Source organism: Harpia harpyja, chromosome 2, assembly GCF_026419915.1.
Source record: "Harpia harpyja isolate bHarHar1 chromosome 2, bHarHar1 primary haplotype, whole genome shotgun sequence".
In the NCBI taxonomy this organism is placed as follows: domain Eukaryota; kingdom Metazoa; phylum Chordata; class Aves; order Accipitriformes; family Accipitridae; genus Harpia; species Harpia harpyja.
In genome coordinates this window covers 19,576,355-19,717,082 of record NC_068941.1, presented here as the reverse complement: position 1 = coordinate 19,717,082, position 140,728 = coordinate 19,576,355, and the positions used below count along the sequence as shown (strand labels likewise).

The following is a 140,728-nucleotide window of genomic DNA, read 5'->3' as shown; positions in this document are numbered from 1 at the left end:
AATCACAGTAGCACATTGTACCCACTATGAAAGGGGGAAAATTCTGCTGCAGGTAAAACGTATGGAGCATGGTTTGTAATCACATCTATCCAGTCCTTTCGGTTTGTTTTCAGTTCAGAGCAAAAAAATCCACAGAGCATAAAAACCTGTACCCATTGAGATCTATTTCCCCGAACAACTTTACCTTCTCCCAGACTGCTCCTGCCTCAGCTCATGCAGCAAACCCACTTGAACTCTTAACCCCTTATGAGATTTTTTAAACACTGGCAAACATTCTGTAGAGGTCACGTATAGCTCACACTTGGTAGCAAATTCAGGGGAAATGGCATGGGCTTACAGACAAGCTTCTTCACTGAGCCTTCTCCCCTTTGCTTTCTGTAGACCCCACAGTCAGATGAGCATGACATTCTCTGCACTTTATTTCCCAGGTCTCCTGACACACCTTCATTCTTATAGCTAGCTCCTTTTTAAGCAACTGGTGAGGGCAGCTAAGCCTCACCCATTTCTCCTGGCATCTACCAAATAGATGGCACTACAGCCAAGTTTTCTGCATCCAGATACAGGCAAGCACCTGCACATGCAACTTGCTACCTTCCATATCTGCATAAGAGTAGATTTTGAGGTCTGCAGCTCAGTACGACAGTAATCTTGGTGGAGTTCCCAGTTAGCATGGGTAAACGCTTGGGTCATCCCCCTTCCTATAAAGAGATATCTCCTCTGGACCCCCCACAAATTTCTTTCCCACCCAATTCTTTTGGAAATATCTCCACAGGTAGACCAGAATAAGCAGTCATCTAAATATGGTGCTACAAAGCAATATTCCCCTCTACAGTGAGCAGCTGGTAAAAGCATTGGGCTTGTTTATCCATGAGTTCCAGTGACCTAAACCATGCCTTGCACTTAAATTGGTTTATATGGACCCTACAGCCCGTTTTCCCACTCCTACAAGAATGCAAAACTATGCTGGTGCCTGTGCTGTGGAAATTGCATAGTGAATGCCTTTTCTACATGATAAACAAGGATAACCTACTTTTCAGGCTGGTTACTGAAATATGTTTCAGATTTATAAGCTGATCTGTGACATTTACTTCAGTCTTAAATTGTCAGTCACCAACGAGTGAGGTGAAACAAGTTTACGCCTGTAATAGCTGCCTAGCTTTTGTTAGGTAGTTTTTCTACTGAACAAGAAATTGTTTGGCAGTATTTCTTGGGGGGGGGGGCAAAACATCCTCCTCACATGCAAAGAGGAAAAAAAAGAAGAAAAATAGTCTCTCTATCAGAGTTTTTTACTATTTGGAAACTGGGAGGTGAGGAGTGAGGAGGGGCATAATTTATTACACCCATTAACAATGTTATAGAATCAAGTAAAATACTAATTGGTCTATATTCCTTAAGGGAAAATACCACTCATTTTTAGCCCAGAGAATTGTTATTCTATATGAATGAAAACAGCACAATTCACATTCATGTACCAGACAAAAGATTAATTAGGAATTGGAATGGTTTATTGTGTCTGTGATGTATGAGTTTGTCATTATTTCAGTTTCTTTCAGAACAACAATCAATTTCCAGAATCAGAAAATGGTGTAAATATTTCTTCTGTGACTGAAGGTTTTTTTATGTGCTTGAAAAATTGTTACTGAGATTTAGAAATAAAAAAACCTAGCACCCAGCTCTCCATTTGGTTGGTTTTGTTTGGGGTGGTTTGTTTTTTTGGGGGGGGGGGGGGTTGCTTTAGAATCTCAGTTATGCAACTTCACAATTGGAATTAACCCATCATCCAACATCTGAATTTCTATGAAAAACAGGTGGAAGCTTTCCTTGAAAATGGGGGAAGTGTTCCCCTGTTCTTACTGGTTACAGAACTAGTCATCTAACTGCTTAATTAAAAAATCAGAAGACTGAATTGGGGGGAGGAGGTGTTAGGTTTTGTGTGTGTGAGAATGTCATCTTAAATTTCAGTAGGTTCTTACAGCTAAAAAATTTTAAGATACTTAGTTGCAAGTATCATAGCACTGCAGCAAGGATCACTGCTCTAAGGCAGTAGAGTAAGAATGTCTTTTAATCTGGGATTGGAAAAAATGTTTAATTGCCCCATCGTCTAGTCAAAGAACAGAGCATCCTTGGAGAGCTTTATTATGTTTTCTTACTTCACTGGCTGGTGCACATCATGAGATCATGCTCTATTTCTTTCAAATTCCTGGTAGACATTATCCTTCTGGAAATGTCTGTTACCATGAATTTGGAGAGCTAGAAGCATCAGCAATTCAGGAGGTTGAATGGTATGTAAACTGGAGGCTCCTTGGTGGCAGATTTTAGGGCAGAAAGCACATCTTAGGGGCACATATGTGACTGGGTGGGGCCCGTCTGAACAGTGTCACAGATTGTGTACCGCAGTGTCATTTTTGCGTGGGAGAAGCAGTGGAAGAGAGGAATATTTCCCTCCTGACACAGAAACATTTTAGTGTTGAAAAGGTGATGGAAAGTGAAAAAGACCCTTGGGACTTATCGGACATGGTGATTCCTTCCTCCCAGTCCTCATTCCTTCTCTTTCTTCTCTGCTGTTCATGTCTGGCTATGGTCCATAAATGGTGAACTTTCAGTTGTGGCCAGAGCTTCCATGGCAATGATGTGGCCTCTACCTCACATTTTTGCCAAAGGAAACCTTCTGTAAGTTACATGTATTCCAGACTAGCCAAAGCTCTGCCAGAGGCAAGACAAGAGAGATCTTGTGCATTGGACAAGTAGTTCTACAGTTGGTGGAAGTGGTGGGAGAAGTCACTTCTTCATGGCAAAGTATGGAGACAACTGTTAGTTAAAATGTGCAGCTGAATTTTTAAGCCTTTGTACAGGAAAAAGCAATCTGAGTGTTGAAGTAGGGTTGTACGCAGCATACACCATGCTGACATATGCAGCGAAGCATATGCCTAGATGATGCACAGATTGAACTTTCATAACTTTCAGAGTGATCCTTTCTGTCTAGTTTAACACATAGTGACTAGAGAGAAGGGAAAAGATTGGTTCAGTGGTTTTTTGCACATGCCTATCCCATAACGCTAACCTCCTCAACACTGTGTTGGAGACTTGCTAGCATCAAAAGAATTTGTCTTGACAGGTACCCGTGTGTTTGTTGGTAGGATGCACTACATTTATACATATAGTAACAGGCCCTGTAATGGAAGTGATTAATTACTTTGATTACCTTGTTTGCTTACACAGACTGGCCAGGGGATTTTGTTTAAATTTTTAGCATTTTCCCAGGCACTGTGGAGGTGAAGCATTTTGTGAAAGAAATTTTAGACTCCCTGAGATTCAGTTTACTGAGCAAATAGATGAAGGTTAGAATTTTCCTCCCCATTATCTTGGATCTGTAGGTTGGATGATGAGACATAAAGGCTTCTTGCGTTTTGCAGCAGCTGGTAATGCTAGTCAAAATCAAGACTGCAAAACTAGTGTCTCACACTGTATTCTCTGGAAGAGAGGCAAAGATTTTTTTCTTTTAGCACCTCTTCTCAACTGTCTCTCTGTAATATTTGGGCTATAAAATGGCTGAATGATCACTTTGTAGAAGAATACAGTGCTGAGTTTTTGTAACTGTCAACAAGCATAATGCCAATTAGTCAGCTATTAATTGATTAACCACCATGGAAAAGGCACTTACACCTCAAGGAATTTATAGTTCAAGAGGCATAAACAGGAAAAATCAGACATGGGGGGAAGTTGAGAGGAAAGGGACTATTTGATTATTATTGCTACATGAGTTCTGTTCACTGTGTTTTTGGTTAAATTTTACTCTCCATATCCTACTGCTATATACTCACTGATTTTACTGTTAGAGAGGGCAGAATCCAGTCTTCTGTCTCCTGGCTGGGCAAGCTGCTTTCTATCTTTCCTAACTTCCTCTTTTCTGTTTTCTTTCTTTATGTGCTGGCTGGTGAGTTACCTGTTGTTAACACCACAAATGATCAAAAACCTGTCCTTGCTAAAGTCAGCCAACAAGCTCTTTATGACTCAGAAAAGAAGCCTTCTGGTTATTTGGCTCAGCTGGAGCCATATGGACTATCTACCTCCCAAGAGCAAATGGCAATGAGTCGGAGAAAGAGAGTCCCTCCCCCAACACTGAGCAGGAAGGGTTGACCTAATTGACAGGTAAAGGATCTGGCAGGTTAAATGGAACAGAAACTGATACAGCCATTGCTTAAAATGCCTTTTACCTCTAGGTTTAAGCAAACAATAGGAAACCACAATAAGAAATGAAATTATGTTAATCCATTTTATGAAGATGACAGAGATGCTACAATTACTTACATTGTGCCAGCCTTTGTACATAGATGTATGCCAGTGTAGTTTCCTGTTGAATAGTACAAATCATTGCATGAAAAAAAAAACCAAACCCAACAAAAAAACCAAACCAAAAAAAAACCTGCTTTAGTATGAACACAGGCAAGCCTCAAGAGTTACAGTAGATAAGGCTGGTGTGATCCACAAACGTACAGCAGTTGTAGAAGAGCGTTGCTGATCTACACAAGACAAAGCCATTTGCGCAGAGGCTTGTATTCTAGGTACTGCATACACTATCACAGTTATCAAGGTCAGCTATGTATGAACTGCACAAGAACCTATCCATGATAGATCTGGTTGCTTAGGGACTGCTCTTAATAGTAATCCAACTGTCCAGCTAAGAGTTGAGTCAGAACTTCTTTCCTAGCACTGGCTTGCAGATTTGAGGGATGTGGAGGCCCTTCTTCATACTTCAGATACTTGGATTGATCTTTTAGTTCTCAGGCCAAAAAGCTTTTCCCTTCCTCCTCTAAGCCTTTATCAAAGCCTTATAGACAGTATAACATCCATGCCTTAGCTACGGCAGATGCTGCTGAAACAAACTGATTTTTTACAACTCCAGTCTTCTTTCCTTGATGTTTGCCTACCCTCTATATTTGACTCTGATAAAATTGTTGTGGCAGATGCCTTAATAAGTTCCTATTGCAGCCTGTTTCCTTTCTGATCCAGCATTAGTTTCTTTCTTTTTGTAGCACTTTGAAAAACTCCTCTCACAAATTATGACATGCATATTTTATAAAGCAACTTGGTATGCTAAAATATGCACAAATCAGCCTGATTTTGCCTGAAGGCATCCCACTGAAGGCATTCCACTGTCCAAGTGGAAATGAAGCTTCAGAAGTTCATTATTTGCAGTCTTACAAGAGCTGTTCTGTACACAGATGTGGATGCAGAAATCACGGCACAAAGACGCAGAAGGCCTAAGGTTTTTTGGTTTGGTTTGGCTTTTTTAATCAAAAACTGAATTAGGAAGCTATAAAACCCAAACCTGTTGTCCTGGTTTCAGCTGGGATAGAATTAACTGTCTTCCTAGTAGCTGGTACAGTGCTATGTTTTGAGTTCAGAGCAAAGAATGTTGATAACACTGATGTTTTCAGTTGTTGCTCAGTAGTGTTTAGACTAATGTCAAGGATTTTTCAGCTTCTCATGCCCAGCCAGTGAGAAAGCTGGAGGGGCACAAGAAGTTGGCACAGGACACAGCCAGGGCACCTGACCCAAACTGGCCAACGGGGTATTCCATACCATGTGACGTCCCATCCAGTATAGGAACGGGGAAGTGGGGGGGCAGGGATTCGCCGCTCGGGGACTGGCTGGGTGTCGGTCGGCGGGTGGTGAGCGATTGCACTGCGTATCATTTGTACATTCCAATCCTTTCATTATTGCTGTTGTCATTTTATTGGTGTTATCATTATCATTATTGTCATAAGTTTGGACAAAGGTCCAGGAGCCGACTGTGGTGAATAATTAGAAGTAATTTATTAAGCAAGCGGTAAATAGGCAAAACAGCGCTGGGCGGCCGGGGAGCCACTGCTCTACCTACGGCTCGCAACCCCCCTTCCTGTAGCCACAGTTCTTATAGTCCTCTATTTCCGGTATCTGTGTCATTTTCGGTATACTTATCTTCCTTAGTGTACTCCGCGTCTGCGCCGATCTGTTGCTAGGGGGGTCTTTTTCTGCCTTCTGGTGATTGCTGTGATGAAGGCCCCCAAGTCTTCCTCCTGCGACTGCCCTGTGCCCCTCACTTGACACATGCGTGTTTTATTACCTTTTATAGGCCCCAAGTCTTCCTCCTGTGACCATCCTGGGCCCCTCACTTGACACATACATGTTTTATTACCTTTTGTATAAACACAAGGCTTGCACAAACATTGTTTACATTACCAGTTATCTGTAGTTAATGCAAGACCCCCTCCTTTCTGTTTTAAGGCCGACATCTGGTTGGTTTTTTTTACTAACATGAGCAAGATTTGATTAACAAACGCTTATCTATTATCACAATTATTAGTTTCTTCTTTTCTGTTCTATTAAACCGTTCTTATCTCAACCCACGGGTTTTGCTTCTTTTCCTGATTTTCTCCCCCATCCCACTGGGTGAGGGGGAGTGAGTGAGCGGCTGCGTGGTGTTTAGTTGCTGGCTGGGGTTAAACCACGACACCTGTTTTGGTGCAAAGATAACATCATGCCCAGAACTTGGACTCTGAGTTGATTTAGGCAGGGGCTGATCTTGAAAGAATTGCAGTGTTCAAGAAATCCTGTTGTTCCCAGAAAAAACACTGGGATCCTCTTAGGTGCAGAGCCCATATTTGAACCTCGAACTGTCATTTATTCATTTTGGTTTTCAGCTGGGTGCTCTGCTCTTGATAAAACAACCACAGAGAGAAGTGCGGAGCTGCAGTGGACATGTGAACTATGAAGAGGAACATCAATATGTAAATTGGTGTTCAGTGAAGGGAAAAAGCCGTCATCCTGGACAAAGCAAGGAGGCAACAGGCCTGATCCAGCTGTGTAAGGATAGCAAAGCACAAGCAGTGAATAACATCCACCACATCCAGAGAGGCCACCACAGCGCTCAAGGCCAGTGAAATGAATGTTCCTGAATTGTTCTGTGAAAAGTTTTGGCTGCAGTATTTTGATGTGCAAACCTACTTGCCTTTTTCTTTTATGCTTCTTCTCTCTTTCCTTTGAAAAGGGAGGGAAACAGTGCAGAAAAAGTGGAGACACGAAAACTATAAATCAAAACTGGGACATGATCAAGAGATGTAAACTTGTGTTTCTGTAGACGGGACGGTGGGAGGATTACACATGAAAAATACTAATATGATGTTCTACATCATTGCTTAAAAATGAACAATAACTTCTTGTATCCTATGATCTATTTGGTTAGTGCCCAAGAAGGGTTCTTCCTCAAAATATTTTCTATGGTGCTTGCACTGATGATTTCTTGTCAAAATAAGGTGGAGGGAAAATTGTACAGGGGGAAAGGAAGAATATTAAAGGATGGGAACAAAATCATCGAGATGGCCAGCTATTCCCATAAACTTGCCATCAGTGCCACTCTGCTTTTCTTTCTGGGAAGCTGTTGAGCTCCAACACTTTTACTCTTTACAGAACGTGGGACAATAGGCTCCCTCACAAATCTGCAGCCATGTTGGAGCACTGATCCACTTTTCCTCATAGTTTCCATAAGCTTTGATGAGGGCAAGGAACTTGGTGAGGAGGCAGCAACTTGGAAAAGGTAGAGTGGTCAGAGTCTATAACCCTCAGAGCCAAGCAGCTGAGTGTCTCCCAGTACTTCCTTGGGGAACCATATTGTCCCTTCTGTAACAGCAGACAACTTTCCTGTTCAAGTTGTGGAATATTCACGTTGATTTCCATGCTCTACCACAGGCTCATTCTGAGACTGTAACCATGTCACTTAGGCACACTGCAAGGGAGGTTAATAAAAACTCCTTTGCTTTGCACAACATGAAGTTACACGTTTCCATTTTGCTGCATATGTCCCTACCTGCTCATTGCAGGGGGGGGGGTGGACTAGATGACCTTTAAAAGTCCCTTCCAACCCAAACTATTCTATGATTCTATGATTATGGCAGGGCACAGATACTAGGCAATGGGGGCTGTATGTGCATCTGGAAAAGGTAGTGAAGGATGACTGTAACGTGCCTTGTTGGATTTCTGCTGTATATTGCAATCTGTGAATAAGAGCAGATGCAGAATTGCTACATCAGCCCACTGAATGCTGTCAGCGCTAATGGCAACATTGTGGATGCCTCTAGCTACAGTAAAGGAGATTCATGGTTAAACATTCACTTGGCATTCTTTTGTGGCTCATGCTGTAGGCCAAGCCATTGAAGCTCCCAATACAGGTTGTGTTGCTGGCTGAAGTTGTAGGATGATATTATTGGGTGGCATCATCTCAGCTTAACTCTGTGCAGAGTATTAAGTGAAATGAGCGTATGAAAATAAGCCATGTGCCACCCATTCATTTATTCTTCAGTAGGTTTGTTCTGTGGAGAGTGATGTGCCAGTCCCAGCCACTAATCACCTGTACAGTTTGGGCTGGGTCCATTTTTAATTCCTGAACTACAAAGTTCTGCCTCTATTTTTGGCAGATGAACAGTACAGCAGATGTCAAAACAGATGTGTATCATTTCTGAGTTCTGAATCCAGGGGTGGCAGCACATTATCACTAAATGGAGACTGGCTATTGCACGGAGAACTGGAATCACTGGATGGTTGCGCTCAAATTCCTCTCTTTGGTGCACATTTTAAGCTAATCAGAACAGTCTGACAAAAATCTGCCAAATTAAGGACAGGATCCAAGGTGTATACTCTTTAATATTTGCATTACAGAAGAGCTTTGAGTGCCGAGGAGATAAATGAATTGCTTTTTTATATATTTGTCACATGTACAAAAGCTTCTTCAGAAGTATTCAGGGAATATCTTACTCCAAGGTCTGCTGTGAAAACAGATGTGCAAGTTGTTTTTTCTAGCAGCCTGTATCACTTTTTTTGAGTCAAGTAGTTGTGATGAAGGTCCACCCAGTATGTGTCCTTTACCACCACAAGATTATGAATGCTTATTATGACAACTGAACTGTGTCTTGAGATGACTAACCTATGGGGTTTTTATATTTCCTTTGGAATTTCCTTTATCTCCTTCATTCATAAATGAAGTTGTCTTCTAGAGTATATTTGCACTCAAAAATGGCAGATTGGTATAGAAGAGTGTAGGATGAGATGGCGTTGCAGTTGCATGGACACTCCTAATGATGTCATCTTTGTAAACCAGCACTTATATTGTCTGCCATGTCTTATAATTTTGATTTTTAAATATTCATAAAGGAGATGTGTTAATATGTGGTCAGTTCACACAGATTGACAGATTTTAAAATAAAAGTGGGAAACCAAACAGTGCTGAAATTTGAAAGAGGGCAAGCAATCAGGAAACACAAAGTGCAATTGGAAGCAATGTATTGATAACTGTCACCAGTTTTGGAAGGACCTGCTTGTCCCCGGGTCTATTATTAGCTGCATCTTTTCTGGTTGTATTTGTTTCTTTGTCACTTGAACAACAGTAATCCTTCTCGGCCTATTTTGAGAAATGTTATTATTTACATACAGAAATTCAACTTCAGGTTGCACTTAGAGTCTCAGGTTATGCCAGGAGTTGCCCACTAGTGGACAGGTTCTGCTAATAAGCCTGTCATCATTCTGTAGTACTCTTAAATAAATGCAGAATATTTGGGAGTTAGGGATATTTTATTATTGTCTCTTCCTTTCTGCACATTACTCAGGAAAAGAAAGTCCTGTGATATCAAATGACTGGACGAATTTCTATGACCTGATCCTGGAAGAATAGGATGTTACAGTAAAACACTAGAGTAAGTTCCTAGCTAGCTGTGATAGTCACCAGGGCCACAAAGTAGATTTACCAGAAACACACACTGGCCTTGGTTTGAGTCTGCAGGAAGGATGAGGAAAGAGCCCCTTTCATGTCACCACAGTAGGCTCATCTCATCTTTCAGGCCTCCTACTACAGATTGGGAGAATGGCCCTCAGAGGTGCCTGGTTGTCTCTGCTGACCACAGCCAGGGTTAAGAACACCTTAGAGGTCATTGTTTACATTGTAGGTGGGCAAAGCTGAACAAAATAAATTCCAAAATAAATATGGCTCGACTTGATGGTAGCATCAGAGACCATGGCAGAGACTGTCATGTTTTTTTCCTTCTCTGAATCTTCTAGAAGTCCCCAAGGTGACACTTGACTATCTGTCTGAAGTTTCTGTCCTGTCCCTAATCTCCAAAGTAGATAAGGGTCTTTCAGATGAAATCAGTAGCAAACTCCCTGATGGACCTATAGGAGTCACTAATAGCTGTCTCTGATGGAGAGCTGGTATTTCCTGAAAACAGTTAGGAGTCTCCATATCCTCTTGGCACCTGTTTCATAAGATTCCCCTGACTAGGAAAACATCATCTCCAACTCTCTGTCCTGGTCCTCAGCTTTGAGACCTGCCTGAGGCAACTCACTTGTCACATATGGGTCCAAGACCAAAAGTTGGTTTTATTGTAGCTGGGCTGGGGGCAGCGCTTACAATCGTTCTTGGTGTTTTTTCTGTCTTTCAGAGGAGAATAGCCAAAACCAGCTGGAGCATAAAAGCCAATCCCAGAGAATACCTGTGGTCGGTTTCAGATTAATCTTTTGTCTTCTAAGAAAGGATAGGTTTGGTGATCTCCTTGTTTCTATACAACTACAAAAATACTTTGACTGATTATAGAAGAGCTATATTTTTTCCTTTTTTTCTTTCACTTTTAAAATCCTTTGATGTATAAGCCAAACAAATGACCCCACCTCTCCTCAACTTAGCCTGTCATTACTGACTCAGATCTCAGCCGTGTGTGAGAAAAACAGTATGTTTTAGGAAGGCTCAAAGAAAGACTGCTCATTTTTAAATGACAGTGTAGATGCATGCAATGAAACTATCGATGGTTACTAAATTGAAATTATTTTCAAGGACATATTTCCACAATGTTCATAAGGATGACAATCTTACAATTAGGTAGCATGTCTTTTTTACATGTAATACATATATACATATATTACTATCAATATGTGACAGTATATAATTAAACAATATTGTTTAATAAAAACTTTTATTAACTCAGTAGGCCTACATTATAAAACAGTATGCATTGCAGCATGCACTATAGAGCATGCACATGCATACATACATAGATAGATGCACACATGTATGCTTACACTACACATACATGTCATGCATAACCTATTCATGCACATTGTATCATATTAATAAAACAGTGCATCTGTATAAATACACAAAATATGTATTTATACATATATATAAACACAATGCATATGCAACACAGCACACACACAACCTACAATCCATGTGCTGGCACACAACAAACCAACATACTACACAGTACACTGTACACGATACAACACACAAATTCTAAAACACAGACTGCATATACCATGCTCACTATAACACAATATTACATACACCATATCCAATAAACATACACAGACACACACACAATACAAGGTATTAAATACACAGCTAGACACATCACAGCACTCGCTCAACAATAAAACCTCTTGTCTCATTTCCTACTTGGTACTGCAAAACTATCACTAGAAGCAGTACTCACAAGGAGTCGTCCCTTAAGAACAGCCTACAAAAATTCCACCTAATCCTTTTTTGACTCTGGCATTTTAATCTGCTCCAATGAGGAAAGGGTGTCGGGGTGGGGAGGGAGGTACATGTCATTCCTCCCTTCCACCAAATTCCTAAAAGCTTTACTTCACTTGAGGGTGTTTGTATTTTCTCTGGTGGAATTTTCACCCCAAGATTTCCAAGTGAGAAATTATATTATCCTGAGTTTTCTGAACCTTTTCTGTTTTATCCCCACCCACAAGAATGTCATCAATGTACTGATAGACACTGACCCCCTCCTCTGAATTGCTTCTAGCTCCTGCGCTAACACATGATGAACTAGAGTGGGGAAATGCTTATACCCTTGTGGGAGTTGGGTAAAGGTAAATTGCTGATCCTCCCAAGTAAATGCAAAGCAGTCTTGATCCTCTGTTTGCAGGGGGACCAAAAAAACCGTATCTCTAACATCCACTGTTGCCATAATCGGGTGGGCTCGTTCCTGGATTGTAGCTATAAGCTCAGCAATATTCGGTACCGCAGCTGTCAACGGACCTGTATTTGCATTAAGTCTGCGATAATCTACAGTCAATCTCCACTTGCCGTTAGGTTTTCGCACTGGCCACACCGGGGAGTTAAAAGGAGAATGGGTTGGAATCACAATACCCTGTCCCTTTAAGTCCTCTAACACAGGCGCTATTCCCTCTCTGGCCCCCAAGGGTATCGGGTAGAGCTTAACATTTGTAAGCTTTGAAGGGGGAAGCATCGGCGAGGTTTGTAACAGCCGAATATCTATTGTGTGTGCTCAACCCCCCTGGGTTCTGCTGTGGGCTGTGGGCGTAGCACTACCTGCCTCCTGCCTCTGTGGCACAGCATCTCTCCTGCGGCGTGACCCCAAAACCCCTGTGCCCTGGCCAGCAGCAAGAGCCCCTCAGCTCAGCCCTGATGGTGCAGCTGGACATGGTGCTGTTAGGCTGCTGCTTTGGGCACTCACCAGGCATCGCCTGCAGCTCCTGCATCCCCCGACACTCCTCAGATGCGGTGGGCTCTGGTGCCCCTCACCCAGGCTCAGGACTGGCTGCTCCTGGCTCCTCACTGCACTGCCATAGCACCGCCTGCAAGGACAAGAGTCCTGTGAGGACCCAGGTTCCTGCAGGGGTCAGAGTTCTGGTCCCCGATCCCAATGTCCTGACCCATGCCTTCAATGGGGGATAAACAGCCCTGGAGAGGAGACTCCATGAGCGGGGATGGGCAAAGCCATGGGGTCCCAGCAGCCCCTGCCAGGATGCGCCGAGGGGAAGAAGGGCCCCAAGCAGGAATGACTGTCAGGGGACCCCATAACAACCTTCACAGTGGGAGGGAAGATGGGGGCAGGGGGTCTGCAGGAGCCCTGTGCTGGGGACATGGGGTTTACCTGCCACTGGAAAGGGGGGACCCCAGCACTCATGATTGGGTGGCTTTGAAGACCTTGACCCCAGGCGCTCTTAGGTCATCCATGAGCTCCCAGAGCAGCAGGGCTGTCACTGAACTGGCCACCCCAAATCATACAGCTGCCTGTGCCGGGGGGGGGGGGGGGGGGGGGGGGGCGGGGCTCAGACCCAGACCCCCACCCCAGCTCTGTGCCTGGTGGGCTGTGGGTGATGGGGTTTTAGGACCAGCAGCCAGGAGCAAGCAGAGGTGACCCAGCACACCTGTGGGCCATGCACAGGCCAGCACAGTGACATCTGTCGCCACAGCAAACACACACACTTGTCAGCTCCCAGCTCAGGCTGTCACCATGCCACAGATGCCTTCTCCTGCTTCTCTGTGCACATGTGTTTTGAGTGTGCAAATGCATGAGTACCTGCTGTCAGCAGGGGCACAGCCTCACTCCTTCATGCCAGGGATGCAACAGTGCTGCGACCACTGCAAAAAATGAAACGGGAGTTGCGGGGAGGGGGCGGGGAGGTATTTTTTGACTAAAACCCACTCCTGTTCTGAAGGTGCCAGGACAGAAGCACAGAGGTGCCAGAGCCTGAGGGCCCCATGCAGCCCCAGCCAACCACCCGCTCTGGGCAAAATGCACCTGTTAAAAGCAGCAAAGCTTAAACCAATCTGAGCCAGCACTCAGCGGCTGCAGAGCAACCCCAGCCTTAGAGCTACATCTTCCCTGTTCTTTGCCATGGCAGGTAATGGATAAACCCCTGCACACACAAGCCCCAGTGAGGTGCAGATTGTCCCAGCTCTTCCACCACAGCACATTATACCCAACACCCACAGCCACAGCTGCAGGCATCTCACCCCACAGAGAAGCAGCTCCCATGGGACAGGCTCCTAACAAGGTTTGTGCAGAGGAAGCTGAGTGGGACTGCAATGCCCACACCATCACCATCACTCTCCTGCTGCTGCATTCTGTGTCTCGGTGCTAGGGACAGTCCAGGCAGAAACAGGGATGGATTCAGTGCTTTCAGGCCTCTCCAAGCACAGGCTGATGCTGTCACCAGCTCTGCATGCTGCCAGTGTTCATGGAGAGCTGAGCTGTCGGCAGCAGGCTTGGCTTTTGTTTTGTTTTATCTTCTCACTGAACTTTGTGGTCTGGTCTCATCCTAGTGTGGGTCTGCAAGAGAAAGTCTCCTTTATCTGATAACCTCCACATTGCTCTGACTGCACAGCATATGAAAGTATAACGCTGTCCTCCGGTGCTGCGGGACACCACAGAGAAATAAATAACAGGCAGGAAAACAAACTCTGCTGTTTACTGCTGGTGTTAACCAGGGAAGGGGGGATCAACCACAATCAAGGCAACCCCCCCCCCCATGGTGCATTTCCCAAGGGCCAGGGCAGCGGTGACTCCTGCCTGCAGCAGCTCCACAGGTCGCAGCAAGGACGGTGACATCTGCAGTGGGACAGGAGAGGAGGGTCAGTTAGCAGGGCCATACCTTGCCACACTGTGTGGGGGTGTGGTGTGGGGTGTGTGTCTCCCCACCACTGCTCTTCCTCTCAGGCAATGCTTTCTCCTTCCTTGAGCCCACAGCCCAGCACCCAGCTCATGGCTGTCGCTGCCAGCGTGGCAGGCCCAGCAGTTGGTCACTGACCAGGATGTTGTATCTGGTGCAGTAGAGCGTCCTCATGGCCACACTGGGCCCACACAGGCAGCACTTGTCCATGTCCCTGGCCACTTGGCACCCCAGGCAGCTGAAGGAGAAGGCTCTGCAAATACCTGCAGGACAGTGAGACATGGGCTTGGGTGCAAAGAAAGCGGAAAGTGGGGTAAGTCAGCCAGAAGTGCGGCCGTGGGAGCTGTGGCTCTTGACATCAGACAAGAGCTGCTCCACCACTGCTACCCACAAAAGTGGGGTTTGCAGCAGGGGTGATGCTGCAGAAAGAGGGGGAAAACACCAGAAACATGTCGTAAGCCAACACCAAGAACGAGGGGTACATATGTACTTACACACGCCAAAGTCAGAGCAGCAGTCCAGCAGCCCTGACTGCCACTCGCCTGCCCGTAGGGCAGCCAAAAACTGAGGCTGGACAGTAATCACGTGGTGGGAGGCCATTGCCAGCACAGTCGGGTCCCTCTGGGTGGTTTGTGGTCTGAAAGCAAAAGCCATTAGAGAAAGATGCCACAGGTGTTTCTGAGGTGGGTATGTTGCTCAGGCTGCTGCATTTGAAGACAGAGGGGGCAGCACAGGTTCCTGAGGGGTCCCCACTGCCAGGGCACTGCCACCCCCTGCTGCAAAGTGGGGGGCACAGCTCTGCTAGGAGCTGCCACTGTCCTTTGCAGCAAAGCCCTCCCCAAAGCCAGCCGCCACCAAAGGCAGCAGCACCTCATCCCCTGCCTACGCAAGTAAAATGCCTCTGTAAAAACAGAGGTCCTTCTGCTTCAGAGCCTCAGTCCTTCAAGACTTTAATCCCATCTTCTCCTCTCCAGTTCATCTTCCATCATTATCTGTTAAAATGGTATTTTTATTATGTTTGCAGTCCCAAAGCTACTACAGCTTGGTCCTAGCTTTCTCAATCTCTCAGTAGTCACCTTAATCTTTGCTTTGTTCCCTGAGCATCTCAGCCTGTTTGCCTTTGCCTTCCCCTCTCCCTTCCTCCTTCACCTCCTTTCTTAGCAGGCTTTAAGACAGTGGGTTTTCCTTGTCCCTTTCCATTACCCTAAGCCTAGTCACCAGTTCCCATCTGTCCTCCACTTGCCTGTCTGTGCCAGTGCCTCATCCTCCTCTTCCTTGGTTCCCTGGGGCCACCATGGCCCCAGAGCCCTGCTCCTGCCTATCCTTCCCCAGTGAGGGGCTGCAGCCTCTGAGAGCAGCAGAGTTCCTGTTCCACAGCACCCTCCCCAAACCCACCTGACCCATGTAATGACTTGTCCTGGTTTTGGCTGGGATAGAGTTAATTTTCTTCTAGTAGCTAGTATAGTGTTATGTTTTGGATTTAATATGAGAATAATGTTGATAATACACTGATGTTTTCAGTTGTTGCTAAGTAGTGTTTATACTAAGTCAAGGGTTTTTCAGCTTCTCATGCCCAGCCAGCAAGAAGGCTGGAGGGGCAGAAGAAGTTGGGAGGGGACACAGCTGGGACAGCTGACCCAAACTGGCCAAAGGGGTATTCCATACCATGTGATGTTCACGCCTGGTATATAAACTGGAGGGAGTTGTCCAGGGGAGGGAGCAGATCACTGCTCGGGAACTAACTGTGTGAGTGGTGAGCAATTGCATTGTGCATCACTTGTTTTGTATATTCCCGTTCTTTTATTATTATTATTGTCATTTTATTATTGTTATCATTATCATTATTAGTTTCTTCCTTTCTGTTCTATTAAACTGTTCTTATTTCAACTCACGAGTTTTACTTTTTTTCCGGATTCTCTCCCCCGCCCCACTGGGTGGAGGGGGAAGTGAGTGAGCAGCTGCATGGTGCTTAGCTGCTGGCTGGGGTTAAACGACAACATGACTCCACCTTCACCTCCACCTGTGACCCCTTCCCTCCCCGTTGCCCCTACAAGGCACGGCACCACCCTCTGCCATTCTCACTTCAGCTTTGGAGCTTTAACTAAAAAAAAAAAAAAAGGATGCTTCCATAGGAAATCCCATACAGACATACTGCCTGCCCTGTGCCCAAGCTCAGCACCACTCTGTTAAGCAGCACAGGGATGAAATGCAAAGGCTCCCATGCTCTTACAGCTGCAAGGGCTTTCTCCCACTCCCAACACACAGCCACACCCTCAACAAAGAAATCAGTGGGAAAGCAGCCTGAGCTTTGACCCCATAACTGCGGGCTGCTGCTGCTTTGCCCAGGAGGGGTCCCAGGGCAGCTCCCCGGGGAGGTCCTCACCAGCCACCACGTTCCCGCACAGCTCACGGGCATTTCCGCGATGGGCATTACGGGTGTTTAACAGAGCACCTTCCAACAGTTCGCGTCCTGCCCCTGCCCAGCTTTGACACGTTTGCCCCGCCTGCGCAGACAGCACCACTGTCTGACTGGGTGGCGGCTGGGGGGTGGTGGTGCCTGCTGAGCAGCCCTCCCCTCCCTGCCCGGGGACTCCCTGCCCTTGTGGGACAAGGGAGTGCCTGGGTTTCGGGATGCTGGGAGGAGCGAAGAGAAAAACAGGCGAAGCATTTATGTTTTAAAGCAAGGGCCGATGGCATTAATCCCTATAAATTCTGTTAAAACACTATAAAGTAAATGGGATTGCTTTCACATCAGAATTACACATTTACACAGAATTTAAGTATTAAACACAAGGAATATGGTGGAATAAATATATTACTATGCCCAGCACCCAGATGATGCTATCATCTAGCGTGTTACCCACGGCCAACACCAGAGAGATACAGGCTGTGGCATTGCATTTGTATTGACTACTGTCAAGAGGTGGCAAAGGCGTCAGTGGCTCTGCCGGCAGCTCCTGCAGCTCCCCATCATTTACAGACTGGCCCGGACACATCTCTGGTGTCAGACACAGCCTGTTGCTGTATGGCTGACCCTTGTCCCCTGCTAGTACACAGAGAGGAAAAGGGATGTTGAATTATGTTGTAAGAGGGAAGAAAGCTTGTAAAAAGTCTCCACATGATTTGCTCATGACTTTTTGCAGCTTTCTGCAGGCAGCAGAATTGTGGCTGGGCTGACCCTATCTGAGACACCGGTATCTGCTCCCATTAGGTGACAAGCAGCCTTGAAGGGCAAACTGACTGCTGGTGGGATTGCTTCAGTCACCAGCCCTCGCCAAGGGTTAAGACAAGGGTGTTTTCCTGCTGCTACTGAACAGGGCTGTTGAGCAGTAAAAATGCTGCTGTGCCCTCTCTGGGGCAAATCACACAGCTGTTGGCAAGGACTTTTGGAGTAAGCGCAGGCAACCCCACCACCCATGGGTGCAGCAGGGGCCACGGCGCCCATTGTCCCTTGCTGGACACCTCCCACCTCTGCCCCAGCCGGCTGTCCCTGCTTGTTCACGCATGAGGCCCCAGGTAATTCCCACTACCTCTGCAGCAGAGCTAACACCTCACGGCAGGCCAAAACTGCAGCCCCTGCAGAGAGCCTTGGCACAGGAGGATTTAAGAAGAAGCAGGAGCCAGGAGGGGACAGACCACGGACAGGCCGTGCAGTGGGGACGCCAGGCAGGGACAGTATGGGGGTCCCATGCAGGGACAGGGATGCCCAGCAGTAGGCAGGAATACAGGGACCACAGGGAGAAGTGTGCGCAGGAGCAGCAGCAGGAGAAGGTTTAGGAGCAGGACCCCACCAGCATCCCATGCCAAAGGAGGCGCTCCCCCACCACCAGATAACAACATTGAGAGCAGTGCACGGTGAAAATGCAGCCGAGTGGTGCTCACCACCACACACACACTGTGCCCTTTGTATGTAGGGCTGACCATGGACTTTCCCTTCCTCTCCCCAAGTACAAGTGCACCACATCCCTGTGCAGATGGAGGCTGCGGTGCAGAGCAGGCAGTAGCCTGGAGAAGCCTCCACCACACACTGATCTCCTGAGAGGTGGCCTAGGACCTGCACACCACAAACATGACGCTGAGTGCCCCAAAATCTACAGCTCCATGGCACCACCAGCGGTGTTGGAATGGCTGACAGGAACAAAATGGATCTTGAGGTGCATGCAGCCACATTTCACCGATAACCAAGGTCATAAAGCAGAATTTTGTTATGTATAGGCACATGTACATGTGCACAAACGAACAATACAGTGAAAAAGCTGCTGTCCTTTACTTCTGCTGCACACTTCTGTCAAGATGCCTGTCAGCAGCGCCCGGCATGCTCTGGTTTAGCTCTGAAGTAGTTTTCCAGGTACAAAACCTCACCTCTGTTTCCACCCCTTCCTCAGCAACACCGCTTCAGCCACCAGCAGTTTCCACAGTTTTGTACCGCAGCTGTTGCTGAAGCAAAGCCAAGGCATACATACCTGCTGAGCCACCCTTGTCTCAGGAGACACACATCCTTTTCCTGGTTCTCATCCTTTATATGCACTGGGTGCTCCCTGGCAAATGTCTGCTCCCTCTAACAGACCACACGCTGGCTTAGGTGTTGCTTTGCATAATTGCAGCTTCCCTGCTGCAAACAGATGGCTGCAAGCTTGCTGCTGCTTCTGCTGGGCTCCTGCTGACCCCCCTCATCTTTCCCTACCCCAGCATCCCACAGGCCCAGACCCCTGATGAGACACGCTGCTTTTGGTAGAGGTTTTCAGAAAAGGACAGTTTGTTTTCAGGTTCCTGTGCTGCCTTAAGCTACATGCTGCTAGAGGTGCAGTGCCTTTCCTTCATTAAGCCTGAGCATCAGCAAGAACTGACCATAACTCCACTGGGTGACACAGGCGCTGCCTTGAGGTACAGCTACAGAAATCATACCACGCTGTGCTCGGATGAGACGGCTGCATGGTATTTCTTCTCTCCCCTTCTCCACGTTCCTGGCCTTTACTTCTCTTAGGCTAAAAATGCAGTTTTCTGTATTTCCAGGGATCATCCACAGGACTGTCTGGGCCATCTGGGGTTTAGGCAGGTGGGAGTGCCACCACACAGACCCACCCCACAGCACTGACAGTGCCTCTACCTGCTGTTATGGAGGCACGCACAATCAAATCCAACAGGTGTTAAAGCTCAGATTTATTCTTCAGTAAAAAGTTAGTTAGAACTCCGGTAACATTTGTAAACCACAGGCTCAATGATGTAAGGGGAATTAGTACTACACAGCCGACTTAAGAATCCTTAAGATTTAAAATGATGACTCAAAATGCACATATCACCTAAAAGATGAGGGCTCTCAACCTTGAGGAGTTACCTAGGGTGGCGTCCCGACCCAAGGGGGAGTCCCCGACTGCAGACCCGCTGCTCCGAGGAGGACTGATTCCAACATGACCCCATTTATACCCTTGTCGAATCTGATCCGTGGTCATTTTAATCCCTATTGCCAAAAGGTCACTTCAGTGTACCTAGAGCATTGCGATGATTGGTCAGTTCAATTTTCAACCTGCAGCCTCTAGGGTTTGGGGCTTTTTTCCCTCTCCTCCCTGCCTGGGGGGTGGGGGGAGGGGTGTACTGCCACACAATCCACCATTCGACTGCTTTCCTTGGAGTGGTGGTACGGTCACCTCTTGCCTCCAAAGTTAAAAGGGAGCGCAGTCTGATGAATTTGAAGGAGTTCATTGTAGGTCATCATTCCATTCTGGTCTAGAATTGAAGTGGAATATCTGACACAGGAATATCCAGCACACGAACAGGTCCTAAGGGAGTATACTTAACTGTTAATACAGACTTCGCTACCACGTTTGACACAACTTATTGCAATACAGATAACAATAATCATAACTACAAGCATTATTAAAGATTGGAGAAGGCTGGTCATCCACCCCATCAAAGAAAATCCAAACATATCAAAACCTTTCCCAGCCAATTAGTCCCTGGTGCAGAAGCAACTGCCTCTGAGTCTCTTGCCACTTTCTTTTGTTGATTTGATCTTGAAGCTACATTGACACATTTGGAGTGAACACAGCAGTCGTCCATTGACAGGTTCAAAACTCCACATACATCCTTCTCTTTCAGTAGCATCAAATCCAATACAGCTAAATTTTGGACAGTCATTTTACCAGTATGTTGTAACTGATTGTTCAAGAGTCCCAAACTGTCAGATGTAACATTGGCTAAAGTTGATAGTTGTAAACTCAGTTCTAGAATGCACTATTGGTGTTCCCTTGGGTACCATACGCAGTCACGCCCGTGGAATTTCAGGGCATGGTGTAGTACCATTCCAACTCCACCCCGTGATCTCATGCGTTAGTTGGAGGATATAGTCACATCTGGTGTTCCATACCAAACTAGCATTTATCACACCTGGTGACCAACTATAAACAACATGAGTATAACCTCCTCCCCCATCCAATTTGAACCTCCAACTATAATTGTTACATTGCTCCCACGTGAGCTCAAGGGCTCGCGATATATTGATATCCATCATTTTTGCCACAACATCGTCATCCAGATCTTCACCATCCACGCCTGCCACCATCATCACTACCAGTAGAAGCACTGGAATGGCTCATTTCTTCACTGTCCTGTAAGAAAGCACAAACTAGGCCTCGGTCTTAAAGCCAGGTCACAGGGTTAGAAGTCCAGGATTATCCACCGGGCACTGATGTGGTGAGTCTTTCTGCTCCCGTCTAAGGCTTCCCAGGCATACAAGCCTCTGGGTTTTGCTAAGGTCATAGGAACAATACCAATGGAGGGCAGTTTCACCTTGACAGGTTGGCCCACGTATGTCCCCAGTAGGAACTGGCATCTCTGATCCTCTGGTATAAAGTCATTGCCCCTTAATGGTACTGTAGGACAAAATGCTCGAATTTTTGGACTTCCATAATTCCCCATCTGCTGATAAAGAGCCTTATATACACATTCCTGTGGGTCCAAGACGAATAAGTTCAGAATTCTTAATTGATATAGGAGCCCAAATTAGTGTTTTAAATGAACAAAGTTTAACATTTTAAATGAATTTCCCCATTAACAGTAAAAACTGCCTGTGGTAATCATGTGTCTCACGCCATAACTGGGACATCAGCATGTTTTTTGATCAATCCATTGGTTTGCTCAACTATACCATTAGCTTGGGGGTAATATGGTTGTGTGAAACACCCATTTGATGCCTTCTCCTCACGCCCAGTCTTGCACCACTGTGGCTGTAAAATGCAACCCATTATCACTTTGAATACATTTGGGAATAGGTAGAATACCAAACCATTCTCATAAAACCTGGACTGTCTGGTGTCCAGTAGCTGTGCCAAAAGCCGTCGCCATAGACAATCCTAATACTACCTCCACTCCTACCAAAACGTATTTCCTCCCATGGGATGGTTTCAGAGGACCAATGTAATCAACCTGCCATGTGCTCCAAAGAGCCTTGCCTTGTCTGATATGCTGGGCTGGGGCTCGATTTGGGTGATTAGCCTTAAGCCTTATTCAGCATTGCGGATAAGCTGTGAGAATTGCTTCACAGGTTTTCATAGACACTGGCCAACCCCAAGACAGGCATTCATAATAGAGATCTGCTTTCCCTGAGTGGCCTCGCTTGATATGGTACCATTCAGCTAGTCTATCCGAATCTTCCTTCTCACTGGTGACCATCCTGATTTGGGCCACGTGGTCCACCTGCTGATTCCATTTCGCAGCTGGGGTTCTATCCCAAGCATGTCTCTTCACCCATCCCACCTTTAAAGCTCAGGACCTCCCTATTGCCTGGAGACATTGCCAGTCCTCTGTCCTCCACACTTTTGCACGACCTACTTCCCACTTACTAGATTCCCACTGACATATCCACTCTGTAGCATCCTTAAAGGTCATGTAAGACCATGGTAGCACCATTCTCTACAGCCAGTAATAAAGCCTGTAGTTCTCCTACTTGTGTGCTACCTTCACCCTCTTCCTTGACTGCCTTTCCCAGTAAAAATTTCCAATGCCACTGCTTTATATTGCCATTTTGATCCCACTCGATGGGCAGATGCATCTGTGAACTACACTCCTTGCATATCTGAGCCTGCCACAAATTCGGGTGCCTCCTCAATTGGAGAAGGTTTATAAGGTCGACACAACAAGGTTGGATCAGGGTTCACAGGTTGCTGTAGTTCGAAAACCTTAACCGGACTCTCCTTTAGTGGGAGCAATTGGTTTATCCCTTCTAGGTGTGCATACCATTTCCTAACTGTGGCCTTTTGGGCTACTCCCTCCGGAGGAGGTGACCCATTGAGGACTGAATTTAAGAGAGGGAAAGGACCGTGTACTATAACATCCTGTGACGTACGCAGCTTTTCAGCCTCCTTAACCGCTCTAGTGAGGGAAATGACCCTCTTTTCCCAATCTGAATATCGTTGCTCAGTCTCCTTAAATGAAGTGGAAGAGAATAATAAAGGCCTGGCTGGTCCTTGCGTCCCTTTTGAAACATGCCACAGTACGAGGCATGTGCAGCAAATCCCCATTCCACCCTTAATGGATCTCGTGGGTGCAACAAGGCCTAGTCTCTGATAAGCCTTAAGCTCATCTTTCAGAGTGTTAAGGGCTTCCGTATGTTGCAAAGTCCAATCCCATTTCCTATTCTTTTGGAGCAAGTCATAGAGAGCGCAGGCAATCACTGAAAACCCTGGTATATGTTTTCTCCAGTAGCCCGAAGTACCTAACAGCTGTTGTAATTCCATTTTATTGCCTGGAGTCTGTCTCTTTTCAATAGCTGATAGAGTGTCGTCAGGTACCACAACTGCTCCACCATGCTCCCAGGAATTTAATTTCTTGTCCAGGACCTTGACATTTAGAAGACAGAACATCTAGCCTATTCTTGACTAACAGATTCCAGATGGCCTTGGCCACTTGCCCTACCTGTTCCTTGTTATCCCCACTGACTAGGATATCATCTATATATTGATATATGTGAACACCTGATGGTACTTCCACAGCATCAAGGAGCTTGCCTAAAGTGTTGTGAGCAATAGTGGGGGAATGCCTATATCCCTGGGGAAGTTGATTAAAAGCGTATTGTGTCCCCTCCCAAGTGAAGGCAAACTGGGGTTTGTCCTCTTCCCTTAGGGGAACCATAAAAAAACATATGCTTGACATCTAAAGCATCCATCCATGGGTGGGCTGCAGCATGTATTGCTGTTACTTGAGGTCATACTTGGAACAGCAGCAGTTAATGGTGGTGTATTACTGTTCAATCTCCTATAATCAATTGTTAGTTGCCACCTCCCATCTGGTTCATGGACTGGCCAAACAGGAGAATTATAAGAACATGTGCGACTTAGGATGTCTCTTTTCTCAAGGTCGTTAATTACTTCCGAAATGCCCTGTTTGGCAGCAGCTGGCAACAGGTATTGAGAGACATGGGTTACTTTAGATTGCAGTAACACAGGAGCAACCTGCAAGGTTCTTACGTGGGTCACCTCTGCCCTCAAAGCTCCACACCCTGCCATTGGGTAGGTACCGTTGTTTGCCTGCCAGCACACCATATCCCAGTATATCTCCCTCACAGGGGCTCAGAGCCACTTCCACAGCCGTCATTCTCTTTTCCCCAGGTAGCCAGAGTTGGTTCGAGCTATAGGACACTTTTCTGTCGCCCCGTCACTCCTATGTTTATAGCCTCTGTCGATGGTTTAATTCCCAGCTCACTAGCTTGTCGTTCGTTTAAAACACTAATTTGGGCTCGTGTATCAACTAAGAATTCTAAACTCATCAGTCTTGGGCCCACAGGAATGTGTATATAAGGCTCCTTATCAGCAGACCATTGGCAGGTATTCACCATGCGGATTGGGCGGCCTGAACCCCAAACCGCAGCTCCTAGTTTTTTAGCCCTTCCAGTTCCTCTCGCAGTGCCGCGAAAGGGTTCAGTCTCTCTTCCCGAGGGGGGCGGGGTTGCTGGCGCTTCCCTTGGGTCTCTAACTTTCCCCTCCAGCAATCCCACCCCCGGATGCCGCCGGCGGACTGCCCGTGCAGCACGGCTCGGGCTGCCCCCCGTGCCGCTGCCTTCCGCCAGAGAGCGTCCCTTCCGGGATCGTAGTTGCGACCCGACCGACCGCCAGTTCGAGACCGCTCGGGGCGGGGTTTGCAACCGGCTGGCCGGACCTTCCTGCTGCCCTCCGCGCCACCGCTCTCCTCTGCTCGCGAACTACTACGCTGTGGTGTCCTTCCGCCCAAGTCATCCGGTGCGCGGGCGGCCTTTGGGGGTTCTGCTGGTTGCGCTCAATGGCCCCCTGGATTCCTCCTCTGAGGGACTGGTTGTGTACCTTTAAAGCATCCGGCAGACCTCTAATAAAGGGTCTAAGGTGGCGGGGGTCCACCGGGGCAGTCATCGGTATCCCTTGCTGCCCTCTATCGTACATGGCCCGAACACAGGCGGTTTTTTGTACTCCCTGCGTTAACTCCGACAGTCCCTTTACCCGGATAGTAACAGGTTCTCCCCTCTCCCTGGGGTCCACACCCCCAGCCCCATAGGCTCCTCGGGACGTTATCGACTGATCACCCGCCGGTCCAGCACTCAGAAACACTCCCGGTCCCCAGTAACCTCCCGCTTCGTCATCACTCAACAATATCTGATCTCCCCCCGTTAAAGAAACTCTCCACAAACACTCAGTTTCGGTTTCGCCCGACTTGCGCGAAAACTTAGCTTGTAACTCGCCGAGTTTGGGTCCCGACCAAAGCGTTGTGGGAATAGTGGTTTGGGGGCTCCCACCGTGCGGACCCGTGTGCCTTTCTGTTTTAATAAGGGGTTGCACGTCCCTTTCCTGTAATTCCTCTCCCTTTTCAGAGCTGTTTTCATCAGAGTCTCCCCAAATGTCCCCATCCCAATCCTCAGGGTCCGTACCCAGATTAACTTTTGGATTTGGGTAATCCTGGGGGGCTTTTTTGCTTGTGCTAGCATAATTTCAATCTTTTGTTCCACTAGATGCGTCTGCTCCCTAGCCCATTCTAGGGGAAAGGGCTACAGCCGTGCTTCCATAATAATTCCTCTATTAACACCATCCTGCCGACTACGCCAATTTAAAGTGTTAAGGAGGCACGCACAATCAAATCCAACAGGTGTTAAAGCTTAGATTTATTCTTCAGTAAAAAGTTAGTTAGAACTCCGGTAACATTTGTAAACCACAGGCTCAATGATGTAAGGGGAATTAGTACTACACAGCCGACTTAAGAATCCTTAAGATTTAAAATGATGACTCAAAATGCACATATCACTCACCTAAAAGATGAGGGCTCTCAACCTCGAGGAGTTACCTAGGGTGGCGTCCCGACCCAAGGGGGAGTCCCCGACTGCAGACCCGCTGCTCCAAGGAGGACTGATTCCAACATGACCCCGTTTATACCCTTGTCGAATCTGATCCGTGGTCATTTTAATCCCTATTGGCCAAAAGGTCACTTCAGCGTACCTAGCGCATTTCGATTGGTCAGTTCAATTTTCAACCTGCGGCCTCTAGGGTTTGGGTTTTTTTTTTTCCCTCTCCTCCCTGCCTGGAGAGTTTCGTTTTCTGTTGGGCGGGGGGGCGGGGGGATGTACTGCCACACCTGCCCTTTACAAGGCTTGTGGTGAAGGTGAAGGCAGAGAGGGGAAAAAAAAATAAAAATCATATTTTCCTTAAAGAGTGAAGCTGGGGGAGATTTGTAGGGATCAAAAATCCTTTAGCATCTCTCAGAGAGTAGTGGAGAGAGGGTGGATGTAACCTCTGCCCTTTGGACGGAGAGCAAGCATATCGATAACAGCCCAGCGCAGGCAGGCGTGCTCTGCCTGGCCGTGGTCGGGAGGTGGCAGGGTTTGCCCACGGAGAGGACTTGGCCAGCCCACGACCCAACCAGGTTTTTAATCGCAGGCGGGTGGGAATTCATGCTCAGAGTCCGTGGGGGAGCATGTCTCTGCAACGCAGGAGGTGGGCTGGCGCCAGGCAGCCCCAAATCCCCATGGCTTTATGTTCAGAAAGGTGGGACTGGCCAGCAGCCCCAGACGGCCATCCGGGCCACAGCAGCAGGCACAACTCTGCACTCGGTGGCCTGCAGCCACCACCTGCCTGTGGGAAGCCCCAGCCCCCCACAGGTGGGGTCGTCTACCCGGTGTGCGAAACGCCAATATACACACAGAGCAGAGGTATTTTATGCCAATTCATGTTTGCACAAAGATGGGGGCTAGGTAGTAATCCACAAAGCTAGCACACCTCATACCTAAAGGGGCAAGCAATTTATACAGTTCAGTTATATATTCAATTTCCAAAGTTATTCCCCAAAACTATTACTGGTAGTCGCTTATCTAGTACAGTTTCTATTGGGTTAAAGTTTCCTTGCTTCGAATTAAAGGTAGTGTTCTTTTATTCTACAGTGCATGCTCAAGGAGAGTGGGGGGGTTAAGTCTTTTGGTCTTGAATTGAGTCGGTGGTTGTGATCTCCCCCTGCCACCTTTACCTTTCCTCCGGTTATCAAAGATTTTTGCTGACTTCATGCCTATTAGCAATTTTTCAACTTTTCCGCACCTCCTGGGGTAGGATGTTCCCTTCTTATCAGTCTTTTATTTCTTCTTCAGGGGCACAGTCGTTAGCAAGGCATGCCTTGTGTATACAGAGGATATCTTATTTCACAAGACCTTTGTGGTCTTCTTAAGTACATCACTCCTTAAGTACATCACCTGTGAAGTACATCATTTCTTAAGTACATCAGGAGCAGAAGTCACTTTTCCAAATTTTACAACTTGGATGAGCAACACCAACTCCTCCTATGTATGTTTAAAAGCTTTCTAAAAGCTGAGCAAATAACAAAATGCTAGTGAAAATCTTTCTCTGCAGCGGCCACAGGGAAATCTCAGCTGCACCAGGGGCTGCTGAGATGGACAGAGAGGGAGAAGGATGGGTGCTCTCAGGTGGTGCAAGAGTGACACACACGGAGGCAGGAAGGCAAACTCTGCTGTTTACTCATGAGATTACTCAAGGAAGGGAGAATCAACCATAATCTAGGCAAACACCCCATGGTGCATTTTGCAACAGCCAGGGTAGCAGCAACTCCTGCCCGCAGCAGCTCTGCAGGGTGCAGTGAGGATGGCGGCATCTGTAACGGGATGGGAAAGGAGGGTCAGGGAGCAGGACCGTGCCTCGCCACACTGTGTGTGTCCCCCTAGTCCTGCCCCCCTCCCCCCAATCCTGCACAAGGTTCCCAGCATCATTTTGCTGCAGGACAAGTCACTCTTGTCACCTGTCCATGGCCATTTCCCCGCTACAGCAGCCCTGTGTCTTCCATCAGGCATTGGCAGAAGAAGAGACTCCAGGAACCCACTTGGCTCTCCGCAGCAGTGGCTTTCTAAACCAGGACCAGCACACCCAGCTTACCAGAATATGCGTAGCTCCCTCCTCCGGTTGATGTCTCTCTTAATTTGGCAAACAGAGCACATGGGGCACCACAGAGTGACACAGAAGTCAGAGCAAATGGACCCCTGTTAGGAAGAAATCGGTTAGGGACATAGGTTTCCCAAAAGGCACATTTCAGCCAAGAAAAGGTTAATCATGTTCCAACTAGCGGGTACTTGGGAGGCTGGAGTATCCCCGACACTATGGAAAGTAAGGAGGGAGCCCTTTCTGCAGGCTGCACATAGCTACTTATCTTTCAGCTTCTGAGGTTAAGACTTGGGGGGAAAACGAATACAGAAAGAGACAGTTTGGGAAAACTGGACTTGGGCCCCCATGGTTTGCGCTGGGGATGGCACTAAGCCCTGGTGGGAAGAAACCATTTCACATATGTACTGTATGCAAATAACCACCTTTCTCCTGCATCTGATTATGGATCTTTATCTATGTAACCAACTTAATCTATTCTTTAGTCTGCCCACAATTATCTCAAATCTTTCCCATCTTTCAAAGATTGGGGATGGCAACGGGAAGCAGCAGCCGAGGCTCTGTGAGCCACTGTGGTCAGTGGCAGCTGAAGGCAGGACATGTGCCCCCTGTGAAGGGTGCTGGGAAGGAGCTGTTTCTGGTTAATGTGCATTGTTGGACACCAGTCCAGGGATCAGCATGTCCAAGGGCATCCCAACCCCTGTCCTGTGCTCCTGGCATCATGCAGGATACAAAAGTGAAAAAAAGGGCAAGCAGAGAGCACTGCTGCCCTGCGCTCATCCCTGATACACAGAGTGAGGCGCCTCGGGGTCACCTTGTCTTTCAGCCTTGCAGCATGGTGAGGGAGCAGGTTAACCACTGACCGGGATGTTGTATCTGGTGCGGTAGAGGGTCCTCATGGCCACACTGGTCCCGCACAGGCAGCACTCGTTCATGTCCCCAGCCACTTGGCAGGCGAGGCAGGGGAAGCAGAACGCCCCGCAGCAGCCTGGCAGGGGGAGAAACACAGCAGCGGGTGAGGCTCTGCCTACCCACCCAGCACTGCCCGCATTGGGGGAGGAACTGGGAGGACAAGGCTACATGGCTGTAGCTATCGCACCACCGACCCGAGCGGCAGGGGCAAGAAAAGTGTCCCAAAGAGGGCATGGGATCGACCGCAGCACATCACTGCTGACAGCTTAGAGACGGGACCGCCCAAGGCACTCACAGACGCTGCAGTCGGTGCAGCAGTCCATCAGCCCTGTCTGCCACATGCTGCTAGAGACAACGGGCACAGCCATGCCGTACTGCGGCTGGATCGTCACAACAGATGGGGTGGCCATTCCTAGTTGCTCTTCTGAAAGAGATGGGAGGGGAACGGTACAGTTAGTTAGTGAAAGAACTGTGGTTGGTCTGATTCCCCAACTGAGCTCATCACCATTGCTCTTCAGCAGGTGGTCTTTCGCCCAGCTCCCTTGCTGCTGCTGGAGGTGACGAAGTGTAACCAAATCTTACCTGCATTTGTGTCTTTTCAAGGTGTTTGCATTTTCTGCCATTTTGTCCAGCCTTCAAAATAGCATCAGGCCATTGATGTTCCCCACTCCACCCCAGAAAGGCTTCGCTAGCGCTTAGACACAGTTCACCAATTTCCCTTGTGCCAAGCAGGGCTGGGCGGTGAACCTAGGCTAAAGCCAGTGACTTGGGCATTTAGGTTGTTGAACCTGGCATATTTTACACAAGATTACTTTGGCATGCGGACAAAGCATGCAGGAAGCGGCTGTGGTCTCGCATTTCCTTGTAATTCCAGGCTCCATGTAAGTGAGATACTGTAGAAAACTAGTATGTCTGGTTTCTTGTCATAGAGAGCCAGAAAGGCAGAAACTCAACACTATATCCCAAGTCTGAACCCCAGTCCTTGCCTTCCTACAGTTAAGCAATCAAGTAAACCTTGAAAACCAGTAAAGCCTCAGGTCTAAAAAAAAAAAAAAAAAAAACCAAATCTCTGTGCTCCTCCTATTCACCCAGCCAAGCAAAAGACAGCACAAAACTTTCTCAGATAACAATTAAAAGCAAGTTTTGCCCTGAAGTCAAGTTCTTCTAGTTATGCACAAACAGAAGAAAGGGGAAGGGGAAAAAAAAAAACCCACACCTGCCTGCTCACATTTGTTAAGACTTTTTGCTACAAATCGGGGTTGGTTGTTGTTTGGGTTTTTTTTAATTCCCTTCTTAGAAATCGCAGCGTGGCAAAGGCAGCACTATGCTGCTGGGTGGTCAGGCTCCTCCCCGCGCGGCCCCCGAGAGCTCCAAAGCCAAGAACAGAAACTGAAACGAAGTGCGCGGTGCTGCGCGGGGTGGGGGTGGGGCACCCTCCCTCTCCACCCTCTGGGGCAACGCACGATCCTCCACAAATCTCACTCCTGGCTCCACCTGGCAGCACATGCCAGCCTGCGAGCCCGGCGTGAATGCAGCCAGAGGCACCATCAAGTTCATGTCCAGAAAGAAACTGTGAGCGTGCATTGCCTCCTAGCGCTTCCCTCTGTCGACCCACGGCAATAGTACCGACGCATGGTAAATCTCCACTTTCTACACTTAAACAAATGCACCTTATTCTGTATACGAGTATTATTCACATGCTTTCTTCTCTCTTAGCTGCAAACATTAATGAAGAAATTGCGACATTAAGGTGCTTGACACCAATAGCACACCCCATTGAAAAGGATAGCAAATACACAGGGAGACCGGGCAGCAGCATATAAAAGCACCCGACATCCAAGCTTCTGGCAGGAGAGCAGCTACTTCCAGCACATCCTCAAAGCCTACCAGAAAACACATAGAGCTAAGCAGCCTTGCTAAGAGGAGTTTGGTCTTGAGAATCCATGTAGACAAGAGAGAGCCCAATTTAAACAAAGAGCAAAGTAGCAGCCAGATTTCTTTAATGCAGTTATACAGTTCTGGTAGCAGGAGAAGGCAGCCAAGGCATAGTAACCTCTCCGTAATCCAGCTTTTGTGTATAGCTTTTTAAAAGTCCGTGTCCCCCCCCCTCCCCCCCAGTAGTATTTGCCTTATATTTTGCTTAAATTATGTGCTGAGCAGGAAAAAAAAAAATCTCTACTTTTGCACTATTATTCCACTCTTCCCAGGCTAACAAGTTTTTACTATTTCCATGCTTTAAGAGAACCAACCTTCTGGCGAGCAGCCTGTGTCAGTGCAGTCTTCCTTGCTGCCCAGGGTCCTGCACAGAGAGGCTCTGGGGAAGATGAAACTAAACTTTCTCACTCTTGGAAGGCTTTTATTGGCAGCCAGCAGTGAGCAAGCATAATGGTGGGAGGTAACTGGAAGGGGAGGTCAGGAGCTGTGCCCTGTCTGTACAACTACAGGCTTAACGCACATGCAGAGAGCAACATTTTTTGCTTTTTCCTTTTCCCAGAATTAAATCATAGACTGCTATTCATCTTTTTTAAAAATGGTTCCATGTATATTGTCTTATTCCCTGAACTCTGTCTACATGTGGTTGTTGTTCAGGGGGGAACAGCTCTGAATGATGTGCATTTGTTGGGATAGACCTTTTTCCAACATTTTTCCCCAAAGAAAAAGCATACTTGTCAGATCCTAGACCAGACTAAATGAAGAGCACCTCAGGGTGCTTCACTCTGAGCTTTCTTCCCCTTTCCTCAAGGAAAAAGCTTTAGATGAAGGGGTCATACAGATCGGCTTGCTTTCACAACCAGGCTTGGGCAATGGGTGGGGTGGGCAGCGTGGCAGCGAAAGGGGGCCGTGGCAGGAGCTCCTGGGTGGCTGAAATGTCCCTGCATCGCCCAGAACAGCCCTTGCCCCAGTCTGCTTGACGCAGGGGGCAAAACAGGATGCTCTCAGTCAAAGCCAGCAACAGTTAAACCCATCTGCATCAGGGGGTGGCTCCCTGCAGGTCAGCACCCTGTGCCATGACACTGTGATGGGGGGGAGCCCCAGCCCTGACCGTCCTCCTCCACTGTCATTCAGAGCTGGATAAGGAGGCAGCAGGATGCAATGGTACCTTTCCTTTTAGTCCTTTCCTCCATCTGCAGTAACTGTGCTCCCTGCTCCTTCTTAGGGATGCGTTTGGGTTTTCATTTCTGAGTTAGTAAATACACCCCATGTGGAGGCTTTCTATAAAAATTAGGCTGATTCCTTAAGTGCTTGTCACAAGCCATGCAGCCCAGCTATTGTAAAATTAACTGAGTCCTTACCATACATGTATCCATTTCCCTCTACGAGATACTAATATTTACTATTTCTTCCCTAACATGCCCCAAGCATTTAACTGCACACACTCTGTGCAAGTCACTGACAGTTCTGGATGCACTTCCACATTTCACAGAGAAGCTGTGACACCAGGACAGTGGTTTTTGTTTCCCAGCATCATGCACAGAGTGTGCAGAGAGCAGAGTGGGTCTGAGCAGCTGCTTGCCCAGCAAGGCAAGTTCAAAACATCCCACGTGAAGTGCTAATGGTGTGTTCCCCTTCTCTCTTGCCATCGAGAACGGGGGAAGAAGTTTGAGTTAAACTGTAACTTACGAGGTTTGTCAACAGGCCAGGATTTACGGTGCAATTAGGTGGAGCCTTTTACCAATAGTGCTGCTGAGATAACAGTGAGCTGTGCCCTGAATTACTCCCCTTGACTTCCAACAGCTCCAAAGTTTAACTGCAGCTGTCCCTGCTTTATGACGGGGCTGCCTGGCTGACCCCTGGCTGGATCACACACATTTGTTTTTCAAAAACATTGCAAGAGGTTGCAGGAATTCAGGTTTGCAAAAAGTTGTTCAGAAGATGCTTTCTGGAAGAGGATATACCTGATATCCCACCAGCTGGCTATATTAGGCTCATACAAAATGCCAGCTAGCCTAGGAGTCCGCTGGGGAGGGAGGAAGGGAAATGGGAAGCTGAAATGCACAGTCAGTATGGGAGACAACACATTAAAAAAAAAAAAAAAGCTCATCAGCAACATTTTAAGGATTTTAACAGTCTGTCCTTTATTCAGAGCTGGGGTGACACTGACTGAGCAACCAGGCCCTGCAAGTGCTTTTCTTCCACAGAAAAGCAACCCACTTCTACCTGCAATCCTGGTGCATCAAAGTGCAGCTGCCTTTTGTCACCCTGAGAAAACACCACCATAAACACCTACCTCAGCTCATTCCCTTCACCCGGAGCTCCTTCACAAGGAGTGCCCACTGCCTCCAGTCGCAACTGCCATGGTGTCTAGTCAAAGCTCACCACGGGGCCTGCAGTCCCCTTCATGTATGGCTTCTCCGGATCTGTGAAGTGGCACTGCGGGAAGACAGGCAGTCAGCTGCAAAGCACACCTCTCAGCCACAGCAAGAAAACAAAGAGCAAAATGTCTTAATAGCTAAGAAGAAAGGAAGTGTGCTAACAAAACCAAACCTGTAATGACTTTTTCCACGTGGTAAGAATAAAATATTATTTCCAAGGAGACAATGGAAAAATTCAGCTGAAATTAATTTTCACCAATTTAATATGTATTACAGTAAATGCAATTTCAATAAAGATTCAGGAGTAGAGGTTAAAAAAACCCTCCCTCAATACATTTTTGCTTTCTCTGCAAAGAACAAAGCATAAATTACATGCTCTACCATTGTATTTTACAGAGAAATGGCAACCAGAAACTAGTTTATTCCATTTTACGCCAACACCATCCACATGCAAACGTTCCCGTTTTCCAAACTATTTGAAACAACTCCATCACACAACTTAAAACACTACCACAAATGAGCAAAGCCATCTTCCCCAGTACGCTGCCTCATGCTCCTAGTTACACAAACCCTGGCGTCTCGAGTGGCAAGAAGTGGGTTCATTTACAGAGGGTCCACTGTAAGCCCACTGGTGTGCAGGTCTGGGGGGGGGCTGCCTGGCAGAGGAGGGTGCCTGGGGGCCTCTCCAAAGCTCTGGTCTCACCCGCCCTTACAAAAGGCGGAGCAACAACCTCAGGTTTTCAACAGGTTTTGTCTCAGACATGGAGAAGGGCTTCTGCATCTGAACTTTTTTCCCAGATGTCTCAGCTGGTTCAATAGAAGAGCACCTCTCCCCCAAACCTTGCCTCCTTCCCACAACTTGGAATGATTTAGGTGAAAGGAAAATACCTGCAACTATAAAAGCTGGAGGAGAAAAGGAGCTGAGCAAGTGCTAGGGGAAATTGTCACAGCCCTTAGAAATACGGCTAAGGGTGAGGTTCACATCTCACTGAAACCGAAGCGACTGCAGTTGGTACAAGAAGAGAGCTGTTCCCTGCCCACGCCTGCATGTCCTTCATCCCTCCCATGCCAGGGACACTTCACACAGTGAAGTGGGTCCACTCAGCTGGCTGATCAGACAGAAAATGGCACTGGGGTTATGGCTGGGGGGGTGCATTGCCACCTAGGCAAGCTGCCTGAACCCCTCATGCCACAGACACCCAAACACAAGGTCCAGTGCACAGTGGGGAGTTCATGGCTGGGGCCAAGGATGTCAGCTGCTTTGCAGCAGCTCACAGCCACAGCATGTCAGACCCAAAGGAAAGTAGTAGAAGTGGTTTCACATCCACCTGCAGTCTCATGCTGGTTGGGCCAAAGGTTTGTCACAAGACGTTTCACGCAGCCTGGCTGACCTTCTGCTTCCTGCACTCGTCTGTTATTTCTCACCACCCTTTCAGCGGTGGCACTCTTCCTCCGAGTCACTTGGATTTATACGACCACAATGTCGTGCTGGTACAGGTGATGGGTTACCTTAATTTTTCACCCCGCTTTTTAGTCACTTCAGCACACAGGATGCTCTGATCTTTCCATATGCTGACACACCTTCCTGACTTTGAGTCGAGCCACCTTTTCGCTCCCACGTTACGCTAACAGTGTCTGGTGCTATGCCTGACCTACTGACCTGGTGACCCGCTGCAGCTGGACTCCCTTCCAGCCACGCTGGCTGTCCCATGTCCTCCAGCCCATGCTGTTAGCACACCACAGTTCCTGAGCTAGGTGCCTGCAGTGCATACTTTCCTGAAATTAGAGGGAGGGAAAAATCTGACCCCCCTTGCATTAACAATACCATATTTACCAAGAAATACACCAGGCACAAGTTGCCTTGGATAACCCTATCGTGAGTCCCTGCCCCTGGCAAAAGTGTGTGAAAGCTCCCGTGTGCCACTGTCCCAAGTGGGCTTCTAAGTCAAAGATCCAGTCCCACCACAAAGGGCTGCTGGTGCCTTGGCAACCTCTGCCCCTATCCCCACAGGAACTAGCACCCCTACATACGTACAGCTACTCCTGGACAAAGAGTTGGTGTTGCTTTGATACACCTTTCTACAAAGTACAGTGGAAGCACACAAAGGCAAGTGTTTGTGTTGGTTACAGAGCTTTCTGTTTTGCTGAGCATCTGCTGGTGTTTCATGTTTGCCTTTGCAAGGCACGTTTGACCTTCCTGCTGCCTCCAAAAGCATTTGTTATCTCAACATTCGGTGGAGGAACATTTGGAAAAGGAAGGGGAGCCGAAATGCAACATTTGACACTGGAGGAGAAGCTTCCAGAGGACACTGTTTACTTCTGCAAAAACACACTAGCTAATAATATAGCTGCTTAGAGATAGGTGTATTTGAGAATTTTTTAATGGACTGTATCTAAATACAGCAGTGAGTGTCCTTGTGAAGATTTGGAATAGAATAGCTTGGGAACGGAAGGAGAAGAGAAGATACTACCTGCCAGCAGATACAAACAGGGTTTTAGCCAGGAAGTAGTTCAGCCTTTGTCTCTTTTGCACTTAAAAAGTTATTTCTTATTTCTGTGTATTAATCATAAAATGCTCATGCAAACAGCACTCTCAGTATTATAGCCTAGAACTTAAACCTTCATTTTTCAGGCAATGAACCTAAAATACAGCTATGGCTTACCTTTGTAAAATGCATTTTCAGATGAATTTGGAAAACTCCCACTGAAAACATGCAATGATTTTCAAGTTTAGGACACAAGGACTGTTTTGAAACTTGAATTTTTACTCTACTTAGCTACACCTTCTTTTTCCTCTCATTACAAGATGAACACTTGCTTGTGACAAGTTGTCACTGGACAAAGGACACCAGTAGGTTCAAAGGCACTATAAAGTGTGAGCTCTTCCCAAATCTAAGCTACTTAAAGACACTTTAATATGTTAAAAACGGATTAATAACTTTTGCCACAACCTCTCTAAGGTAATATTACAAGTATTAAGAAACTGATCCATACTAATTACATCACAAGACTTTTTTATTACTAGTAAATGCCTTATAAGCAAAGTTCAAAACGAAGTTGCATGCATCCAATTCTCCCGCTACAAAATGCAACTTTGTCACATAATTGTTCAGAAACTCACTATTCTTTGTTTTTATACTGCTTTTCTTCAACTTAATACTTTCTCCACCCCAAAATTATAAACTCTATTTAAGAACAATTTCTGTATAAGGACCAAGAAGGCCCTAAAAGCAGTTATGCTTCCTAACATTTTCACATATTTCTATCTTACATGCAATCAGGCTGAAAAATCTACTCTTCCTAATTTGCTCAAAATATATTTGACATCACCTGTTTAAATAGTAAAAGAAAAAAAAAACAACACCTTTACAAGGCGTACATTAAAAAGAAGTGTTCAGAACCAACAGAAGTCTGTTCCAGCCCCAGAAAGGATTTCCCGTGACCAAAGCCATTGATTCCTTATATGCTTTCTCATTTCCCTGCAACAGGAACTTCTCTGCCTGTTCACCATCATCAGTAATGCAAAACTACACAGTTAGCAAACCCTGAACACATGGCTCTGGACTGCAATGGCTCTCAGACATATCGGTTTAAATAACCTTAAAATACGACACCCATCTTCACAGCTGGAGCAGTATGCAGCCTTATTTTTGGTGCAACTGCACACAAAGTTATGACCCACTACTCAAGGAGCAGAGCGGACATCAGGAAAGGTTGTTGGAATACTATAATGAGTTTGGCAACCAAACGCTCTGCATCACTGAACCACAGCCCTGCATGCAGGCAGACACAAAGCCACCCGTGGAGAAAAGCATGCTTGCATTGCCTACCAGTATGTAAACTGAGGTAAACTCCACCGTATCATTTTCCTGGAACAGGCGTGTCTGTTGCTTCTTCCACAGAAATTAATTCCAGAACACGCCATACAAGCTCTTTAACACCATGAGTCAAAGAAAAGGTTAACTACCGTGCAAATCCTGTAACTGAGAGAGCATAAACCAGTTGAAAACATGAATGGTTTGGAGCAATGTAATTGTTAGCCTGCATTTGCTCTTTGTATTGTTCATAGGCATTCTCCTGTAAACAAGTTCTTCCTGTAAGACTACAAATAAAACCAGTAGCCATGAGTCAAAACAAATAGAATAACAAAATAAAAAAAAAAAAAAGAGGATCACTTTGCATGATGAATTTGTAGCTCAGAGTCAACCACCAGTCATGCAGACTTGGCAATAGCTCTGGGCTGCTCTGTTTTTGGTTTAAGTCAGTAGCCTGTGTTCAAATTTTTGATAAACAAGCTGGGCTCACTCTGTGCAGGCAACTTGGAGCTCAGCTCACTCCATCCAGGCAACTTTGCAGAAGTCTGTTGTTTTCACATAAAAAGAAACCACTGCCAGCAATCACAGCAAGAGCAAAAGGTAATTTTAAATACTTCTCTATTGACTTCTTATTCTGGACCTCACACACTCTGAGTCCTGACTGCTTCTAGACATGTCAGGTTAAAAATTGTTATTACAATTCTTCCATGCAACAAGCTCCAACTCAAACTGAAAATTATTCATGTAATAAATCAGAACACCAAACATGTACAGCCAGATTTTATTTACATGCTAAAATCACTTTGCATTTTCCCACGTGCTGTCACTAAGAGACATTGGTGTCATATAAAATCTTGGGCTTACAGTCTTGAGAGCTTGACAGAAGTTTGCTTGTACTACACAGGACCAGCAGAGCAGCTTCACTTGTTGAAGCTTCTATGGAGGTTGAAGTCATTTAAGGATAATCAAAACTTACATTGTAGGATAATCTCATTTGCATATTTTCAGAAACAAGAACGTTTTCACCAGCTTTTATAAATAAACAGTATAAAACAGCTATGGTTATGTAGTACTTACACTTTAGCTGGACTAAAATATCAGTATTTATATTAATTTCAACTACCTGTTTTCTAAAGGCTCTTCTACATTTTTTAAGTCTTTTCATTTCCACAGATTTCCAAACACAATCCCTATGAAGAGCAGAACTCCTACAGTACGATTTGAAGCAAATTTCTTCCAACAGTCTTCAGGTTTGTCTATGTCCAAAGTGTAAATCTGCAAAAGCACAGTATAACATTCTAGCATTATTATTCTACAGACTCATAAATATTTGACACATCACAAACAGACACAGAACTTCAAAAACTGAATCTCAAATTCCGAAGTCTACCCTCACCGCCACAATAAACAGGAATACTCTGTGCTTACAAAGGATTTTTTGCATAACTGGCATCTATAGTTACCTGACAGATTTATTCAACATACAGCAGAAAAGTCAAGGGTCATATATGAACATGATTCCTGGACCCTCTCAATGAAGGACAGTATAAACAGCCCGGATACTGGTGGGACTGGTTTGACATTTAAAAATGCAAAGTTATCTGGGCATGTAAATAAGTCTTTTTGAGATTTTCCTCAGTAGGTAGCCACCTAATTCTTCTGTGGGAACTTTAAATAAAAATAAACCCCCCCAAACCTGCCTGCACCTTTAAATCTCTGCTGCAAGGTGTTGCTCCGTGTTTCAATAGACAAGGCACTGGAGAGCCAGCAGTGAACCAGGCTAACTGGAATTCACAGGAAGGTGCCTGGCCCTGCCTAGTCACACAGGACTGGTTTAGTCCAGTTGCTCTTAGCCATGTTTGTTCAACTCTCTTGCAAAAAAAAGAACCAGGACACCTGCAACAACAGCTAGAAGCAAGGCTTGCCCAGCTTGGCAGCTATCTGCTGTGAGTCACAGCTAAAGGTGAAAAAACACCACGCAGTGCAGCAAGAGCAAAGTTACTGAAAAATATTCCTGGAAACAAAACTTGGTGCAAAAGCCTTGAGAAGGATGACAAGAAAAAATGTTAAGCAAAACAAGTGAAAGGATTAATAAAAAAGTACACCCCAAAACCTCAAACCTTGCAATTCAGCCTCTGAAGAAGTCAGAACGTATTCAACTAAAAGAAGTGAAACCTTCCCTCGGAGACTTGTTCCTCTGCCATTTGCAGTTGTACAGAGGTGACAGGGCTGGTTTCTGATCAAATAATCTGAAATGCTGTCCACAAGCTTCTAAGACACAATGTTATCCACACCCTTGAAAACCTGTCAGGCCCTCAAGCACAAGGAGCTGAAAACACTGAACTCACAAATAAAACCTAACAGCAGCCAAGGCATGAGATACACCTTCAGAAATGCAAAGCAAATAAAAAATGTTATTTTTCTATCAGTGAACTTTTCAAATGGGATAGAAGTTTGACATCTTCATGACGCAAATTCCTCTGTCTCAGGTATAAATTCAATGAATTAAGGAAAACCTACTCCTCATACGTCTTACTCAGCTTTCTAAATTCAGGTAGTTAAGCACACATTCAGAAATCTTGAGCAAGAAGATAAGCATGAGAATGTTTAAGCAGAACTAATATTAAAATAATCATTCAAAAAGAAGCTACTCTGTGGTACACAGAACAATGCTGCTCTTGTGACTTTAGCAGCCTACACAATTGTTCTGCACTCTTCATGACTTAGATTCAGTAGGGCTGCATTCTCACTTATGGGAACCCTCCCTGCAGCAAAGTCATTTCCATTTGTGCCAAAACTACAATGTAAGGCCTCTCTGACAATTCAAACTGTAAACGATTATGTAGTGGAATGTAGTATTCTTTCCCTCATAGATTTCCAAGCACAATTACTATGAAGAGCAGTGGCTGACAAGTACCAGATGACATCATCACAAGAATTCTCTTGCTCAGAGGTATGTTTAATATCCATCACCTGCATGCGCTCCTCCCATTAAAGTGTAACATGAGTCTAATGTGCTTTAAAAAGTTTCACATTAACCACAGACTTAACTTCCCCAACTGTCAACTGTTTTACTACTTGCAATGCACAAACCTCTTTGCTATCACTCACCTATCAAGACCAGCAATTAATTTTCACATAGACTGACTTGTCACTACAAGACTGGGCAACACAGTTGTTAGGATTCAGAAAGAATAGGGTTACAAGATCCTATCTGCTTCCTTTACTGACAAAGCTATTTTCTTTCTTTCTGTTATTCATTAAAATTTCTAAACTAATACAACTACAAGACTGAACTGGATTGTTCTCTGCTGTAAAAAGAACTGTGAATTAGAACTGTCAATTGCCATAAAATTATAATATTAACATCTGCTGCAGATGAAGTGTACAAGCCACAGAAAATTTTGTTATACTGTCAGATCCCAGACTGAAGCTCCAGACCACAATACAGAATAATTATTTAGATGTAAAATTAACCATCTCTAAGAGACAGAACACGAAACATTCATTTTCACATAGCTACTGTACAGCATGTTATTAAAAGAAAAAAAGCCTGCATGTATCCTTGATACTGTAGACCATATAATTTTTTAAAGGAAGTGAACGATAATAATATACATCAATTGTAGTCTCAGATCATATGTGCTGAGCAAGAGCTGCATCAGAACAGTAAAAACTGCACAATCTTGCAGGACATTGAGGTGGATCTAGCTGCAGCTGCTACTGGAAGCAAGATTCCCTTGAGATCACAGCTTAACATGAAGCAGTTCTTTTGTTTAGGAACAGATTGAAAAACAACGCTCTGCAATCTGTGGACGGCTGGAGGTCTGTTCAAATGAAAGGTCTGCAAAAGGTACTTAAGAGAAGCAAGTTTACTGTCAGAAGACTTCAGTTCTCTTTACAGGTATTGGTTTTTTTAGGTAGTTGGTGAATTGATGGGAGTTGAAAAGCACTCCGATTTCTTATCAAGAACTTCCACATGGAAAAAGTATAAATAAATCCATCAAACCTGGTGTGCTAGGTGAGCCCCTACAGCAGCCACAGCGGAGTAATACGGGAATGTCTGGTTACAATTCATTCCTGCTATGCACAAACTCAGGAGCATTGCAAGGCTGAAGCCACTGAGCCACTGCTTCGTGTCCTCCTTGAACTGTAATGCTGTTGACTTCACACCGATAATGATGTCGTCCCTCTTATCCTAGAATGAAGGGATGAATTAGCAAAAAAATCCACAATCCAACTGCCACTTCATAAGGAAAATAAGAAGGGAGGCCTTGCTTAAGTTTCCAACGCTTCTTACTGGGAACCCAATTTAGGAGCATTTTTAGGTCCCTACATTAAAATTTAAATTAGAAGGTTGGTCCTTAGACTTGCTTTAGCAGCCAAGAACTAATACCAACATCAAAGTTATTTACGCAATGCCAATGCGTAGGCACACAAAGTGCATTATACGTCCAGCTTTCTACCTGATACATAAAACATTTGCAAACAGCAATAAAAAGTGCAAGGGCTGAGGTTTCTTTGGTGCTGTTTTAGCTCAGCTGAGCATGAAGAACTGCAACAGGTTAGTACTACTGTTTGACAACAAAGTTGTAAATTAAACACACAAACATACACAGATAATTAAAACTTCCCACTGTTACTCTACCTGATGTGCGTAAATGGTATCGTATACCAGCGTCCACATTACTCCAGCTAAGTACAAGGGCAAACACACAGACCACTCACATGACCCTTTGATGGCAGACCAGCCAAGAAGGGCTCCCCAATTAAATGTAAGTCCTAAAAACATCAAGAGAGTAAAAAAAAGAAAAGAAGTTACAAGATTTCCAGGAGCAATCTAAATTACATGTATAGAATTAAATATTATTTGTTCCAGCCTGTATCATAACAGCAGCTCTTTGTACAAGACTGGCATCTCTATTTTTCTACCCCTTATTTTCAGGCAGGTAATAAATACAAGTAATTTGACATTAAATACTCTGGACATACAAGGATAAATACGTATAGCCACGCATTTTTCCCCAATTTAAATTTTACTTCACTAGCGTAGGGAAACATTTGCACAGAACTATTCCAGTGTACTCAAACAACGGGTCTAAAGTTAAAACGCTTAGATGTTAGTATAACAAAAGATGTCAGTATAACTGACTGCAAGAGTACACAGCAGCCAGCTATGGTACTTCAAGGCTGAAAATGACAATTTTGGTTGAAAAAGCTGAAGGCAGCTGGAATGTGAAGGCCAAGATACAAAGACACATTTTAGTAGCTCAACCTGAAATATAAGCCCCATCAGTGTCTGCACAGGAGTTATTTTAGAGGCTAAAGACTGAAATGCAGGACAAATGCATGTTTAAGAAAGGTTTCGAGATAACCCCAAAACTAAAGCCAATTCTCAAAAGACAAATATTTATTTTCTCCCGCCCTTCCTCCCTCCCCTCACTCTGTCAAAATAAGGAACTGATTTTTAATAAAAAAACCCCAGACATTAACTCTTATATGTGTTATAAATTGTTTAAGAAGCTTCTGGCACAACAGAGCTTTGTCTATAAGGTATTTTTACTTTAATTTAAAGTTATAAAAAAATCAGATTGCTGAAGTTCAATTACTAATTTGTAAAACACCCCAAAACCTCAATCTGAAGAAAAAAACAGTAAAAAATATTTCCAGCTCACCCAAAACTAACTGTGGCCAATATGTTATTCTCTTCATCAGGGGGTAGGTTATCACAAGAGGCAAAGAGGCTGTTCCCAGAACAATACTGGAAAAAGTACCAAGAGGTTTATTGTTTGCCAGTCTGAAGATCATAAGATACAGCGCAGCGTTACAGGAGCTGTACGTAGTACTGAACTAATTCTTTTACTTTCAGATACAATTCCACAACTAATAACCTCCTCCCTCTGCCCCCAACACCTTTTCTGCTGAAAATCTCTGTGCTTAACTCTGGACCCAGAATCAAAGTTTAAAAAACAAAAGATAACTTATACATCACCTATAGTAATTCAGAGACAGAAGCACACAAAGTGCCAAGCTAAGCTGTCCCCCAAGAAAACTGAAGGCTTGAAAAATAGAGATATCTCCAGCTGCCAGGGGCCTACTTGCTGTCCTTGCAACCTAAAAATGAACAGAATAATGTTAATATAAAATCCAACATAACACATTCCAATATATCTTAAAACTAAAAGCCACACCATTGGCATATAAGCAGAAAAATAAACAGGTCACAGAATGTATGAGACGGGGTTCCTTCAATGATAAAAACCTAGCATATAATCACAGACAAAAGCTGTATTTCTAAGCAGCAGTGCTTATAATAGAAGCATGCAGGCTTTAAAAACTAGAGCAGAAATAAAGTGCCACTTGTGTGCAAAGAGGCTGATTAGAAACACTGTAGACATCTCGTATATGAATTTTATTACCTTGGGGGGTGGGGGAAATCAGACTTAAAAAGTTGTGAGCTAACTATCCCAATTTCAAGCAGCACTTCTGTGCTTAAATGCTTTGAAGTGATTACCATGTAAAATATTGTAATGATGCAGGGCTTCTCTAGCACACCTAACCATTTTTAATAACCATGAAAGAACAATTAATTTAAGCCTAGCTGGGATACAATGGAGTTTAGAAACTCTGCCTGGAACAAGAAATCATATAAGGCAAACTGAAGGAAGAAACAAATATCAGAAAAAAGTTAAACTGAAATGTATGGCGAGTAACTTGCCAAAGGAGGTGATTGCCAAAAGAAAAAAAAAGACAAAAGTTTTGCATGTTGATGAAAATGGTATAAAGTCTATTCAAAGAGGTTTGAAAGCCAACTTTTTACAGAAAACTATGTATGTATAAAGTGTTCTGCAAATGCTTTAATAATGTGAATTTAAATAAGCTCTTTTAGTTTGTTCTTCCCCCGCATCAGGTTACGTTGAATGTCAAATACTGTTTTTGCACTTTAAACATGCGCTTAAGATATCTGTGACCAATTCTACTGCACATCGTAACCAAACATGGGATGTTTCATTTAAAGACAAGAAAAGCAAACATTTACCAAATAATCAGTAACATAAAATCTAAAACCCCAAACCACCATCACCAACACAAGCCAACATCCTGCTATTGACCTGGCCTGTATCACACTTGTTTTGAAGATACCCTTTTAAGATATGTAACAGTGAGCTGCAATGGGAATTTGTAAAACTTTAGATCTAACCACGTGACATTAATGCATAAATGAATTCACTATACTGAAAATTCCACCTTTCTAATCACACACCCCACCCTGTCAAATACTTTTAGCATATGTAGTTGTTAATAACCTCCAAACCCTAAACCACCCAAAGCTGCCACAAAACCTGTACTGATTCATTGCCTTCCCAACAGCACAAATATAACAGTGCTATAAGAAGAACTTAACATATCGGATTGGCTTGTTATCCTGCCTCTTGCCAGCGCCGAAACCCAAACCCCAAAAACAGAGGAACAATGTAGGAACAGAAAACAGGACAAGCAAACAGTGACGCATCACTAGGATACTCCCCTCCAAGCCTGTATGTTTGCACATTTCAACATCTGACACTAAGCACTGCCTTTTGCTTATTTCCCTCTTCTGAACAAAAGGGAGATGAAGAATACAACATAATAGAAGAGGATTGGTTCAGGGTTGAGCATGATAGTCTTAACAGCCCTTCTCATGAAGAAATTAACAAAACTCAAGGAAACCCTGCTCCTGAAAATTAAAAAAAAAAAAAAAAAAAAAAGGTCATTCTTGGGTAGATCATAACTAGCAAGTGTCGCAAAAAAGTGTTTTTTATTTTGTTCTGTCACACAAAGCAAAGTTCAAAAATAATCTTGATCAAGTAATACCTACAGCTGACAAGATATATTTTATCTTACACAGAGCTAAGTACTCTAGAAGACTTACTACAGTCCTAGACAGAGAAATGTAACACAAAATAAAATGCTTTCTACTATTGTAGGAGGAAACATAAACAAATTAATTGCATACATCTCGGATAGAAACACGGAGGAATTTCTGAACCTGGAGCCCTATGCCTGCACTCGGCAAGGGATCACTGGTGATGTTGGAGATGATTGGACGTGTACTTGGTTAATTAACCAGCAATTCACTTCCCTAGGTCTTTGCAAGCCCACGGGGCGCGCTCTACCTTTTTGTCGTAGGCGCGATCCCACATGTCATTGACCGTGCAGCCGGCTCCGCGCATGAGCACGGCTCCGATGCCGAACAGGGACAGCATGTGCCAGTCCGGGAGGCATCCCGGCTCGGCAGCCAAGCCAACGCTCCAGGTGCACGGCAGGTACAGCAGCCACGTCCCTGAGGGATGACAAAATCCGCGAGTGGGGTGAGGGAGGAAACGAGGAGCGGGGGGGCGCGGGACGGGACGGCAGCTCGCTGCCGAATAACGGCGTTGCTCTTTGGCAAGACCCTCTGCCCGAAGCAAGGGCACGTGTGGCCGGGGCGGGGTGCTGCGGCCGCCGGCACAGGACCCCTCCCCCCACCCTCCCCGCCACACCGCCGCTCCCCAGCCGCCCGTCGGGGCCGCCACCAGCGGCGCGGCGCGCCCCGACCCGCGGCGGCCGCCGCAGCCCCACGCTTCGCCATGGCTGCCGCGTCGCCATAGTTACCGCGTCACCATGGCTGCCGCGTCGCCATGACTAGGGCGCCACCCCCCCCCCGCTCCGCTCACCGGTGGGCTGGTGCAGCCGCATGAGGCGCAGGTAGGGCCGCAGGGGGCCCGGCGCGGCGCGCACCAGCTCGGCCGCCGAAAAGCTGAGCGGCCGCGGGGGTCCCGGCGGCGCGGAGGGGCGGCGCAGCAGCGGGGCGGCGGCGGCGAAAGGCAGGCGGGCGACACGGAGGCCGGGGGCGCCCCGACTGAGCAGAGCCAGGAGCGCCGCCATCTTGCCACCGCGCTTCCGGCGTGGTGGTGTCACGCGGCGCCACGCATGCGCAGCGCCCTCGTCTCACCTGTCCGAGGGAGCGGGGACGGGTCTGAGGTGGGCTGGGGCCGCGGTTGGCGTCCGGGCCGGGGCCGGGCGTCGCCGCTCCGCCAGGCTTGGCGTCTGCTGCCTGGGGCCTCACTCCCGGGAATCGAAACTGCTGCTCAGGCTGGGCGGAGCCCGCCCCGGCGGCGCTGAAGCAGCCGTGACCCTGTAGGCCGCGGGGCCCGGCAGGTATCAGGAAGAATCGGCCTGCCGTGGTCCTGGCACGGATATTGAGGACCGCAGCCAAGGCACGGGGTGTGAGGGAGGCTGGAGCTTCGCCTGCCGTCGGCTTCGAGCAGTGAATACTGACAGAACACCCGAGGGGGACCAGTGGCGAAGCAACAGGATGCACAAATTGAATAAATTTTGTAATCTTTAGTTACTTTACCTCAGCACCTCACTAAAATCATGTGTTCTGTTTTTACTACTAAATTTCTTCAAAATCTTCCGTGCTATTTGCTGAAATCCCATAGGTGACTATGTCATCAAACATATCATCATCAACACATACGTGTTCATGCATCAGCATACGTCTCATCTCCCAAACCTTTCCAGACTTTAGTTAATAAAAATTTCTGATTTCATGTATGGCTTTTGGATCTCTGTTCTTATTCACTCAGTTCTCCCACCATCTTATGTGAATTATTGCATAAACTGGGGAGGGAGGGGAGCTTTGGACAGAGCCATAAAAACTTTGTCTTGCATGGCATGGTTTCAGTGATAAAATGTCTGCAGATGTGCTGCTGAAAGATTCCTTGGAGAATTCAGTCCCTGTAGTGTATAACTTCTGTCTCATTCCACACTTCCGTCAGCTTGAACGACTGACACACTGACAAAAACCAAGGGAAACGATTTTGAACTTTAATTTCCCCAAATGTTAACTACCAGGAGGAAGTAAAAACCCAATGTGATAGAGAAGTGACTTTCGCATCTTCCCATTCGCTGTTTTAATGAGCAGTACTCCACAGCAGTAAAACGATTTGCACAGGACCATAAAAGAAACAGTTGCTCAACTCTGATGGAGTGTAACTAATGTGACCTTGGCTCTGTTTCATGCTGATGAGGTCAGTCATCATGGGCTTTATTCACGTGCGGACCAGTGCCTAAGATGTGTTTGACCAGTGCATCTTGGAGGGCAGCAAGCGAGTCCCGGCAATGAGCACCCACAGCCTTTCTGCCTGCTGTGTCTGTAGGAACTCCAATACTCTGATTTTCACCGAGTGGGTGCTCCTGTGCAGAAACTGTGGGCGTTTGGTTTTTTTTTTTGTGTGTGTGTGATGTGGTGAGCAAACCCTGGACTTCCTGCAGACAATTTTTAAGGAGCTCATGAAAGTAAAGCAGAAAAGCAAACTTACTGTCACTAGATTTATATTCATTATAAGGTGGCCTGGCCCCTCACTGAAAAAAATCTAGGGCATAGCACATTTCAGACTTTGAAAAATCACCAAAAGCTATTAAGGCCCCACTGTCTTGTTTGACTCAAATCTAAGTTGATGGTCAAATTGCCCTGATTCTAAGGAGATTATCAGTTTCTGTATTTTTGCATACATTAAATGATCCCCTGTACAAAGGTCTCGTGACACAACTTACTCCACCTTCCAGGAACTGATTTACAGTGAATCCAAGGTGAGTAATCCAAGCTCCAGAATAAAAAATGCAAAAGTAAACTGGAACTTGTGCGAGAGAGAATCGTTGTTCCTGGTCTCAGATAAGTGTGTGTGTATGTGTATATATATATTGACATTTAAGGTGGAGATGCCAAGGTTTACAACATTCACAGAGGACAAAAAGTCCTAGAGATAAGGTGCCCATGGGGCAGGAGTTGCTGATGCAGATGGGTCCTGCAAGGGCAGTGTTCACCTCTGGTTCTGACTGTACCTGTCTTGGTGCACTGGGATCTAGTATCTCGTTTCCTACGCTCCTCTCCCTCCTGCTTTCCTTGTACAGACCTAACAGTAGCTATCAGCTTAATATACACTTTGTAAAGAAAAGTCATCTGCATGTGTGTAGAGCTTTTTAAGTTGAAAGCAGGTATGTGAGCTGTAAATCACACCTCTCACCACCCCACCATATGAAGAACCAGGCCTTGTGCTCAGAGAAGGAGACGTGGCTGGGAGGTGAAGCCAGAGCAACTGTCATTTGCACTCTTGCAACTGTCATTTGCACATCCAGACATCTCTGTACCCCTCCTAGTAGTTCCTGCATGCCAATCATCAGCCCACGTATTGTGTCTGAGTCAGTGGGGTGGAGGGCTTCTGAGCTGGTCATCAACTACAGTTGAAACACACCAACCTGGCTATGATTTCTTTAATTTTTATTTACTTGGGTACTCTTGTTGGAAATCATAAAAAGCGCAGCTGATATATGACCAAAAGAAATGTAGGAGTCTTAAAAAAAAAAAGGAAGATTGCCAAAAGCTGGTATAAATCACTTTAATTAAAATCTTCAAATACAAAAGTCACAAGCATTGGAATAAACAAAACTGTTAGAAAAGTTCTAAAAAGAAGCTACCAGGCAAACAATAACTTTCATGTCTTAGTTGTAACTTATATTGTTATTATAATAATATATTATTAACTTTATGTTGACTGTATGTAAGACTTTCCACTGCATTTTTACGCTCTGCACTGTGGATGAAAACACTCCCTCGACACACTGAACCTAAATATAACCTTTTTATTGTGCAATTTTCCATCACAGCTTCAAAAGTACATCTGTTTTTTAAAGTCTTCTCATTAAAAAAGGTCCCCTCCCCCGTGTTGAAACCCCATGTAGCTGGTAGCATCCTTTTAAAGCTTAAAAAGGGAAATAGAGTGGTGTGGTGGTGGCGTATTCCCCTACTGTGCTCAAAATATCGTAAGGCGATGCAAATAAACACGCGTGGGAGACCACAGGTATTCTCTGAGGCATTTTGCTACGCTGCAGACTGGCGGCCTGTGTGCCAGAGCAGCGGCAGACCAAATTGCATGCAGCAGGGCCCGCACGGGGACGGCATGGCCGGAGAGAAAAGCCACCACCAACACAGATTTCTGGCCAAAATGGCTGTTTCCCCAGCGGGAGGGATGTCAGCCTGGCCTGGCAGGTTTGTCCCCGGGGTGCTCTAAGGTCCCTGATGTCCCTCTGATGGTCGAGGGGTGGGTGGTTTGCTCAGTCTCTTTAATCTCCCGTTTCCTGGAGGACAGAAGAGACCTGAGCGAGTTAGGGAGTGTAAAGCAGAGCTCCACCTGCAGCTATAGGTTCAGGGAAGTCCTTTCCAGCTGAACCACCTGCAGGGTGGTGAAGGTTGAGGAGTCGTGAGCCCTAACCGTGCAGCCCACTGACCACGGTGCTGGTGGCCTCCTCTCCTTTCCTCCTGGGGATGAAGTGTGTGAGGGCAGAGGCAGACCACCCTGCAGGAACAGCCTGCATTTCCTGCGACAAAAACTTGCCTTTGGAAAGCACGTGGCTACAGCTCCATCTTGCGACTGAACTCTCCTAGCCTGGGAAAAATGTGCGGTGCTGCCCCAAATCCCATGGAGGACCTGGGTTCTCGGCAAGGTGTTTTCCCCTGCAGGCACCCCGACCTCAGTTTGCTTTGTGTGTCCCCGCTTTCCACCCCGAAATACCCTCAGCAACCACAACCCCTCCTCGGGCTTCCCTGCATGATGCAGTAAAATCACAGCTGTACAGCTAAAATAAAACGCCCTGCTCATCCTCTCTGAAGGCAAGCTTTTGAAGGAACTGCTTTAAGAGCTATGCTTGCAGAAATGAGAGGGAGAGAGGAGTTTGCAGCTCCCAGATGGCAGAACCACAAGTGCAGCATGAGAAGCTGATGCCTTTCTCTATGCCACGCACAGAGCTGCCCTGTGCTCGAGTGCAGCAACCCAGGCCGGACCGAGAGCAAAACCAGCCCCTGCCTGGGTTTGCCCTACCTGGATAATTCTCCCAGGAGCTTAACGAGCATCTGTCATGTACAAATTACCCAGCAGGATCTCATGTCTTCCCCAGCCCACAGGTTGTACCAGTGCCGCCACATTTGCATCCCTTGCCAGAATTAAAACTTGTGGTAGAAACGTGAATTTCTAGCATTAAATTTCCTACTAGCCAAGTGCTTTACATTTATCCTGTGCACGTGTATTAACCATTTAAATGCAAGCAATAGCTTTGGCATTTTTGATAACATAAAAGCTGTAAGAGAAGGCTGGAAGGCCGAGTACACCGCCAGGACCAAGGGGTTTTTCAGTAAGCTCTGGCAGCATTTTGTCATCCACCATCCGTAGCACATGGCCATTCAGCTCAATAGACCTGGAGAAGGACAGAGAGACTGTTTGAGCAGCTGTGCTCTGTTTGCCATCAAGCACAAACAGCTCTGGACCTGAGTGTAAACATAAACTCAGCCCAAAGCCAAACTAAACTTCCCTTCAGGGTTTGTGTGTGCACACACACAGAGCATCTGCTGCACTCCCTCTGCAAGGACTCCTTTAGAGTACTAGCACAGGCAAGTTGAAAAGTACATTTCTTACTCTTCTAGTGAGGTTAACAGCAGAAGAGGCTTTGAAAAGTACCAATTTTAATCGGTTTTCCTCCTGCAAATATTAAGATATCTTCTATGCCCACAGAGCAGATCCTTCCCATGCTGATGCATTAGTGGTAACAATGAAAGAAACCGTACAAAGCCTGAACACGTTGCTGTAAATCAGGAGCCAGCACTTGGGAAAGCAATATAGCTGTGCTTGTGCAAAAGAAAAAGGACTTTAGCAGCTGGTCCAGAGCCCTGAAGCCTGCTAGGAAAAAGCTTCCCAATTAACATCAGACAAGTGTCCTTGTACCTTAGCAAGCTTTCAGCTTTAGATTTTAGGAGACCTGATTTAACAGAAATCAGACCTTACTGAAAAAAAACCCAGATGACTGAGTGGTAACCCCTTCCCCCTTGCCTTGCAAATTGAATAAGGTGAGGTTTTAGAGGCCATCTAACCCTACTCACAATCCTTTCTACAGAGACAGTAGGAGTTGCATGCTTACCTGGAAAGTATATTCTCTTTCCCATGAGGCAGTAATAGGTACTGATCCACGTGCTTACTCAATAAGTAATTTGGTAGCTGCAAATGTTGGGTAATGTTGTAGAGGTTTAAGGCAAACAGCGTCACGTCCCCTTCTCTGTACTTTGGGCTGCCAAGGCAAGAGAAGATGATGGTTGGGATCAGGAGAGAAACAGGTTTCACAGAAATTACGTGTGTCCCAGATTGCTTTTGTTGGCCTGGAGGTGGCCGTGGGCTCAGTTTCTGGGATATTTCGCCCTTTCTGGAGCCTTACTGGAGGGTGTTTGTGCAGTGGAGGTAGACACGGAGCTTCCTCTCGTCGGCTCCTGCCAGGCTGACCTGCAGCACCTTGGTACCCACCAGCTTCTTATAGAGCAGCGAGAGCCAGTAGTCCTGGGAGGCATAAAAACATGCGTAAGCACTTGTGTACATGCCAGGTACTCCACATGGTGTTTAACATAACGTTCATTTTGCCGGTAACTTCAGGGGTTTTTTCCCCCCATAATTTTTTGCTTTACCAAGTTTTTCGCCATATCTATTTAAATTTCCACAAACAGCATCACTAAAGAGAAAACCCTGCCTTCAGGCTGTAGAGCAGCTGTGTTTGCAAGGTACCTTAAGAGTCATTTTCCCCCTCATATGCAAATCTCAGAGCTCTTTCTGTGGGGGAGAGACTGTTTGCATGTTGGAAAGCCCTTCTGCAGGGTACAGAGCACCTCAGGGCTGAACGCGCAGGGGATGAGTTGCCCTTCCTGCAGGAAAGCCTGTGCCCAATCCACAGGCGCAATGCTGGGAAGAAGCCCCTGACAACTTTTATGCCTTTCACTAGCATTGTGCTTTTGAACAGGTCTCAAGATTAATTTCTGAATGCCAGTCATGAGTAAACCCTCTGACACCCCACGACAATGCCCGAGAGCAAGGTGATGCCCAGTGCAGACTCATTTTTTCCAGGTCTGCTTTTTCTTACATCTTGACAGCTACTTTTCCTCTGTGAAGTCCGTGCCCGTACCAAAGAGAGCGTGTGGTCTGTGCAGATGTGTTTTGGGACGAGGAGGCTGCAGGCAGGCTGCATTTTACAGCATCACTTCTTTGAGCGCAGCCCCAGGGGAGGACGTGCTCCAGCTGACAGGTTTCAGAGAGCTTCTTCCAACTCATCTGCCTGTCTGTCTTTGAGGTTTTCCTAGAAGGAAAACTGTCGCGTTTCTCTCCTGACTCACCATGAGCCTGGGGAAGTGACTTTTCCTATCAGCCTGCATGCTCAGCCCCTCTGCAAGGAGGTGCAGTCTTCTGACACTGCTGTGCTTCTTCATTTCCATGCTAACTAAAACTGATGGACCTGGGTTTGGATTTCCCTCCCTCTAAAGCATTATTATCTTGATTAGCATCTGTACTGCCTGTAGGTGAGGAACAAAGCACATCCTTTCAGTCCAAGTTATATCTATTTTAAATGAGGGAATAAAAAGCCCAAAGCAACGAGCCTGACAATGCAGTCCCTGGCATAGGGACCAGCTGAAAAGGCAGGAAAGAAAAACCCTGTATGCTGGGTTTCCTCTCAGATGGTGTCTATGAGCTTGTGAAAATCACAACTTGGAAGCAGAAAAATGAGAGTAAAGCTAAAAAGAAAGAAGCTATCCTCTCACCCCAAGGTAAGTGCTACTAGCACAAAGAAACACACTGTACATGCAAGAACAATGTATAGTTCAAATAATGATGTTTCATCACAGCAGAATGTTATTTCCTAATAAATCCAACTATACTAAATGCATGTTTTCAGTAAATTATCCTTCAGTCACTACTGAAGGCTAAATATGCTCATAACCTAAGAAATGCTTGAGTCTTGACTTCATGTTGGTTTGGTTTTCACTTGGGATATAATTTATTATAATACCATGTATCACTTCTGTTTAAAACCTACTCATCACTCAGCTGAGGAGTACTCAAACCAAAACAGTCCATCCAGAAAAGCCTTGTGAACTCCAGAAGTGTCTGCATACAAATCAGAGCGTCATGTCCCAGAAATCAATCTCTGCTGTGATGAAGACTAGCTGCATCCCTGCAGTTGCAGTAAATACCTTGTATCTGTGCATATATAATACATGAACCCATAATGAAATATGAGCTAACTTTAGGTACAAGGATAATTGCGACCATCCTACAAAAAAAGGCGCTGTTAAAATGGCTGACTTGTATCTCCACATCCAGTGTTGCCTGTGCAGAAATACATGCAACATTCAGATGGTGTTAGTGGGGTTGCATACATACTGGCAAAGGCTCAAAGTTGGCATCCACCAGGTGATAGGTCCCTGCCCCGAAGAAAACTTGTCTCATCACCACGTCAATCCCCTGCCTGGCTGAAAGCCCGAGTTTGTCCAACCACCTGCCAAAAAATGAGGCAAACAACATGCAGGTGAAATTGTCAACCTCAACTGTACACTGTTGCCCCTCTCCAACCAGCTAAGGAAGTAGGAAAGCAAGAATTAGGGCATGAAGCTGACTTCCTTAAAATCACACAACTAATTTCAGTTTGAGTCTTGCACTGACTACCTTAAAAAATAATTTCAGACCACCTCTGGAGGTCCAAGCTGGTGGGAGCAGTTGCTCCACTCCCCTGTTTGCAGGTGGTGGAAACCAGGAGCAGCAGCAGATGCTCCTGAACTGGCCAAGAGCCTGAAGGCTGAGAGAAATCATCACACCAGTGACAAGGGTGCCTGCTATTACCAGGCTTTGAGTTGCTGACCCACCAGGCCCTGATGAAAAGGATCATCGTGCCTTATAGGAGGGAAAAAAATACATTGCAACCATGTTTTTCGTTAATTTTCAAAACATGAACCACACATACCCATGCAAATTTTATCTCCCTGAATCTACAAACTGATAACAGTGCTAAGAAAAGCCTGAATTCTTTTATTTCAACAAAATGCTACAACTGGAGTCCTTGGGGAAAATTATTTTCATGACTAAATTTCCCTTTGGTTAGTTATTTCATGGTGGTCGAAGGATGACATTGGAAAAAGACACCCATCTCATAAATGACTTTCCATCCACACAAAAGGACGGAGTTAGCATTGCAGATTCGAGGGCAGAAATACAACCTTCTCATGCTTCTCATCACCCATTTCCCACAGGAATCTGCTATTACCTGGGCCTACACTGAACCTCAGGCATGGGGGAAGCACACAGGGACCGGTGGGAAGGTTGTGGTCCTCAACCCACCCATTGCCTGCGCTCCCCAGGAAGCCTGAGGGAGCTGTCTCTCCCATGGGGCATGTATGCAACTCCCTTCAGCTGGTAAAATGTGTAATTTTCCCACACCTGTGACAAGGTACTCACATAAAGCCAGCAACATAAGTGTTGGACAGCCTGGGAGCTCCCCCTCCATAAGCAGAGCTCGTCTCTCCTAGCCAGACCTTCTTGTTGGGCACAGTCCCAGCAACAATCTGGCCGGTGTGGCATAGGGAAGAAGAGAAAGAGACAACGGTTAAGTTTTTTGGCTACTGAAATAATGGGCAATCAAAGTTTTGTGCTTTAGCCAAATGCCTATGCATGACGTTTGCATTTAAGGGATAACACCAACTGAGCCGGGATGTCACAGAAATTTTGATCAAAAGGACTAGAAGCAGATTTATATCCCCCCCTCCAAAAAATCACATCTATGCATGTAGAACAAGGCAAACACCACTAAAAGCCGGGTCCCGTAAGTATTCTCATGCTGAGTAGTGGTATACTCTAAGTTATGCTGTTCTCTGGATCTCACAATACAAAGAAATTGGGGTGGAGGGTATGACCATAAATTACATCCCTGGGTAATGACTACATCAATAAATGAGAATGTTGTAGGTTTGTGATGTATCTGGCACCATGCTTGTTGCATGGCAAACTATTGGAACTCATTTATTAGCAGTATTGTTAATTTTTCTAATTTACAATGATAGCAGCACCCAAGCTTTGAGGATCCCTGTTTATTGCTAGTGAGAAATTGTATTTTATTCCAGATTCTCTGCTAAACCCCTGGAAACTGAACATGGGAATGATTGAATAGAACAAGGCACCTCCAGGACTTTGTGTACAGCTGTGGCAAAGGTATCCAGCACTTCAGGGCTCAAGAAATCCTCCCTTGTTGCACTTCGTCCATTCACATAGTAACTGGAAATGGAAAAAAAAAATGCCACAGCCAAAATTAAGCCAAAATACCACCACTGGTACAAAACACCAACAAAAGTACTCAGTTGCTTGATACATTTATCCACAGCACTATTTTTCTGTCCAGTTCTTTTTCTTTTTTTGTTTTCCAAATGTGTAGGTATGTTGTTTGTATTTAAGGGACTATCAGGTATAATTACCTCAATGGAGGCAGGATATCACAGAAATTTTGATCAACAGAAGTAGTAGCGTTTTTTTGCATCTACTCATTTAGAATGAGGAAAACATCACTGAATAAGAGCCAGCTTCTGGAAATTTTCTCTTGCTCAGGAGTCTGACACTCCTATGTGATTACTTGCTTTACTGTATCAAGCTATATATTAAAAATATCAGATCCTAGCTTCTGTCCCGCTGTTGGAGTATTTTGGCTATCTGGAGGGTAATGGGATGGAGGCATCCCTGTGGGATAAAGGTTGCCCTCCACCATGAGCAGAAGAGCTTTTAGGTCTGGTTTGTCTGAACAAAGAACAGGAAATTGGGATCCCTGTGTTTTTTCCATTTCATCACGCTATCACTCAGTCCTAACAGAAGTAGCTGAAGTCTTCCAGCCACAAGAGGAAGCTAAAACCTGATAATCCTAAATTAGTAAAGAAAATAACACACGCCCATTTAAAGCAAAGGCAGCCACAGGGCAAGAACAGCCCAGGAAGGGGAGAGGACATGTTTTATGCCTTGCCAGCAGCTCAAAATACATAGATAAGTCATATATGTATACATATATATAATATAAGTTTGTGCATCTTTTCCTGCTGTTACCTGACTGCTGCATGTCATCATGCTGCATTTGACTCCAGAAGGAAAACCACCTTCACATGGAAATCACTTTCAAATATGTGGAGTTCATGGCAGGTGCCCTGGGGCCAGCTTACCCCACTGCCCACCTGAGCACTTTAAAACTGCATCCCTAACCCACAGCACAAGAGCGAAGAGATGGGACTGTGCTGGTGCTGTTTGCATTGCAAGTGGGATCTGAGGGTGAATTACCCATGCACAGACTGAATTGACTTGGAGAGCAAACATAAGGGAGCAGGAGAAGCTGCTAGCACTTCTCAATGAGTAAGGGTCAGCCAGACCTGCAGGGCTTTTAGTTTTTATCAAACAGAGATAAATAGAGAAAAAAGGCAGCATGTAACACATCAGCTAACAAGGCTTCTGCTGTATTTTTTACAAGGAGTTGGGTGCAATTGCCAGCAGGGTCATCTGTGACTCTCTGAATTTGCTTTTAGGGAGTGAAGCTTTCACTCAAGCAGATTCAGCCTTTCTAATGCCAAGGAGAGCACCAATGTCAGGGGTACTGACTCCGTTTCAAAGCCCAGCCACCAATGGGTTATTTAATATCTTAGGTTAAAAACCTTCTGCTCTTGCAGAAGTTCAGCAGAGGCATCTCTGCTGAGTAAGTCTGAGGTGCCTTCTTTCCCTTTTATATGACACCTTCTTCTTCCCATAGGAAAGTGCATTTTATTTGCAATGTTTGGCAACTTGGGGCTTTGAGACAACCTGGACTGCTGCTCAGATCTCACTAGCTTTTGGTACATGTTGAAACACAGTATATGCAAAAAGGCTCAACTGCTGCAGAAACTCTCCTCGTGCGGGGGAGAGCTGTGACCTATCCCCTCGTGCTCTTCTGAGAAATAAAGCTGCCGTGCCATCCCACTTCTGTTTTTCTCAGCACGCATATTTAGCAAGCAAAATGACAGTCTTGCACACATTGCAATCCCCACTGCTATACCTATGTTACAAACCCCTGCCACTGCTTTTGGGTCTCTGCACTAAGTAGCCTCTTTGGAGACTTTCTGCATTTCTGTAACATGCTCCCTCAATTCCTCTCTTATTCTGAGTAGAGGATTTTGGAGAGAGGCACCTGAGGAACTGCTGAAAGGGGTATTTCACTCCTTACTTCCCGTTGAGATGTTCAAATTGACATTTTGTAAAGAAAACAGCCGATAAGCAGAGTGAGGATGGTATCTGAGCAGTACTTACTGGTGCCACGTGACAGAGTCAATCACCTTCCCTCCCGATTTCAGGAAGCTGCAACCAGAGGGGATGTGGTGGAGAGCAGGGGATTAGCGGGTACCGGTGAAGGGTTGTGGTCCCCATGAGCGAGCTGCCATGCACAGCCCTCCCCTCTCCCCCCATCTTGTGGTAGTGATGGTGAACTGCTTTGGGGCCATGCCTGCGATGGCTTTTAAATGGGCTTTGGGCAGCCTGGCTGCCTCAGCAGGCTGCTGGGAGGATGAATTAATGCTTGTGTAAGATGTGGAGATTTCTAGGGTGAAAAGCCCTTGTTAACAGAGCACTAGAGCCAGTGCTCAGTTGAAAGGTGTATGGATCACTGAAGTACTTCTAGCATCTTAGTTTCAGCTGGCTGAGTATTTAAGCCTTGAGGTCCTGCATGCAGGTAAGATTTCAGTCATCCCCAGACAAGGAAAAAAAATCCCGTGTTTCTAATTTAAGGAAAAATGCAGGAAATTAGTTCTTAAATAGACTGGATGTATCCATTTGTACATCCTTACTGTTGATTTGGAGCAGAAAATCCTTAAAACCCTGCCAGATGCCTCCTTATGCCCCCTCCATCTGGGTGCAGACGAGCCACCGCTATCCATGCCTGTCCACCCCAGGTGATGCTGCCAGGGCCCCACACCCCTACCTTCTCAGCAGTCTCTGCGTGTGCTTTCGGGGCTGCCCGACATCGGGACCATAGAGCTTCGCATTCCGGTAGACTGTATAGTTACTCAGAAGCTGGCGTAAGTGAATAAAATCTTGCCCCAGCTGGAAGCCGTCAATGTAGATGCCAGATTTCTTCCTGAAGCTATTGGGCTCTGGGGAAGACACACGTGCATCAGCATCCTGCTCTGGTTTTGGGGCAAAAAATAGGGCAGCTCATTCCTCTTGGGGAGTACAAACCCCCTATGGCTTCACATGATCTGGCACAGTACGGGTGAGGTATTTGAAGGCTATGAGCATGAAACTGAAAGCCTGGGTGATGCAGCCTGCTGCTGTCCAGCACTCTGTCCCAGCCAGTCCCCACAGGTGATGTCCTGCACCTTGTGAGGCATCGTTCACCTCATCTCAGAGCCACAGTAGGAGCAGCAATATCGTCTCAATTAGCTCATTTGTTGGACCTTCTGTGAAATCCCTCCTTGCAGATTAAGACCTTAATGTTTTCCAATAAAACATCACCTTGCCTTTATGGGCCGTCATCCAAAACATGCAAAATTACCAGCCCATACCCTGCGGTAGTACCTTTCCAGGTGACCACTGGCCTGGCCCACAAGCAGGCTTCACACTTACCATTCCCGAGCTCCCAGGAGATGTTGTACCTCTGCGAGGCGCAGTAGTCCAGCAGTGCCCGGGCATTCGAGCTGTCCCACTGCAAGCCATCTTTCCGCAGCAAGGCATTGAGCCCAAAGATCAGGTGAAACCCTGAGCATTTTGCAAAGCTGTAGAGAATATCCAGCGTATTTCCTGCATGGAGCAGAAAGGGAGGATGTTTACCTCAAGGTTACAGCATGCTAGTTGTGCTCTGGCCAAGCGACAATCTTTACTGCCTGTATTTATTTAGCCTGGTGCTGCAGATGTGCCAAGCTCTCCCAGCTGGACAAAAGAGCCCAGACCTTACTACACACCATCCTGCAAGGTGTTGATATCCTCCCAACTCCTGCAGCAGCTGAATACTACTAAATATGAGGTGGTAGACAGTAGAAAAAGATTTCTTTGAATATTTTTCTAAGTGGGTGAAATGTTTCTTTTTCAGTGGCTCCAGCTCCTAACAGCCTACGACCCTTTTACCGCAGGGCAGAGATCCGCAGCCCCCTGGTTATAAACCCTAGCAGAAAAATCCATCAAACTCTTACTTGTAATGGTGGTGTTTTTGTGCTTTTTCCAGTTATGCTCTGCAAGAATCAGCTTCTCCTGGCTGGGCCACTGGGCCAGCAGCAGCTTCTCAACAGCAGCAAATGCAGGCCTTGAGCCACAAGCCTCTGTAGGGCAGAAGGTTGATAGCAATTAAGTCCTCGTCTTCACAGCCAGGGTCCAGCATGCAAAGGGCTGCATCCCTCAGGAGGAAGCACAACTGCTTGGTGCCAGGCTGAGAGCCTGTCATGCACTTTTGTGAAATGCACCCCTACTTTTGCAATATTAACCACATAGAAAAAGAGGGCTGGCGTGATGCATAAATATATATATTATATATATATAATGTATATTTCCCAATTTAAGGTGATGGAGACTGGGGGAGTGGAGGAAGACTGAGCTGTGCTTCTGGAGGCTGATATCATGGTGGTCACACCCCAGTAAACTGTTTTAGCTGGAGCACCATCCGGAAACCCTCGTTCCAGCGAGCTGACAAAGTGCAGGCTGCAACACCCGAGGAGCAGATAAGCCACCCCGGCATGCAGCGGTTCAGCAGGGTTCCTGGCCTGCCTTGCTGTGGGCAGATATGGGGCAATGCTTCCCATGGTGCCCATCTCATGCAGGGAAAAGCTCTGACTGCCCCACGTGGCTCCAACAGCAATGCTGGCAGGAGTTATAAGACGCTTTTTCTTCAAAGCTCATGTTTTTTCTCGGCATGCAAACCAGGAACAAGCCATAACCAGACATGAAGGCATGAGCCAGAGTCACAGTTACCCAGAGACGAGGAGGCCACTCAGCAAAGTGGTACAGGGGGAAAAGTACCACTTGACTTCAAAACTGAGTATCACCAGTTGTACAGTGATGTACAATTGCACTGTTGTGCTATGTACCACAGGAACAGACGGGAATTTTTTTCATCTGAAACACCTCTAGAAGGGTTTATGTGCTTTTGCTGAGTTAAAGGAAGAAATGGACTTTAATGCAGTGGGAAACCTCGCGCACCAGGACCAAGCTCGAGCAGTTAGCAGTGGTCTGGTGGGTTTGCACTTACCAGGTCGAAGCAACAGGAGGGCAAGGCCGTGCCCCCAGCCTAGCTCTGGCTTTGGCCAAGATAAAGAAAACAGACACTCTGTTCTCATCACATTATTTCTTTCATCTCTTACTTAATTTTCATAACAAACCCACAACTTTTGAGCTGACCTTGACCGCGTCCCAGGCAGTGGGGGAACTCCTGAGGCTGCTGTGAGGAGCACAAGGTGGCAAAGAGAGAGTCCCAGCAGGTACTGGGGTGGACTTGAGGTTCCCCGCGCCTTTCCTCCCTTTCTCACGGCTGGCACAGCTCCTCCCACACACTGTACTGAAGGTCTACAGATCTCTTCTCCATGGAGGAGAGCAATGCTGACCCTGTGGAAGACCCCCAGTGCTGCCACCATGCCCTTGTGGCATCCCCAGCCTGCATCAAAGCCACCTCCTAAACCCAGGATAGTTTTGAGCCTAACAAACACATTGATGCCCGTTTTACCTTGCTGGGCCTTAAGTTCCCAGAGAATTTTTTCTTCCAAAGTTGAATCCTTGTTGGGATCAAAGATGAGAAAATCTGTCTCGGTGCCGCCGAACCTCAGGAAGCCTGGGGACAGGGCCGTCGCCAGGGCACGCAGTTTGGGATTGCTGAGGAAGGGATGTCAAGAAACAGAAGAAACATTACACTCATGCAGACTATGGCAATTGCTCGGAGGGATGTGCTGCATTAGGTGACCTGGGGCTACCCAATAGCCTCAGGGCACTCCTGAGCCCTCACTGGATCTGCGCCCCAGCCCTCTGCACCATGCAACAGAGACACTGCCAGCCGAGTGGGCCAGGAGAGCAACAGCAACGCAGCGAGGAGGAGATGTGCCCCAGGAAACACTCTCATGGACAGGGAGTCAAATCCTGGGGGCAAAGTAAGGCAATACTTCAAAACAGGTATTTTTTTGTCCTAAGCACCCTTCTCCCCTCGATTTTTTGGTTTTGTTCATACAGAACTAATATACCAGTCCTGTGAGAAGGAACTTTACACCATCAGCCCCAATTTCCATCAATGACAGCCAAAGCAATCGCTTTTGTACCCAATTGAGATTAAGACTCCACGCTGGGACAAGCGTTAGCTTTAGCAAAGCAGGTTTATAAAATAACATAAGCTCTGCCTCTGCAACTTGCGCACACCCTGCGCAGGATGTGCAACATCGACACCCGGCCTTTGCTGAGGGGAAACCGCAAGGCATCGGAGGATGCTGAGTGCACAAGCACTATCTGCTCAGTGGTGACACACAGCAGATTAGAGGCCGCCGAGTACTTCCCACTCCTCGTGGTGGTGGGGCCGGCCCCAGACTGAACCCCAGGGTGTGTGGTGGGGGCTGGAAGTTGGAGACCTGAGCACTTTCCAATAAAGCTGGTGTCACCTTTCTCCTCACCAAGGTGAGGAGAAAAAGATTAAAGTGGTGGGGGGAGGGAAATCAGGACTGGAGAAATACCACGGGGCTGAAAAACTGGATCAGACAGATGAAAAAGAAATAACTAAGATAGATAGCTTCCAAAAAATGTAGAATCAAAAGGAACAGAGTACAAAAAAATAGAGAAAAAGCAGGGAAGAAAAGGCAAGAGAGAGTTCAGAGCTGAAAGAACAGGCAGGGAACACCATCACTTGGCAGCCCAGAGTTGTTCAGTGTTACCCAAGGTGGAAAAAAGGCTTCATTTTTAGGATCTCTCGATTCAGCTTTGATGGTAACAGACCTTCCTCAGCGTTTAGTTGACTTTATGTTGACAGCACTCTGGCAAATGTCTGCAAAGCTGCTCGAGGACTCTGATGATTTTTACCTCGTGGAGAAGCAGGGCTAGCAGCCCCCAGCCCTGCCACGAGTAACGCCTCTGCTCGGCTGTTTCCTTCTTTTTTTCTGCTTGCAAAGCAGCTCCTCTCCCAAATTTATCCCCGTGCTGCTTCCAGGGAGTACCACCCGAGCTGCACCTTCCCTCCATCCACCCAGCCCTGCCACTCATTCCCCGAGCACCAGCGAAACGGCGCAGCTCGCACCCACGGCAGGTACCGCCTTGCTGCCCCGGGGGGATGAAATTGGTGAATCCCGAAGGAGACGGAATCCAGCAGCGTCCCCGGGCTCCAGCTCCAGGGATGGGGTCTCTCCGTTCCCCCTAGCTCGCTCCCCTGCCCTGCCCTCCGGAGCACGCCGGGCAGCAGCGCCTTTGCCGGCTCCCCGCCGGGATGCCCGGACTCCCCTCCCCGCGGGTGCGGACCTCTCTGCCTGCCGGGGAACTCTCCCCGCCGCTCCGGGGGACCCCTCTGCCGCCCCCCCCGGGCCGTTTTTCCTTTGCCTAAAAGGGGAGGAAGGCGGCTCACCTGAGCAAGGCGACGTAGCGCGGGTCCCGGGCCAGGCTGGCGTCCAGGGTGAGGGAGAGGAAAGCCGGGCTCACCTCCCCGCGGGGGCTGCCCCGCAGGCCCATCCGCAGCATCGCCGCCGGCCGCCCCTCCGCCAGCGGCAGCAGCAGCAGCGGCGGCAGTAGCAGCAGCAGCAGCAGCAGCGGCATCCTTCGCTCCCGGCCCGCCGCGCCGCCGGCGGCACCACCCCCGCGGAGGGCGGGCCCGGCCCGGCCCGGCCCGGGGGTGCAGCCCTCCGCTTCCCTCCGGGAAGGACAGGGGTGTCGTGAGCAGCCAGCGCCGAGAGCCTCCTTACTCTGCGAAAGGGCCTTCGGGCTGCCATAGCATCTGTGTAGTGCAGCCCTGCTCTTCGAGCCTCGCCACTGTGCGGTGTCTGAAATCAGCGCTCAGACACCTGAAGCCCAGGGGTGCTCTCCCGACGGTCCCAACCACTGCAAAATGAACCTGGGTTTCAAGCTGGTTCCTTGCCTGCTCAGACCTTTCCAGCACCGCAGCATGCTGCAGCTGGCCAGCCAACTTCTACAGCTTTCTGCCTTGCCCGTGCCACCCCGGGCACCTGCGTGCAAAACCAGCAGGCTGGAAAATCGCTACACGTTGAACCCCCGCCACTGCTGCTGCTCAAGGGGCGAGATGTCCACCTGACATCCCAGCCATGGGCCTCCACTGCAGGAAACGGAGTCACAGCAGCACGCAGCGAGCCTGTGACAAGTGCCACTTGGCAAGCCTGCTGCTTCAGGCTGAAACCCACCTTCCCCATGCTGCAATACTGTTGCAACAAGGGCATTTGTTTAATTACAGGCAACAGGCAGCTTGGAATTGCTGTTACAAAAGAGTCAAGCGTGCTATGGGTCTGCCCCCCGTGTGCTCCCTGCAGAGTCCAACCTGTGCTGAAACTCCTTCTTCTTTGGCAACAGCTAGCCTTGCCAGGGAGCCCTCTTGGGTAACGGCCAGCTGCACCCATGGGGCAGGTATTGCTTAATATGCACACTACCGAATCATTTGCAGAGTTTTTAAACAATGACACTTAACATCACCATTACATTTCCCATCTGCATCAGTTCATCCTGCAGCATCCATGTTTCTTACTAAGTTTGTTTTCGGAACAGTTGCCTGCTGGAACACACTGCAAATCGTTCAGTTATCTCTTACTTTACTTGGGTGCAGCACTTCCCATGCTCACTGAAGTGGGGGCATTAATCAGCATGGCTTAAGGGCTCGCCTGCCTGGCCCTTCCTGTTCCTGCTTGCTCTACATTTTTATACTATTAAGTAACTCGCCACCAGAACGAGAAGAACTAGACCAAATTAACTCTGTTTTTGATAAACACATCCATGGCTCTGCCAGAAAGGAAACATCAGTGACACTCCTGACTGCCTCAGTATCTTCATCAGTGTAACGCTTCCCGTTCCAGGGGGTACACCACCAATTATATGCCTATGCCTGCAGGAAAGGCTGGGGTAACTATCTGCCAGAGGAGTAATTAATCTATCAGCAGATGACTAGAACACCACACAAACTACCCAGCCCCACGAGTGAACCCAGGATTTAAGAATGCAGCTCAATGCATGACAAATCATTGCTGCGAACCAGGGTAAGGTCATTACTAAGGTACAGAAAATGCTATTAGCCATCAGGTGAGACGCAGCCTGCACACGATTTTTCTCTGTTGGAATTCACTACTTCGCCCTTCATTTCCTCAATGTGCTCCTTTGGAGAGAGGGACTTTGTGTCATTTGCCACTATGCTGTATTTCTCACAGCAGAGGCACAAAGCTATGTATTTCAAATGGTCAGTGCTATGTTTTGGATTCAATCACTGTGTGCAGATGTGGGTATGAAAGGTCTAGCACATGTTATGTTTTAGCAGCCTGCAAAACCTTGTAGCTTGAACATAATGCCTTCCAGCATTACTACCTGGAAGAGCTACAGGTATTAAATGGGAATCAGTAGCTTTTGCCTAGGCATTTTTCACATTGTATTATACCCATTTTAAAATATTGTAAAGTAGGGGAGATCAAAACAGAGGTATTTGGACTTTCATGGAAATTAGGGCAGAATTTGAGTGATGCCCTGTGAGCTACAAGGGGAGGGCATAAGAAGCAGGACTAGGCTTAAACCCACTTGCGTGTTGTTTGAAGTCAGCTCCGTACCAGCACCCCATCCTGCTTCCTCACGCCACAGAAAGCCTAGCCCCTGCCTTGTGGTATTCAAATGCTTTGGTCATGCAGCTCCTATCAGGCAGTTCTTCTCCCACACCAGTGATGGCTTTAGCAGAAGCACTGTGCCGACTGGCTTTTCACAACTAGGAAGAACTAAAAATAAAACTTTCCAGGAATTTCAACTGTCCAACAGCAGCAGCACTATGCTATTGCCAACAGTGACCCCACTGCTGTTCCTGGGCAAGAACCAAGAACTGATATATATATCTATATCTCAGTGCTTTATCTGTGTGTATGTATGTCGTGGTTTAAGCCCAGCCGGTAACAAAGCACTGCGCAGCCGCTCGCTCACTCCCCGCCCACCTCCCCCCGGCCACCGTGGGATAAGGAGAAAATATAAAGAAAGGCTCGTGGGTCGAGATAAGGACTGGGAGGGATCACTCATCACTTATGGTCACGGGCAAAAGACAGGCTGAACTTGGGGAAGAAACAAAATCAATTTAATTTACTACAAGGCAAAACAAAACAAGGATATCAGGAAGTAAAACCAAACCTTAAAACAACTTCCCCCACCCACCCCTCCCTCCTTCCCGACTCAACTCCGCTCCCGGTTCTCTCTACCTCTTCCCCGCGGTGGCGCAGGGGAACAGGGGATGGAGGTTGGTGTCAGCTCCCCACACCTTGTCTCTGCCGCTCCTTCCTCGTCAGCGGGAGGACTCCTCACTCGTCCCCTGCTCCACCGTGGGATCCCTCCCACGGGAGAAAGTCCTTCACGAACTTCTCCAAGGTGAGTCCTTCCCACAGGCTGCAGTTCCTCACAAACTTCCCTGGCGTGGGTCCTTTCCACGGGCCGATCTTCAGTCACAGGCTGCTCAGCACAGGCTTTCCCATGGAGTCACGGCCATCTTCGGGGGCATCTGCTCCCCTGCTCACCTCCATGGGCTGGGTGGGGACAGCCTGCTGTCTCACCACGGGCTGCAGGGGCTACACCTCCTCCCCCGCTCCTCATCCCCCTCCTTCACTGACCTCGGTATCTGCAGAGGTGTTCCTCTCACATTCCAGTCCCACTACTCACTGCAGGTTCCCATTCTTAAATGCGTTATCCCAGAGGTGCTACCACCGTCACTGTTTGGGTCGGCCTGGGCCAGAGGCAGGTCCGACTTGGAGCCGGGGAAGCTTCTAGCAGCTTCTCACAGGAGCCACCACTGCAGCCCCCTTCCCCTGCTACCAAAAAACCCCACACCACACAAACCCGTAACGGTGTATTAAGGGAACGCAGAACGGAAGACTTGTCTGTACAAAAGGCAAACAATTCTTGTGACATAGCAGTGTTTGGGTGGATGAACAGAACTGACCTGTGTCAGAGCAGCACTTGATCTATGTTTCTATATAAGAAGCCTCAGGAAGATGACACTAAGACTAAGCTGATGCCAAGAAAGCCTGGAAACTGTAAAAACAGAGATGCTTATCAAGGTGTTTTTGTAAGTTATCCTTACTCCCTGCCGCCAAAACCCCAGCCACCCCTTGTCCTGACACAGCACACAGCTCTCAGCTAGTTTTATTTCTGAACCCAGCTGGCTATGAGACTCTCAGATGGCACACGCTCTGTTTATTCAGAGATGGAAATGACACTTTGGGTCTAGTTTTTAGCAGCTCTCTTTAAAGTGCACACAGCTTTACAGATACTGCTAGAAGACTTTGTTTCCACTGAGACTGCAGCTGACAAATTCAGGTACCATGGGAGCTACTGAGCTCCAGCACACCAAACAGAGCACTGCAAAATCACTCAGCCTCCTTTCTAACCAAAATAAAGCTTTAAGTGATAATATTTGGCTCTCATTACACTGATACTCAGTGCTGGACCACCATGCTGAAAGAGGCGAAATGAAGCTTTAAAAGGAAGGACAAAACGAGAGCTGCCTAGGCAGGACCAGCTCACATGGAAGTGGCTTTCCAGAACACAGGAACACAATAGGTCTCGTTCACACAATGAAAATGAACAGCTAAACATTAACCTAAGCTTGACTCTCTTACCAGTCCTTCCAGAGAGACAGTTTTCAGTAAGTTATGCATCGGCATTCCTGAAAGTACAGAATTACGGACTTGGGAGAAGGGAGGGAAGGGAATCGCACAAACACAAGAACTGGTCTATGCAAGCAAGTTGGAAAGTGGAGTGAATAGGCATAACAACTAAGAAATAAGCTCCGAGGTTTTTGGTCAGAACACTTACTCTGCACTAGTTGCAACCTGAAGAGACTTATACGCACACCATAGCTCTGGTCCAATTTACTGTGCATTATGATGAAATCTGTGGGAACATCCTGTAGAGAATATTTTTACAACCTAACTTAGCTTTGAAGCATCTATCATCATTTCACATAGATAAGCTAATCATTGTTGCTTCTTTCCCTTTAACACAGGCTTTAGGATATAAACATCCCATTGAGGCAAGTGAGAAATCTTTGCCTTCCAAAACATCCTGAACCCATCCTTAGCACAAGCTTTCCCATAGCACAACCTAACAGACATTCACCAAGCCAATGTATACCCATTCTGACATCTGCAAGCTATACTGCATTTTATGAGCCCAGTACTGTACTTGACACTGAAGCACCTCAGCATCATCCACCAGTGCAAAAATAGTGATCAACATCTGTTTTATAGTTTTTTTTCCCTCTCCCATCTCCACCCATGGGAAAGCCCAGGTAAAAAAAGCTTTCTGTGAAAAGCATTTAATCATACATTAATACATATTGTAGAAAGAAAAAAAGCAATGTGAAAGATGTGTACTGCCTTGCTTGGTAAGTTTGATTTCAGAAAAATAAGACAAGCTACATATAGCAACGTTTTAGTGCAAATCACTGCAGTTTCATGCATTTTGCTTCTGATGTTACAAAAGGTCACAGAGAAAGCCTTGGGGGAGTTGCACTCCTCCATCTGGCAAAGCACAGCCTGTATAAGCAGAGCAGCAGATAACAAATGTCAACCTTATTTTCTTTCCAGACCGGCTTCATGTAGACCTGAAACCATCCACTTGTTTCAAACAAGCTTTTGCTCCAGCATACGTAGGGAATACCTGACTTCATTCCCAAACACACATCTCATCTTGGTGGTTGGTTGTTACAAGGATGTACAAGTGTGAGGATGGGCAGTTAACAACCCAACAACAGACAGCTGCCAGAAATAATTTTTTCCTGCTGTTCCCCTCCACAATATAAAAATAAAAATGTACACTTTTTTTAATTAGCATACAAGTACAAATATCAGGGGAAGTATTGTGACAGAGGTTAATGGCTCATTAACTACTCCTGTAGCAATTAATGGATTATTTCCATAACATCAGTTATTGCAGTAACTCAGTACTTAAGAGTGAATAATTTTACAGTAATTTGCTGTTTTCTTCCCCCCAAATCCACGCAAGACTGTTTCAAACTTTGGAGGAACACCACCAAGCACCAATAAACCTTTAGAGCAACTGGTTAGGCCTTACAGGCATCACTAAAATTTTCCTACATGCATGCTACATAAACTGATTAGATATGTACTCACATTTATGCTGGAGTGAGCATCATGTGTCTTTTGAAGGTAATGCAAATAAACCGATAGAGAATTTATTATTATCTATCATTTGATCAAAAATATATCTCAATTAAAAGGGCAAGGCATTAAGAGACATGCTTGGATAACCTCAAGTCATGTCAAATATTGCTTCTGCACTTGAGGGCAAATTATACCCTATTGTTAGAGCCAGCTTAACATGTTCTCATGTTTCCAAAACCATTTATGCCTTAAGCACTTAAGCATCAGTAACAAGATTCCCCTGCAGGCACTGAATCTAGCAGTGGAAATGAATCATGCTGCCTCTGAAAACTGCTGTTTTTAAATGCTTGACGTGGTTTAATACTGAATGCACTCCAATATTTCACTTATCCAAACTTTGTAAGCCACTATGAAGTATCACAAGTATGATATCAGAGACGTTTCTGCTAAGTGAAGGCTTATAAAGAATTAAATTGCTACCTATGATTTCTCTAATGCAACAACAAAATGAGCATTAAAATACTAACCTTTTCATCAGTTTTTCACCATAACCCCTTTCAGTCAAGTGTTCAACCTCTAGCAACACCACTGGATTTAAAAATATTCCTGTTTGTCTCTAGAATCCCAATACAATTAACCCAAGTTGAATAAAAAAACAAAGACAGCTTAAGTAAGGTTTATTTTACTTTTCCTTTACTGAGAAGGGACACCTGATTTTACATAGAAATGCCATATTTAAGTGTGCCAGTATACTGGCTGCCATGATGTAACCCAGCAGTCTGTCAGAGCTTTCAAGTCTGTCTTAATGCGCAGTGCTCTAACATTGTCACGTACTACATACCAGCTTTGAAAAAGGAGTTTATTGTATCACAACTGAAGAAGTTTCAGGCATCTTCAAAACTACTTTCATGAAGCCTAACTTTTTGCTGGAGCAAATCTGGTTCAGATACCTTTAAAAGTCCTACCTAGTGTGACTGACACATGCCCATGGAGTCTCAGAACTTGATATTGCTTTCAAAACTCATTTCTTTAACCCTTCATCTTTATTAGTCTTCACATTTAAGCAAGAAATTTAAAAACGTTCAAAAAAAAAAAAGTAAACTTTCTGTTTGGAAGACTGCTACAGGAACATCCTGAAATAATTCTCTCAGGTAATTGCCAGAGGCTGAATATGAATTTGATATTCACACCTTTTAACAAGTCTTAAACTAGGCATCATTTACAATTTCTTACACAACTCTGGGACAACTTTTGTTATGAATTGCAACTCTGTTTCTCTCCTTCCATTAGCTACACCTAGAATACAGAGATTCCTGCAAGTAGGAATTTTGGAGCAGCTCACTCACATACATGTCCTAAAGGGAATATCCAATGTAAAGGCATTATTTAAGTCAGCTATCACCCTAAGCTCTAGGCAGAAGTACACACCAGACAGTTAGTCCAGTCCCCAAAGCACTCCTAGGGCTATGTCTAAAACCAGGAATGAATTAAGATTATATCTTTTGATTCTAGCCCATTGCTCAAGAAGTTCATAATCAAAACCTTCAAATGAAGTCAACTTTCCAAGAAATTCTTAACTCAGAACTTGCACAAAATTGAGGTATAAAAAAGACATTAAATATTTATTATAATTACAGCAGCTTTACACAGGAAAGTTAAAAATTAAAAAATATCCCAGTTTTTGGATTCATGATTTTTCTTTAGGACAGTTGGTCAGCAGGTCCCTGGGATATCTGTAGGCACCTTTAAGAGTTCTTCAACTTCTTCTTGTAAAGCCTCAGCTTTTTCACTCAGCAGCATCTATAATGGAAAAAGAAAAACTATTAGAAAATGAATACAGGCATTAGCTGTTTAACCTGTTAGGTTAAAACACCAATATTTCTTTCCAAACTTGCATCTGATCTATAAAAAACTGCTGCTGCTGCTCACAGGACCGCAGTACCTTTGCCTCAAAGGACTAACACCTACTACTACCAATATTTTTTACTGTTTAGTGTATACCCACATGAAAAACACTAACACAAAAATTTATACAGTACACAGCTTGTTTTCTCAGCTCTGCCATCACATAATACACAAAATTTAACAGAACATAAACAGTTTGTCTAGAACTTAACAAGCGCATTTTTAACCTTAAACATTTATTATTAAACATTTATTTTCCATGTTGGAATACACATTTGTAAGTTGTGCCTGCCAAGTTGCCAATTTCTTGCTTTATACAAAATTTCTTTCTACAGCATTTTACATCAGACATATAGGACCCCCAATATTAGCAACCGTTTAATCTACCTGAACTGTTTGCTGCTGGCAGTTGGAGTATAACAGTCCCCCAGCAGCATGTGTAACAACATGCAAGCATCCTTCTAACTTCCCAGTTAGAGAAAACTCCATCAGTTTAACATCTGAGCATGACAGCAAGCTAGGCTGCTGGATTTGGCACTGATGTAGATGAGGAATCTGCATATATCCCCTTCTTCTGGCTCACAGAGAAGCAAAAAAGCAGTAAGGAGCCTACAACAACATTAAACTGCCATGACCTTTTAAGTGCATAAACTCCAAAGTCAGTAGTTTTACTCCTTGAGAATATACAAACCAAGACTTTTGTTATTGACTGCATAATTTTTATACCAACCACCTATTCATTTATTCTAGGCATTCCCTCACTTTACTGAAAGCTTTCTATTTTAGCAGAATCAAACATGAAGCTGATGCCATTGCAACAGCAGATTAATAGAGATTGAGGAGAGAAAATACTACTACTTGATAAATAAAATACTTTCCGTATTTTTTGTTTAGGCACAACTCAATGTTTATTACAGAACCTTTCCCTTGGATTATTTGTATGCTTAAGGCACTAAGTGTGCCTTAGAGGCAGATATTAAGTGAAGGCCCTTCTCATGATGCATATTCAAAATGGAAAAAAATTTGAAAGGAAAGAATAACAGGGCACAATAAAAGCAGCCTAAATAGGTGAGTTTAACCCTATACCTTGTTGGTTTCCATTTCTACAGTCCTGAAAATCCTGTTCTGTAATCACAACTCCCACTAGAATTTCTGTAAGGTAAGTCCTGAGGTATTGGCAGAATTGAGCATTCTCAGTTACAATGACTCAGCACGGAGATCAAGGTAGTCATTTAATTCCCATATTTCATCAGACAAGCTGTCCAACATTTTTGCCCTTTGTTTCCTCTCTGAAAAAGAGCACAACTTCCCACTATCCTGTATGTAACAAATTGTTTTAAGAAAAGTTTAAGTTTGCCTGTCATTCAGGAGCATGAAGGTCAGCAATTGCTCAATTCATTACTCTTAACCATCTTAGATAAATGATATCGTCAAGAAAATATTTCAATATATTCTTAATACAGACCAGTATTTGGATCACAAATATCCACTAATGCCTTCACTAGTAAACTGAATCCTTCACTTTTAATGTCATTCAAACATCTGCTTTTGACATACTGAAGTTCTGAAGTGGTTTTTATAACTTTGTTTCTAACTTACCTTTGCAGATGAAACAATTTGTTTGGCTTGACGTCGTGACAAGTGCTCAATCATCTTGACCAGAGTTTCTGGATTTGCATTAGCCAAGTGTGCTAAAGTTTTGTACCCTGCATTATAAAGCTGTTTTGCTCGTGCCTGCAAGTCCAAAATTGTGTAAGATTATTAGAACAGGCAATAAGAATTACCATTAAGTGCCAATCTCTACACCAATATCAAACATTTCATCTTCGCATTATCAATCCAATTTTTTGACTTGTCTTTCTAAGAACATGAATACTGAGAATCTTTACTTCCCAAAAATACAGCTTTACCACTAAGATATACCTCCCCATACAATCTTACCCAGTTCTTAGGAACCCATTCCTCATTATTTTCTGAGCCTAGATGATACTGACTCTGCCATCCTCTTTTGTTATCTTGTTTTCTGCATTCACTGTCACTGACAGGAATGACTGTCTCACATTCTTTGGAGGTGTCTAAGTAAAAGGAGGGCTGATTTTATCCAATTGTTTTTTTCCCACACAATTTTCACAGAACAGAGCTTTTACAAAATCCCAGAAAAGACTGCACTTCATTGTTTCAAGCTTATAATTTTTCCTTTAGTATCACAGTATCTTTTTTATTTCTCTAGTTTTGCGCAAAGTCTTGGCTGTGAGCTCACATCACAGGAGAGATTCTCTGGAATTTGATTATCACTAATGTAAGGGGGTGTGCATTATCTGCTTCTCTTAACTTGGTTTGATCCTGTTGCTACTTGAGGTAGCCAAGCAGTATTTGCTTAACAGAGGGTCTCTGGGCAAATATTTCTTTTGCAAAACAAATACTGCTAGAACTTTACAAAGCTTAAATTAAAATGCATTTCTACAGTAGTTGTGGAATAATTTAGTATACGCAAGGCTTTAGTATCTTGAGTTATGAAATAATACTCATTTGATGAACAAGTGTTACACCTCCAAACATTTGGTCGATTACCTTTTGGTTTTTTCCCCTTATTTCTTGTAAAGACAACAAGGAATAGAAAGATATTTATTTGATGGCATATATGTTTTTTTTTTTTTTAGCATCCAACAGGTAACAGCTTACAATATATTATCTTTCTCCATAGTAACTGAGGACTATGCATGTTCATTGACGTGAAGTAGGTGTCATTAATTTCACCAGAAATAACCACTAATTACCAGCAAATATTTTCTGTGCTCCATTTGGCTGTTATATGCACAGTATGACCGATGACACAGAATCTTTCCCCACTAATGACTTAAATCTCATGAAAAGGTTTTAGAATGCTCTTTGAAAACTGTGCAACTAAATGTGCAGAAAATAATTTTCTTTTGCTACAGTAACCTTAAGACTGATTTTATAATTTCTTCCACAGAAATCTAAGCAAACCACATCTGTTCAAGATACAAGTCTACCTGCTTCAACTATCAGCTGTCAGTATAGTTTTAACTCCAGAGCAGAAGTACCTTGGTTATAGCAATAATTTTGAAGAGTCATCTTTAAAATACAACTTCAGCAGAATCACGCTGTCCGGGCTGTTTTTGCCCTTCCACAAAAATGCTCCCATATGAAGTGAGCCATGAAGACTGTTTACCTTTTACATCCAATTCAGAAAATTTGATATATACAAAAAAATCCATTAGACTCCAAGTCTTCATCATTGTTTAGCTTCTCAGAATAAAACCTTACTGCCACTAAATTCAATGGTTTGCTGACAAACTGATTCTACAATAGGCTTGACAGGCAAGTTAAATCATCTTGCGAAGAGGTCCAGTGATTACTTATAACCTTGCACTGAAGCCCCAAAAGATTTTCTACTTTAATAGGAGTCTTCCTCATCAAAGACCAGTTAGGTTTCATTTAAAATACATGCAGCACTGCAAGTGATTGTAAAACCTAAGTTCCCAATAGGACTTCACATATTTTTTGTGAGTGTCTTCTGACTTAAATACGTAAATTCTTATTCCTCTTTACTCCCATGAACTGAAGAATCCTTACCACAAAAGAAACTTGGACTCTGTTTTCCAACTGAATATACAGCTAAATTGTTGTCCAAATACAGCATTTTCACTGTTGCTGTGGTAGCAGCCAAAAGAAAAACATTATTGGCTCCAGCTTACATTTCCTCAACCAACCACTTTTCCCCAACCTCCAGGACTGTTGTGGGATATCTGCACTATGCTGAATTCTCAATAAAAAAACTAGCTTGGTCTTCCAGATATAATTGAAAGGCACAGCAACATTTAGCATACAACTTTACATTGAAAAATCTCACAAAGCCAGGTTTACTAACCTCTAGAATCCCTGCTACCTCCATCAGAGGGATGAGTTCTGTCTTAACACAGTATGTCAACTTCTTGGTAAGTTCTGTCAGCAAGGCTTTATAAACCCAGAATTCTTCCAATTCCTGCAGAGACAAAGATCACTAAAAATCAGATCCTAAGTTCTGTATTTGGGGGGTATGACTGATAAGAGCTCTGCTACAGCAACAAGCATATATTTGACATTTAGACAGGGGAAGCACTATTATTTATAGTTATCCTTTCAGCTAGTTGCAGAGTTGCATTCAGCACTCTTCAGCTGAACTGCCCAGAGCTGGGGCAGTTCTGAAGGATAAGCAGTGCATTATTTCAACAGAGGAAAAGAACAAGAGAACAAGCCAACTCAGCTATTTTCCCTGAGATGACATTCCACAACCAGATGGCCTTCTTTCCAAGAGAAAGGTAACGTTGTCAATTATTTCACCAACAGTGCTGACACTGATCAATGGCCTGTACAGTTCATATATTTTCACATTCTTAGTGCATAAAGCTTACTTTTAATATAAGAAATATAACTGTACAAGAATGCTTTTCTGAACAGGAAAAATAATTTTGTGCAGGAAAGGTGAAATACACCACCTGTGTTCAGTTCTAACCTAAGAGAACAAAACTCCAGACTTTGCAAAATCAATCCCAAAGATTTTATTGAATTCATTTAAACACACTACCTCACTGAAATGTAGAACACAGGAGGCGAACGAGGCAGCAGAATTAAGGAGATTTTGTACATATCCTCGGGACATATTAAATTTCTCTGAAACACTCCATATATTGGTCTCTTTCAGTAGGGTATAAAGGACAAAAGACAGGTAGAGCCTGTTTACCACAGCACTGTCCACATTCTAGGAATAAAGCAAGTTAGAATTCAGAGCCAATATCACATTCAAGATATTCTGTTATTGCTATGAGGAAATTCTTGGCATCTGTACTCCTTCACATCTCTAAAACATGTCTATATTATACCCAAAGACATTAAACATTAAGAAAACCAACTGTCCTGGTTTCAGCTGGGATAGAGTTAATTGTCTTCCTAGTAGCTGTTATAGTGCTATGTTTTGAGTTCAGTATGCAAAGAATGTTGATAACACTGATGTTTTCAGTTGTTGCTAAGTAGTGTTTAGTCTGAAGTCAAGGACTTTTCAGCTTCTCATGCCCAGCCAGTGAGAAAGCTGGAGGGGCACAAGAAGTTGGCACAGGACAGAGCCATGGCAGCCGACCCAAAGTGGCCAACGGGGTACTCCATACCATGTGACATCACATCTAGTATAGGAACTGGGGGAAGTGGGGGCAGGGGATCGCCACTCGGGGACTAACTGGGTGTCAATTGGCGGGTGGTGAGCAATTGCACTGCGCATCATTTGTACATTCCAATCCTTTTATTATTACTGTTGTCATTTTATTAGTGTTATCATTATCATTATTAGTTTCTTCTTTTCTGTTCTATTAAACCGTTCTTATCTCAACCCACAAGTTTTACTTCTTTTCCCGATTTTTCTCCCCCATCCCACTGGGTGGGGGGGAGTGAGTGAGCGGCTGCGTGGTGCTTAGTTGCTGGCTGGAGTTAAACCATGACACCAACCAATGAGGTTAAAAGAACCTTATTAAGTAGAACAGTAATAAAGAACACTAGCAGAAGAATAATCTAGAATTTGTAAATAGTCAAATGAAATGACTAAACTGTCATCTTAGTTATGAGAAATCTCCAACCTACCTTTCTGATGGCTTGACCAGAAGCCTTTTTTGTAATAAAGCTTTCAGGTACTCCCACAATATCCACTACTTTTTGCTCTGCTGCACTTAGCTGATTGAACTAAAATAAGATTTTATAAAGACTATTCAGATATTTAGTTCTCTTAATGTTATAGAAAACACAAGTCTATTACTCAAAGCAAAACAATGTTTTTCAAGATCTCTATATAGTACTATAGTCACTAGACAGATCTGCAGCTTCTTTGCCTACTTGTTTGAATTATCTGGAACTGTCCATCTCTGAATGCCACACTTTAACAAAACTAAATAGATTTTAGTGCTACCCCTAGTATACAACACTTTACAGAAAAGGGAGTAGTTGAATTATGGGTTGATCTTACAGAGTGTGCAAGACTAGGATAAAGGTTTTGCTGCTAAGGCTGACATAAGTATAGTAGTCTGTAGGAAGGTATTGGTCACAGTGTAATAGTTACAATCATGGCTGGAGTTAAGCATTAGACTCAGCAATCAAACAAAGATTAAAATTTGACATTCTCTAGCGGATTTTGCTCAAATCGTTACCCCACCATCTACATTTCCTATCTGTATAAATTTATGTAAAATTTATTAAGCAGGATTACTATATGCCCCAATGCATGTTTGCTAGTAAATTCTCACCTGTTTCAAGTATATCATCCAATCTGGGCTACAGTTAGAAGTCATATCATATGGAGTTGCCAGATATAGAAGATGAAGATTGCTCTCAAGAATCAGCCCTTCCAAACCTTTCTTCAGTTCTCTGTAAAGAAGATTGCAGTATGCCAAGTCTATAGACCCTATAATAAGCACACAATTTTAAACATACAGAGTTAAGTATAATAGATTTTAACATAGAGTCAGTATTTCCTTCATCTTCCACAAAAGCTTGTTATGCCATCTGAATTGAAGAGAAATGACTGTAACCTGAATAATTGCTCTAACCTAACATGAGCAGTGAAACAGAACTGAGGAAAGGCAGTCACCTATTTCCATATATGTCCATTCTGCGTGTGGTTTTGGAGTGTTTGTGAATTGCCTTGGCTTTAATGAAAGGCTGGAACAATCTTGTAGATTGAAGGAATTTTTCAGCGATTCATCCTATTCCAATTGCATTCCATACCCTGTATCTTTATGCTATGACAGGAAAACAGAACTTCCTGATATACTCTGTTACATTTGATCTACATGTTATATACTTCCTTTCCCTCTTAAGCTTCCCTCTAGGTCAAGAAATCCCGCTGTTCACAATATCTGTTCATAACAATTATAAAACGAGGTCATGAGCCATTTTGATTACGATCACTAAATCAAATCTTTAAATCACTTTTTTGGTGATTTCTCTGGTTTCTGGTTTTACTCCCATTGTGAACAATGTTATTACATTTCATTCCCATCATGTTCAGCCATGCATTACTTGTTCATTCCCATTTTCAGTCCAGCACATCATTTAGTAATTGAAACTGTCTCTCTACAACTTATTTTTCATTGCAGTTTCAGACTGAAGACAGGAAAACATATCAAATTGAGGTAAGGCTGAGATGAAAGGGTTTGTTGAAATAAAGATTATAATAAGAATAAAAAAATCTTACCTTTGTATGTAGCTTTACCCAATGGTGTGATTGTTAGTGTACATTCGGAACTGTGGTCCTTCTCACATATTCTTCCTTTTAGAAGTCCTTTTTCTATTAGATTTTCTAGCCCATCTTTAATTATCTCTGCGAGGCTCTTCTCTTTAGACAGCAGCTGCTGCTGAATACCCAGCAATGTACTGCACATAAAATTGTTGACTTCCTCATGGGTAACTGCTATCTGCATCAATTTTGCAAGTGATTAGCTTGTTTAAAGGTGTCATTTCTCATAACACATTTCATAAGCTATATGAAAAAAATTTACTGACTAGAGAAGCAGTTTGATATCCTGTTAATGTGTTTCTATAGAAATATATGAGAACAAGTAGAATGATAGACAGTCTATGATGGATCTGATGGGACTACTCTCCATCTGTTCTATTATTCTAGCTACTGCATCATGTTAATGTTTCCACTGTTTCTATTTGTATTTTGAATCAAGGATCAGAAATTGAAATATTATTAATACTGTAATTTATCATAAGGTAGATATAATTTTGACTTTTACACAGAATGAAATTATCATGTTATGTGATTACTTGATAGCTGAGTTAAATAAAAAGACTAATCAAATCTTTGTCCTTATCTGATTAGAAGCTGTTCTGAACTAGTAAGCCAATCTGTTTGAAAAGTCTGGTTTTTCTATAGAATCAACAGATAAGTTTTCCTTTGCATTCCCAAGCACTTAAGTTACTCACAGAGAAGAGTTAACTGATACCTTCAGCCCAACCAAAGATAACAACAGGCTCTGCATTCCCTTGGTCAACTCCAGCAGAAGACTGCTGTAACAGTTCTCCAAAGGACTGTTAACTAAATCCTGAACCTAAAAAGAGCAAGAAATATATTAGTTCAGGGAAAATATTTATGCGCTAGTTTTACACTTTTAAAAATACTGATATGCATGATTCAGCTTATAAAGAAAGTAAGTGTAGACATTTAAAGTTTACAGGTCACGTCTGAAAACAAAGCACAAAAAGGTAGTTTATAGGTATTATTACATATGTCAAATACTTGAAAATTTAAGCAGCAAATAAAAATTAAGCTAGGCAGCTCAGCTCCTCCTGTTTATCCCACCAGCCTAATCCAGAAATTTAAAATTACCAAAAAGTTTGTAAAAATTACCAAGTGTTTGTCTTTTTCTTGCACTATGAGAATACTTTCTCCAGCACTATCAATACCAGCTCGACCAGCTCTGCCAATCATTTGTTTATACTGGTTCTTCTTCAGGAAGTCATTAGCAACATAAGGAGCTCTGAGAATAACCCTGTAAAAAAGTCTTTAGTAAGTTATGCTTTATATTAAAATTATTAAAGCAGCAGTAAAATTTGCAAATGCATTCTTTATATATGCCCTTTCTTAGTAACTAATAAAAATCAAATGCACCTGTTTGAACAGATGTGTAAATCAACCAGGCAAACATTTAACAACTTAAGGTTTATTGAAAGATAAGCCATGTTTACTATGTTTTGTAGAACCTTTGGAACTACTCTTTACATCCGCTCAAAGGCCTGAATTTAAGAGTGAAAACCACCAAGATATAAAATAAACCTTTCTAAAGAACATAAGCAACACTGACCATACATCAGTTACGCTAGAAAGACAATATTTGTCTGTATGAATTTTTTTTCTCCCCTCAGGTGCATAATTCCAACATACACGGCACACAAAACTGGATTCTTAGCAAACAGTCTTTGGTCATACAGAGTATGGCAGCCATATCATCAGCACTTATAAGAAAAGATAACACATTTTTGTGTTAAAACATATTCAAACTATATCTCCTTAGAAGAGATTTATTTTGTAATTTAAACACTGTTCTTAGGACAATATCTAAAGAAACCACCATGAATTCCTTATTCTTCTGGATAACATTACTAAAATACTGAAGCATTTCCTCAATTTATTAAAATTTCCTTAATCCGTTTAGCTAAGTGCTCTTCAGCTATGCATTCTGAGGGACTTGCTACTGATTCACATTTCCTATGTAAAAACTTCGCAGTCTTGTGTCCTGAGTTGAACACAAAATCCCTTACACTTCCAGTTTGCTACTAAAAACAGAAACATACTTTAAATAGCAACAATATTTCCAACTTATTAAAGAAGTTTTTTTACAAAGCAAAAAAATCAATGCAACAATGAAATATGTTTCAGTTACTAACCTTCTAGCTGGCAGGTTGACTCCAGCAGCTAAAGTAGCTGTGCAAGCAAGCAGACACAGGACACCTGTAGAATATGCTTCCTCTATACTTTTTCTTTCATCATTTGTAAGGCCACTATGGTGATAGGCAATACCAAAAGGGATTGTTTGCTTCAGAATAGGACAGACACTTCCATTTCCAATATTCTCTAGGTTCTTGATGAGATCTTGTTTCTCTTTGTCCCTGTGAGCTCTGAATTCTCTTGAAAGAGGAAAAGCATTTCTTTAGATTTTGATCAATCATTAACTACTTAAAAAAAAAATAACCAAGAGACATGCTTACTATCTATTTCTGCTCATTATCCATTCCTTTCTTTAACATCTAGGTTGGAGAAATAGTCATTTCCAGTAACATTAAAAAACCAAAACACAGGAGATCGATTAAGTTGCAATAGAACTCTTTTCTTGTTTGTAAGCACAGGCACAGAAGGGATCAAATACTGACTGGGTGTGGGTATTGAGTGCACTGAAGAAAGGAAATAGGGCCAGTATCAGCTGGTAGTGAAGATTATAGGTACATCAAAAAAGGTTTCAATTTTGATAGCAAGGGAGGATTTGTTTATTTTAAGATAATTTCTTCCTACATAAAATTTAACTTTGCCCGACCATTATGAGTTGATTAAATCACATTTAAATGAAGCCAAATGTAAGTCTTACTTTTCTTCATTAACGAAGCCTGGTTTAGATTTTACAACTTACATTCACAAAGTAGGTATGGAACAGAGATACTCGATCAACTAGTAACATACATGACTAAATACCAGGCTATAGAGAAAATATTTGCTTTCTAAGCTTGCAGAGATCAGTGCCAAAGGGACACAAGGTTAGATTAATTTAGTATGCCTTTCCTTCTTTCTTTATTATTTGTCCTCTAATAACGATTTTTTTCAACTAGTTTGTTTAAAAAATAAGATTTTTTTTTTTTTGGTAAAACATTTGTTTAATGAGCCTTGAGCAGTTTACTATCATTTATGCAGTTAGCAGCTTTACTTTGAATATGGAATCATGTATTTACTTCTGATCACCAGGTAAAGTCACTTGCAAACTAGTAAAGACAAATACTAAGTTCTGACCAATTATTCCATACATAATTAAAAAAATCATGACAGAAACTTACTTTTTGAGGTACTTGCATAACATTGAAGCCACATTTTCACAGTTCTTTTTAGTGGGACAAAAGATTAGGCAGGAATATTTAGGAATAACTTCAGTAACCAGTGCAATGATGTGGTCAGGATCTGCCTTCTCCAGATTACTAGAATACTATCAAAACCACAGATAAACAAACATTTAAACTTAGAAATTAAGTCATAAACTAAGTATTCAATACTTATCCTCAACCTTTGCTAGAATAATCCCATTTGCTTGAATCTCTACAAGGCAGTAATAAGCTGAGAAAAAACCAAAAAAGATGTCTTCTTTCAGTATTGTCTAAGAGTGATCAACTGTTGAGGAAAATCTATCCAAAACCACAAAGCATTGGGTATCTGGAATAATCAAACCCACTGCTCTTCACACAAAGTACTGAAGAAATGTCTACCTTAAAGAGCAGTGAAGAACTGAAAAATCAAATTAAGCATTCAGCATTTTAAAGGCCCTTTTCCTCCCCAAAGCCTATAATTTTCCTTTCTCATAGGTATTACAAATGAACTGTCATATTTAAGTAATTTCTTTGGTAAAAGCTCTGTAAACAAATCAGTGTAAAATAATACATTTCATAACTATAGTTGAAAGAAACTGTAAGCATCTTGGTTTTACCTTGAAATTAAGGAGACGTGAAAAAGTAAAGCCATTTTCTGTTTTGCTGTCAACTGCATAAATGCTGTCTCGTATCTTCACGTATTCCTTTAATTCTACCTAGGGAGATACAAGCCATAAACAGAAACTTTAGTTAAATTACCAAGTCTTCTCTAAATATTAAACAATTATTGATGTACAGCTAATGTTTTTTTTCTAAGCATCACATTTCATATACATACTTGCACGCATACAAGCACACATCCCACCCCATCAAGAATTTTTTAAAAAGTTAATTGTTTTAATTATCTGCCTTAAGAAAGTGTCTAATTATAACGAAGAACATGACAAATGTTGTAGCCCATGAGCTATTCATAAACCATTGCCATGACAGCATTCAAGCACTAGTAGTACAGATTCTAGTTATATCAAACGAACTGTAATGATTGATCACAGTAGCTGTAATTTAGAAATTGGTTTAGTTGAAACGACACAAATGGCTTAAGACAACAACATAAAGGTACTTGCATTTGTGCATTTACAAGTGCATAGTGCTATTTATCATATTGATAAAATTGCAAGCTGTAGCAGGCATATTTCGTTACACCATGAAATTAAGCATAAAAGCTGTGATATGATCCTAAACAGATTTGCTATAATTTTAAAGCCAAATATCTTCTTTACTAGTTTATGGCATCTTGTATACAGACCGGTCTAAAATTATTAGTATAGTACTCCGCTTGTAGGAACTTCTGCAGGTCTCCAACATTATTTAAAGTTGCACTCATTCCAATGATTTGAGTATTTTCTGTAAAACAGAAGTTGAGATTAATTTACTGCACATTTGCAATTTTTAACACTTCTCCTCAGTATTTAATCCATAAGCCTGCTTCTTCATCATTAGTCTTTTTAAATGCCAAAGTAGCAGGTTTTAAGGGGGATGTAGCTAAGAAATACTACCTGAGTGTCCTGGTTTCAGCTGGGATAGAGTTAATTGTCTTCCTAGTAGCTGTTATAGTGCTATGTTTTGAGTTCAGTATGCGAAGAATGTTGATAACACTGATGTTTTCAGTTGTTGCTAAGTAGTGTTTAGTCTAAAGTCAAGGATTTTTCAGCTTCTCATGCCCAGCCAGCGAGAAAGCTGGAGGGGCACAAGAAGTTGGCACAGGACACAGCCAGGGCACCTGACCCAAACTGGCCAACAGGGTATTCCATACCATGTGATGTCCCATTTAGTATAGCAACTGGGGAAGTGGGGGCAGGGAATCGCCACTTGGGGACTAGCTGGGTGTCGGTCGGCAGGTGGTGAGCAATTGCACTGCGCATCATTTGTACATTCCAATCCTTTCATTATTGCTGTTGTCATTTTATTAGTGTTATCATTATCATTATTAGTTTCTTCTTTTCTGTTCTTAAAAAAACCGTTCTTATCTCAACCCACGGGTTTTGCTTCTTTTCCCAATTTTCTCCCCCATCCCACTGGGTGGTGGGGAGTGAGTGAGCTGCTGCGTGGTGCTTAGGCACCAGCTCAGGTTAAACCATGACACAGGCTCAACTGACTAACACTTAGATGGGTAAACACTGTTAATGCATGGAGTTACAGCATGTTTTTCAAAAGTGGCCAGAACACCATAAATCCAGAAAGCAAAAGTGTGACTTCTCTCTAGAGATGCCATCACTACAATATTTTAATAACATTAACTGCAGCCATGACTTACTACTAGTATAAAGAATTTTTGCAAGAGTAATTTCCAGTGTTGCTCCACGACTTCCTTCACCAAGCATATGCAACTGTGCACAGAAGGGAAAAAGAAAACGTAAGAATATTACGGAGTTAAGAGTATTTCTACAAAAAAACCAAATTATGTAGTCATAAACAAATATTACAGGAATGTCTTTGCCGGACTTCCTCATGATATCCCTCTGGTATATTTTGACTGCTAAGCTCCCTTCCAGAAGCATAGCCTCACTGAAACAACATTTAAGAACCACAGAAAAACTGACCCAAGAGCATACATAGATAACAAGATTTACCTTCCAGTTAACTAGACCATAACTGACAGAAAGAGTTAACTCCTGACAGTAAACAGACAACTGTGGAGAACTTTGTATTCACCAGCCTAAAGCAATTTTAAACAAACTGTGTTTTAAGCAACACTTACAGTGGAAGTTCATATAAAAAAATTTCTAGCAGCCAGCTACTTCCAGAAAAAGAAGTTAATTCTTAAGCTGCCTTCTGTTTAGAAACTACTGTGTTAAAGTAAGGTCAGTCAGCCTGAAGCATTCCATGAATTAAACATCCCTGTTAGGTGTTACAACACAATCAACCCTTAGCAGCACAACTCAGCCACACCACTAAAAAGCAGAATATGGGGCAACTCTCAGTTAAATGTTACTTGACGGTTTGTTTGTTTTTTTTTTTAATGTTTCATTTAATCATTATTAATACCAGACACAAAGTCTCATGGTTTCACATTTAGGATTTCAGTTCTGGGATTCATAAGATACATGCCATATGATTAAAATTATTTATGTTTTTTCTAATCCATTAGGGATGTCTAATTGACAAGTAGTTATTAAGTGATTCACCATCAACCACTAACACAGCAGGTCTCTCAATATAGAAACTATTGTCCTGATATAACAACAAATGCCTCAGTTAAAGAAAAATAACTTTCGGTATTACAGAATTATGTACCCATGCAGAAAAAACTTAGTTAAGTAGTAATAATTTCATGATAAACACTCAAAGCAAAACTGAGTAATCAAAAAATATGCTCTTTGCTAATAATTGTGTATTATAGACACAAAAAATTGCATATTATAGATCTGAGTAAATCTTGTAGCATACCTCATCCACTACAACCAGACCAAGGTCATCAATTCTTTCTGTTTCAATTAAAGAATTCACTAGAGCATGTCCTTTTTCTATAGTAGCAATATAAAGAGACTTTTTTATTCTCCTCTTGACTGGTGGAAATCTTCCTTTACTTCCTGCATATTCTTCAACCAGGAAACCCAATTCTATCCCAAAACTCGATAAACCCCTAACCTGTAAAAAAAGAGATCAACTGAAGAACAAACTCATGCTCATTTTGGATTTCAGAGCTGCCTCAACAATTCAACATGCAAATAAACAAACCACACCACAATCAACTGTTTGAATTGGTGAAAACATGTTAGCTATAACTACCTTTTCCATTTGCAAAGCTGAAGTATTTACAAATATTATCAAGCTTGGGTTACATCTGTTCTCTAAAATTAACTTTTCCTTTACATCAAAAAAATACTAGCTTTTATTTCAAGACCATTTGTTTAGCAAGTCAGGCAGTACAGCTCTAAGACTGCAGAACTATACATAACATTGCAAAAAGCTATTATTTCAAAGTTCAGCACACTTAATAACTCAGCATCTTCAGCTCATAATTTAGGTCTGTTTCATTATGAAATTACTGACCCTCATAGCAGCATTTAGGAGAGAAGTCACCCACTTCCCACCATATATTTACGAAAATCATGGACTTTGCTAAAATTAGTGTTAAAATCAGCCAAGTAACAAGGCATATCAGAAAAGATAAGCAGTATCAAAAACACTGTATCCAGACCTTTTCTTGAACAATGGCAACATATGGCAGGATCATCAGAACATCTTTCTGCCTGCAGAGTAATTCCTGGAGAATTATTATTTCAGCTACAAGTGTTTTCCCACCACTGGTTGGCAATGAGTATATTAAATTCTTCCTTTGCTGTAGAGATTCTAACATTAAGCAATCATGCTGCCATTCTGCAAAATTAAAAAGGAATTATTAGCAACCCCCAGGGGCACGTTAATCAATATCAAAATGCCTATGTTTCATACAGAATACTTTAAGCCTAGTGTTTGAGAGCTTTTCTTCAATAAACCACTAAAAGCTTTCAGTGACTGAGCCTTCCAAAGTATTCTATAAGCCATATCAACCTCTCCCACCCATCCAAAAAACAACTTAATAAACAAAACAATCACTTTCCAACATGGTTTAAATTAAATATTACCTGGGCAACACTTTACTAGCAATTTTTTTTTTTCAACAAATCATTAGTTACATTACCATAAAGCATTTCAATCCCTCGAAATTGACTGAATAGATCTCTAACTTTGCTAGGTAATCCATAAAAAGGGCCTATATCAACAGAAGAAGATTCAATAGTTTTCCTAGCAACACAAATCTCTTCAGATAAAACAGCTTCTTTAAGCTGCTTGGTCTTAGAAACCTGCAGAGTCTGGGCTTTAGCATTTCCAGTCATAGCACTTTTCAGATGATCTTTAAGACTCTCAGTTTTAAATAAATCACACTTAGACTCTGAGGAAAAGTCAGTAGGTCTGTTCCTGTGTTCAGTATCAGGACAAAAAGATGGACTCCTGATTTTGTCCAAGGAAAAATTCACACATTTATTCCTCCTTTCTGAGACTGGAGATATTCTAGAACCAGAAGAAAGTTCATCCGTTTTCTCAAAACACAAAAGTTGTGATGATGGCAAGTCATCTAAAATAGATTCAGTCAGTTCTTGATTGCTGTCCACCAGATCATTTTCATTCATTTGGAAAGCATCCTCTTTGTCAGCTTTAAGAACAACCATATTTTCTGAATTAGAAAAATTATCTTGTTTTTTCTGGTGAATTCCTGACTGATTCCCAATTATGATTTCTCCAGCTACTTTAATATTTGTATTTTTATCCTGCAGGTATTTCTTCTCTATATCATCAACTTCAGCTAGCAAAGAATCATTTCCATAAAAGCTGTCATGGTCACCAAACATATCTTCTTCACTCTCATTACTACACTGTAAAAAAAATAACAGAGTATTAATACTCCAAAGTAACAACAAAAAAGGCAGCATAACTTGTACAGCACACACATTAGATGCAAGTCATTTAAGTCTTCTCCAACTTAACAAGAAAGTTAAGTGTGTTTGTGAGGAAAATCTAGCTTGACCTCTAAAGGAACACATGCTTTAACTCAATGAAACTTAACCTACAAGTAGACCTGATGCCTGCATAGCTACTTGGTAGCGATGATTTTTTTTTTTTTAAAGTTAAAACCAAAATGCATCCCCCCCCTCATACAAAGCAAGGCCTTTCCCGATCAACATCACGCAGGCTCAGTCTGGGGCCAAACCACCCTCCCAGACGGAGTCTACCCACGTCGATACCCAGCCCTAGAAGCCTGCCCGCACCCCGCCACCGCCAGCCCCGTACCGGGGTCTCTGCCGGGGGTCCCTCGCCACCGGAGCTCATTCTCTTGCGAGCCACCGGCGAGCAGACGGCGCTAGGCTGCACCGGGGCCCGGCTCCGCTTGCTGACAGAGCCGGGGCGGCTCTTCCTTCGCACCGCCAGACTGGGCTCGGCCATCACCGCTGCCCGTGGAGTTGGGGTGGGGGGTGTGGGTGTGGTGTGTGAGTGTCAGTCTTCGCCCTGAAACCGGGGCTGCGAGAAAGCGGTGCGGAGACCGCCACGGTCACGGCCGGGTGCGGCGAGGAACGGCCGACCTGCTGGAGGAAGACGGAACTGCCATGAGGGAGCGGCAACCCACTGACGCCACCTCCGTCAACAAGTCTCTAACGTACAGAGACCATAACCAGGCAGCGGCCAATCGCCTGCCTCAAGTAGGGCAGGCCGCGGCCCCATTGGCCAGCGAATGGCACTTGTACCGGCGGCAGGGTCAGGGCGGCAGCTGTAGTCGGAAGGTAGAGACGCATAGGCGGAAGTGGCGTTGTTTGTAGGTGGCGTGCAGTATGGCGGGGCAGGCTGTGGCGGTGCGAGGCCCCTGGCGGAGGCTGGTGCCCGGTGCGTTCCTCCTACTTTCCCCTTTCCAGTGAGACGGCCGTGCTGGCGCGTGGGGCCGTCGCCTGGCCGGTCTCTCCTCCTCCATCGCCACTAATCCCGTCGCTTTTTCCCTTGCAGCCCCGCTGTGGGAGCAGCCGCGCCGCCTGCAGCATGAGTGGCGGCCCAGCCCGTCCGACCAGGTGAGGCTCCCCCCGGGCGTAGCCCGCGGTGAGCTCTGTGCTTCGCTCCGCGCTTCCTACCGCCTCCGGGGCCGCTGCCGCCCTTACCGGGAGGGGCTCCGGTCAGGCAGCGGGGGCGTCTGAGAACCCTTTGCTGGGGCCTTTACGTAGCTCGGGCTCCTGGAAAACCGGAATTCCGTTACGTGGCGTGTTGCAGAGCAGGAAGGCAGAGCCGAAGGAGATGACCCGGTGTTGAAGTTAAGGCGCTGTTGATGTACGGTATCTTAAGCGTTGTCACCTCAACCAGCCGTCTCAGCGGCTCGAATGTGGCGCAAAACCTTTGGCAGCGCTGACTGATTTCCTGTACATAGCTGAGAGAATGCACTAGGTCTGGTGGTTAGGTCATAAAAATGTGTTGTCCGGCACCAGCAAAAACTTCTAAAAATAGTCTTTCTCTGCCCAAATTCTACCGATGTCTGCAAAAATGAAACTTCTCCTTCCACTTGTATCTTGCAATGATTTGGTGCAGGGTGTGTTCTGAAGCTTAAGGAGCCTTTCAGGGCTTGGGAGATATTTGGCAATCTCTCAGTTAAAGTGTGTGAGCAGACAGGAGCTCCCTCAGGCCACTTGCTTTGAAATTACTTTCAAAAAAAGTCTCTTGCGACTTATCAGACAACTACCTTACTACCAGCTTTTGTAGATATTGCCTTCTAAGTAAAAGGTGTAAGCACTCTCTTCTTGATTGCTTTAAGTGACTTGTTACATTATCATTAAGACATAAAAGGCTGTGTAGCTGTGAGAAGTTTTTTAGATTGCTAGGTACCAATCTGTGTGTTAGAGAAACAGAGATAAGTAAATTACTGAAAAACTTCAGTGATGTACCAAATACCTCTTTTGGTTTCAAGGCATATTTTGCCCAAAGGATAAAAATAACAAACATTCCCTACTTCTTGTGAAGCTTACAGATGTTAATAATTCTCTAATTTCAGCCCATACAAATGGAGAACCCCTATAAAGAGCCTCCTAAAAAATGTGTCTTGTGTGGAATAAGTGTGGACTACAAGAATGTGCAGGTGAGTTGGAAAATTCCTGTCCTTAGATGAAGGTAACTGGTTTGCTATTTTTAAATGTGTGCGTAGGAAGTCCACAAGAATAAAAAAATCATTCACGTATGTTAGGGGCTTAAAACTTAAGAGTAAGAATGTGTGCAGGCAAGGGCCAAATAATGCAGTTGTGATAAGCTGTTCAATCTACTAGTCCTATGTGCAGGTGTTACAACTTTGTTATTTACCACGTAGAGTCCTCAATTCTAATTCCACTGTCATACAGCTTAAATATTATGGCATATAAAATACTGTCTAACTCCAAGCTATACTTTTTCTTGTCTCCAGGTAGAACTGAGTTTTTCGTAAAAACAGACCAAAAAATGAAAAATAGAATGCAAGTAGTAAAATAAAGCTCTCTAAAAAGTTCTTAAACTGACTTTGGATTTCTTAAATAGCTTCTTTCCCAGTTTGTTTCTCCGCATACTGGCTGCATTTATGGCCGGCATATAACAGGTATGTGAAGTATCAAATTAAATAATTTACTGGTTAATATTAATGTTCTTGTGAGTCCAAGTAACTGTGTATCAGCTATCTTTCCAAAAGTAACTACTGCCAACTCTATACATTTTGTAATAGTATTCCTCTGACTTAGTAGCCTTCATCAAGGAGTGAATATATCCCTTAATTATATGGGGGTTTTTGGTATTTAACAGTATAAACAGACATGCCTTTTTCTAGGAAGACTTAGACAAAGCTAGAGGGAATTGACAGTAATGGCACTTCTACCCTTTAATGATTTGGTTATTGTTGACTTAGGAGACTGAAAATGATTTCTCTCTTCAGGCTTGTGCAACAAGAAGCAGAAGGAAATTACAAAAGCCATTAAAAGAGCTCACATATTTGGTAAGTATGATTACACTTTTGAGTTTAAGTCAAGCCTACTTTCCTATTAAAAAACCCCCTCCATCTTATCTTTTTACAGGATTTATGCCAGTTATGTTTAAGGACCCATCGTTTCTCACAGACCCCAAGATATGTAATGTCAAGTATCCAGAGTAATATACTATGAAGAAATAAACAATAAAACTGCTATTCATGTTTATATACTTGTTTACTGGAAGTGTGGTTGGCTAGCATAATGCATCACTGACTGAAGGGTGGATGTCAGTTGCTTTTTTTATGGTCAAGTCTCTAAAATTGTGTGGAGGAAGTATGAAAGATGAAAGCAATAGTAGAAATGGGCAACTGTATGGACCACTTCCTCTGCTCCCAGGTCTTGCTAAAGTTCAGGTGTCTGTTTTTCCCTTGCTGGATTGGAAGGGGGGAACAAATAAACAAGTAGTTGATAGGTAAGGATAAATTAAAGTATTTAAACTGTGGCAATTTATGTAGACAGCTAATTCTGTTAAGCATGTTACCTGTGTTCATTTGATGCTCCCTGCCTCAGCTTCTGCTGAGGAAAGGGTAGTGCTGCTTCTTCAACAGTACTACAACAGGAAGTTGTATTACTCTGAGGCAGTATGTGACATGGTTATGACTGCTAACATCCTGCTAGCATAGTCTTTAAACCCTGAGAGAGCGAATACAGATTTAACTCTGGAAGGCAAAATGAGGGAATGTCATCTGGATTTGTCTCTATGCCAAACGGGATTCCTGCATTAAAAACCCCCCAAAACTAAAAAACCCTAAACCTGTATGTCTTTCAAAAATGCACTGGTTTTTTTATCCCTGCAGTGCTATAAATTGTTGTGTCACTTGAATATGCTGGCAGTAACTTTTGGTGCAAGGTCATCTGGACAAATTGCTAACAGATCAGAAAGTAGGAGAGTGTGGGTATTCATTTGTGTCTCTAATTTTTTCCAACATGTCCTCATCTGTTTCAGTGCTACTCAGCATAAGCTTCCTTTCCTGGTCACTGTCCTCTTGGTCCTGAAGTAATTTTTGGTGAAGCTGCAGTGATCTGGATTTCTTGAATGACTTTGATCCTGTTGTGGTCCCTCTGACTTTACGCTTGGTTAGGTGTCTTGTTTCAGCTTCAGTGAAGTCTCTTTCCTCTACCATGAGAGTCAGTTTGTCCATAACATTAATATTATGGTCAATGTTACAGCAGTTCTTGGATATCTGTTGGCCTTTGAAGGAAACAATACATGTCTGAAGTCCAGAATTGGGGAAGAATGTTTGCATTGCCTGGCAAAGGAGAACATTCTCCTTTGGCTCTTCTATGTAGTCTCTGTCTTCTCCTGGAAAAAAAAAAAATAAAGCTAGAGTTGCAGTCCCTCTTGCACACTTCTACCACTACTGTTTTGGCTGCCTCAAGTTCAGAAGTGTTTTGTGCTTCTGCCAAGTCAATCAGCTTTGGAAGTCAGTAAGACTGGCATTGCATTTATTTAACTTACCTGAACAATGTTGTTGCTTTTTCCTCTTTATTTCTTCTTTTAATTGGCTCACCTCTGCTAAGAGTTTCTCTACAGATCGTTCACTGGCTTCTACTGTAGAGCATATTTTCTGCAAGGAAAAGAACATTTGATGGGATTAACAGTATTCACAGAAGCTGACTTTAACCTTGTTACAAAATCCTTAAAGTTACTCATGACTTTTAAAGTTGGACACAAAGTATTAAAATGCTTAAGTAATGAGGCTGAGGTAGATTTTAGAGATGATAACTTCAACCTTGTGTTGAATGAGGTGCAAGATGCAAATTTATCAGTGGAATTGAGGATTTATCAGTGTACTTTTTTTTGATCAAATAGAAACTTAAGTCTTCAACTTTGAGAACTTAGTGTACAGCTACTAACAGTAAATGGAACTCCCTGATCTTTCAACATGTGCTTCCAAGGCACAGCTTTGTTTCTTATTTAGTGCAAGATGGTGTACCCTTTGCTCGACTTGGTTTTGTAGTACTGCTGAAGGTAACTGTATCGGCAGGTATGCCTGACTTACCTTCAGTTCCTCCTGCAAGGTGGCATACATCTCATTTATCTTATGAACCTCTTGTAAGGATCCATCTTCGTAAAAGAATTCTGACCTGTCAGCCAAGAATATAATTGCAAGTTAATGATCCCAGTGCTTACTTAGTAGGAGTATAGTGAATAAAGAAGCATTTTGAGCTTCAACACCAGGTGCCTATGTTGAGAGAGACAGCTGCTCTCATGGCAAAGTATGGGACTTCACTAATTTCTGAGTACCTTGGAAGGGTAAATAGTTGTAGGAGACAGGTCAACAAGTGGGCAGGGTATGGCTATAGCATTTGCAAAAGCACTTAAAAAAAAGTTTTATAGAAAGATAACTATACTTAACTGAAAGCTAGAGCTATCAGTAAATATGGCATGTATTGTACCTGTGTTGTCTTACTGCTCTCACAAAACCAGAAGATATGCAGGAACCGGACACTGTTCTGTAACCTTGCTGTTCTGCCATGCCCAAGTTGGTAACAACCAAAGGAACTTTCTGGAAAAGACTTAAAAAGCCAAAGTATGAGAACTGATTTATTAACATCCAAAGGCCTCTCTTTAGTTAAAGGTTCTTGACCATTAAGCATCCCAGATGGAGGTTTACAGTATAGTTAGTTCTTGCTAAATGTATCCTATCACCCATAGACAACTTCTTATGGCTAAAGGCAAACTGCAAGAGCAAAAAGACTCTGAGCAATGCCTCTAGTATTTTCCCACTTCTGAGTATGAGTTGCAGTAAATCAATACTTGCTTGTTATGCCTAGCCTATGGGCAGCATGTCTCTGAAGATAACTGAAAATTACCACCAATTTTTCAATGCTATGTGAAGGTGAACACCATGCATAGTTGAAGTCCTAGACACAAAACCAAATTGATCAAGAACAGCTTATGTGCATAAATGAACTGACAGTGTCTGCCTGTTGATGCTGGCACTACAGATAGTTATAAAAGGCAAATTCCCTGAACAGAATTCCAGGGTAAGATTGCAATGAGGCTCCAGCAATATAAGAAATGATCTTATTTAATGTGTAAGTTTCAAGAGTGAAATACACAGTGTCAACAATAGTTCAATTGCAACAAAAAACCCCCAAACTGTTCCAACTTATAGCACGTGCTGTGCTATTGCTTTATTAAAAGCAGAGAACAAACCAATTACCCTTCTTGTGGCCGATGTAAGGCGTGTTCCAGTCTGTAAGTAGAACAACTTTCTGTCATCACACTAGAGGTTAACAAAAGGAATACAAGGCCCTGATTCGATAGGTGAGACTGTAAATTCTTATGAAGAAGTCTTTCCCGGAATGTCATGGTCTGGTCTGTGTTACGCCTGAATTTGTACCATCCTATTACACTCTGCAGGCAGAAGAAAATTCATTATTACTTTTGAATCATGCTGTCCCTGTGTGTCATATTGAAGCAAGCTAGAGGATTTCAGTACAAAGTCATGAATCTGAATTGTTCAGTGATGTGTACATATTCAAGTAGTTAGTTAACTTGAAACCCTTAAAGCATCTAAGTCTAATTTGAGTATGACGATTTCTCTCTTTCCTTCAAAAGCATGTGTTGAACTGGCCCGTTTTCTGATGTTGTGCTCAAGGTGAAACTCTGCAAACTTGGTGCTGCTATTTTGCTGGTTGGCTCTTTCCAGCGTCTACTTCCCCTTGTGAAACTTTCTTCTGTGGAGAAAACTAAGTTTTTTTGGTCAAGTGGCACTTAACCACTTGAGTGAGCTGACATCAACTGATCTTAAGCTAGAAATCAGTAGAATCCCTTTGGGATATTTGAACTGTTTGCTTGAGAAATGAATAAGAAAAAATAAAGTTGTGACATATATGTAGGGAAACCCAGTCAAAAATAACGTAAACTGTTCTTTCGGGGGAAAAGATGATGCAGCTGCCTTGACCATCAGTGTGAGGAACTAGATACAAGATAAAAAAAGATGAAAGAGGAAAAAAAAGCTCGATACAAGAGGTATCCAGAACAGCCCCCAAAATCTGAGTGAGCTCCTTGGTATGGTTTAGGTTTGAAAATAAAGTACCTTCTTACAGCCTGATAGTATTTTCTTCAAGGCAAGTTCATTCAGTTCTCCTGCAGAATTATAAAAGCTAGAAGAAAATTAGGACAATTAGAGGAAAAAAAAATGCTACTTTAGAAATAATTATTCCCTAGTAGACTGGCAGTCATCCCACTTTAATAGCTATTTTTCCCCCTGGTAAGCATAAAGATATGCTGATACAGCTGCTCTGCTAGGACAGTGCAGATAATTTCATTACTCAAATAGATATGTAGGTAATCTTGTACAGCTCAGATGCTGTTCTGGCATCAGTGCTATTGGGACACAAGTTAAAGGTAGCATCTATATCCTTTTGACCACAAAATAGAAAGATGCCTTCAATTTGATATGAAATGCCTTTCTAATAACATCTGGGTTTATTAGTTTTCAGAAAGTTTTGAGAAGGAAATTTGTGTTGTGATTCTCCCCTTCTAGGGGTGCAAACCCACACAGCTGTGTTCCCGTCTATGATGGAACTCTAAATACTAGTCCTTGAAATTACTCCTGCCATGAGGCTAACAAGTGTTTCTGACCCACTTAGAAGCCTACGGCCGATGCTACCTTTTTATTTCTTTCTTTTTTTTTGAGGGTGAGGGGTTGGGATGTATGCTTTAAAAAAGCAATGTTGTTTGTTCAGTATGTTGACATTATTCTGTAGTTCATGTGGTGTCATAGCTCATCAGAAGGTACAGTATGCCATATCTCTATTTTTATATACACAGACAAATACTAAAAAAGGACATGAAGAACCAAAATAGGAATAACATAAGGCATTTTGTATCTGTTATTCCAAGGCATTGATATGGCTGCTGTAGTTACAGCCGGGTGATTTTCTCAGTAATGTAATATAAGCTTAACTCTTGAAGAGTTCCAAGTTAGGGTTAATTTTAACTTCTTCATATCTGTTTACATAAGATTCTTACCTGAACAACTGGTAGCATGGAACATGCTTCTGTATATCTGGAAAGAGAAGGTAATATTACTCTGGGTTCATCAGTTCAAGATGTATATTCTTCTATCTGCTATGATCAGAATTAAACTGGTAGAAGAACTGAGAAGGAATGCTAAAAATCAAATGCATTAACATCTAATTAAATAAGATTAAGAAAGGAAATATTTTTTTAAAAATATTCTAATTCATTTTTCAAATGTAAAGGGAACCACTAATATAAACTGTATTTTTTACACATTTTTCTGTTTTGTCAAGTGAAAAATCAAATTGGGCACTTTATTTTTTCCTCCCTTCTGTTGAGTACAGGAGTACTATGTAATATGAAAGACTTCACTTGAGTTACTCTGCAGCAAGGCATGGATCCTGTTAGTAAGAAAGATGAGCCTAGAGAACAGAAACCCATAGGGTAGATGATGAGAACTGGAAGACTGACTACTAGAAAAAAAACTGTAGGTGATCTAATGGCATTCTAAATCCTTTTTTTTCCCCTAAATTCTTCACTACTTTCATTTTCACAAGTTAACTAAAAAAAAAACACCCCAAACTTTGGAGCAACTAACTCTGCCTATGAGCATGTGATGACAAGACTGGGTAACTTGATCGCCACCACAAAAAATGCCTCATATTTTTGGTTCAGCTGTGAGACTCAGTGGAGGAAAGTGTTACACCTTAATTGTATCCTAGAGTAAAACTAGAAAATGGGATGCAATTTCTCCCTACCATATTGTCAGGAAGATTGGAAAGAAGACACATACTGGATTATCTTCTTTCTTTTTGTGTAACTGCATTTTAAAGGGAGTTAAATGTGTGTGCATGTGCACATATACATATGTTCCTGTTAAGGGCTAGTATAAAATGCACATCCACTTCAATCCCATGAAGACTATAAAGAAAAATACATCTGGCATCTGCTCAATGAAATACATAAATAGCTTGCAGCCTTCACACACTGTATTTTAGAAGCTCCAAATTAGGTAATAGATGCTAACACATTAGTGTTAGTTCACATCACTGAAATAGGCCAAGTTTTTCCAGCGCATCTCTAGTCCAGGAGAGTTTGTGATGTGGCCAAGACAAAGGAGTCTAAGCCCTAAATTACCTTTAATGTGACAAAATATTTGGCAAAGAGGAGCTATTCAAGGAACTAAGAACTAGTATTTCTGTTAAATTATTATATTTTCTACAGTAAAATTGTAATTTTTAAAATCAATTAAAATGTTACAAAATAACCCTTCCATGTGGTGGGGTTTGGGGTTTTTTTTACACCAAGGTGGTCCCAAGGATCTAGCAGCTTTGATCTTGCTGTAAGGTGTTGACCGCCCTCATTCAAAACTGTAAGCAGTTGTATATTGCCTGCAACCAAGCATGGTATTAAAAACGTGGACAGACTAACCGATTGTATAAACAACTTCAACATCATCCATTTGTGAGTCAGTAATGCTGTTCTTGGCTTCACCTTTCACATCTCCAAGGAGAAAACCTTCCTTTATGGGGGAGAGAAAAAAAGAAGTTCACATTGACAGCAGCATTGAACAAGACTTTGTCCAATATTAACAGTGTAAATGCTGTCTTCAGGAGAGGAAAGAGGTGTCAAAATGAACTGTTTGTTTTTTTTTTAAACAGAGTAGGTTCTCACTCATTTTTCAATACCTGTCTATTTAAGGAACAAAGAAGTTGGAATGTGTACAGAGCTGTTTTCCATTCCTCATGTTTTCATTCACAAGTGAACAGTTTGTGGCTGTACAGGTGATGCTCACCTCCAAGGCTTAGGCCAGAAGGCCTGACCAGCATTTTGGTCAGTCCTTGGCAGGCACGGTGCTGCTGCTGCCACACCAGGCGTTCGGTAGCCCACACCTCCTCGTTTTAAAATTAAAAACCCACAATTTCCCGCCATCAGTGAGCACGGAAAGAAACCACCATTGCAGCAGGGTGCAGCAGGGAGGGAATACACTGCAAAACCGTGCTCCAGCACAGCACGCAGTCAGGCCCTGGATGTGCGTGGGGCCCTCCCCGGCAGCGGGGTGCCGGCGGGCCTGCGGTGGGAGGCAGCGCGCCCTCCTGACGGGGCCGGGGGGGCGGCGGCGGGCTCCGCCATGGCGGTGGCTGGCTGCCCGCGCGACCAACGGCCGCCCCTCCCTTCGCTTCCCTTCGCTTCCCTCGCTCCCTCCGCCCGTTCCCTCCGCCCCGCCCCGTCCCGTCCCCTCCCGGCGGCGGGGCCCGCGGCACCCACCGTGTCCGAGTCGGTGCTGAGGTGCTGGAAGGCGAGGGCGCCGAAGACGAAGCCCGAGAGCAGAGCCGACGTGCTCTCGCCCTCCATGCCCTCGACAATGGCGGGCCGCGTCGCGGCGGCGGGAGCCCCCAGCGGCCGCCGGCGGCAGGGCAGGGCAGGGCCCGGTCGGGCACATGGCCTTCCCGTGAGGAAGCAGCGGGGGAGAGAGGAGGAGGCGTCTGGGGCCCGGGCAGCGGCCTGTCCCGTCTCTTCAGCCGCCTGTCCTCCTCGCGCTGCGTCAGCCTTCGCCCCCTCCGCGCCCGCTTCAGTCCTCCCTCGCTCTCCGGGCCGCTTCCCGCCTCCTGCCCGGCGAGGCTCAGTCCAAAACCAGCCCTTTTGGTTTGCCTTAAATGGTGTAATTCTTTAGTCTAAATCCCTGTTTTGTTTTTAGTTTTAAGGTGAAACAATGCTCCGATTTAGGAAGGCTGTTCGGGTCCCCCACATCTCATGGGTGGCTTCTGGAGCAAAGGACTGCAGGTGCCACAGCAAAGGCTTGTTCCCAAGGGCAAGGTGAGATGTCCTGGCCTCAGTGATGCCTGCCTGCGCGCTTTGGGACCTGCCATAGCTCCAGGCCAAAAGTCAGGATTTGTGCTTATAGAAGCACCTCATTGATCTTACTAAGAGCTTTAGTAAAGCATCAAAACAGCATTTGAACCGAGCTTGCTGGCCCACATCATCCAGCTAGCAGTGTGGGTGGAGCAAGCTGTATTCATGTCTTCGGAGTGGGAGGGTTGTGTCATGCCAGCCTGCAATGTGAAAAGGCAGAGAGCGCTGGCTGAGCTCCTATGTATAACAAGGTTGTACCTTTTGAAACAGGACGTGCAGCTGTGAGTATGTCTGGACCTGCATTGTACTGTTTAGGATCGTGGTGAGAATCTTCTGAGTTAATAACGTAATAAATTGTGATAAGGAAGTAATAAAATGATAATGCTAAACAGTGATCTGACAGCAGTAAGTTTTACCATGTCTTCCTAAGGTATAGGCTGAGTTTGCGGAATGTATGTTTTGTTTTTTTCAGTAGTCACATATTACTTCTTTTAAATATTAGTAGTAACATATTTTTTCACATTCTAACAGTGTTCCTCACCATATCAGCCAGAAGAAAGCTCTAGAAAAAAATTTCAGGAAGAGAGAGTTAAAAGTGACAGCATTCTTTGAAATGTGGTCAGTGATCCGGTCTAAAGGCCACAGGAGTTTTTCCCCTTCACTTCAGGAGAGCAAATGTTTGATTTCATCTCTCACCAGCACTATAGGTAAGCATATTTTTAGCCTTAGACATTCATTTCCTGACTCTTGAAATAGGATGTATGCTCCTGTGGTCTTTCAAGAGGTGTTTCCATGATTTTGGGATTTCACACATATATTTTTAGGTTGCATATAAAATTAACGTTCTTAGTGCAATTTCTTTTTCCTTAAAACTTGTTGGCAAGATTTAGAAGGAGAATGGTTAGTTCTGACATATTTAAATAAAATTCCTTATGGATTATTTAAAATATGTGAATGATGCTGTGAGAAATGCACTCACGCTGAATTTCATGAATTTTACAAGTTTATTATAGAGCAAAGGCAAACAGCGCTGGGCGCATGGTCAAAACCAGAGGCGCACCAGTTATACCCGAACTCGCCTTTTTATACGCTGTGTTTGTGGTGTTTCAAAGGGGTTATTTTAATATTTCAGGTATCTATTAACATAACTCCACCCCAGACCACCCCCCACTTGCACGCGTCTGTTGTGGTTCGGAGGGGCCTTCGGGGATCTGCAAAGGATGAATTCAGTAGTCTTCCTCTGGCGGCCTTCGGGGATCTGCAAGGGATGAAGTCAGTAGTCTTCCTCTGGCTGCACTTTTCACCCTGTCGTTTTCCTCCAGTCACACTTTTCAATATTTTCACATTAAACTTCTGTTTTTCCTTTGTTCTTCTTGTATCTTTCACATCAGATAATCTTTGACCCCCAAAATGCTGTTCTCATGCTAACAAATCACTCCTTATCTTCTTACTTGTGTTCTCAATTTTACTCGTCCTTGAGTCCATATGTCTGTTTTTCTATGTTTTCACAAATCTATCTACACATCCTTTAATTACTTGAGTTACAGGATGTCTTATCTCATCAGAAGAAACTACATATTCTGCTTGTGCCCATTTATTGCCTACAAACTATAAAATACAATTGATATCTGGAATATATTAACTACATATTTCCCGTATTAAGGCCTAATTTAGTGGCAGTGAGGCAAACATCCTTTCGGGACGTAGCTTATGCAGTAGTTAGGCAAATTTCAGTGTTCTCGTTTTGCGAAAGCCAATATACATTTCACAGTGCCAATATACATTTCACAGTGCCAATATTTAGAAGAGGAAGATTGTTGTGATTCTTACCTGTTGTCACAGTGGAGAGAGGGAGCAGCTAAGACTTTTATTTCTCAACACACTCATAAATAATCTAGATCTCTCAATAAGGGGGTGACAAGTCTCCAGATGATACAGAATGATTGAAAAGATTAATGGGAAAGAGCTAGTATGCATTTCTTGCAATGCAGGCCACATGGTACTAAACGCATGAGTAGTAAGTACAACACAACTGAAGTGATACATTGCAACAAATTACTCCATTATGGACCACGTTGCCACGGTGGAGGCAACAAGAACAAATGGATATGACCAGCTTCCATAGCTGTTTGTGGAGAAAGTTATGAAAGCAGACATGAATACTGACATCTTTCAGAATTGCTCCAAAGGACCCAGTGCTGTGATTGCAGTCACTCCTAAGCCAGAACTGCGAGAAAATTTTATGCATTTAATCAATGCAATAAATGTCGGCCATTGACAAATTATTCTGTTGCATTCAGCATCGATGACACGCAAACCATATACAAGATTTATATTGACAATATATGAGATATGTATTGACAGTCATGTAATGCCTACACATCTGATGGGTATCTATACATTGCTGAGGCAAACAAATGTAGTCAGAACATACAGTGGACTTCCCGCTTTTGTGATACAAAGACACAAGCCTGTTGTAAGCTACAGGATATGATAAATAAGGTTCTGTAATTGTTGTATTTATCTTGTGTGGAAACAAGAGTGCTTGTGTGGTCAGAGCTAAATGTATTACAGTTATCCTAATGAGGGATACAATACTTAAACGTGCTTCTGCAATGTTTTCATAATTCAACTGTTGATGGCCAAAGATAAACTCTAAATAGGACAATCTTACTGCAGTCAGATATAAACACAGATCTGTTTAGTCAAGTAGATGGAATCTGTGCAGACCTAAAGAGCAGTAGACATAGATCAGTTAGCGTATGAATGCAGAGGAGTGGATATTTGCACTTTAGTGCATAAAGACAGTGTGGTTTCCATAAATAAATATTGCACCTGACATTGCTTACCATGCAATAGGTGATCTTTAAGGTTATTCTGGCCTTTGGAGGATTTTTCACAAATGAAGTGTGAACCTCGGTCTTGATAAAAATTGAAACAAAACTACCAGAGATTATTTCACCCTTGAGTAGCAATCAGGTGAGGAGTTTGCTGAATGTGAGGTTGAGAATTGAGAAGATATAAGCAAAAACCGAAAGGGCGCTTTTTTGGTTATAGCTGGCAAAAGTTTAATTGAAAAAGAGGTATTCTTAGTTTTCATGTGTGAGTGCACACATCAGAATTACTGGAGTGCAGAATGCTCTGGTCAGTCCTGTTTGAAAGACTTTCTTATCCTGCAAAACATAATCCCGGTACCCCTGGATGTTAAGAGATGCTGGGAAATCAGCCCAGGTTTGCTCTCTTGATTTTGTGTCATTGACTTTTCTAAGTAGAACAGTCTGTTTTGCTGTCTTTGTAGCATGGCAAAACTTGCATAGAAATACCAGGGAGCCCTACAACTGGAGTCAGAGGAACAATTCTAGCAATAGTAACACCTTCATGTGCCTAATGACAATGCTAGGGTGTACTTCTAGATGTAAGCAGCTTTTGATCATATTGCAGCTCAAAACAGGTAAAGAATGTACCCTGTATATTTATTGTAAAAAAGAAGATCAACTGATAGAAGATTGACCATGATTGATAGTCATGGAGCCTCCTGTCATTTGCCTCAGGTAGAAATAACTCTTTGTTAACTTGGAGGGAATGTGTTCAACATCTGAAGCACCACCAGGCTGAAGTTGATGTGTCAGTGCTCTTTTGGAACAGTATCTGTTAGAGACATATGATGTTCTGGCAGTCTGATAAGAAAGATGTTACAAGAAAGGCAGGCCGGTATTGGCTGCAAACTCTCCTCTATGACATCCCTCTAGGTATCTTTTGGAGTCACTGGAATAGTTAGTATTGGACAGGAAGGAGGCTGTACCTGGTTTCAGCTGGGATAGAGTTAACTGTCTTCCTAGTAGCTGGTACAGTGCTATGTTTTGAGTTCAGTATGCGAAGAATGTTGATAACACACTGATGTTTTCAGTTGTTGCTAAGTAGTGTTTAGTCTAAAGTCAAGGATTTTTCAGCTTCTCATGCCCAGCCAGCGAGAAAGCTGGAGGGGCACAAGAAGTTGGCACAGGACACAGCCAGGGCACCTGACCCAAACTGGCCAACAGGGTATTCCATACCATGTGACGTCACATTTAGTATAGGAACTGGGAAGTGGGAGCGGGGAATCGGCCGCTTGGGGACTAGCTGGGTGTCGGTCGGCGGGTGGTGAGCATCATTTGTACATTCCAATCCTTTCATTATTGCTGTTGTCATTTTATTAGTGTTATCATTATCATTATTAGTTTCTTCTTTTCTGTTCTATTAAACCATTCTTATCTCAACCCACAAGTTTTACTTCTTTTCCCGACTTTCTTCCCCATCCCACTGGGTGGGGGGGGAGCGAGTGAGCGGCTGTGTGGTGCTTAGTTGCTGGCTGGGGTTAAACCATGACAGAGGCATACCTGGAAAGATTGGTTCCCAAAATTTCTGCATGATTCCTTCTCTTTAGAGGCCATACAAATTGTTCTTTCTAGTCTATGTCCATGGTAGGTAATATATCAAAGGGAGGGCAAAAACACAGTGGTGCTCTTTGAAAGCTGTTATGTGCTATTGCAGTTTTTATCTGTTCACAGTGTATATGCACCTGCTTGAAAGATGACTGCTGTATAGCCACTCCTGTGCAGGAAAAGGCTGTTTATACCTGATTCAATCCTTCCATATAAGGTGCTACAGGTAGGCAGAAGTCAGTGCTCTGCTTGCTTCTCCTTGCAGTGAAAAAACAAATAGGTCATAATCCCGGTTCCCTCAGGCAATTGCAAAACATTACCTAATAATAAGAAATTAGTAGAATGACCATAAGGATCGAGAGCCAAGAGTAGGCAGCTGACAGCCACTCCATCTCCTTCTCATTTCCCTAGGAGACCAGGAATATCTTCATTGATTCAAGTGAATTTCTTATGCTTGCAGGTGTCAATTTGAGATTTGTTACATTAAAGAAAGTTTAGCCTTTGAATTCCTCATGTGTCACCAGCATGCCTTTCTTCTAAGTTGGATTTCATTCTTCCAAATGAAGAGAGAGTTTTGCACATTAAGCGTCTTGCAACTTTTCCTGACATGTAGGGTACTTCATCATAAGAAAGTGCTTGTAGTTATTTGGTATAAATTCATCAGCTGTTATTTACCGGACCTTACAAATGAGTGAAACTACATTCTATTGCTGCATGTTTATTTGAATTATTTGCAATACCTTCACACTTCTGGATAAAGTATTTCTTCCAGCTTCAAAATAGACATGATTGCAGCAGGCTTGTTATTGGTAAGAGGGATAAACATGAGAAGGGCAGAGGAATGACATGCAGAAGCTCTGTTTAGTCGGTGGATGGCAGAGCTAATTCTTAAAGAAATTATTGTGCCAAGGAATTTTGTGTAGCCCCATCACAAACTGTAGTTATTCAGCTCATAGTGTTGGATGCATGGCTATTCATACTGGAATTTGACAAACATGTACATTTCAGTGGTTCTTTTGAAATAATTAAAAAAACCAATTATTGTGATGGGGGTGTAATATGCTATGCCAACTTTCTGATTGGAAAATAGGAAGCTGTGTTATGAATTGCCTGGAGAAATACAGAATTTCCTTTCTTCTTCACATCACGAGCAAGTGCATCACCTACATACAGGGCAGAGATACAACTGAAGTCCAGATTTACTCCTGTAGCAATCCTGAGTTAAGAAGTAGACCTGCTTTGACCACCACAACTCAGCTGTTTCCATGCTCATGATCCCAAGAGCAGAAAGATGCTTTAGAAGCTTTGCTAGCCACTTTTGGCAGAAAATTAACCAACACTGAACTCCTTGGTCATGATTGGACCAATTCCATTACTCAAGCTCATTCTTTAGTGCTTTTTGGGACAATTTTCCATTGCATTAGAATTTTTATTCCATGCTGTTAATAGGTAGACATAGACGCTCTTCTTCATTTCGGTATTGTTCCCAGTTTGGGTGTTTTGGTGTTTGGTTTGTGGTTTGTCTTTTTTACCTTCCAACCATGTGATGTTAAAGGTTTGCAGTGGAATGGTAAGAACACTGAAATGTTTTGCATCATTTCAGGAGGTACAAAGCGGATAAAGCAAAGAATAAAGTTAAGAAGAGACCTGGCCATATGGATCTTGTAGTGCCTTTAGGCTAGATAGTTTGACCACCTCAATAGAGGGGCTACTAGCAACTCTTCCTCTTCTTTCACTTTATGTGGGAATGCCATCCCCATGGCCTCCCCTTTCACAACCCTGCAAGGGGCTGGGGCTCCCAGGCTGGCCCATGAATTCAAGGTGATGCTTTTACCACAGTGGGTTGTTGTAGTGCTGCGTGTCCAGGAGAAAACTGGGTGGAATGCGTATAGTAGTTGTCTTTTGCTGTGTGGCAAATGTGACATGTTGGGAGAAAAGCAATAGACTGCCAGAGCCTCTCTGTTTTATTTGTTCCCCCTCCAAACCTGTTCTGCTTTTTTTGGCATATACCTGTGATAGCTCTCAGCAGCCTCCAGAAAATGTCAGATATCTTGGACTGACTAGTTTGCCAGGGAAACTTATAGCTGACAAAGGGCTGCAGTCCCATCATTCAGCATGATGGAGGGGTTCACTCGCTCTCTGTTTTTTTAGAAGGTGGCAGGGAAGAATTACAGTGTCTGCCTGTGCTCCTAGAGTGGCAGGCAATATGACTTTGTAAGGGTTAGACAGGCAGTGCAAATGACAAGGTCTTGCAGGATGGAAAACAATTCTCCCTCATTCAGGAGAGGAAACCTCTTCTTAGTCCCCCTAGGGTAGGGAAGTCTGTCTTTCCCTCTCTCCTTTTAAGAAATGATTCCTCTTCTATGTGCCTAGGCTTATTGCTGTGGCATCCTATTAAAAGAGTCACCACACATTCCTGTTACTTTCTGGTGTGCTATCAATACTTCATTTGGCCCACCTTTCCTGCTGGGGACCTTTCAAATCAGGTCCCAGAAACTACCTCCACCGTCCCGCCCACAGTTTTTAGCACCCAGACGACATGCATGCCAACCCCCTGTGCCAAGGCTGAAGGTAACTATTCAGACATGTGCTGCATTGTGCCAGAGGATCAATGCCTGCTCATCCAGCTGCCTACCATATGCCACCTTAGGGAACGTGTATTAGCAGGGCAAGCCACTCAAGGAAGAGACCAGAAATGAGAACATAAGGAACAGTAGTTAAATAGAAGTGGGTGAGCAAAGCTGTTTTACAAACAATGAAAAATTCTTCCTGGAGAAGCCTAGAGCAAGAGCCTTTTGGTGAGGCAGGTGAGAAATAGTGGGTATTGGTGTGCCTCCAGCAGCAGCGTAATGAGAGAGTGAGGGGGCTTGAGGTTGCCATTGAAAGAAAGAGTAATGGGAAAGCAGAAACAATTAAAAAACAAACCAGCAAGGCTTTGTAGAAGGCACAGAAGGCTCAGAAAGAGCAAGGGGAGAGAAGGTAAAGCAGGTAAATAATGAAAAGAAGGTGCAAAAGAAAAGTTAGATTGCTGAAGAAGATGCGATATAGTTACAAAGACCTGAGGGATAGCATTCAGCAGTAAATCTGAAGATACAAAAGCTACTTGACTCATGGCACAATAAGCATGTCATGGTATCACATGAGTGTTACGGATGCACAACTAACCAAATCCAACAGGAGTTAAAACTCAGATTTATTCTTCAGCAAAAGTTAGTTAGAAGTCTGGTAACATTTTATAAAACCACAGGCTCAATGATGTAAAGAGAATTAATACTACACGGCCGACTTAAGAATCCCCAAGATTTAAAGTGATGGCTCAAAATGTGCGTATCACTCACCTAAAAGCTGAGGGCTCTCTCCCTCGAGGAGTTACCTCGGGCGGTGCCCTGACCCGAGGGGGAGTCCCCGACTGCAGACCCACTGCTCCAAGGAGGACTGCCAACATGTCCTCCGGTGGGACCCCATTTATAGCCCTGTCGAATCTGACCTGTGGTCATTTAATTCTATTGGCTAGGAGGGTCACCTCGGTGTACCTGGCGCATCTCGATTGGCCAGTTCAAATTTCAACCTGCAGCCTCCAGGGTTTCCTTCCCCTTCTCCCTTCCTGGAGAAGTTTTGTTTCCTGCTGGCAGGAGGAGGGAGGGGGAATGTACTGCCACAATCCACCCCGTGACCACAGTCATGATTTGACTGGTTTCTTTGGAGTGGTGGTACAGTCACCTCTTGCCTCCAAAGTTAAAAGGGGGTGCAGTTTAGTGAGTTTGACGCTCATTGTGGGTCATCGTTCCCTTCTGGTCTAGAATTGAAGTGGAATATCGAACACAGGAATATTCAGTGTATGGACAGTTTTAAGGGAGTATATTTAATCGTTAGTATAGGCTTCACTACCAAGCGTTTGATAGAACTTATTCCAATATAGATTACAGTAATCATAACTACAAGCATTATTAAAGATTGGAGAAGGCTGGTTGCCCATCCCATGAAAGAAAATCCGAACATATCAAAACTTTTCTCAACCAGTTGGTCCCTGGTGCAGAAGCAATTGCCTCCGGGTCTCTTGCCATATTCTCTTGTTGATTTAGTCTTGAAGCCACATTGACACATTTGGAGTGAACACAGCAGTTGTCCACTGACATGTTAAAAACTTTACATATACCCTTCTCTTTCTTTGGCATCTAATCCAATACAGCCCAATTTTTGATAGTCACTTTACCGATATGTTATAACCGATTGTTTCAGAGCCCCCAAATTGTTAGATGTAGCATTGGCTAAGGTTGATAGCTGTAAACTCAGCTCTAGGGTGCTCTATCAATGTTCCTCGAGTACCATACAGAGTTGCCCCCGTGGAATTTCAGGGCATAGCGTAGTACCATTCCAACTCCACCCCATGATCCCATGGGTTAGTTGGAGGATATAGTCACATCTGGTGTTTCATACTGAGCTAGCATTTACTGCACCTGGTGACCAACTATAAACAACATGAGTATAACCTCCTCCCCCATCCAATCTGAACCTCCAACTATAATTGTTACATTGCTCTCATGCGAGCTCAAGGACTCGCGATATATTAATGTCCATCATTTTGCCACGACATTGTCATCCAGATCTTCACCATCCATGCCTGTCACTGTCATCACTGTCAGCAAAAGGACTGGAATGACTCGTTCCTTCATGGTCCTGTAAAAAAGCACAAACTAGGCCTCGGTCTTAAAACCGGGTCACAGGGTTAGAAGTCTGGTATTATCCACCGGGCACTGATCTGGTGAGTCTTTCCACTCCTGTGAGATGGTCTCAGAAGACCAATGTAATCAACCTGCCATGTGCTCCAAAGAGCCTTGCCTTGTCTGATATGCTGGGCCGGAGCTTGGTTTGGGTGATTAGCTTTAAGCCTTATTTGGCATTGCGGGCAAGCTGTAAGAATTGCTTCACAGGTTTTCATAGACACTGGCCAACCCCAAGATCGGCATTCATAATAGAGATCTGCTTTCCCTGAGTGGCCTCGCTTGATATGGTACCATTCTGCTAGTCTATCCGAATCTTCCTTCTCACTGGTGACCATCCTGATTTGGGCCAGGTGGTCCGCCTGCTGATTCCATTTCGCAGCTGGGGTTCCATCCCAAGCATGTTCCTTCACCCATCCCACCTTTAAAGGTTGGGATCTCCCTATTGCTAGGAGACGTTGCCAGTCCTCTGTCCTCCACAATTTTGCATGACCTACTTCCCACTTACTAGATTCCCACTGATATATCCACTCTGTAACACCCTTAAAGGTTGCGTAAGAGTCAGTATAGACGATGGTAGCACCATTCTCTATGGCCAGTAATAAAGCCTGTAGTTCTCCTACTTGTGCACTACCTTCACCCTCTTCTTCGACTTTCTTCCCAGTACCAATCTCCAATGCCACTGCTTTATATTGCCATTTTGATCCCACTCAATGGGCAGATGCATCTGTGAACTACACTCCTTGCATATCTGAGCCTGCCACAAATTCGGGTGCCTCCTCAATCGGAGAAGGTTTATACGGTTGACCCAGCAAGGTTGGGTCAGGGTTTACAGGTTGCTGTAGATTGAAAACCTTAGTCGGACCCTCCCTTAGTGGGAGCAATTGGCTTATTCCTTCTAGCTATGCATACCATTTCCTAACTGTGGCCTTTTGGGCTACTCCCTCCGGAGGAGGTGACCCACTGAGGATTGAATTTAAGAGAGAGAAAGGACCCTGTACTCTAACATCCTGTGAGGTACGCAGCTTTTCAGCCTCTTTAACTGCTCTAGTGAGGGAAAGAGTCCCCTTCTCCCAATCTGAATATTTGCCTCTGTCTCTTGAAGCTTGCTGGATTCTGCACTACAAATAAGCATATATTCTCAGAAAGGCAGTGGGTTGGCATTTTGAAGGAGCAAGCATGGAAGAAAATAGAGAGGGCTCTGGCGTTGCAGAGGGCAATATTTTGTCTATCTGGACAATTTTGTTTGTGGTGTTAGTTTTGTTGCCTTCGATGTTTAGAGTGTCATTGGGGATTTCTCATTTCTATGTGAAAATTGTAATAAAAATGTCAGAGGTAAGTTGAGAATTGGATTAAAAAGGTATGTGTTTATTATAGGATGTGTTTAATAAAAATCTGTGCGTTTGATATAGGTGCCATAAAAGTCAGCAGAAAAAATTCCATTAACTTGGATGTGTTGTTCGCAGCTTTAACTTACGTGATAGTTCTTTTGAATGGTGTCTTTAATGATCTCTAGTTACGTGCTGGGTTATAGTCTGGTACCGGTTTGAGGTTTTCTTGGGTTAAAGTAGAGATTCCATGATTTATTGCTTCTAGTTCAAGCTGGTTAGAATACTTCATGCTATATTTGTGACAAGTCAAATATAAATAAAAAGATGTACTTGTTTATGGGGGTTGGTAACTAACAAGAACATGTATTTTAGATGTACATAAGTTTCAATGGTTTTATTTGGATTGTTTTAATTACATGTTATTAATGAGTACTGTTCTAGGTAAGAATACTGACTGTATGTGTTTGCTTCTTCCACTTTGTGAATCTGGGAGATCCAGCAGTCACAAGTTCTGCCGTACGAGACTTGAGGAATCCATGCGACCTTCTAAAAGTGTAATTTTTCTAGAGATGAACAGGTCATAGCTATGATCCCGATTCTGCTGATATCAATAAAAGTTTTCTGGGGCTTTTAATGAGCCAGAATTGCATTTAATTTTTCAGGTCTGACTTTTCATATCCATCAGTGGCCAAAAGTAGGTGCTGTGAATTCATCATATTGAACAGTGAAGCATTTCCGTTTTCTACTAGATTAACTTTGTCTTTCTGGCATAAACCTGCTTTTCATTAATATACTTTCTTCTTGTGGCAGAGAACTTATTACTAGTATTGTTACTATTGTTATTATTAAGCTGTTAGAGCCATCTATTTGTGCAGTAGAACATGTCTGTAACAATGTGATACAGTTAATATAACCATCTTACCTTGCTAATTCTTTTTTTTTTTTTTTTTTTTTTTTAGTACTGATTAGGAGCTCTTGGGCAGGGACTGTCTTCAGCAGTATGAACATCATTTAGCATAGTGGACATGACTGCAAACTTTAGGGGTTACGTTTTTTTCAGATACTGATGTCAATGGGAAATGACTGCCTGCAGTGGCTATATGTAATATTGGCTTTTATATGTGATACTTTTTTTTTTTTTATCAGCCAGTGGTATGCTAATTAAATTCTTATTGGTACCCTAAGAGGCTCGTGGCACTTGTATGTGGAATTGATTTCATCAGGCTCTCCCATATCAGACACAAACCTGAGGAGGTCTTTAGACAGCTTTGCTGCTGTAGTTGGCAGACATTAAAACAATTTCTGAATTTTTTTTTCCCCTGTGCATTTCCCAACTTTGAAGGACATTCGACCCACTCAGTGGGTGCTTAATATAGGAAGGTACTTCTCTTTTGAAAAGCATGTTAAATGTTTTTCTTTCCACAGTTTTCGTAACAGGTTATGAGCATGACAATTTTGTGTTCACAATGTGGAGGATTAATTTATCAAAAAAGAAGTAATTAAGTTAATGCAATCAGATATAGCCTTTTATGTCTAGTTCCCCATTGCCACGGCAGCTAATAACAGGAAGAGCACAGCTCCAGGTACTGAAGTTCGGGCTGGCTTGTTTTGTTCTTTAGTTGAAAGTTGTTCCCTAACTGTCCTGTGGGCAAAAAAGAAGTTTCCTCTGTTTTCATCTTATGATTAATTTCAGCTGTTTTCTTTGAAGTATTGTTCAAATGCTTCTCATCGTGCCAAAAGAGTAACTAAGAGCTGTCTTGGCGGGAAATGGGAGGGATAGAGGATGGAAGGAATGTTAGGTTCCCTTTGCTTGAGCTGTGGCTCACTTGGCTCTTCGGAAGTAAGGGTAGGGCTGGGAAATGCTGGATTAAAGCTTGTGCATGCAATTGCTGGGCCTCTTCTGGGAGTCCTGGGGCTCAATCACCAGAATATGGCTGAAATTGCTGCTTGGAATACAGTTAGCTTTAAAGCAGGCTTATGTGCCCTACGTTCAAAAAAGTGAACAACTTGACATTGATAGCCTGCTGAAGTGTTGACTTGTTTCTAGCCGTGACATTATCTACCTGAGATCTTGCTAACAGGATAACGCACAAAGGCCATCCTTGGTTCCTGTTGCTTGCCTGAATGGTGAAATAGGATGCCTTACCAGATAGCTATGCTGAAAACGCTAAGAGCAGATGCTTAGTCATGTATTAGCACAATACTGACTATGTTGCAGGAATATCAGCACTCTAGGAAGTACCAAACTGGTTGATGTTTCACCAAAAATCCAACCTTGAGCACTATGATTGGATTCTCCATTGTGTTGCTATTGATTTAGTCTGTTATGTAGACCAGCAAAATTAATAGAAAAATTCTCACCTGAGAACAGTTTATATTTGCTTCTTACAGCTTTAAATGACTACGCAAATTGGGAGGCAGAGAGAAAACGTGTTTTATTTTCCTCCATGTTTTGTCAATTTGAGAAAAATAAGAGTAGAGACTGAAATCAAGGACTTTAAAGTCAAAAGATATTTTTTTCAAAGTGTTTTCAAAGAAAGCATATCTGTAGCCCTTACTGAATTTGCTGGGAGCTCTAGGTGTTTTAGGATAAAGCCCAAGTTTGCAGATCTATTACTAAGTAATGAGTAATGGTGGCATATGATGAGATAAGTAATTTTGATTTCCTGACTTCACTGAAGTGTTTTAGCAGTGTGAACAGTGACTGGAACAAATGGGCAAGATGTAATCTATGTATGGAAGGAATTCATACCCTTTGCTGCTTCTCCATCAAGGAATTTAGATACTTGTTTTTTAGAAATTAAACAAGCCTTTTTACAAAAGCGAGATTCAAGGTTTGAAAAGGTTTTCAAGGTTTTTTGTGGGATTCTTTTTGTTTGTGGCTTTTTTTGGGTTTTTTTGGTTTTCTTGTTTTGGTGGTTTTTGGTATGGTGGGTTTTTTCTGGGGGGGGGGGGTTGGAGGCCATCTGGATAGTATAATAGTAAAAGATCTCCGAGGCAGTAATTTCTCAGTTGCATAACTGTTAGCCCATAATGGCTATTATTACCATTAATTTATCATTAAAATATTTCTAGAAATTATAAAGATTAATTTGGTTTGGTTTCTGATAGGGTTGTTCTTTCCCATGTGCTTGTAAGTTTTTATTTATGAGAAAATGTGTTTTCTCTAAGCTTTGTATTTGCTTGTCTGTAATAGGGTTTGATGGAAATGACAATACTAGCAAAGCAGTGCTAGGGATGTTATTCCGGCTCTTTAGTGTTGCAGCTGCAAAAGAAAATGCATTTGCTAGAATGAAATCTACACCATGCTTTCGCAGGCCTGTGGAGAGTCAAATAAACATATTAAACAGCTGTAGCTCCATTTGCCAAGAATCTTCTGGAATTTTACAAGATCTGAGTTTCTGAATGAAATTGGAGTGTTGTTGTTTCTTGAGAAATACTTGTGTGTAGGAAAGACATCAGCCAGCTAATAATCGTGGATATTTTTGAATTGATAGCTCACTTGTACATTGAGGTAGCTAATATGCTGTAAACTCCCACTGGAGTGTGGGCAGATGTTGCAGACACTTAAGCTAGTGGAAGAAGCTCACTGCTGTGCTTTCAAATATATCGTTATCCTGAGCTAGCCACTGCATAAAAAACCAAAGAAATGATACTTGTGCTTTTATCCAAAACAAATGTTTGGGACCCTTCTCAACCTATTTCATCTGCCCTCACTAGAGCAGCCAGGAGATTTGTGACTGCTTTTCACCATCCAATTGTGGACAGTCACTTCTTGCACATCCTCTCAGACATGCAGTATAATACACGGATCATTTGATCTGGGTTCTTGTTTGGGACGTGAAAGGGGAAATGAAGCCAAATAGAAAGGACTGTTGGATGAAAAGGTCATAGGTGCTTGATCTTAGATGGTGATTTTTAGCTTGCACTAAAAACCTACTGACCTTCTCTTTGTAATTGTATCAGAAGACTTTACATGGAGTAATTGCCCCAAGGCCTTTGTCACATATGAGAATGAAGCCAAGAAGCGGATTGAAAAAAGCCAGTGTAATGAGTGATTAGAAAAAGCTTTTGTGAGAACATGAGAGATGAGGTAGTAAAATATGGGAACGTAGAGGAAGAGAGGCAAAAAGGAATTATTACACAGTACAGAAAAATGGAGTACTGAACAACACACCGAGCTGTACTTAAAGGAAAAAGGGAGGAAAAACCAAAAGTAGTGAGATTTTTAAAAATGAACGTTCCATATTGTATAGCTTTTCATGTCATGTACTGTGAAGAAAGTAGTTAATATAATGAAGTATTAGGCACCCTTATTTTGTTCAGATGTAATTATATGAAGCCTCAAACAAATGGGCTGTTGGAGTTAAGCTGTCAAGTCTTCAGTCTTCCAGATGGGATCACCTGCTGGATGTTTGGACTCCTTGTGTTCTCATCACTTCAGAAATGGGAGGGAGGAAAGCACGGCACCTGAGTTCTCATTCAGTCAGCAAACTTAGCAATGAAGTTGATCCATTTAAAACTTAAATTCTGTGTTAGTTGCAACATCTGTGTTTTGGTAAGGTATTTAATACATCCTTTCATTACTGTTTTGCAATAAAGACCAGCATGACAGCTCTGTCTCAATACTGTGCAAGACGAAGGTGATCACAAAGCCTTATTTCATATTTTAAAAACAAATTAAACATACAGATGCCACCAAATGCAGAAGAACATAGAAACTACTCTGCTGGGTCCATCCAGAGTTTGACCTAGACAGACAGCCTGGCTTTGACAGTTGTCAACTCAATTGCTTGATGAAAAACCTGAGAGCTGGGTGATTGTATGGCTGTATTGCCAGGAATATCCTCCCAGCTGCTTGTTGCTTCAGCCTTCCATGCTGACTCCTGAGTTAGGAAAGTTTTGTGTCACATGATGATTTTCATTCATGTTTTTATGTAACTGCTCCCATTTCAGTTAATCTCTGGCAATATGTCCTGGACAATGAACTCCACAACTTAACTATGTTTTGTGGAAATGTATTACCTTTTTCTTGCTCATACACCCTGCCCAACAGTTTCATATGATGCTTCCCAGTTCTTGTATTAGAAGAGAAAATAAATAACTGTTCGTTATGCACCAGCTCTGTCCAGACTTTGTCGACCTCTGTCATACACTGTCTCAGCCAGCTCTTTTGCAAGTTAACAAGCCCTGTGTAACCATTTGCCTATTGAAAGCTCTTCCTCATCTGCCTTGTCCTCTGCCTTTGTAGCCTTGGCTGACTATTTAATTACAGGCTGCCACTTTCATCCCACTGTTTCTCTGTGCTATGAGGCACTAGGTAATAGCCTGGCAGGACTTTATACTTTACTAGTCAACTTTATAAATTGTTTTGCTCATTTGAACTAGTTAACTTTCTTGTGAGTCAGCTTGGTCAGTGATTATCGCCCTTTTTCTACCTGGGATTCAAAAGCCAGCCTCCTTGAGGTATTCCAAATCCCTCAAGACAGTATGAGCAAGCTCATTTCTGATGGTGCTTGACAATTGGCAGGTGCCTGTTCATGTAGGAGGACAGTGATGGGCAAGATAAGGGTGGTAGGCAGGAAAGCAGAGAGTAAGGCAAAGGGCTTTATTTGCCAAGCTAGGTGACACTTATTTTTTTTCCTCCCTCATGCCATACAACTATCCTAAAGGATATTGGGGAAGAGGTGAGGACCAGCAGTGCATTATAAAGAGGTTAGGTTTGCCACATGTCTGCCTTTACTCTCTTTTGCAACATTCTTGCTCCTGTGCTCTATATTCTTTCATTTCTCAGTGTGTGGACTGCTATTTTCATGACATCCCTGGGCTTCCCACTTCTGAATGACTCTCCATGTATTGCAAAAGATTGAGACAGTTGATGTACCAGTTTACCTTTCCTCGGGAATAACTGGAAAGTATAGACAAGGTGAAGGTCTCTATTTTTTTTTGTGGTATTATAACAGATGGTTTGCATGGAGTTTAAAATATCACATCACTGTCCACTCTGCTTTTTTCTTTTTTTGTTTCTTTCCTTTTAAGATGGCTGGTAAAAAAAGTCAACTAAGGGTAACTAAAATATCCTAACTATGCCATGATAAATTGTCCCTTTTTTGTTAGTGACTTAAACTTCAATAACTACAGAAGGAGCTGGTAGAGAGAATGCGAAACTTAAGGATGGCAAAAAGCTAGTCAATGTTGCTGGCACTTGCAACATGTTGTAATGTGGTGAAGACTATTTGAGATCAAGCATCGTGGTGACTTAAATGGCCGTGCGTGTCAGTAAGAGGGAAATAAGCTGTTTAGCAAGAGTTTATCCTGAAGCAGAAGGATGTATCCTTATCCGTTGTAGGTGGGAAGCCTTAATAGGAGGTGAGGACCAAAGCTGAGTAGGTCACTGATTCCTTAATAATGAGCAGACCCTACATCCAAGCATCCTGTGTCCTTTGTTAGGGCAGATATCTTGATGTAAATTAGGGAAGTTCTAGTCCTCATGAGAGCTATTATTTATATGTCTATATATATGTGTGATGAAAACATTAAAAAACATGAAAACTTCAAAAATTAGGCATATTGGTATATTTGATTTTGCTAATGGAGGAGTTTTATGTTGCTCTGCACAGGGAGGAGAAACTTGGCTTAGCTCAAAAAGGTAAAGACAGGGAAGGGTGAAAGCTCATTACCAAAACTACTACTTCCAAAATGCCATAGATATGAAATGGTCCCTCCTCTGTCTTCTTTTAACAAAAACTGCATGAATGCCCTAAATCTGAGGTAATCTCTTATTCTTTAAAATCCATTTCAGATCTATCTTTTTCTAGCATGTCTCTAATGTCAGTGATAGTATTTTGAATCATTCTGTTGTCTGAAGCTAACTGGGGAAGAGAGAGTTTTGGACCCATGGACCTCATAGAGTCTCTTAGGTAGCTCAGTAATTTGTGGGGGTCTAGGGTGGGGGTTGTTTGTTTTTAAAAAAACAAACAAGCAAACAAACAAACAAAGCAACAAAAAGCCCCAGGAAAAAAACAACTGCCTGTGTCCTGAAAAGAAGTTTGAGCCAAACTATTTTTCCTGACAATGGCAAAAGGTAATCTGTGTAACAAATGAAACAGGCATGCGGGACAGCATTCAGGCTGAATTTGAAAAATTAAAATCTAAGACCTGGCTTCAATAAAAGAGGCTCAGGCAGTTCACCTAAGATGATTACAGAATGCCTGGAAATGATGAAATCAAAACCATCAACATCTACTTTTCTCATGTATTAAATTTTCAGACTTTTAAACTTTTCTTTTAAGCAAAACCAGCCTTTTATCATATTGACCAAACAGTTACAAATATTCATGTGTTTTTGTAAAGAGCAGGAGCTTTTAAAATTTGTTATTCCTTTGATGGGAGTACTGTATATTCAAAACATAGCTGCAGTGCATAGAGGGATTTCATACCGGTCAGTCACATAGGAGAGCACATATGCCTGTGTGTAAACTTAGATATGCAGCTTAAGAAGACAACGTTTATGTAGAAATGGCTTCAATATTGGTTTTGCTCAGCCATTAGTAACCAATGATGTTTAATTCTCATGATTATATAGTAGCTTACTGCTTGGGGTGGAAATACATACTGAAATTTCTGGATACATTTCTAAAAATGAAATGATGGGTCCCTTTTGGCACTGAGAAATCTCACCTGCATTGAAGAACCCTAGCCACTACTTGCCATCCTCTTTGAACATGGTGGCTTCTTTACCATGTGATAGCTTCAGATCAAGGCGTGGTGCTTTTTGGAAGATAGGCTCCAGGCAGCACAAGGTTTTGTACTCAGTGCAGGATTGATTGAGTAAAAACATGCTCATATTATCCTGTTGGCCTTAACTGGTTTGTATTGCTAATTAGATGCTATTAATTGTAGAGGGAAGCATTGTGAAATGGATCAAAGGGTTAAATGAAAGATTTTCTTGCTTGCTCTTCCAGTTTTGCTTTTTAGCATTTAATTAAGATTATTTTACTTTGTAGTGTCTGCTTGGCTGTTTTCAGCATCCTCTTGCTGGTCTTGGCCACTACAGTAGTAGGACAGTTTCCAAATGGCAGGTAGGTGTTTGCTGAAGGCTCTTTCCATATCCTTTTTATTTCTTTAAGGATTTGAATTAGTGGGTTGGAATATAAATCTGCTCGAGTCTGGAGGATTAATGTGAACTATCGGGGGGTGATTTTTTTTTTTTCTCTACTGTAAACTCATAGAGCACTATGAGAGAGTATGGCAATGGCATCTGAAAGTGGACATGCAAGGTAAGCCAGATGATAGATACTGATGGAAGCATGTCTTAGAGTGGAAAATAAAGAGCATGCTCTACTTGAGTCAAAATAGGGCAAGTAAATCATGTGTCCTGAGCAATTCCGTATTAATACCGTGAGATAGTTATGTCCTGTCAGTGCAAAAAAGCCTCAAACATGATTCACCAGCAAAAAATTTTATATTTAATTAATATTAATGAATGAGTCAATAGCAGCTGCTTCCAGAGAAAATCTATAAAACAAAACCCTGACTATTACCTTCTCTGCTTTGAATCTGGTGGGTTTAGAATAGGTTACAGTAGAAGAATGCACCAAGAATATCTTTGATACCCGATAAGCTCCTCCTGCATGGCATTGTTAGTGCAATTGAATCTTCTTAGTATGGTCTTTGTAATAACAGCTATTTGGAGTAATGTCGAGAGTTGACATTACATTGTTCTATGAGTGACTACACAGAACTGGAAATGTATCTATGGCTCCATTTATTTTAGAGTTAAATGCTGGCTGAGCAACCAGGTTCAGATGATATGTGTCACATTAGGTGTCCGATGTCTGTGTGGTCTTGTTCATTTCCACAACAGGTGAGTGGTGCCACCCTGCTCTCATTGGTTTGGTGTTGATTTCTTACAGTACTCAATGTCTCAAGTTTCAGAGCGAGATTCTTATTCCATTACTGCACGGAGACTATGATGGTGCAATTTGATCCAAGAGGCTGTTTAGATCATCTAGACTCCGTCAAGATGTTGGCGTGCCCTACTGTGTTTTCTGTTGTGTATTGGCAGTGTATGCGAAGGTGGAGTAGTACTGTGTTCTTGATTAAATATACTTTTAGATATTTTTCTCAATGTTTGCTATGAACGTGTGATAATCATATGCAAGAACATCACCATAAAATGTTCAACTGTTCTATTAGCCAATTTGTTTGGTAACTAGTTCTTCACAATCTCTCCTAAAGTAAGTTATGGACGGTATTTCAGTAAGTTTTTGTAATATCTTGCTTGCTTACTGGTGGAGATTTATGTAATGGAGGTTTCTGAAATTTTGTGTGTGTGCGCGCTTTAGAAAACAAGCAAAATCATGCTGTAGTGTCTTTGCTTTTAGAGTTTTAGTGTCCAAGTAGTCTTTGATATATACCTCTATGAATGGTAATGTCTGCAGGTAAAATGCCTACTCCAGTGAAGTCTTGTATTCTCAGCTGGAAGGAAACTGGTTTTGGTGAAATGCCAAAACTACTGAAATGTGAAGGGAGTCTTGAAAGTATGAGGAAAGATGACTTACCTGCTGTAATATACTGCGAGAAGTTTTAACTTGTATCATAGTAATATTAGTATTTTAAAATGTTTTGTGGTGTTCTACTTTCTGCAGATCTGCAGATGAGCTGTGTGCCTGAAATGCTTTTGTCACTGAAAGTCTCAGTTGTGGATGTATGTTGACGCGGAAGTCACGGACACTGCGCACAATCAATATGATCAAGCAGATGCCACTTTATTGCCAAGATAGCTCGGTTTATATGTTCATTCTAGTTACTGTTCACGCATAAGCAAATTAGAGATTGGTTAGCGTGAGCTGTCCACGCGCCTAGTTACACCTAATGATTGGTTATATCAACACTGTACACGCGCATAAACATAAGGCATAATTGGTTGTATTAACTAAAACATGCGAAACTTGTCTCAGTCTAATTGGTTAAGATAAGCTGCCAAATTGAGGTTCTTTGTGCCAAGTTCCCTTTATCGTGGAATGCGCACCTGTGTTCTTCTAATTGGCATCTTTCTTTTTTTGTCTTCTTGTTTATTCTGTTCAAGGCCTTCTAAAGGCATCTGGAATGCTCTTACTACCGTTAGCTAAATATGTATACACAAGCAAAGCGTCCTTGAAGCCTGCTGCCTACAAAACATCCTTGGCTCACAAATTGATCAATTCTATCAAGTCTGGATTGTTCACTATGTGCCCATTACTTTCCAAGTATCCCACAGATGTGTGCTCACTGGATGGGTGACCTGTTGGGGCCTGTAGTCTGGAGAATAAACATTAAGTAATTACTTTTATGGTTGTCACTGCAGGGAAAACAGAACGCAGGAAGGAGGCATCTGTGTAGCCAACCACACATCTCCATTAGATGTTCTAATCCTGGCCAGTGATGGATGCTATTCCTTGGTATGAACAAGAGAGTTGGTAAATATTGGTAATGTTGAGATGCCCATAGATGTAGTGTTGGGTAAGAGGATAAACTTACTGGTAGAAAAAGTGGGATTTGATAGCATTCAGACTCGTGTTTAGGACTGCAAAATAATAGACACAGGCAGGTGTGTGCACACTTTTGACCAAGAGGATTGGTATCATTTGTGAATGAGCTTAGAAACAGATGTGTCTGTGTTCAGAATCGTTGTGGTTTAACCCCAGCGAGCAACTAAGCACCACGCAGCCGCTCACTCACTCCCCCCCACCCAGTGGGATGGGGAAGAAAATCGGGAAAAGAAGCAAAACCCGTGGGTTGAGATAAGAACGGTTTAACAGAACAGAAAAGAAGAAACTAATAATGATAATGATAACACTAATAAAATGACAACAGCAATAATGAAAGGATTGGAATGTACAAATGATGCGCAGTGCAATTGCTCACCACCTGCCGACCGACACCCAGCTAGTCCCCGAGCGGCGATTCCCCACCCCCACTCCCCAGTTCCTGTATTAAATGGGACATCACATGGTATGGAATACCCCGTTGGCCAGTTTGGGTCAGGTGCCCTGGCTGTGTCCTGTGCCAACTTCTTGTGCCCCTCCAGCTTTCTCGCTGGCTGGGCATGAGAAGCTGAAAAATCCTTGACTTTAGACTAAACACTACTTAGCAACAACTGAAAACATCAGTGTTATCAACATTCTTCGCATACTGAACTCAAAACATAGCACTGTACCAGCTACTAGGAAGACAGTTAACTCTATCCCAGCTGAAACCAGGACAAGAATGTTATCATTTAAGTGTGGGTGTCTGTTTGCATAGTAACCAGTTTCTTTTGGGCTTGCAGGTTGGCCAAGCACACGGAGGGCTTTTGGGGCTTATTCAAAAATCTTGCATGCAAACCAGTCACCATGTTTTGTCTGAATGCTCAGAAATGAAAGACCGTCATCTGGTGACGAAAAAGTAAGGTAGTGAGGTGTTTGCTTAATTGTCCTTCAGGTCTAGTAATTGTGAGGTCCAAGTGTGTGTTGAGACTGTTCTCACTCTGCATCTCTCTTTGGTGGGCAGCTGTAGGTTGTCATCAGTGTAAGGTTTGGAACTGCTCCATCAATGAAGGTGCAGGGTGTAGCAATCATCTACTGAACTTTTGATCATTTGCCCTGTAACCTCTGGGAACTTCCGCATTGCCACAATCACCCTGCCTGCCACAGGCAGGAGCCTGTTCATTCAGTTTTGAGGCTGATGATTCGGGGATGTCAGGACAGAAATCGGAGTTCTGTCAGCACATCTGCTTCCCAGATCATGCCTTCCCCTGGTACAGTTTTCATCGGCACCAAGCATCGAAGCTGGTTATATCTGTTATGAGTACAGGATAAAGGGAGGCTGATAGTAGGGGGAAAAAAAAAAAATTACCAAGGTACCACCTAGCTGCTAGAAGCTGAAAGAGCATCCTGGAGAAGTGTCCTGTTTGCTTAATGCCTATAGTGCTCTCCAGGCCTGCAGTATTGATTCCTGGCAGAGGCAGCATGTTGGACTTTAGGGACATGAACAGGATTGACTCAGTATGGCAGTTCTTATATTCTCAGGTGTTTACAGAGACTGTTCTTAGTCATCCTAAATCTTCCTGAAATAGGGTGCAATGCAGCTAACATTAAGTAAGTGTCTATGACAGTTTGTCCTTAGAAAAATGGAGAAGGTCCCCCCGTGCTGGATCATTCTCTCCTTTTTTTGATATCTGATGGGTTTTTTTTGTTCTTTAATGCAGACTGGAGAGGAACTGCATGCTCTTGAGTCATAGGAAAGACAAGTGTCTCATGAAACAACAGATTTTGTGTGTCAGTAATCTGCTTAGTGGTAATACCTTTGTTTTTAAGTGATACAGCAAATGTAATAAAATAGTGGCCTATCTCTTAACTAGGTGCGGAGAATCATTAGATACGTATAAAACTGATATTATGAACCTAGAAGGCATGAAAACTTGAAATATGGAAGATACTTCAGTCAGAAGTTTGACTGTGTTCATAGCTGGAACCTGCCAAAGATAAATGGGAAGTGATTTTTACAAGATTCAAGTACCACTGTTCTCTGGCTTTCTGTTAATTGGTTAAAATGGTGAAATAAAACTGTATACCGATTTGTAGAAAACCTACTTTTGCAATTAGCAAGAGATAACCTCTGAGATAAAGGCCTGAAACTAGCACATATCCTGGCTGAGGCTACTGACTGGCAAAGGGCAATTGGGCAAGCGCTTTTCTTGTCCTAGGTAAGAGGTAATAGATGTTTAGATTCTTGGCCAAATACAAATATGAGTCTTCTATGAGAATGAAGTATACACTGAAGTTTTATTTTCTCTCCACAGAATTAGAGAACACATTGCAGATAAGGCCAAATTACCCATTTTAATTTTCCTGGAAGGTAGGAAACAACTATATTGATTTTATTGCTCTTCTCACTTCTTGCCACTGAGTGCAGTTTATTATACCCAGTCTTTACAAGTGAGGTGTTTGTTTTTACTCTGTAGAATTAATTAGCTCTTGTGAGATATTAAAAGTCAGATTCTAGTATTTTACAACAGTTTTATGACAGTCTGTTTGCTTTAGCATACAGCATAATGGCAGAGAGAACAGGCTCTGGGATTGTTTCAGAACTATAGCTTACTTTCTCCCTTAGCAACTTAAGTCTCCTTAAGACAGTTTAGGATCCATTTGGTGATACTTTTCTTAGAGTGGATTAAACTCTTAATCTGTTTTAATTCTGGCCAGGTACCTGCATAAACAACACATCAGTAATGATGTTTGAGAAGGGAAGCTTTGAGGTAGGAGGGACCATCCATCCAGTAGCAATCAAGGTAATGTATCTGCAGTTTTCCAAATGTGGAAGGATTATTTGCAGAAGCTTCTCATGTCAGAGAAGCTATTCATGTGTAAACCTTAAAAAGGGGTTTGTTCTCTATGAATAAGGTACTGAATAAGCCCTGAGAAAATGGAATCTTTTCGTGGTGCACAGTGTCTTGCAGTTCAGTACAGTATGGGCAGTGTTTCACTGAGTGTCTTTACAACTGGTTAGGAGCAACCTGAAAAGCACAGTTGGCAATTGCTATGCTGTGTGTTCAGTCCTGCCTGCTCTTTCTGTCCTAGGGATCCTGGCTCTTGTGTGCTCTGGGGATAAAGGCACTTTTCTTGGCACTGCCAAAGCTTTCTGAGTAGCTTTAGCCAAGTCACCCTAGCTCTAGATATGTTAGTTATTTTTTCTGGAACTGTAATGTTGCCTAATCTTACGGAAGTTAAAACTGGTGTGAATGTTTTCAAGGAAACCTTTGCAGTCAGCACATCTGTAGATGACAAGTCTTTACATTTTGAGTAGATCTATCTGATTATAGTAGAGATGTCACAGTTTGGGGTCCTGCATTGATTGTAAAGGTTAACTGTTATAAACTTCTAATAAATGTTGAAATGTGGAGCTTTACTCTGAATTTACTGCTGCTTTTAGGAGGTGTGATTAGATTTGACCCTGATTTAACAAGTTGAACTGTGACTTTGTGGCCAAAAAAAGAGCAGCTTACGTGATTTAAACTAAAGTAGCAGATCATGCCCTTTCACTTATTCTTCTTGTCTTCCAGTATGACCCCTGCTTTGGAGATGTGTTCTGGAACAGCACAAAGTATTCCATGATGACCTATATTTTTAACATGATGACCAGCTGGGCTATTGTCTGTAATGTGTGGTACCTGCCACCAATGGTCAAAGAGGTATTTGCGCTTTCATGTTTTGCAAATGCTCATAAAACATTGTCTGGGAGGAAGTCTGCGTTACTGTGCACGGCGTGTTGCCATTACGTTTGTGAATCTTTATTGACAACTTAATGGACAAAGGCCAGAAAGCAATACTGTAGCCTCAAAATTAATTGAGCATGGATTTATGTGGGTTAGTTATCTTCAAGTAAAAACTACACCTGCAGAGGTTCAGACATTTCTGCACCATGTTCCCTGTTGTTCCCAAACAGCTTCTTTACTTGGGTGCAGCTGCCTTGCTTTCCTCTGGTCCCAGAGACTAGAACAGATGTTAAAATGTAGTTTTATGCTGCAGGATTCCTGCCTCTCAGCCTGGCACCGACCTCCCTTTTTTACTCCAGAAGTGATATATAGATTTAGGCCTTCTCTTCACTCCATACTGGGGTGCTTCTGCCTTCTGTGTCCCCCCTTTACCTCCATCTGCACAGCTTCCACCCACCTCCTTGTTTCTCAGCCCTGCAGAATATCCAGCTAATCCTTTGCCCAGCAGCTTTACCCAACAACTTGGCACAGCCTCTCAGCCCACTGCCCCTGGATACTGACCTGACGCTGGCAAAGTGGTCAAGGCCTTTGTTCCAGCAATGCCCCAGTTTGGTACTGCCTACCCCAGTCTTTGCTCAGCCCTAGTCTTGGCAGGGAAGCTGCTGTAGTGTGTGTATCTTTAGTCCTCTGCAGTTCAGGCAGTCTTCTGTGAACTCACAATAATTCACTGATCCTAAATACACCAGGCCCCAACCCTGCTCAAGGCACCCCATCTCCTCCAAGGTGATCCTGTCAGTGTGTTCCCAGCCTCAGACTGATACTGAAGTACTGGGAGCAGATGCATCCCCTGCTCTGGCCAGACCTGTGACCTCGCGTTGCATGTTGTCTGAGATTGCCCCAGAAACCACAGAGCCTCCCACATAGTTCTTTTTGGCACCGAATGGTGGCAAACCAGGCGGCATTCCCCAGGACCAGCTGGAACTGCCCTGCAGGTAACATTTGGCTTGTGGGCCTGGCATAAACCCAAGTGCCTGCTGTCTAACAGAAAGTACGTCTTTAAGTGAGACATGGAGAAAATGTTTAAGTTGTAAAGCAAATCATTCATATTTTTTTTTCAGGAAGAGGAAGATGCTGTTTACTTTGCCAACAGAGTCAAGGCTGTCATTGCTGCTCGGGGAGGAATGTCTGTGCTTCCTTGGTGAGAAGCAACACCTTTGAGGTTGAGTTTAAAGCATGTTTAGGTGTTCTGTATTCTGAGACATCAGCCTGGAATCTTTTAAAACTTCCTCCAGATCTGCTTTGCTTGGGTTGTAGTCCATCACCCTTACTGACTCTGAGTCAGAAAATACTACTTTATTCCTTGGACAGTTCTACTAGAATAAATAGACTAATATAGTATAAAAAGAGAAATGAAGCTGACAGGTGGATCTAGCCAGCAGGTATTATTTGGTGAAAATAAATTATTTGCCTGTTAAATGCTGGATTAAAGGAAAGGCATTACTTGTGTTGTGTGGTAAGTCTTGGCAGTACAGATCATTTAGCATTGTATTGCAAAAGCCAGCATTTAGGGTGAAAACTGCTTTGACTATGTAGTCTAAATATTGTAATGTTTTTCTGCCTTGACCCTGAAGTGAGGTCAAGGCTGTTTCTTTTCTGTATCTTTCAGGGATGGGGGACTGAAAAGGAAAAAGATCAAAGAGTCTTTCAAGGAAGAGCAACAGAATAAATATTGCCAGATAGTAATAGAAAGTGGAACTGTGGGAAATGGAAATGTTTGTTAAATGGTATTTATTTTATCTCATTTTTCCATGATGTATCTCCACCAGAAAATGGGCTATTTTTTATACTAAACCCAACATATTTTCCTTCTGTCCCTGTAAGATATTTTGCATATGACACAGCAGGGAAACTATAAAGAGATAGTATTTTTTATTAAATAAGGATATCATTTTATAAATAGGAAGATTTACAATATGCTAGTAAAATTCTCTCTGATGTTGAGTGAGAAGAATCTGCAATAAAAATACTTAGGCTCATTAAAGCACTGTTTTTTTAAATCTTTGAGTTACCCTGAAGACTTAAATGGTAACTTCTTAACTCATAATAAAACAATTCTGTACTCCTAGCCTCTGTCAATGACTTGGACTAGCAGTTTTCCTGTGAGCCACAGTCACTGTGTTGCTATAGAGATAGATCTGATGTCAGCAGACATTAAGCAGTTCACCAAAATACATTTTCCAAATTGCAAGTTGGAGAGGAAGTGCTGGATGTCAGAGGGAAAGAGGCAGTTGCTGACTTTCCTCTCCATGTCAGAAGACCAGGGATGGCAACATAGGAAGTTTTCCAGGGTCCCACGGACAGACAGCAGAACAGTGTCCAGGGCAGCACATCCCTGATGCCTGAGCATGTGATGCTGGGATAAATTAGTTACAGCCAAGGACAATGTCATAGAAAAACATATCATATTTTTAAATTATGTTGTGTCTTGTGATTTTGCTATATCCCTTCCTGTGTCTGTTTGAATGCGTTACACAAATTAAAGAAAACCTATGACACGACCTCTGTTATCCTCTGTTGCAATTATTTCTGGATAGCCACCTGCTTGTGTTACCACTTGATGTGAAGGCTACTGATTTGCCCTCTTGACAAGCCCACCCTCCAAAAATAAATAGAGCAAGTGCACTTAAAGAATCGAAGATGGCAATATTTCTGTCACCTATAGTATTTCTTTGTATAAAATATTTGCGGTCCTGTTAAGTAGCTCGCACATGGAAGAATCTGGCTTCTTTAATGATCTGAATGTCACTAATGAAGCACACACAAATAGTTGTTATTTTGCCCAAGTTGCTTTAAGACAGATGAGTCTGTTAGGACAGTTAATAAGGTTTACATATGTTTTGGGTTGGGGGGGGGGGGTAATAGTGGGGGAGGGGACTGCAGGGGTGGCTCCTGTGAGAAGCTGCTAGAAGCTTCCCCAGCTCCAAATCGGACCCGCCTCTGGCCCAGGCTGAGCCCATCAGTGACAGCGGTAGCATCTCTGGGAGAACAGATTTAAGAAGGGGAACCTGCAGTAAGTAGGGGGATTGGAATGTGAGGAGCACTTATGCAGATACCAAGGTCAGTGAAGAAGTGAGGGGGAGGGGGAGGAGGTGCGCACGAGGAGGTGATGCCCCTGCAGCCCATGGTGAGACAGCAGGCTGTCCCCCCCCAGCCCATGGAGGTGAACGATGGAGCAGATGCCCACCTGCAGCCCATGGAGGACCCCATGCCAGAGCAGGTGGATGCCCCCGAAGATGGCCGTGACTCCATGGGAAAGCCCGTGCTGGAGCAGTCTGTGCCTGAAGATTGGCCCGCGGAAAGGACCCATGCCAGGGAAGTTTGTGAAGAACTGCAGCCCACAGAAAGGACTCGCGTTGGAGAAGTTTGTGAAGGACTGTCTCCTGTGGGAGGGACCCCACGGTGGAGCAGGGGATGAGTGAGGAGTCCTCCCCCTGAGGAGGAAGGAGTGGCAGACAAGGTGTGGGGAGCTGACACCAACCCCCATCCCCTGTTCCCCTGCACCACCGCAGGGAAAAGGTAGAGAGAACTGGGAGCGGAGTTGAGCTGGGAAGGAGGGAGGGATGGGGGAAGGTGTTTTAAGGTTTGGTTTTACTTCCTAATATCCTTGTTTTGTTTTGATTTGTAGTAAATTAAATTGATTTTGTTTCTTCCCCAAGTTGAGCCTGTCTCTTGCCCGTGACCATAAGTGGTGAGTGATTCCTCCCAGTCCTTGTCTCGACCCACGAGCCTTTCTTTTATATTTTCTCCTCATCCCGCCATGGCCGGGGATGAGGAGTGAGCGAGCGGCTGCGTGGTGGTTTGTTACTGGCTAGGTTTAAACCACGACAACATGACAGCAGCCCATTGACTGAGTTCTCAGCAGAGACGGAGGACCTGTCGTGGTGAGCACAGATACACTGTGCAGAAAGACACGTGCGCAGATATAACACTGCTTAGCCTGGAGAGTCTAGAAAACTAATATTCAGAGGAAGGGCTAACAGAAGTGATAACTGCCCTGAGGCTGCACGGCACAGAAGTAGCATAGAACTGAGCTCTCCTCTTCTGTGGTCTGGCTTGGTGTATCATCCCTTGGTTTAGTTGCTACAGGTATGTGAATTCTCTTGGTGGATCAGTCAGTCCAAATTTTGGTGTCATAGGTAAGCAGCAGGAGAAACTGCCCTTTTAAAAAGCTATTAGCCACCCAGGTAGGGAGAGTGCTAGCAGTATGTCTACAGAGGAAAATTGCTTCAGGCTCTCCTATTGTGAAAGAGGTCTGCTTGCTCCTGACTGTCGTAAGCTGTACTTCCATGTCTGTTGAAGCTGTTGATGTAGTTTCTCAGTATAAAAATCTGAAGAAATGTGACAGACTATCCTGATAACTGTTAAATCTCTTCAGTGTGCCAGAGTTTAAAATTGGGAGTTTTTCTTTCTGTGTGACTGATGTCTGAGAGTTGCTAATGGAGACTGCAGTTGTATGCAAGGGGTTAAGACAAGTGTTGGAAGCATCCTTCCCACACTACTGTGTGCCTTCTTCCTGCTCAGTGGTAAAAGGGGAGACAGAGCAGGCAAGGAAAAGGGCCAGAGACAGGAAAAGATGGGAAGATGAAGAACTGTTGGAACAGAAATTTTCTCATTTGGGCTCTGCTTCTATAAGAGATTAGGAGATGATATGCCTTTTTTCCTGTCCTGCAACAGTTCCCCAGCTCACCAAGAGAAGAGCCCTTGGGTGCATGATCCTCATTATAGTTATGACTCCAAGTCTTGTAAAAGTATATAGGTCAGACCTCTGAATGTATGAGTATTACATGTCACCTGTTGAGCTGTGGGGGGAATGGTTGTCTATATTTTATCTGCCGTTTTTTGGCTGTTTTGACAAAAGCTAAAAACTGTGAAGTAAGTAGTTACATGTATGGAATAGGAAAATTTAAAGCAAATGATGAACCCACAAACTTGTCAATGACAAGAGTGAGGTGTGCTTTGTTAGCTGCTGGTAAAAATGCCAACCTGACTTGAAATAGAGACTACTTTGTCTTGCTCTGCTTTGAAGAAATGTTTCTGGGTTTTGGTGGCGCTTTCTTTACCTACCTTCCATCTCCCCCTTTCTCTTGATATTCTGTATTTTGTTTGCATTTATCAGCAGTGGCCTTGGCAATTGCTTTTAACTGAAATTGTATATTGTCCTTAGAGTGCTGAGGTTGTGGAGAAATTTATTGTTTTCCAAAAGGACACTACAGATAAGTGTGTCTTCCTCCTCCAGCAGGAGGGCATGGTAACAGTAAAAAGAACACATTCTCATGATAACATGTGAGTGGGAAGCTGGTAAACTACAGCTTATTTTTCACAATCAAAGAACTCACACTTGTGTTACTCTTCCTCTTTGCTTATCTTCCACTGGTCTTGCAGGAACCAGGCTTCTAAACTGTTTGAGCTCCTTTTTCATTCCATACCTTTGCAGGATCAAATGCAGCACAGTCTTGTGCTAGCTTGTGCCAATAGGTAGGCTTAGATGGAAAAGAAGTAATATTTCAGTGGACCAGGCACTCAAAAAAACCAAACCAAAAAACAACCCCAACAAAAAAAGAAACAAAAACTTAAAAAAAAAAAATCTGTCAGTGTAAGTAATGTTTTTTCTTTTTCTATTTTTCTTACTTGCTAGCTGTGCAAGCTACATAGACAAGATAAATCATCATCCTGGAGAAGCCTGCAGCTCTGTCTTCCTGAAGAGCACAAACTTCCTCTATTGTTTACTATTTAATGTATTTGCCCTTCAGCTCCTTACCCAATGAGCCTTGCACTTTTAATTGACTGGGTGGCCTCTTCTCCAAATAAAATATGAGGGCCTTCTGGTACAGCTAATCAGCATCGGGAAGACCTACATTGTAAATCATAGCCTTGCTTTGTAATTTGGTGCTGCTGGCTAATACCTATGTATGAAGCATCTAAGTTGATGCTAACTGTTGCTGTGGCACTACTGTGTCATGTTGATGAAACTGAAACAAACCAAAGCAGTCCTAGGTGCATTCATCCCGAATTTCTGCAATACCTAAGGCAGTGAGTGGGCCATGAGTTGAAAATAAGTGTATGTTGGAATGAGTGAATAAAATCAGGCCCTCTTGCTATGTGGGTGAGTCAGAGACAGAGAGCCAAAACAGCTGCTTATGCTAACTTGAAGACATCACTGTTTGATCAGCTGTGTGGATGGAAAACCAGATATATTTAATAAATTCCACCTTTAGGTCCTTAATAAAACTCACACAGCATGTCCAAGGTGCAGTGCAGAAGCTTTGTTCACAGCATGGGTCCTGGGGTGGTCCAGGACCTTAAGCCACTTGGGCACTATCCTGCTTCTGCACTGGGCTGAAGGCTGGAGCCATGTCCCCTGTATTTAGAGTCCTGAAGCCTTGAATAAGTAAGAAGGGCAGCTCTCAGAATCCCATAAAGACTGGGTCACTCTGTCTAATGTGCCTCTCCTTCCTCAGGCAGGCTTCCAAAATCGGAGCTTGAGAAGGAGTCCTCTGAAAGCATGTTTTTGGATGTTCGCATTACTATTACCTAAGTTTTCCTTGGCTGGGAGTAGAACTTGTAAAGATGATTTATGCTTTGACCCCTTTAAACTAAATGCGCAGGCTGAAATAGCTTCTGGATTTTCATCTCTGGCCTAAGAAGAGGTTATGTGGACATTATCACTATTCATGTTTAAAGTGTATTGTGCTGCTCTGCTAAAAGGGTAAAGTAACCTGAAACAGGTTGTAACTATGCAGTGTTAAAGCAGCGTAAAGTGATTTCTGTGTAGATGACTGTCAACTGCCTTAATGTTTTTGAGCCAGTTTTTTAGACAGGTTCTCTAAATTTCCTGGGCCTCCAAGAACTTATTTGACTCAAATACAAGATGGGACCAAAAGTTTTGAGGTCTCTTTTTATGTATATAAATATATATATCTTTTTCTCTCGGAGTGTGTGTATACACACACACACACACTTTGTATGTTTATAAAGGGATGCCCGAGTGCCTACCACCTATTAGGAGCATAGCACAGACATCAGAAAGGAGTTAATTATCACAATAGAAACGTTACAGATTAGTAGAAGATGTAGTGATAAGCAACATAGTAACCTCTTGCACTCTGTGAGAACTGAATCGGAGTTTGCTAAAACATCTAAGAATCTTTCACTGTAATGTACCTGCATGTTAAGACTGATGTAGCTAGAGTCCTTTATTCTCTTGACTCCAAATGTCTTTTTCTACAGCTGTGTCTTGTCTTTGGGAACGTCTGAAATGCTCTTCTCTCTCCGACTTCTGCTGACCTGCTCTGCGTTCTTGGGAGGCGCCTCTTTTTTTCCGGACTAGCTGTTGTTTTAAGATGTGTTGCAGTAATTGTATAGCCATGTACTGTGAGAGCTGTGCGAAGAATGCCATCTAGTGGCGTCTGATTAGTGGTAGCAAACTCTTCCTTGCACAGCTGCCTCAACGTTTCATTTAACGCAGAGTTGCCCTGAATTCCGATGAATGAACCTGTTATTTCTCCTACATTTCTAGGAAACCATGAAAACGTAGAAATAACTCTGCACACCCCAAACACCGGATCTTTGATTATCAGTCATGGCATACTTACCAGCAAGGCTTGTGTTTGATTTAAGTTTCAGCAGCCTGTGTTGTGTGGGGTTTCCCTAGGCTGTCTCTTCCTTGTGACAAACCAAAATCAGAAATACTTCTGTCCTTTAGTTGCTTCAAAATCAGGTATGGGTCCAACCCCTGAGCTTTTATTTGTATTTTAAAATTCAGTAGAGACAGCAAGCCTGGGATGTTTCTGAAGTCAGTATGACACTTGCATTTGCTGTGATGAGTTTCTTCAGTACCTTGATACTCTTTGCTCCTGATCTGGGACTGGGGACACTTTCAGAAGAAAATATATTTTCAGAAGATAAGGGAGATGTTCTGAACTTGTCTTCTACTAGCACGTGTTTCCTTGAGCTGTAGTAAGATCAACGAGCAGTTAGTGCCGAGTTCGATGACCCAGCATTTTACTCAAACTCTTCCTTGTGCAGCCTGCCCTGAATGAAAATGAGGAAAGCAGCTTGGGCAGCTCTTCACCTGATGTTTTGTTTTAGCCTCAAGGCACTCTAAGGAACATATTTTGGTTATGTGTTCAGTTTGAGGCCTGATTTCAAGCAGGCCAATGGAGACAGGTCACAGATGTGTTACAGATGGCACCTCTGGGCTTTCTAGCCTCTCTGTGGGATTTGCTTTTGGAAATATTTCTGCGGAGGTGAAATACCTGTTGCTCAGGCTCTTTTGAGCATGTTCCCCAGCTGTGGCGCAGATTGTGGAGATGACCTGCAAGGGGTTCACAGGTTCACTTGGTTTTGGAAAAATAGGATTAGAAGTTAGTGGGCATACAGTAGAGACAGAGGCCTTCCTGGCTCTTTGCTTTTTTTGTTGTTGTTGTACAGACAGGAAGGTCCTTAGCTTTGTAGCCATTTCTCCTCTCCCCTCCTCCTCCTATATTTATTATTCTATTTAACAATGGCTCCTCAATTAGTGTACCAGACTCCTTTGAGAGCAGGGTTCATCGTGATCAATGGCCATCAAGGCTAGCTTTTAGTACATCCAATCAATGATGTTCTATATAATGGCCATGGTATTGACTGATTTCTAATTTTACAGTATGTTGAGCCCCGTTGAACTCTTTTAATATGATAATTGCTTTACTAATCAGTAGTCATGATTTGTGTGCAGTTGCAGATTATTGACATCAGTTGATATCCCTTGGTATTTGTATTTGACTATATGAAAGACACATGTGGTGAAACACAGTTAATATCTACATGGTGGATATTAAATAGAATAACATTGGGCAAAATAATATATCCTTGCATATTGGGCTTTTAAGAAATAGGTTATTAGATAATTTAGAAAGGTATTTTTCTTCTTTTTATATGGGATAGCTATTAAATACTACCTTTTAAGTTTATACAGACATCTATTAAACAGCTTATTTTGTAACTACGTCATAAGCATTCATTTGTTCATACATTAAATACTGTGTTTATCAATTATATAATAGATTTGTAAAAAACTTGCTCATCATATATGGCTATGGACTGTCTCCTTTACTCATATAATTTATAACTTTACATAAGATGTAAGTATGTACACATGTTCAATAAAATAAACTCTATGTTATACTTAAAATAACTGCTCCATTCAGCTTGTGTTTTATTAATATAATTTTATAAAATACACCTACAAGGGGTTATAAGGAGAGATATCTATGTTAAAAATACATTTATGTTAGATTTGAGCTGAGGCTGATTTCTAGCCAAATGCTGTCTTGCACATTTGGCCTTTTAAGTTATTCTTTGCATGTTGCACCCTGACCCTTTGCATTGTACGTGTGACACGGGAATCTGGTGGGTGCATCAAGTACATACATTACACTGCACAGTCTGCTTCATGTGTCAAATGGGTACGGGTGGCTCTTGCTGTGGGACCAGGAGGTGGCAGCGCTGTATGCGTGTCTAACACTGCTATGAGGACTAGAACCTTATTAATGCTGTTTTGGGAAGTACAAGCCTTAATATCACTTAATTAAAAAAAAGATGAAAAGGTAAGTTAATTTACTGGACAACAGCATGTTTTGTCCTTCCTTAAAATACTGGCATGAACAGAAAAGTACAGTATAATTTTAAGTGGTAATTTTGTTATATTGGAAGATTAAGTCATTAAAAAGATCATGAAGTTCTGGAGTAATACATATGTATTTTTTCTTCACTGTTTCTCCTCTCCAAGTGCAATAGAAAGCCAGGCTGCCAGGCCTTAGGTCATGGTGGACAGTAGAAGGAGGTGCCATCCTTGTGGTGTGCTCTTTGCGTTGATGCCGCAGATGCTTGCATGTCTGCCAGGTTGTCTGTAGCATTTTTGCTCTGAAGATGGTATCTGCATGTCCTCCTGTGCTTGACGCATAGAACCGCTCAGATACTCACAAAACCCCTTCCATGTTACCACAGTGGTAAAGGTTTCTAGGTGGTTTGGTCAGTTTTGCATAGATGCTTTTAAGGTCATGAAGGGAAGACCATTGCTGAATTGCCTTCTGATGCTCCTCTATCACTACGGAACCAAGCTTTAATTATGCACTTAAGTTTTGGGGTTTTTTGTTGTATAAAGGCCAGCATATTTAGCAACTTGCAGGAACAAGCACTGAGACGTCTCCCTGAAAATGTGCAAGTGTATTGCTTGCTAGAAAGGTCTCAAGGTCCTGTTTCCAAGGCTAACAGGGAGTCTCAGCTGTTATGCTCCAAGTGATAAAATCCTGCTGTAGATGGGAGGCCACATGACCACAAAGCCTGTGCTTAGGGTATTGAAATGAAGTGCTGGATGCTGAATACCTGGGAACATTTGCCTCTAGGATTTATTCATATGACCATTGCATTAGAGAATATCCCTCTCCTCCCTCTTCCCCCTCCAGCATTAAAGACTCAGTTTCTCACCAGGTCACCTCAGCATATGCACCTCTGAGACACTTAAGGTTGTGCGGGACACGTGCAGTTTCTGTGGCCTGCAGTTGTCTCCACTGCAGTGTGTTTCCTGTTAGCTGTTCTGGCTAGAACCCCCCCTGTTCCTGCTTGCTTCTGTTAATGTCCTTCTCAGGTGTTCACATTTGCCCAGTCAGTGTAAGGAGAAAGTAAGCTTGGGGCTTTTAATGGGGTTTTAATTGTAGCTGGATTGCTGAACTCCTAGAAACCTAAATTTCTAAATTACGGAAGTTAAATTTTTTGAGGTGAGGCACGCCTGGGTGCTGCGTTTATGAAGCGCACAGTGCTTATGAGCCCTCATCCTTGCTGGAGACAACATGCAAGGCTGCAGCTCTGTCAATACATACTGCTAGGCTTAAAGGGTATGTAGAAGCCAGGCTACTCCTGTTTATTTTTAGTGTAATAAGAACTGGAGGTCTCTGACAGCAGAAGGTAAAATTCCACTTAGGTTCCCAGATACAAAGTGAAGCTGAAAACATCTGACTCCTTGTATAAAGGATATCAATTTTTACAGTGAGTTATAGCAAATACAGTGGTGGAGAGAAAGCATGACCTGCCTGCAGCCAGAAGACAGATGAGAGAGTGCAGAATTCCCCCGAGTGGTTTGCTGGCTACCTGCCATTCCTCAATGGCAGAAGATAAAAGGCAGTACTAGGATAACTACCCCGACCCTATTTATTTCCAATAAAATACAGATATTTACATAAGATGAAACTGTTTGACATTCTGAAGCTGCCCGGCTCCAGTGACAGGAGACAAATGAAAACCTACTTTTTATTAGATCTGACTTACCAGAAGCCAATAACGCATGCAATAACTTAGCAAAGGGAGAGTGTGACTGCCACGAGGTGACACCATCCAGGCTCTCTTCCTGAGTCCATTCAAAAAGATTTCCCTCATCCAGGAAATCAAGTTTGCAGCCATGCTCCACACCACCAAAACTTGATATGCTCTGAGAATTAAGCAGGATAAAATAAGTATAGCCAAAGGAACGTAAAAATAAATCATTCAGAAAAGCGGTGTGGTAAGACTGATGAGAATTTTACACATGCTTTTTCTCAGTCTTTTATTCAATCCAACCCCCTGTTAAAATCATGCATTACATTACATAGCCATGCATATTAAGGCAATAAATGTAAATGTATTCTTACTACAGACATAAAAATACATTATTACTAGTGTTGATAAAACAAAAATTAAGAATCTTGGTAACTTCTCATGAAGTTAAAAAACAAACCAAAAATTTTGGATCCATTTGGAGCACCTGGTTTAGATAAACTTGAAGCATATAATTTCAACTGAAGCTTTTTTGTGTGCACTGTACTTTGTGAAATAAATTGAAAAATAAGGATATATGAAAATGTTTTCTTCCAAGTTTATCAACTCTGATACATTCTCATGGGATGTTTCTTTCTCATGGTTTGCACTTTTAACTGGAAAATACTCCACTAGAAAGCATGACTACTCATAGCCTTTCTACATAAAATAGGCCTTCAAAAAATGAAAGCATGGAAAATTGTTAAAACTAGCACTCTTTCCATGTCTTCAGTGGAATAATACTCTTACCTGTGCTGGAAGTATGGTCCTAGTGCTTGAAAGAAAAAAGTCCTCCTCTTAGGAAAACAGGCTTACTGGTAAAGGGAGGCAGAGAAATTGTATGTTCTCGCAGACTACAAAGTAAACAAACAAAATGTAATGATGGTGTTAATTTGAAACAAATTTATCAGTAGATAGCCGATCAGTGGTTTATAACAGCTATATGTTTTTAAAAGACACAGGCCACTTGGCAAAGAGAGCAAGCTGTTTGTTGTTTTTTTAGACAAGTCAACAGTTTTTGCAGTTAACAGCCTGCTATTCTTTGATGGGAGTGCAAGATACTTGCAAAGGATGAACTTCAGCATGTTCATGATAGGACTTTGCCATCAGCTCTATCACTAGGAGGAGGCTGTCAGGTTAGCAGGCATGTTTCCTCCCTGCTGTCCCATGCAGAGAAGGTGGTTCTTCAAGCAGCTCAAGAACAGAATTGATATTTTTTCCAATTTAACATTAATGGTTTTGTGAATTATTCATGCAAGTGTGGAGGGGAAACCTGGGTGCAATAAAATAAGAGTTTCTGTTTACATGTGAGTCTTGTCTCTGTCCTGCTTCTGTTCAGCTCATACAGAATGGCCGTCTGTGCTTAAAACTGCCTCCTGTCAAAATACCTTTTCACCAGTGTTTTTGCCCCACTGGTGTGTAATGACAGCAAGGATCAAACCAGTCACCTTCCCCTGCTCTGAAACACCAGTGTTGGTAGAGGTGGCTCATTTCCTACTATTTGTTTAAGGAGGCTGTGGACACGGGCAGTAGGTCTAATAGCCACGCTATTGCAGCAGAAAAGCAATGCCTTAATTCCACATGATGAATATTACAAGTAGAGGTCTCCAGAATTTTCTTTTGATGCTTCAGGGACACTGATGGATTTCAGCCCTCTGAGACTCAGGAATCTGCTGTATGCCACCAAATTTGACACACACTGTGCTGAGTCAGACTTTTTTGCATTTTACTAAAGCAGAAGCACGTGGACTAAGTCAAACAAATTTTTTATTTTCAGTTTTCAAGGTTTTGTCAACAAGCACAAAAAGCTTTGCCTTGCACAGGATTATCTGTATTGCAATTCTTGCTTCAGATGTCAATTTTAGATGTTACTATCTAAATGAAGATATTGAAATGTAATGGAGATGAAATCTGTATGACAAGTTACTGTGAACGCCGTATTGTTTTCCTCAGGAGCTAAACAGCATCCACTGTTGCTACCTGGGCTACATCTGTCCTTTGTATGGAGATTTCTGCTTCTTAATGCCAGGTAAAAACAAACAAACCAACCAAGCCTTTGGCCTCTGCCATTTGCACCCCAGATGAAAATTCATGAGCAAGTACTAAATGCCCTGTATCACTTTCTGCTTGTGAAGCCATGGACAAAATACAAATTTAAAATAAGCTACCCATGGGTGGATGTGTTGTGAATATTGCCTGGTTTAGAAAGTAATGTTCTTTTGCTTCTGTTCCAGACTTTGGGCACTTTTAATCGACTTGGAACCACACCCCTGTAACGTTTGAAAACCACTTGTAGTACAGCTCTTTGGAGCAGGTACTCTTGCATTAATGTGTGTATGGCACTGACAGGCTACTTGTTTTGGGTTTGTGTCGTGGGGTTTTGGTAGCGGGGGAGGGGACTGCAGGGGTAGCTCCTGTAAGTAGCTGCTAGAATCTTCCCCGGCTCCAAGTCGGACCTGCCTCTGGCCCAGGCCGACCCAAACAGTGATGGTGGTAGCGCCTCTGGGAGAACAGATTTAAGAAGGGGAACCTGCAGTGGGGGAGGAGATTGGAATGTGAGAGAAACATGTATGCAGAGACCAAAGTCAGTGAAGAAGGAGGGGGAGGAAGTGCACTGGAGGAGGTGATGCCCCTGCAGCCCATGGTGAGACAGCAGGCTGTCCCCCTGCAGCCCATGGAGGTGAACGGGGGAGCAGATGCCCACCCACAGCCCGTGGAGGACCCCATGCCAGAGCAGGTGGATGCCCCCGAAGATGGCCGTGACTCCATGGGAAAGCCCGTGCTGGAGCAGTCTGTGCCTGAAGGACTGCAGCCCACAGAAAGGACTTGCACCAGAGAAGTTCATGGAGAACTGTCTCCCATGGGAGGGACCCCACACTGGAGCAGGGGAAGAGTGAGGAGTCCTTCCCCTGAGGAGGAAGGAGCAGCAGAGACAAGGTGTGATGAACTGACCGCAACCCCCATTCCCCGTCCCCCTGTGCTGCTGGGGGGGAGGAGGTAGAGAAAACCGGGAGTGGAGTTGAGCCTGGGAAGGAGGGTGTGCTGGGTGGAAGGTGTTTTAAGATTTGGTTTTACTTCCTAATATCCTTGTTTTGATTTGATTGGTAACAAATTAAATTGATTTTGTTTCTTCCCTAAGTTGAGCCTGTCTCTTGCCCGTGACCATAAGTGGTGAGTGATCCCTCCCTGTCCTTGTCTTGACCCACGAACATTTCTTTATATTTTCTCATCATCATCCCACCAAGGGGTTGGAGGGGGAAGTGGTGAGGAGTGAGTGGTGCTTTGTTGCCAGCTCGGCTTAAACCACACTACTGCCTTCAGTCCTAACTGGGCCTTTTGGACAGGATCACAATTAAACACTTACAGGGATGAAAACATTGAAGTGCTGGTTGGCAATCTCAGATCTAGCTGGATCATTGTTTCTGTGGTTCTTGTGCCCAGAGGCTTCATCAGGGATCATCCTCTCTCTGCCTCAGAGAAATTATCTAAATAGATGAGGCAAAGAGTGGGAGGAGAGGTGAGATGCTGAGAGCAGAGAAGACTTGTCCAAGATGACGCAGTGCCAGAGCCAAAAATAGGAACCAGAATGCAATGCCCTTGTCCACATGACTCTCCTGGAAATAGTTCTTAAGACCTTGGAGTCTAATTCAGGTTTTTCCTTGGATCCTAAGCACTTGGGTCATAGATATATTTCTGACCTCTCGATTATGGAGGCAAATCAAATGTCCCTTTTCTAGGAAACACCTATGAAAGATGCATGCGGACATTAGGTTGAAGGCCTTTTTCCTGGAGGAAAATGTTCTTCCTTTCCCCAAGGATGCTTTGGCCACCCTTCTTCTACTTCAGCCTCTTTCTGCTAACACCGCTTTCTTGGTATAGATTGTGTCATATCAAGTGCTATATGACTGCCATTTACAGGCCCAGGCAGATAAACCCTCCTTTAGCTGTTTTCCATGAAGTTTCATTTCTCTTGGCATGTGTCTAGTGCCTGGTTGGGTACCCTCAGGCTGGTCCCTCAGTGAATCCCTCCTCTTCCCAGCTCAAGGCATAAGACACAACACAGATGGGCCAGCGTGCTGCTGGCTGAAGTGCAGACCTTGTCCCGTTTTGCTTTTTTAGCTGACTTTATCTACTTTACTATTCACAGATCCAGGAGCTTTCCCCAATTTTCCTTTTCTCTTTTAATTCCCGAGCTGCTATTTTTGGGCTTCCTATGGCTTTCCTGTCCATTGTGCTGGTTTTGGCTGGGATAGAGTTAATTTTCTTCATAGTAGCTAGTATGGAGCTATGTTTTGGATTTGTGCTGAAAACAGTGTTGATAACTCAGGGATGTCTTCATTATCACTGAGCAGTGCTTACACAGAGTCAAGGCCTTTTCTGCTCCTCACACCACCCCACTAGTGAGTAGGCTGGGGGTGCACAAGAGGCTGGGAGGGGACAGAGCTGGGACAGCTGACCCCAACTGACCAAAGGGATATTCCATACTGTATGACGTCATGCTCAGCATATAAAGCTGGGGGAAGAAGAAGGAAGACGTTCGGGGTGATGGCGTTTGTCTTCCCAAGTAAGCGTTACGCATGACGGAGCCCTGCTTTCCTGGAGATGGCTGAACACCTGCCTGCCGATGGGAAGTGGTGAATTAATTCCTTGTTTGGCTTTGCTTGCGTGCTTGGCTTTTGCTTTACCTATTAAACTGTCTTTATCTCAGCCCACAAAGTTTCCTCACTTTCTCCCTTCCAATTCTCTTCCCCATCCCACCGGGGGGGGGGGGGGGGGAGTGAGCAAGTGGCTGGGTGGGCCTTAGTTGCTGGCTGGGGTTAAACCACAACACCCATGCACCTGCCATGAAGAACAACGGTCGCTGTGGCACTACTGCCGTCCTCCCGTCCAGCTCCGTTGGAGCCGTTTTTCCCACACAAGGAGTTTTTGGTGTGGACGTAGCCTCTTTTTAGCTGCTTTCCGTACTCCAAGCACCACCTCCCAAGGCGAAGCCCCATCTCCTTAGCCCTGTGCTTCCAAAAGGATGTGTTCGGTAAGGAGCACTCTCTGTTCCCCTTTACAAGAAGACACTCGCTGTAGAAACATCTACTTAATTAAATGCCTATAGCCCCCTCCAACTTCACGCAGCGGCGGGGCGGTGCTGCCACCCCCGCCGCTGCCCTTGCCCGGCCCCGGGCGGGCGGAGCGGGGCGGGCCGGGGGCGGGCCGGGGACGGCCGCGGGGCTTTAGGGCGGCGGGAGGTGGCGCTTGCCCTCTTAGTGGCGGAGTCGGTATCAGCGTCCGGCCCTGCCCGCGATGGAGGACGTGGGGTCGGCTGTGGCGTGGGTAGGCGCAGTGTGGCTAGCGCTGGTGCTCGCCCTCATCGTGCTGCCCTCGGCGCTGGGCGTGTCGCTGGGCATCTCCGAGGCCTACATGTGGGTCCTGGTGAAGACGCTGGAGGTAGGCGGGGGCCGCCGTCCCCTCAGCCCGGTGTCCTCCATCACACGCCGGGTCGCGCCGCGCGGGGCGTGGGGGCGGCCCGCGGGGCCTGTCCTGCCGCCGCGGGGGACTCCAAAATGGCGCCGCCGGTGAGGTGTCGCCCGGGCCGGCGTGAGGCGGGGGGCACCCTCGGGGGCCTGGGCCCGCCTCCCCTTCCTCCAGCCTGGGCTGCTCCTCTCTGGCGGCGCCCCTCAGCCCAGTGGCGCCGGCGCATTTGTGCCACGTCCGGAGGAGACCTGGCGGGCTCCGCTGGCCGGGCAGGGCTCCCTGCGGCGGGGGGAAGCGTAACTGCTCCGCCGCCGCCTCCAGCCGCGCCCGGGGCGGTGGCGGGCCCTCGGCGCGGGCGGCAAGTTCCCGCGGGCAGGTGTGAGGGGATGGGGATGGTCTTTCGGGCCCGTGAGGCCCTGTTCAGGGCTGGGGAGCCCAGAGAAGCGTCTGTGCCCCCCACTCGCCTTGGGGAGCGAGGGCTGTGGAGGAGAGGGGGTAGGTTATGTCCTGTTTGGCATCATCTGTGTCCATTTGTAGTTTTGGAGTTCAAGCCTTTAGGCAGAAACCTGGATCTGTGTGAATTTAGTGGTTGTGCAGACTGGTGTGCCCTCCTTGAACCTGCAGGAGCGCAAAATAAACCTTGTTACTTATGGCTGTACCGTGTCCTGGGCGTGGTTGTCTCTGCTTGGTGTCAGCTGTTCCCCACCTAAGAGAAATGGTGCTGGGTCACGCTCTTGGAGGGTATAAATGTCTGGCAGCATGCCCAGTGCCTGCGATGGCAAGTGCCAGGAGTGCTGATGCACAGAGATGTGGACTCCCATCCGAGTCAAGCATGTCCAGCACCTCAGTTGCCATCTTCCCCCAAATTCTCTGGGAAAGCGAGTTTCTCATAGCTCGTGTGTGTGTGAAAACACTCCCTTTGAAGCTCATAGTGGTGGTGAGGAAGAGTGTTTTAAAATGGCTGGTGGAAATGATTTGGTTTAACTCTTTGTTATGCTTTTTCCAAGGAGGAGGGGAACCCAAACCAACAAAACAGTTGTATGGAGGAAAAGTAAAATGGTGCAAGGCAGAGTCTGTGGCAATGCAATATACATCAGTATGTGACTATGAAAAGTAGGTTTTGTCTAATTTCATCTTGTTCTATGAGGTTTTCAGTCAAACCTGGCTTATGTACTGCAATACCTTCAAGATCTTTGATGCTTGGCTAAAAAAAACAAACCACCAGCCACCTAATAAAAACGGTATCTGTTAAGTGCATCTTAAGTTAAAATGTTTTAAAGCTTTTGATGAGAATGAACCTGCTTGAAGTACTTTCCGGGGTCCTGAATGGTATCAGGATAACTGTTAAGGGTAGAAGATGTAGTTGTTACTGGAAAAAAATTTTTGGATAGCAGAAGCTGAGGAGGTAAAGGTCACACTGGCCTGAGGGAGCAATCCAGATGGCCTAGTAAGATAGTCTTGTTTGGATGACTTGCCTTCACCTGTGATTAACCAAAATTTACATTCTTTATTCTTAGATCATTAATCATTATTTTTTAGTGTCATCAAGTATTGTGACAAGAAGTGACTCAAAATGTCTTGGGCAGAAGTATGGAGAAGCAGCTGATGACATATCGATGATGGTGACTTGTAAGAGCTCTTCTGATGCAGAAGGGAGGAAATAATGACTTATCTTGAGAGTTGCCATTACTTTTGCCTGAAATACTTTCTGGAATTACATGCCATTCATTATAATTAAAATATATGTTATTAATACACAATTATATTTTACATAAATATTATATATATAAAAAGTTATATATATATAAAAAGAAAAGGCAGTGACAAATTGGGAAGTGTTCTGAGGAAAAGAGTCTGCTAAGTTGGACTTGTTGCAGGAGAGTGAATAAGCTCAATCCACCTAGGTAATCTACTTATCTCAATTTGGCCTTGCTTTGTCTGTGAATTCTTTATGCCCTCAGAATACCTGCATGGGGAGAATCCCCGAAAGAAAGTGTTTTGTTGTGAAATGTCTCCTGTTCCTTGGCTTACAGGTCTGTCTTGGTTAGCAGCCTGAGACAGACAGGCTGATAGTCTGCCAGTCAGTTCCAAGCAGCACATGCAAGAGCCCCTGAAGATATGCGTTGTCGCACCTGACTTTTCCCTGCCAAAAATCATGCTAACAATGGGAAATGTTAAATACATAGCTG

General features: G+C 43.6%; 8 protein-coding genes across 15 annotated transcripts in view; 3 read left to right on the top strand and 5 right to left on the bottom strand.

Annotated features, from left to right (window-relative positions):
• Positions 1-14,232: 14,232 nt before the first annotated feature.
• Positions 14,233-31,428, bottom strand: PLAC8 (placenta associated 8). 4 transcript variants are annotated; one of them, XM_052772633.1, is made up of 5 exons: positions 31,001-31,428; positions 29,047-29,175; positions 28,703-28,827; positions 27,837-27,940; positions 14,233-15,088 (listed from the first exon to the last, which is right to left on the bottom strand). In XM_052772633.1, coding segments are annotated over exons 2-5 (345 nt in total). In that variant the 5' UTR covers positions 29,162-29,175; positions 31,001-31,428; the 3' UTR covers positions 14,233-15,087. The 4 variants fall into 4 exon arrangements, with proteins under 4 accessions (XP_052628593.1, XP_052628584.1, XP_052628562.1 ...); XM_052772624.1 differs by lacking the exon at positions 14,233-15,088 and adding an exon at positions 27,403-27,558 and having other exon boundaries at positions 31,001-31,424; XM_052772602.1 differs by lacking the exon at positions 14,233-15,088 and having other exon boundaries at positions 27,833-27,940; positions 31,001-31,427.
• A 6,218-nt stretch (positions 31,429-37,646) lies between these two features.
• Positions 37,647-45,819, bottom strand: COQ2 (coenzyme Q2, polyprenyltransferase). Its single transcript, XM_052772586.1, has 7 exons — positions 45,576-45,819; positions 45,036-45,202; positions 42,872-42,993; positions 42,555-42,640; positions 41,528-41,661; positions 40,889-41,077; positions 37,647-38,154 (listed from the first exon to the last, which is right to left on the bottom strand). Exons 1-7 carry the CDS (start codon positions 45,784-45,786, stop codon positions 38,041-38,043), a joined length of 1,023 nt encoding a protein of 340 aa, XP_052628546.1. The 5' UTR covers positions 45,787-45,819; the 3' UTR covers positions 37,647-38,040.
• Positions 45,820-48,287: 2,468 nt separating this feature from the next.
• Positions 48,288-62,516, bottom strand: HPSE (heparanase). Of its 2 annotated transcripts, XM_052772536.1 has the most exons (12): positions 62,329-62,516; positions 60,463-60,608; positions 58,943-59,068; positions 58,380-58,553; positions 57,736-57,907; positions 57,069-57,116; positions 54,938-55,031; positions 54,219-54,325; positions 53,151-53,265; positions 51,163-51,281; positions 50,872-51,018; positions 48,288-50,154 (listed from the first exon to the last, which is right to left on the bottom strand). In XM_052772536.1, the coding sequence occupies exons 1-12, from the start codon at positions 62,514-62,516 to the stop codon at positions 49,995-49,997; spliced, it is 1,596 nt and encodes a 531-aa protein (XP_052628496.1). In that variant the 3' UTR covers positions 48,288-49,994. The 2 variants fall into 2 exon arrangements, with proteins under 2 accessions (XP_052628496.1, XP_052628506.1); XM_052772546.1 differs by lacking the exon at positions 57,069-57,116 and having other exon boundaries at positions 62,329-62,506.
• Positions 62,517-65,524: 3,008 nt separating this feature from the next.
• HELQ (helicase, POLQ like) lies at positions 65,525-86,599 on the bottom strand. Of its 3 annotated transcripts, none has more exons than XM_052772486.1 (18): positions 86,417-86,512; positions 85,269-85,996; positions 84,786-84,964; positions 84,032-84,232; positions 82,899-82,971; positions 81,891-81,988; positions 81,202-81,300; positions 80,561-80,706; positions 79,406-79,645; positions 78,369-78,510; positions 77,965-78,069; positions 77,208-77,427; positions 76,258-76,415; positions 75,602-75,700; positions 74,559-74,732; positions 73,863-73,976; positions 71,570-71,704; positions 65,526-69,865 (listed from the first exon to the last, which is right to left on the bottom strand). In XM_052772486.1, exons 2-18 carry the CDS (start codon positions 85,975-85,977, stop codon positions 69,779-69,781), a joined length of 2,979 nt encoding a protein of 992 aa, XP_052628446.1. In that variant the 5' UTR covers positions 85,978-85,996; positions 86,417-86,512; the 3' UTR covers positions 65,526-69,778. The 3 variants fall into 3 exon arrangements, with proteins under 3 accessions (XP_052628437.1, XP_052628446.1, XP_052628428.1); XM_052772468.1 differs by having other exon boundaries at positions 65,527-69,865; positions 85,269-86,001; positions 86,417-86,599; XM_052772477.1 differs by lacking the exon at positions 74,559-74,732 and having other exon boundaries at positions 65,525-69,865; positions 85,269-86,001; positions 86,417-86,599.
• Positions 86,600-86,754: 155 nt separating this feature from the next.
• MRPS18C (mitochondrial ribosomal protein S18C) lies at positions 86,755-89,310 on the top strand. The gene is made up of 6 exons (XM_052772522.1): positions 86,755-87,004; positions 87,122-87,183; positions 88,152-88,235; positions 88,664-88,721; positions 89,052-89,111; positions 89,191-89,310. The coding sequence occupies exons 1-6, from the start codon at positions 86,953-86,955 to the stop codon at positions 89,265-89,267; spliced, it is 393 nt and encodes a 130-aa protein (XP_052628482.1). The 5' UTR covers positions 86,755-86,952; the 3' UTR covers positions 89,268-89,310.
• Positions 89,087-97,001, bottom strand: ABRAXAS1 (abraxas 1, BRCA1 A complex subunit). Of its 2 annotated transcripts, none has more exons than XM_052772508.1 (9): positions 96,392-97,001; positions 95,555-95,645; positions 94,133-94,169; positions 93,195-93,261; positions 92,316-92,509; positions 91,546-91,665; positions 91,149-91,233; positions 90,605-90,713; positions 89,087-90,445 (listed from the first exon to the last, which is right to left on the bottom strand). In XM_052772508.1, exons 1-9 carry the CDS (start codon positions 96,476-96,478, stop codon positions 90,021-90,023), a joined length of 1,215 nt encoding a protein of 404 aa, XP_052628468.1. In that variant the 5' UTR covers positions 96,479-97,001; the 3' UTR covers positions 89,087-90,020. The 2 variants fall into 2 exon arrangements, with proteins under 2 accessions (XP_052628468.1, XP_052628458.1); XM_052772498.1 differs by having other exon boundaries at positions 89,087-90,448; positions 96,392-96,997.
• A 17,345-nt stretch (positions 97,002-114,346) lies between these two features.
• LOC128154607 (glycerol-3-phosphate acyltransferase 3-like) lies at positions 114,347-124,243 on the top strand. Its single transcript, XM_052815472.1, has 10 exons — positions 114,347-114,369; positions 115,456-115,530; positions 116,226-116,315; positions 117,798-117,891; positions 118,761-118,876; positions 120,273-120,328; positions 120,676-120,761; positions 121,533-121,661; positions 122,804-122,883; positions 123,352-124,243. The coding sequence occupies exons 1-10, from the start codon at positions 114,347-114,349 to the stop codon at positions 123,464-123,466; spliced, it is 864 nt and encodes a 287-aa protein (XP_052671432.1). The 3' UTR covers positions 123,467-124,243.
• A 14,043-nt stretch (positions 124,244-138,286) lies between these two features.
• Positions 138,287-140,728, top strand: part of LOC128134577 (glycerol-3-phosphate acyltransferase 3) — a 23,422-nt gene continuing 20,980 nt past the window's right edge. The window contains exon 1 of the mRNA XM_052772445.1: positions 138,287-138,512. Within this exon, the coding sequence (XP_052628405.1) occupies positions 138,369-138,512 (144 nt within the window). The 5' untranslated portion in view covers positions 138,287-138,368. The remainder of the gene's footprint in view (positions 138,513-140,728) is intronic.

What these genes read in the sequence shown, in the direction of transcription:
- PLAC8 (XM_052772602.1), bottom strand. Translation starts at nt 29,161, where the DNA reads ATGGCCACCCCATCTGTTGTGACGATCCAGCCGCAGTACGGCATGGCT. An exon ending in CTGCACCGACTGCAGCGTCT is followed by an intron (nt 28,828 to 29,046) that starts GTGAGTGCCTTG and finishes TCCCCCTGCCAG; the next exon opens with GCTGCTGCGGGGCGTTCTGC. An exon ending in GCACCAGATACAACATCCCG is followed by an intron (nt 27,941 to 28,702) that starts GTCAGTGGTTAA and finishes TCTTCCTAACAG; the next exon opens with GGGTCCATTTGCTCTGACTT.
- COQ2 (XM_052772586.1), bottom strand. Translation starts at nt 45,786, where the DNA reads ATGGCGGCGCTCCTGGCTCTGCTCAGTCGGGGCGCCCCCGGCCTCCGT. An exon ending in GCGGCTGCACCAGCCCACCG is followed by an intron (nt 45,203 to 45,575) that starts GTGAGCGGAGCG and finishes GTCATCCCTCAG; the next exon opens with GGACGTGGCTGCTGTACCTG. An exon ending in ATCGCGCCTACGACAAAAAG is followed by an intron (nt 42,994 to 45,035) that starts GTAGAGCGCGCC and finishes GTTCATTTTTAG; the next exon opens with GTTGCAAGGACAGCAAGTAG.
- HPSE (XM_052772536.1), bottom strand. Translation starts at nt 62,516, where the DNA reads ATGCCGCTGCTGCTGCTGCTGCTGCTACTGCCGCCGCTGCTGCTGCTG. An exon ending in CGCTACGTCGCCTTGCTCAG is followed by an intron (nt 60,609 to 62,328) that starts GTGAGCCGCCTT and finishes TCCCTTCCTCAG; the next exon opens with CAATCCCAAACTGCGTGCCC. An exon ending in CCAACTTTGAGCCTTTGCCA is followed by an intron (nt 51,282 to 53,150) that starts GTATGTATGCAA and finishes TATGCCTCCCAG; the next exon opens with GACTACTGGCTCTCGCTGCT.
- HELQ (XM_052772468.1), bottom strand. Translation starts at nt 86,569, where the DNA reads ATGGCCGAGCCCAGTCTGGCGGTGCGAAGGAAGAGCCGCCCCGGCTCT. An exon ending in CACGTCTCCTTAATTTCAAG is followed by an intron (nt 80,707 to 81,201) that starts GTAAAACCAAGA and finishes TGGTTTTGATAG; the next exon opens with TATTCTAGTAATCTGGAGAA. An exon ending in AAATTGTTTCATCTGCAAAG is followed by an intron (nt 69,866 to 71,569) that starts GTAAGTTAGAAA and finishes TTTCCATTATAG; the next exon opens with ATGCTGCTGAGTGAAAAAGC.
- MRPS18C (XM_052772522.1), top strand. Translation starts at nt 86,953, where the DNA reads ATGGCGGGGCAGGCTGTGGCGGTGCGAGGCCCCTGGCGGAGGCTGGTG. An exon ending in GGCCCAGCCCGTCCGACCAG is followed by an intron (nt 87,184 to 88,151) that starts GTGAGGCTCCCC and finishes CTCTAATTTCAG; the next exon opens with CCCATACAAATGGAGAACCC. An exon ending in TAAAAGAGCTCACATATTTG is followed by an intron (nt 89,112 to 89,190) that starts GTAAGTATGATT and finishes ATCTTTTTACAG; the next exon opens with GATTTATGCCAGTTATGTTT.
- ABRAXAS1 (XM_052772498.1), bottom strand. Translation starts at nt 96,478, where the DNA reads ATGGAGGGCGAGAGCACGTCGGCTCTGCTCTCGGGCTTCGTCTTCGGC. An exon ending in TCAGCACCGACTCGGACACG is followed by an intron (nt 95,646 to 96,391) that starts GTGGGTGCCGCG and finishes TCCCCCATAAAG; the next exon opens with GAAGGTTTTCTCCTTGGAGA. An exon ending in TACTATCAGGCTGTAAGAAG is followed by an intron (nt 92,510 to 93,194) that starts GTACTTTATTTT and finishes TTCTGCCTGCAG; the next exon opens with AGTGTAATAGGATGGTACAA.
- LOC128154607 (XM_052815472.1), top strand. Translation starts at nt 114,347, where the DNA reads ATGGACCTCATAGAGTCTCTTAG. An exon ending in CATTTTAATTTTCCTGGAAG is followed by an intron (nt 120,329 to 120,675) that starts GTAGGAAACAAC and finishes AATTCTGGCCAG; the next exon opens with GTACCTGCATAAACAACACA. An exon ending in TCCATCCAGTAGCAATCAAG is followed by an intron (nt 120,762 to 121,532) that starts GTAATGTATCTG and finishes CTTGTCTTCCAG; the next exon opens with TATGACCCCTGCTTTGGAGA.